The 107,721-nt window shown below is 40.5% G+C and overlaps 3 protein-coding genes across 8 annotated transcripts; 1 reads left to right on the forward strand and 2 right to left on the reverse strand.

Moving 5' to 3' along the window:
• The first annotated feature begins 4,840 nt into the window (after positions 1-4,840).
• Positions 4,841-100,000, forward strand: nf1a (neurofibromin 1a). 6 transcript variants are annotated; one of them, XM_042415405.1, is made up of 58 exons: positions 4,841-5,461; positions 11,939-12,082; positions 18,722-18,805; positions 20,506-20,696; positions 22,348-22,454; positions 22,622-22,689; positions 23,936-24,011; positions 24,930-25,087; positions 25,195-25,368; positions 25,854-25,982; positions 26,090-26,164; positions 26,256-26,387; positions 28,443-28,517; positions 28,651-28,788; positions 28,927-29,040; positions 29,699-29,778; positions 31,178-31,301; positions 31,570-31,816; positions 31,962-32,035; positions 32,429-32,512; positions 34,365-34,754; positions 35,179-35,318; positions 36,157-36,279; positions 36,430-36,513; positions 36,657-36,773; positions 38,140-38,321; positions 38,437-38,648; positions 39,630-39,791; positions 39,958-40,055; positions 40,940-41,075; positions 43,726-43,788; positions 52,666-52,824; positions 54,160-54,257; positions 56,153-56,299; positions 56,407-56,553; positions 58,238-58,348; positions 74,547-74,979; positions 75,127-75,467; positions 76,434-76,636; positions 77,959-78,152; positions 78,291-78,431; positions 80,772-81,051; positions 81,182-81,396; positions 81,540-81,601; positions 81,702-81,843; positions 82,094-82,195; positions 82,736-82,876; positions 83,635-83,761; positions 84,151-84,282; positions 84,665-84,800; positions 85,548-85,708; positions 85,798-85,920; positions 86,007-86,125; positions 86,234-86,334; positions 88,731-88,873; positions 89,139-89,185; positions 89,652-89,868; positions 94,628-100,000. In XM_042415405.1, exons 1-58 carry the CDS (start codon positions 5,099-5,101, stop codon positions 94,768-94,770), a joined length of 8,709 nt encoding a protein of 2,902 aa, XP_042271339.1. In that variant the 5' UTR covers positions 4,841-5,098; the 3' UTR covers positions 94,771-100,000. The 6 variants fall into 6 exon arrangements, with proteins under 6 accessions (XP_042271339.1, XP_042271340.1, XP_042271341.1 ...); XM_042415406.1 differs by having other exon boundaries at positions 34,368-34,754; XM_042415407.1 differs by lacking the exon at positions 43,726-43,788.
• On the reverse strand, positions 61,746-63,746 carry omgb (oligodendrocyte myelin glycoprotein b). The gene is made up of 2 exons (XM_042413476.1): positions 63,553-63,746; positions 61,746-62,739 (listed from the first exon to the last, which is right to left on the reverse strand). The coding sequence occupies exons 1-2, from the start codon at positions 63,744-63,746 to the stop codon at positions 61,746-61,748; spliced, it is 1,188 nt and encodes a 395-aa protein (XP_042269410.1).
• Positions 66,466-70,880, reverse strand: LOC121899527 (cell wall integrity and stress response component 2). Its single transcript, XM_042415411.1, has 2 exons — positions 70,763-70,880; positions 66,466-70,153 (listed from the first exon to the last, which is right to left on the reverse strand). Exon 2 carries the CDS (start codon positions 70,110-70,112, stop codon positions 68,883-68,885), a length of 1,230 nt encoding a protein of 409 aa, XP_042271345.1. The 5' UTR covers positions 70,113-70,153; positions 70,763-70,880; the 3' UTR covers positions 66,466-68,882.
• Positions 100,001-107,721: the final 7,721 nt, after the last annotated feature.

Here is a 107,721-nt window from a genome sequence, read left to right on the forward strand (position 1 = left end):
TTAATTCATTTTTCTGTCACCATATTTATGAATTAAATTATATTACTATATTTGCCTAAAATCTCTCATATCACCATGCCTTATGTCACTATCATCATTTGATAAAACTACTGACATCATTTGACAAAAAAATCATAATTCAAGGTCCACTGTGTAGATTTTTTCTGATGCTGTGTTGTGCTGTTTGCAACTGAGGAAATCAAACTCTAACAGTATCATCATACATACAGATCCTTTCCTACCCCAAGTTGTGTGTGCCTACACAGCGCTATTGATGATGGTGCCACTGTTAAGTTCTAGCCAACCAATTCTGATAGGATCACTACAGGCTGGGCAAATGTGGCATGAGACAATGAGACACTTCCTAACTGCCAGCAACCCCTGAAGATACCTCCTCCCCATCTGCATCCCACTATCTACCTTTTATTGGACAAATGTATCTTAAGTTTGAGTGTGGCCATATGGGACAGACGAGTTTACAGGGGTCCTTTACAGACCTAACTTAGTCATTATTATTCTTTAATTGTTAGATTCCTGTCATTGTGAAAAAAGCTTTGAAATATAGGCAAGCATGAAGCGAGATTAAATTTAAAAAAATCATAATTTAACAGTCAAATAATAATATATAATAATAAATAAAACAGAATTATCTGTGTACTTTACAGACTTTTACTGGTTAGTCAAACATTTCTTAGGAGGTGTGTGCGGTCTGGAGGAATTTGGGCCCTTGACCTCAGTGTTTCTAAAATCCTGCCTATAGCTCTGTGAATATGTGACTCCCATGTCCTTTCTGACCCCACAGAGTGCTGCCCTTAAAACCAATTCCTCACCAGAGTTCACGAGTGGTGTGAGCAGACATAACATGGCATGTTCTCCAAAATTCCACACCATATGGTCCCTCAACCTGTCCACTTGCAAGGCCATAGCCAGGGATTTAGATATGCTGAGATCAGGAGTCCAAATTCCCTGAGAAATTTTTGCCCCACCACCAAAAATGTATTATCATTTTCACCCTTTAATAAACTGTAATTTCTGTACATTTTATCTCCTTACATTAAGGCTGAGTGATGGAAGAAGTACTCAGATCCTTTACTCGAGTAATGTAAAAATAAAGCTAAAGTTTCTGCAATCAGTGTTACTTAAGTAGAAGAACCTAAGTATCATCAGCTACATGTACTTAAACTCACTGTAGAGGCAGCATGGCCTCTGTCAATACCAAATTAAATTTAAATAATAATGGATTATTACTGATGTATTAATATTCAAGCAGCACTTCCATGCTGTGGCTGGTTGAGCAGGAGCTAATCTGAACTGCTTTATACACTGTTACGTAGTTTTATGTAAAGCAATATATCAGATTTATATTAAAGCTGACAAGATTAGTTAATCTATGGAAATTTGATTGTAAATTTTTCAATAATTGTAATTTTTAAAACAGAAATATCAATCATTCCTCTATTTTATGTCATTTTAAACTGAATACCATTGGGTTTTGCACTGTTGGTTGGATAAAAAATGGACATGTTGTGACATCACCCTGGACATTTCCAGATATTTAACAGACCAAACAATTATTTGATTAATAGTCAATTATCTTTTATGGCTCTGGAGGAACCTTTTGGAAGTTTGAAAAAATAACTGATGATGTCATCAGGGTTAACTCAGCTTGGATTTGGAGATTCAATATTTTCAATAGAAAGCTTGTGTTCCAAACATTGAGTTCAGAAGACTTGTGCATTTACCAGACAGCAGGGGTCTAACAAAAAATTCTATTAGTTGCATTATGGGAAGTGTAGGATCTAGTGTTTCTGGAGTTAAGTCCCATACTAGAGACTAAAAGTCAGGATATCAATCCATCAATCAATTTTTATTTATATAGCGCCAAATCACAACAAAAGTCATCTCAGGACACTTTTCACATAGAGCAGGTCAAGACCGTACTCTTTAATTTACAGAGACCCAACAATTCCCCCATGAGCAAGCACTTGGCAACAGCGGTAAGGAAAAACTCCCCTTTAATGGGTAGAAACCTCAAGCAGAACCTGGCTCTTGGTGGGCGGCCATCTGCTTTGACCGGGTTGGTTGAGAGAGAAAGAAAGAGGGGGGGGCAGAATAATAACAATCATAACAATAACAATAACAAGAGCAATAGCAAGGCAAGGACACCAACAGAACTGCAAAGGACCGCAAAGGCTAGGCCTGCAACCCAGGGTTTCCTGCGAGATGAGAAAGCACAAAAAACTCCGGAGAAGAATGCAAGTTAGTAACATGCATTGATGTTACATGAATGCATACAGATGGAGAGGAGGAAGAGGAGAGAGGAGCTCAGTGCATCATGGGAAGTCCCCCAGCAGTCTAGGCATATAGCAGCATAACTAAGGGCTGATCCAAGGTGAGCCTGGTCAGCCCTAACTATAAGCTTTATCAAAAAGGAAAGTTTTAAGCCTACTCTTAAACGTAGAGAGAGTGTCTGCCCCCCGGGACCGAATCTGGAAGATGGTTCCACAGGAGAGGAGCCTGATAGCTGAAGGCTCTGCCTCCTATTCTACTTTTAAAGACTGTAGGAACCACCAGTAAGCCTGCATTCTGGGAGTGCAGTGTTCTAGTGGGATAATAGGAGGATATGAGCTCTTCAAGATATGATGGTGCCTGACCATTAAGGGCTTTGTAAGTTAGGAGAAGGATTTTAAATTCTATTCTAGATTTTACTGGAAGCCAATGTAGCGAAGCTAAAATGGGAGAAATATGATCTCTTTTTCTAGTATGTCTTGCATGTTCCCCAAAGTTATAGGGAGTGAAAGTGCAGTACTAAATCACTGGAGTAACCCATTGAGAAAAACATTTTAGCATGTTTTAGCTCATTGTTTTGTTTTTACAACCTGGAGTTTCCACCAACCTGGTGTCCAGCAGCAGCAGGCAGCTGTTTTCAGAGGAAAAGCTCTGATAAAACTGCTGTCCACTACCTGCTCAGCACCAAACCAGACAGACACAGTCAGAGACGGGCTGGTGAACTGTGAACATAGAGCATATTTTTCTCTGGGGTCGGTGGAGCCGAATGAATATTGAACTTTTGCTGCCCCCAAGTGGCCAAAAATATTGAGTCTAAAAAACATCATAATCAGCCGTAAAAACAGACACAGTGGTTGTCTGACATCACTCCCTACCTTTTATTACCCTTTAACTTTATTTATTGTCTGCCATTTTATTTCAGTGTGCAAATTCTCAGTGTAAACTTTATGCTCTATAGTGTCAAACATTCCCACAATGCAACAAAAATTAGTAATGGCATGGCAGAAATCCCACATGGCTTTGCATTTGATAAAGGTGAAAATTACAGCTGTGCAACACTCCACCTGTTGGTAATGACACAAAATGATGATGATTCATAACTGCCTGAATTTTTACTGCTCACGTACAGTAAACTACTGAGTGTTTGTTAAATAGGGAATAGTGAATGAGGGAATGAGGCAGTGATTTCAGACACAGTCAATTTGTAATTTGGGTGAAAGTCTCTCTCCAGTTGTTAAGACCCCTAAACTCCAAGGAACAACACAGAGGACATGATCTCAATGTCCTCAATGGTAACTACAGCCTTAGCCTCGTGATGACTCTTTCACTTGAATTTCATAAAACTGATTGACATGTTTTACATGTCAAACTACACCTGACTGACTAGTCATTTTAATACTGGAGAAAAACCCTACTTAATTTCTGTAGAAGTAGCAGTGATCCTTAATATAAAGGATCTGTAACAACCTGTGTTAATATGTAAAATATTATATTAGTTCTGGTTTCCTTGATTTTTAAATGTTCCTGTTGTATTCACAGCCTCCATGACAGATGTTTGTTAGCACTATGCCCATTCCCATGTTCATTTAAAAATAAATTAGTGTCATCTCCAGATGGTAATGTATCTTCTTAACTTTGTTTATTGCCTTTAATTTATCAAAGATCCCCTCCAGGCATGTTTTGGGCCAATAATAAATTGTGTCTGGCATGTTTTTTGCCACAAAAAATATTCAGTTGCCTTGTTAAAAACCCTTCAAATGACATTTAGTACTCCTTCTCCCTCATTGAAAAATCCAGAACCTATGACTATGCAAATATATTTCATTTCAGAAGTTAAAGTGCTGAATGCAAGATATGTCTAATTCAGCGTAAAGTCTGTTGTGAGTTATGGGCACTGGAGACTTGAGGTTTCCACATCATATTTGTGTAAGTTATAGCCTATACTGGACCTCGATTGGCTCCAAACTAGTTGTGATGTCACTAATCCTGCTTGTAGGTTCACACCTTAAACTCAGATTTAAGGTGAGCTCAGAGAAACTTTCCTTCCTCAACAGATGAATGTAAAAAACAAACTCTGCACAAACATCATTTTACACAGTGATGATCAAACACCCAACTGAAGGAACAAGAAGAAAAACACAGTTTTACATGAGGGGGACTTTAAGCTTGAGTCATTTCATAATAGTATTTAAGTACTGAACTTTTGAAATTCCGCTGTTTTTTCTCCATTCAGGATCAAACTCTTTTTTCTTTTCTTATGTAAAGTACTACAGTAGGTGACGTTTTTTGTTGACCAAATAACCTTTAAATTATATCTGAAGACACTGTATACATAGAAGACATGGTGCATATTTTAAATTGCTAATGTTGAGCCTCCATATTGTGCGCATTTGTTTTTGTAAACACTTTTTAATGGTTAATGACAACAATAAAATCCACTGGAAACATCCTGATAGGCCTGGACGCATGCGCTCCAAGGAAGCTGCCAAGATGCCAGTTTTGTACACGAGGAGCGGAAGTCTGGAAAATCCTGCTTCAAACTAAAACACGAAAAAAAGAAACAGTTGCGGTTGGTTGAGCAGAGCAGCTAATCAAAGAGCTGTGTGGGCTTATTCACAGAGTGGATTCAGAGTGGCAGAACAGATGTTTTAACATCCACTTCACAGATTTGACAGCCGTACCAGCAGAAATATATGATAAACTAAACTCGGTGGCCAGAAAAAAAAAAACATTTAACATGAACAAAAGGAGTTCTAGTTTCCTTTAAAAAGTACTGATTTGACCTTCCTCATTTCACCACTGCATTAGTATGCATACATTCGAGCAACATGTCGTCATCCCCATCATTACTTTGAAGCTTGTGGCTGGAAGTGGTTTTCATCCTTGTGCGCTTGATCCTGGTCTCCAACACCTCCCATCAATTTCTCTGAAGAAGACTTCCGGTGGTGTGTCATGGCGGTGGCATGGTGAATCCTACAGAAAGGGAAAAATACTCGCCCCTTTCGTCCTTTCCCATCGATTCAGGACACATTTTCATGCATATCTGAGCCTGTCAGCTCCGGCCTCAGACCTTGGATCCAGCAGCGCAGCGTCGCGGTTCCTCCGCCCGGCCATGGCGGCTCACAAACCAGTGGAGTGGGTCCAGGCCGTGATTACTAGATTTGATGAGCAGGTAAGATGGGCTAATATGATTCAGTGGATGGGTGTAGCAAGATTTGGTCGTCTTGAGGCCCCAACAGTCCGGCTAACGTTACAATTAAACAGACGAGATCCTTTTAAAAGTAAATAAAGGAGTGTTTTGCCGTCAGCAGCAGCTTCTCTGTGTTGTTTGTTCCAGCTGCAAAACACTGAAGATGAGCTCTTTCTAGCTAGCGCCATCTCCTCCATCAATTAGCAGATTTATTCCACATTTGTACACGGCTTTGTACGGAGCTAGTCGGCCAACTGCAAAACGAATACACAATAAAGCAACATGTCAGTGACATTTGAACTTGCATACAAGCGTGTGTCTTCAAATTAAAGTTCCCCAGCTAACGTTTTCTTTCATGCAGCTAGGTAGCTAACATTAGCAGGCCTAGCTGTCTAATGTAAACAAATAAGATGTGGCTGGGTTAGCACGCTGCGTTCATACCAGCACATCACCTGAGTATTAAGAGTGAATGCTGCTCTCCCTGCTCCCTAATATCCTAACCACTACTGTCTGCTCGATGTAGCAGCTGAATCAACAGCATTAAAACTTAATTTAACCTTTTACTTATTCATAAGGACTCTGTAGCCGCGATCTATATGACCAAAGATTTTCAAGTGCTCATACTAAAGCTGGTCACAGTCACTAGTTGGTACCTGTAATTATGATATATCAATAAGATTTCATAATGTGTTGTAAAACGGAAGCAACAGTCGCAAACAGAAGAACTTTCTGTAATACTGTGGTCAATAGTCAAACTATGCACTTAATAACAAAAATGACATACAGAGGAAAAGGTAAATGTAGGTAATCTTCCAACTTGCTGTCAGTCAGTTTGCATTAACGTTACCAGAAGTGTCTTTTCTTGTTCAAAGGGAAATCTGACAGCCACTGTGTGTTGGATATAAAGCAATGCTTGCCATTTAAAAGTGATTTAGCTCTGTTTAGTTTCCAGAAGTCTTTGCGTCAGGCGTTAGTTGCCACTGATCATGGATTGAAGCCGGGCTTAGCAGCTCAGCTTGGATTACTACAGTTGGGTGAAAGTGGCTTTAGGAGTTATGTCTACTTCTTGGTCATTGTTAGCCTAAGCCCTGACTAAAGCCCTCCAGTCCGTTTATTTTATTATTTGTCCTCATAGGAATTCAGTTTTGCTGATACTAGAATATCTTCCTCTTGTAAACTAGCTGACCATCATCTAGTGTGTATGGTAAATAGCAGTAATAACAGTACAGTTAATATTTGGAAGGTCCTGATAGCTTTTTAATGTCCTGATGGGAGTTGTTTAATGATGACTTTCTGGTCATAACTGAGTCCCGATCAGGTTTTATATTTTCCTACATAGTGCACACCCTACCTATAGCTGGCCTACAGTTAGAGTCAACCCAATCCAGTTTAGATGCATTTGACAGCTAAGTAGCCCTCTGTTCATCACAGCATCATCTTTACTGACTTTTTTATTGTAATATACCTGGAGAGAAGATGGTCAGTGCAAACTGTTAATGCAGGGGGGGTTTGGACAGGATTTGGAAAGCCTCTCGTCAACCCCAGAAGAATGAAATGCTAAAGTTCAAATGCAGCTTCCAACCGATAGCAGAACTATAGAGCACAGGTCCACCTGAGAAATAGAACAGAAATATAAACTACTGGCTGCTGTTAATTCATTTTTTGTTGTTTTTTTTTTTTTGCCATTGTGCAGTTCAGTTCTCATATTGCAGTTTATGAAGAAGCGATTTCAGTGTATCAATACAGCACAATGGGGAATGTTCATGAGCTGGTGTATCAGACCTCAAAGGGTTAAAATGACAAAGAATCAGACGTTGGATACTTTATAAACATTCATAGTAGGGCTGGAATTTACAGTTATTTCCATTGTTGATTAATCTGCTGATTATTTTTTTGACTAATCGATTAGTTTTGTCTATATATGTATATATATAACTTCTTAAAGCTCATGGTGACGTCTTCAATTGTCCTGTTTTGTCAGATCTTTTTTTTTTATCATGCATGACACAGAAAAGCTTCAAATCTTAACATATGAGAAGCTGCAACCAGCAAATATTTGGTATTTTTACTTAATAAATGACTAAACTGATTATTTGATTATCAAAATAGTTTCCGATTTATTTTCCGTCGATCAACTCATCAATCGATTGACTAATTGTCGCAGCTCTACTTCATATTTTGTATAATATTATTTAGTAGGGCTGTTGATTCATGCCATTACACTTCATTCTTGCATGACAACAATTCTACCATATTTGTTGGATCAAACCAAGAACTCCCAATGTCAAGTTTGCATTACTTCATGTGACACACTGCACCGAAAGAGGAGGGCAGGACAATGACACACATACATCAAATGTGTGTGAGAGACACTGATTGGTTGGGGTTAAATACGGTGAAAGAAGAAGCAAACCCAGTAGAGATGCGGTGATTAATTGATTAGTTGCCAAATATTAGATATTTTAAAACTATTTTGATAATCGATTAATCGTTTTTAGTCATTTTTTAAGAAAAAAAATTCCACATTCTCTGGTTCCAGCTTCTTAAACGTGAATATTTTTGTGTTTCTTGAGTCCTCTATCACGGTAAACTGAATATCTTTGTGTTGTGGACTGTTGGTCGTGACAAAACAAAACATTTGAGGACATCACCTTGGGCTTTGGGAAACAGTTTTTGACCTTTTTCCTTTATCATTTCCTGACATTTTATGGACCAACCAATCAATTAATCGAGAAAATAATCAACAGATTAATCGATAATGAAAATAATTGTTAGTTGCAGCTCTAATGGTGATGAAGAACAAATGAATCTGCCCACACTTCTGAAAAAAAATAGTTCAGTCACATGAAATGTCACAAAAAATTCAATCTGAAGAATTAATCAAGGCCTGGAAAACTGAAGCAACCCTGTCACTCGATCACACAGACATCCATAACAGGAGCCTTATACAGTTCATTACCAAACCCAACAAGTTGTCACAGGCACAAGAAGATTAACCTAAGGTAGCCAAACATATGGCTCTGGTCAAATGGTAAATGTTAAATGTTCTGCACTTATATTGCGCTTTTCTACCTTAAAGGATACATATTCTGCACATTTCCAGGTCTATATTTTTTTATTCTGGGGCTCTACTAGAATATTTATGTATGAGTTACAGTTAAAAACTCCTTATTTATCTTATACTGACCCTTTATACAGTCCCTCAGTTCTGTCTCTTTAAGGCCCCCCCCTCTTAAGGAGCCCACTCTGTTCTGATTGGCCAACTCTTGGAAACAGCCCATCCGCAGGCAGGCTACGTCAACAAATCATGAAACAAACTTCAGTAGCACGATTTCACTACTTTTTCTCGTTCTTTACTCGAAATGTCAACTTCTCAAATAGATCCGTACATGTTGGAGCTGAAATCAGATCTGAAATATGAGAGTGAACAACGCCAATAACACATGGAAAAACAACTTTAGCAGCCAAGGCTACAGAATGGTTGGCCATTTATGGGCGTGCACGCCGAGCTGATGTCAGCTCGTCAGCAAGGTAGAAAAAGCTGTCGCAAACGAAGCGTTCAGACCAGGTTAAAACCCTGACTTTTGACTCGCAGGGAGCGTTTCTACATATGTTGACCTCAAGTTTTGGAACTTTGACCATGTTTAGCAGAGCTATCCGACATCATAACAGTATATAAATAACAGACGATCACAAAAAGCATAATATGTCCCCTTTAACAGACACTTTACACCCATTCACACACTCACACTGATGGCGGCAGAGCAACTAGGGGCTTGCCAAATCAAGGGATAAATGCCATGCAAGACAAATGCTACTTATTGTCCAACCGCAGTGCATACTGTTCCCGAAGAGGAAATTGTGATCTCAATTCTGAGTGACAGAAATCTTAATTGTCATTTTGACCAGGACTGTGCAGCGTTATTCTGAAGTTTGAAGATCTGCTGTGATAGGAAGGGTTGGATGTAGACAGTTTGAATTCATCTCCAGTATGAACAAAACCCTCAAGTTCACATGCAGCTTTCAACCAGCAGCAGCAGCAGCACTGTAGAGTTGGAGGGCAGCTGTAAAATGTTGCTGAAACATTTGCCAAATTGATTTTGTTTTTTACCAATCACTCACTATTGTATATTTTTATAAGTAAATGTAGCTGGAAGCTAAAATTTATAGAGGTCCATCAAGCAAAGTGCATTGCTCCCAGGTACAATGAGGACTTGTTTGCATGCATAGCGATTCTGATCCTGATTGGAAAGAGCATCGTAGATATGTGGCTCACTTCCTGTTTATGTCCTCCCTGCCAACTTTGTCACAGCCAAATGATGTGAAAGAAATGATGTGTGTGTGTTCCTGATAGACCCTCAGGAATGTGAACTGTTCACTCACTGCTTAAAGAAAAGTGATAAGCCTCAACTGTCCCGCAGTGTGACTCATGAGCAAGTACTCTAAGTGTCCAATCCACAGGATCGGGATCAACGCCCATCTGGACACTTTAGATGGATTGTTATCAGCTTCATAAAGTCTTATCCATATCTGATCAGATATTACACAACGTACAATTGGGACAGTTAGTGCGTGAATGAAATAATGCCATAATATTAATAACTCTTACCTCAGATTCAAACACGTTTCTGTTTTCACTGTTTTTTTTGGATAAAATAACCAGACAGAAAAGTCTGTTTTTGGCAAATCCATCAAATTAAATACCTGACAAATCACAGTACCTCATCACATTGATACAAAAATCAAATATAAATCAATACGTACAATACAACAGTCCGAATAATACATACCCAAAAATATTAAAGAGATAGCTACCATGGTACAGTTGACCTCATAGTTTACATTATTATATGTTCTACTTACGACTGTTAACATCAAACCTCTAACACGTCAGCAGTAGGTGTCACCCAGCTGTGAGTGCCAGCTTTAAAACAGAACATACATCTAGCTGTTTTTTGAGCTCGAAAGGTTTTAAATCCGCACACATGGCGGCGAGCGCCTGCACAGGTTTCCTACTCGTATTTTAATATTTGAATCTCCATGCAGTCCATGTACATGCGTCCTTAAGTCGAGGCAAACAGTATATATGGGAAAGATATGTGTGACCTTTCGAGGAATGGCTAGGCCTGGCTGTGTGAAACAAAGAGCTCACTGACCGCGCTTGTGCTGCACTGGACCGCAGACAGAGGCATGGCCTGTTTTTACATTGTGTGTTATGTGCATGTGATGGTGTGACAGTCTGACTTCATGATGGAACCATGGGGCTGTATTGAGTTCCTATCCCAAGACTTCCCATCAGGAGCCCAATTTTTTTAGACCTGATACAGCTGAGGATTGTTGGAAAAAAACTTTGGTCAAATGTGAGAGAAATCCAAGGATGCAACAATTAGGATTAAATGAAGCAAATTAGTTTTCATTTGAAATGGAATACAACAGTCATGATCTAGTGTATTACAGAGACTCACACTGTGCCTGATGAAGCTCAGCTGACTGTAATGTTTGGACAGATCTTTATGTCTAAAGTAAGGAGCTGTTTTATTTCGAACTTGGTGCATATACTTTTGGTTTGAGTTGTTATCTTTGAGATCTTTAACCCTAAAGCAATATGTCACAGGATAATGGAGTATTTCACCGTCAACACGGTAATGATACTGCAGATGTCATCCAGTTAATAAAAACTCATTAATGTGTTCTTCATCGGGCTGACTGACTATGCTCAAAAGCTGTCCTGTACAAGAGGGAAAGTCTGTTAATATGATATTGTATATATGTTTTTCTGCGTGATACCTCAAGTTTGAGACTGGTTCAGCTGGTGAAAACTCTTTATTGTAAGGCTTCTTATCTGATGCAAAGTTCCACAAGGTGTTTTTTTTCGTTTCTTAAAAATGACTCAACATTAAATATAAATCAATTATCAAAATAATTGATTAATTTTCTGCAAATTGACTAATTGATTAATAAACGAATCGTTGCAGCTCTAATTTCCACATCCCCAATTCATCAGTACACCAGAAGAGCCATTTCTCTTTTTAACACAAATATGCTTCATTAACTTCATTAGCAGGAAAATAAAAACAAGGGCACATCAGATTTTTAGAATAATATTATTTAAGAAGCCATTAGATTAAAAGCCTGTTTGAAATAAATGCCTAGTCTTCTCTGCAAGTCAATAAATAAAGACCCCGGCTACTATTTGAGAATTGACAGTAGTTTATTTTGGGTTTGGGTCCCTAATGTATTCACTGGGAATAGTGTGGAGTAAAGACTCTCCTAAGTTAAAGCTAAGCTACCATCTACAATATAGAAACACTTCAGTTAGCTAATATGATGATTACAGCATAATAAAGATAACAAAGCTGAATGTTCTAGGTCATAGTGAGTGGACTTCACTGTAATGTAATACTACACATTGAACACGTCATCATCATCATCATCATCCTCTCTTGTCCTTCCCTCCAGCTTCCCATCAAAGTTGGACACCAGAACACCCACACCAAAGTCAGCACAGAGCACAACAAAGAATGTCTGATCAACATCTCCAAGTACAAATTCTCCCTCGTCATCAGTGGCCTCACCAGTATCCTCAAAAATGTCAACAACATGGTAAGAGTCCTCTTCTGTTTGACAAGTGAATGTGCAATGGACGTTACATTAACTTCTTCTGAATGAACCTGTGGTGGCCTCATGATTGGCCAGGACTCATTCTAAATCTTTATCTTGATAAATATAATATAATATGACACTAGGGCATATGTTGTTACACATGGTGAAACTAAATCTAGATTTATTTTGTGACATTTGCATTAAAGGTTCTATATGTAAGAATTGTGAAGCAATTTACATGTATCAATCTTTTTTTTTTGCCAATGAATGAACGGGTTGACCTTCCCCAACTTTCTAGCTTGTGTGTAACAACCTGTGGACTGATTTCTATGTGAAGGACCTGGTCCGGTCTCGCCAAAATCCAAAGGATGTGACATCTTTGCGCTCTCCTGAGTGCCATTCCGCTCTTCCACTAATGTCAACAAATTACCAGCATATTGACACAACAACACAACAAAAACGGTGCTATCTGACTAGAAACATCCTGCAGTTATTAGCTCTCCAGCTAATGAGACGGCTAGCTGCCTCCGTCAACCACTACACATTTCACAACAAAACACCCCTGCAATGACAAGTAGCCCACTCCCGAGCACACACACACAACTAAAACAACATTATTTCCTCAACAAAAGAGCAGAAAACGAGCTCCAGAGCAACAGCACAACATAGCTTACCTCCCCAGGCGCAGTGTGCAGCTCACTAGGCTTGCCACAGTAGTCGCTGTTACCGGTGTTACATGGTGTTGGGACATACACCAATAACATTACTTGCCCACTGCCCATACTGTCATTTTGTTTTTTTAATAGAAATAAAACCCATTTAGGTCCTTTTTGCGTATCAGCACCCATGTTCATCAATTAGAAAAAAACTCAAATTTTTAATCATTAAGTGTGTTATCGATACTTAGTCAGACAACGGGCGCTACAATTAAAAACTGAAAGTGTCTGCTCCGTCCGCAGCAGCAGAGTTTCAGCAAAAAGTAGCTGAGTGAGACATCTGTCCTCCCTCCTGCTCTCTGCTGTGAACACACATAGCTGTTAGCGTGCAGCTGCTCTCTGCCTGCTCAGCCTGCTCTCGGCGTGTCTCTCTCCGCAGCCTGAAGCCCACCGGCACTACTCTTAAGTAAGTTGAAGATCTAAACTAAAAGTCTAACCTTAAAGATCAAAGTAGGCACTCTACGGATGAGTGTCATTGACGAATATCTTATCTTGTAAAATGTCCGGTGTAACTGGTAACACTGTGGTTGTCACAAGTTTATTAGCCGAAGGGAAAACTTCCTCACTGTGGCATCCCTACAGCTTACTTAACGGCCATTAGTGTCACTAATGAGAAGGAATTTCTGATTCTTACAAATAGAACCTTTAAAGGACAGATTCATATTTTTTTTAAAGTCTATCTTAGTACAGTGTTCATACCCACATGTCTGTTGAAAGAGTTTTTGGTTACTGTGGTCATTCCTCCTCTCAATACTGGTAATGAAGTGATACCGTCATAGTCCCAGTGGTCACTTGGTGGTTTGTTGCACTGATAAAACACTGACAATAAAACTAATTTGGTAACACATACTGCTGAAGCTTCTTATTAGTAGTATAGTAGTTAAAGCCTCAGTAACGTCCTGTCTCTTCTAGACATCAGACAGATAAGCTGTTACACACAGATTCTAAGTTTAACGGTGTCAGTCATATAGCTGCTGACCTCGATGAAGGAGAAGGAAGAGATGAAGTTGTTGTTGTTGTGGAAAAAAAGTCATCCAGAAATCAATGTTTGAAACATACATGTTTACTGCCCTTCTGGTGCCTCTTTTAGTATGGATTTTATAGACATTGTGAAATCTTTTAATCTTGCTCAATCGGTTAAAGGTCCCACTCACTTAAATGGACACACCCTGGACATTGTTCTCTGCTCTGGTTTTATTATTGATAGTGTTGATCTCTGTGAGGCTAGCTTATGTGTTTCTGACCACAAAGCTATTCATTTAAAGACTCTGTTACCACTTTCTGCTCACACAGTTTCCACTTATGTCTCCTCCTATGTCTTCATACTTTCTCTGCTGACGACTTTCATAAGGCCCTAACAACTGCATCTACAAATAGCAATAACCAAAGCAAATATGTCTACAGATCTACTAAATAACTTAACAAATACATGTCAAATTATTCTTGACTCTATAGCACCTACAAAAACCCAGAAAGTCAAACCAACTGGAAGCACGCCTTTGCTAAATCACAACCAGAGAAATAAAAAGAAAATGCAGACAAGCAGAGCGTAAATGGAAAAAGGACAGATTGGCGGTGTCAGATGAACTTCTGAAAGAACTAATGTTTACTTATCATAAAGCTGTAAAAGAAGCCAGGTCATCTTACTTCTCCAGCATCATTGTAACAAACCGTCATAACCCAAGAGTCCTTAGATTGTGTAACTCCTCCTCCTCCTAGTCCACAAACTGAAGCCTCCACCATCATCTGTGAACAAACAAACAAAATAAATGAAATCAGACTCAAGATGGGTCACGTCACTCGTGACGCCTCTGTATACTGTAACCCCTCTCCCTCGCTCACTGTGAACTTTAAAGGACACTGTTGCTGTGCTAAAGGCATCATCAAGTCGTCTAGACGTTATGCCTACAATATTTCTGATGAAGGTTTTTAACAGTGTTGGTCCCACTATTTTATTCATTGTAAACAGCTCTCTGTCTACTGGCTGTGTTCCCTCCTGTCTTAAGCATGCAGTAAAACACCCACTTCTCAAGAAAGCTAGCCTTTATCCTCTTGATTTTAATCATTTTAGACCCATCTCTAAATGACCATTTTATCCAAAGTTTTAGAGAAGCTTGTTTATTTAAAGTTGATTTCTTTTATGAATAATCATAACATCTTTGGTAAATTCCAGTCAGGTTTCTGTTCATGTCACAGTACGGAAACTGCTCTCATAAAAGTATCCTTTACTTTCAGCTGATGCAGGTGATTGTTTGTTTTTAATTCTTCAATCTCAGCTCAGCATTTAACATAGTTCTATTGGATCACCTTGAAAAGTGGGTTGGCATCAGGGATACTGCCCTAGACTGCTTCAGATCTTACTTAGAACATTGCTTCTCAACCTTTTTTGGGCCAGCGCCCCCTATCCAGTATCCAGGTCCCTTAAGGCCCCCTATCAATTCAAATGTAGGCTAAATGTCTTCCCATAATATTAATAAACAATATTACACCTTATTGTGCCAACAATGATGGTAAAGCACACCCTCAAGTGTAATATTATGATTATACAACATTTACCAACAAAATAAAAGATATAAACAAAATGTATTCAGATTGTGAGGTAGTTTGCTCTAAAAATAAAAAACTTTGCTTGTGTTATCTCCGTTTCCATGGAAACACATGGGGTATGACTAATCTCTGGAAAACAATTACTCACGTCAGTAGAATCCTATGTAATAAAACCTAGTTAACTACTCCAGCAAGTAGGCCTGACCCTTAGTAACGACCTAGCAACAGGGACGATTTCTAGTCTCTGCTGACTCAGCCAGCCAACTCAAGGTAATGCCTTCTGGAGATTGTGGCATTTCCCAAACTGAATAAATACCTCACATATAAACACAAAATTACTTTGGTTGTGCAATCTCGTTATAACTAAGATATCCACTGAAAAAAAAAAAAAAATTTCCAGGGAGAGATTTAGCTATTATGTCCGCAAACTTGACAGACATTTTTAAGCTAGTAGCGCAGTAGCACCAGCACAGCTCATCTTAACTGAAGGGAAAATGGTCACATTTTGCTGTGTATGGGGGTGCCAGATAATGATGAGTGAAGAAGGGTTCAGGTTTTGTGTGAGTGTATGTGTAACTCATCCCACAGTCTCAAGAGTTCAATCCTCTCGGCAAAGTGTCTGTTTTATTTTCCCCACAGTTCCTAATCAGTTCAGTTCAATCCAGTTTCACAAACATAAAAGGAAGACAACTCAAAACTCCGCTCCGCATTTTCACCGCCGACCCCCCCACAAAACAAAACAAACGAAAGACACTAGCAGAGCAACACAGTACATAAAATAAAGCCAGCAGAAACGTCAGATAGGTCGGACCACTGTGTTTAACTATATATCTTCAAACGTTACAGTTACGGCTGAAAATGACAACAACAAAAAAACAAGTTTGCCAAGTTCACATTGGACTACTGGAAAAAAACCAGAAGGATATGTATCCATAGCTAAGGTGTTCAATAAAATACTGGTGGCATTTTTTTCTTGTTCTGCGCCATTTTGCTGATATGATATGATTGTTTTATGATGATATCCGCCTGCAGTGGTCTGGCACAGAGTGTCAAATAAAATAACCAGGTCAAAGGCCCACAGGGGTTTTGGTTGAGGGTTTGGGTCCTACCCCAAGAAAATTTGATGTTATTTGACTAAAAACTATGCATTTTCACACATTTTTTAACTTTTACCATTAAATAATTTATTTAAAAAAAAAAACGCACTATTTCCATAGTCAGGCTGTAGTCACTAGCCAGCTGCAGGGACAGGTATGGTAGTCCATAGGCCTAGACTTATTAGTCCAGTTCTTTATCAACACTCTTATCAGTTCTTTTAAATTACTAAAGAATTGGGTTGTTTTCTTTTTTTTTTTTTTTTTTTTTAAAAAGGATACATTCAGAACAGGATTTGAATAGATTTATAATTTAAATGTGACAAAATATTGTTGCTACAGCAGCAACAGTAATGTTTCCATCAGCAAAGTCACTATATAAATCCATTAATGTCTCACTGGAAAGAAATCAAAATGTCAGTAAAATAAATAATATTCCTGACAGTAAAATAGTGAGTAAAGTTTAGAAAGAATGAAGAACACAGACATCAGTTAGTATCTTCATCCTGTCCTCTCTCTTCATCTCTCTGCTGCTGCTTGACAGGAGAGGCTGTTTGAGCCAGTAGTTAAGTTTACAAGAATTTGCCAAATTTTAATATATGTTACAAACTAAGCTAAACACAAAAACCGACAAATAGAGCAGAGGAGAGGACAGAGAAGCTAGCGAGACCATCAATGGCAGCAAAACGCGTTAGCAACTCAGTTTCTCCGTGTCTACATAGAAAGCAGAGCACGTTCAGCAGAGCAGCATCAGCAAAAGCTCCGAGTTTCTACACAGGAGGTGTTCAGGTACATTGTTAGGCATATCTCACCCGCATTTTTGAAGCGCTCAGAGCCCAATTTGTACGCATGTAAAATGGAGGAAAATAGACCTGACAGCACTTCGAAAAACAGGAAAAGTCTGAAGACTAATGATAAAATTGTGAAAATGTGCATTCAAATATAGGATTTAACTGGCATTAAAACTGCCCCCATTGAGAAACGCTAAAGTAGAACTATCATGGTTATGATCTTCCTCGTTGGCCACCCTGACATGTGGTGTTCCCCAAGGCTCCATCCTTGGCCCCCTCCTGTTCTGTGTGTATATGCTGCCTCTGGGACAGATAATTCATAAACACAATATTCAATATCATTGTTATGCAGATGACACGCACATTTATGTCTCAGTAAAGACCAGTGAATAAAGCAACTTTTCACTCAACATCATTTAGGGATACACGATAATATCGGTACGTCATCGGTATCGGCCGATAATGGCTTTAAAATGAAATATTAGCATCAGCCCAAAACAAACATTTCTACCAATATGACAGGCCGATTTGTCGCCTTCTCCCCCACCGTCTGGCTGTGCCTCCAGCCTCCCAGCTAGCCCTGGCTCTCCATGTGGATCCAACCAGAGCACTGAGCCTCGGTTTATTATTCATGTTAAAGTAGGAAGAAGCAGCAGGTCTGTCAGGCAGCTGAGTGAAGTGGAGCCTGCGGAGGAAGCACCGGGACTGTCAGGGTGAAACAATCCACGGAGGAGCTGCTGTGTTCTATTGCACAGAGAGGAAACACCTCAGCTAACAAGATTTACCACTCTGTTTGGAAAATGTTTTTCTTCTCCTCTCGGTTTATAACGGCGGTTGGCAACCAGTTTATTAGCTACATTGTCGCCACCTTCTGCCTCAGCGTGTGGACCAGAGATTAAATTCTACAGAGTAATCCTGTCTGTCTAATAAACTCAAAGAAAACTCTACTGCTCCACCCACTTGGCAGGTTCATTAAAGTTTTAATGCTGAGCTCCTGAACTCCAGTCTTCCTAAGTTCTTCCTTCATATATTGTCTTGATTGATCATACTTAGTACAGTCTATGATTGCACGTGCAATAGTCTCCTCAGCCAGGTGTAAAAAAATGTGTGTATATATCGGCATCTGCAAGATGAGAGGGAAAATAACGGATCTCAAAAAAAATATTGTGCATCCCTAGAATGAATTAAAACAAATAATAGTAATATTAAAAATCACATTTTATTGTAGTATGAGTTAAAGTAGTGGCCTCAATGCACAGATATGTTTGCTGAGTCAGCTGAGGCAGTTGATCATTTGTTGGATTGTCATAGCAGGATGTAATTTGAAATAGGGGTGTGAATCTCCATCCTTCACAATGCAATGATGTCAGTGTGGCTAAAGTGATCCTAATCAGTAATGTGACACTACAGCAGCAAACCTGAAGTTTCGTAACACTGTGTCCTCATGTGTAACAGCTGGCTGAATGATGTTTTGACTGTTCGTCTCCACAGCGGATATTTGGAGACGCCTCTGAGAAGAACCTCTACCTCTCCCAGCTCATCATCCTGGACACACTGGAGAAGTGCCTGGCTGGGGTGAGTGCCCCCCTCTGCAGACCTTGCTGTCCTCCACTGTAGAAAACAACACTTAGCTGGGTCTCAGACTCAGACATATAGAGACTTATTTTTGATGAGAGAAGAATTCTGTCAGTATGGAAATAATCTCACCCCATCAACAGTTTTTAAAACAATTTTTAGGATTCAATATTTGTTCAGATGGAGTTTGTGAATGTAAATCCAGCCTATATCATATAACGAACAACTTCAAATATGTTGTGTCTTGTCTCTTTCAAGACCCCTGCTACCACTACTGCTTATTGTGGGAGCTGGTTGTTACCCACCAAATCTATACCCCCCATCCATCTGTATTAGTCTGAAATCAAACCCAGAAATGATTCAGTATCTGCTACTGTGTTTGCATTCACCCAGACACAAACCTCTGTTAATGTACTTATCCTCCATCAGTCACGCTCTCCTCGTCTCTGGGAAGCACCTCGGCCGTCCAGCAGGCCCGTATGACATTAGCAGGTGTTTCCTCGCTCAAGTCAGTAAACTGCTCTCAGCTTCCTGTACAGGTTTTTGTCATTAGCGTTCACAGTTAGATAGAAGCCAGATACCTGTCTGTATTTGTGGTTCTGAATTGGAACTGGTGTTAAATTTAGATCCAGGATTTTTAAAGAAAGATGCTTTGCAGTACAGCTTATGGACCTCCTGCTTTTCCATCCACGTGCTAGGTCCAAACATTGTTCCATTCATTGTTGATACTACATAATGAATGTACATGTCTGTCATTATTACTGTATTTATATTTTACAATATCAAGTTATGTTATGATGTGGCAAAAGTGTGCAACATCACTTAAATAAGATAATCAAACTGCTTTTCAATGCAATGAAACTTGTCGTGTAAAACAAAAACATTAATAACTCATTTTGTGAATTTTTTTTTCTGAGAAGCTTGATAAATACCAAGCCCTGAGTCCTATGCATTTTTAAACTATACTTTTTTCCCTACATTTTACAGCATCACAGCGCATACTTTGCCTACAGTAAGCCGACATTAAATAAGTAACACAGGGAAAGGTTTGGAAATCAATCGTACTGTATGTAGCAGATAGCGATCCATCAAAACCATGTCTAGAATGGCCCTGGATCTCGATCCTGTACTCCTCCATGAAAATTCCCAGTTAAATGGAAGTGAATCTCTCAGGGAATGGTGCTGAAGAGCACAGTAGAAGTTGGAAGAGCTGCAGTGGAATACAAGATTTGGAACTTCAAACTCCATAACTGATAGTACATGATGGTGTTCAGATCAAGAGTGTGTTGCCTGTTTAACACATGGCTGCTTTGTCATCAGAGTTAACTGGTAATGTAGCATGAAGCAATAAGTGTTGTTGCTATGGTTACCTGCAGTTAATTTACCTTTAGATAAGTTAAGGTTACCTTGACGCAGAAGGGTAGTTAAATCATTTACTGAAGCAGAAACACTGAATTTTATAACAACACTGATGAAGAAAGTGTATTTAATGTGGACATCTGGCTGACTCTCCATCCACTCAGCAATGTCATTGTGGCCACTTTAGGTGTCCTGATACAGGATATTTTTAAGGCCATGTGACAAAATGTGTCTTTGGGTCAGTCAGTAACCTGTTTTGACCTGTTCCCCGACCCAGAGTCTCTCTGTGACAAAGCCCTCTCTTGCTGACTGCCTTCTTCTTATCTGTCCTCCCTCCTCAGCAATCCAAGGACTGCTTGCGTCTGGATGAGACCATGCTGGTCAAACAGCTTCTGCCAGAGATCTGCCATTTCATCCACACGTACCGTGAGGGCCACCAGCACGCCGCTGAGCTCCGGGCCTCCGCCTCAGCTGTTCTCTTCTCTCTGAGCTGCAACAACTTCAATGCGGTCTTCAGCCGCATCTCCACCAGGTAGCCCAGTGTGTTCCTGGGACAGCATGTAGCCTTCTTCAGTATGACTAGAATCTCTATGAAATCTGTGATATATACCAGTCTTCTCCATCTTTTATATATCATGTTCATCAAAATTGCTCAACACTTAAACATTTGTGTATTTAGTTTCTAATGCCACATACTTCAGTATATACTTAAATAGATATTACTGTCATTACTATCCTGGCCATTGATGGAAAGTTTGGTGTAAATACTAAAACCTTGTCAATTTTCAAACTCTGTTTCAATTTTTCAATTATAGAAGAAGATAGATCATGTTCACACAGAAAGTTCCAGAATGTGTTGGCAGCATTTGTTTCTGTTGTGTGGCAGTGTTAATCACAGAGCCATTCACTTGCACTTTGGGAGATGATCTAATCAGATATAAATTCTACACATCTTCAACATTTTCAGTAAAAATAAAAGGCATGTACCTCAAAAATGCATATTGGCCCCAAGAAACCTATACTGGTGTCACTTTCTGTGGGTCTGTCAGGAACAATTAAATAGGAACTCACTTGTTAACAGCTATTTTTGAGCAAGACTAGCCGTCTCTTTGGAGCTGTGATCAACAGTAGCACACTGATTGTATCAGGTATTGACCAGTAGAGCTAAGATGAGTAAATTAAGTGATTAGACTGTGGACAGAACATTTAATTGGCAACTACAAAATAAGCAATTTACTCATGTCAACATGGGTTCTGAGAAATTGTGATGGGCATTTTTCACAATTTTCTGACAATTTGTAGACTAAAGGATTAATTGATCATGAAAATAATGATTACTTGCAGGATGACTGGATGTTAGGGCTGCATGGGCACTAAGTAAATGGTCCTCCACGTTGTGCCTTAAAACCGTTTAATGCACACCTACAAGTTGATATCAAGTTCATACCATGGTCCTTTGCCAACACTATAAGATTAAAGCATTCGCAAATTTTTGGTGAAAGTTCTGCACTTAAATTGTCATGACAACTTGCCACACTGTACTCACCGCCAGCCTGAACTGAGGCATAAAATTCACGCAAGGTGTCATTAAGCATAACGGCAGAGTATGTCTCCAAATCAGTGTGCCTTTGTTTTTGGCAGTATATTAACTGCCCATTTTGCCTTTTTTGTATTAATCTTGTCCTTCTCTTCCTCCATCATTTGAAGCTCTTCAGGTGTCAGTTCCTCCTGCTGTTTTTCCGCTTGGTTTCTTTCTTTTCTTCTCCATTTCTTTTTCCTCTGCTGCATCCCATTCTTCAAAACTTCATAACAAGTAACTTTGACAGCTGTGTTCTTTTAATGTTGCTATGGTTACAAGTTAGGTAGCGGATGAATTTCAAATGGTAATTAAACTTGAACCAAACTACGTGCGCATTAATCAGTTTTAACTCCCCTGCTGGCCAATCAGAAAATAGTATTCACCCAGACCATGGTATAATTGAGTATATTTTATAAGCTACTACTAGACTTGCAGCAGAATCATACTATGATGATGATGAAGAAGAAGAAGAAGCAGCAGCAGTGTGTTCAGCAAAACACTGTCCAATTGGATTAATGCTAAAACTCTCTTCAAATGTGCTGTTGTTTTTGACCACTACACTGAAAGCAGCAGAATACATATGTGGTGTTGTATGTGTCCTCAGGCTACAGGAGCTGACTGTGTGCTCGGAGGACAATGTGGATGTTCATGACATAGAGCTGATGCAGTACATCAATGTGGACTGCTCCAAGCTGAAGAGGCTGCTGCAAGGTTAGCTTCCAATGCTCTTACAGATTTACATGATCTTAAAGGAACCCAGACTTCATGGTAGTGTAATGTAATATATTATAAATTGTCACACACTCTTGTCCTGTCTTATTTCATTGGAGCTGGTCTTGAGAGTGTTCATTTTGATTATTTATTTTTATTTTTTTCAGAAACTGTTCTGAAGTTTAGAGCCCTTAAGAAGCCTGCCCAACTAGCAGTCATCAACAGTTTAGAAAAGGTAAGTCTTGCATTGGCCTGTTACAGTTCACCATTATTTTAGTCCAACAGAAATTAAATAGCATTTTTATCTACTACAGTATACATATCTTCTCTGTAGGTCACTTGTACTGTGTTCTCCTTTGAGGGAAAAAAAATTAAAAACCAGAAGGGAGAATCTTATATTTGAAATGTTTTGGTTTCATGGTTTTAGTTAGAATACTGTTAGTTTCTCAGCTTACGCAGCTGGAGACCTTATTTCGGTACAGTAAATCAAACTTTACATAAAGCGATAATGTGGCGTTCTATCATAGGCAGAGCAGACGGTCACACTGAGCCTGATAGCATCCTGCTACACAACACAAGAGCCACAGACTCTGAACAGCAACCCACATTAGCTTTCCTGCAAAAGTCTCCTTCTTATCTAACTTGCAAACATAAACACACGTCTTGTTGAACGAGCCACCAAACAAACATTCATCTGGTAAAAGTTATACAAGTATCCACTCGACATTCAGTCAGTACATAATAAAGAATGACTAAATGAATATTGAAATTACACAGTAATAACAGCAAAATAAACTGAGTAGCAAATAAGGGGGAAAAGGTAGGGCTGCATCAGTCGATAAACTCCTGAGTCCACCTGCATTCTGTCAGTCAAATCACTGCTTTTTTTTATCCACATCTTTATACACAATGTAACACAGCGTGACACCGTCACAGGCTGTAAACTTTTACAGATTCTTTCCTCTAAATGACCTAAATATATAACTGTGATGGAAAACGGAGGACAGCGTGACGCAGAGGGACTGTGTTTCCTGCTCCGAGCTCTCAGTTCCGTGTTAGATGCAGTGAAGTTGGCGTGTACCAGCGACTCTGCCATCTCCTCCTCTACCCTCCAGTATGATCGGCTCTTCAGGATGAACGCTTTTTGTTTCTCTGACTGTGTGGAAATCTGATGTTTTCACATTACAAACAATGAACAGTAGCATCTAGAGATTTCTCTTTTTAATAAAATTATCAACAATACATTTAAAAAACATCTTTTTTTTCAGTTGAGCTTTAATTGTTTTTACAAAACTTTCCCACTTGTGCAGAATACAGTCTTAATGTGTTTTTATGCACTAAATGTGTTTTTGACTTCAGGGGGACGTCAACAATAATTGAGCTGTTGTTAACACTTGTTAGCGGTCGGTGGGTTCATTCCTGAATGACTAGTTTATCTGTATGCAGGTTCTTGTCATAATTACTCTGTTATCACTCTACAGGCATTTTGGAACTGGGTGGAGAATTACCCAGATGAGTTCACCATGCTCTACCAGCGACCACAAGCAGATATGGCAGGTATGAAGAGATTGAAAGAGTTTAGTACAACTTCACCTCAGTGTTCACTCTTTCAGCAGAGATTCAGTCCATCACTAAATCTCACATTCAGACAGGGCACCTATGTGTTGTGACAACAATGGGAAGTTGATATGTTTGATTTGTCCTGCTAATCAGCACAGTAAACAGTCAGAAGTGACTCCAAACTCTCCACACCTGCAACACTTGGATTGTATATTTGGTCTGAAGGGCAGAATTAGTTGATTCTTTTCTAGAAAAAGGCAAATAATTACCATTGCACTTGGACCAGCATTAGTTGATACTCTTTAATGAACGAAGTGTTTGTTAGTTTGATTGTGTACATCATGCATAGATCTCCAATGCTGCTAATCGGACTCTCATTTTGATACTTTGAGCATGACACTGATTGGTCTAAGTTGGGTTTTGCTGATCGTCATACTAACTAATAACTAATGTAACAGCCGTTCTTTGCCTTTCCAGAGAAAGTCAATTCTTCTGGAGAAGAATCTGTGAGTGTCAGTGACCCTGAAGGGGGCATGTTGGAGCTAAAACAGGGTTTTAAGTTGCTCTTTTATTGGATTAATTTAATTGGATTCATTGAATCACAACTTAAAATGTTCTTCCAATCAGTGACTAGAAACATTGTTGAAATAGATAATTCATCACTGTGAGCATCATGTCCAGATTAATATCTCTCATTAGAAACAAGCAATGAGTTTGTACACATGAAATGAAGGGTTGGTGAATTGATGCAATATCAGGAAATACTGATATTTACATTTCCTGATTTGTTAATGGCAGTTACCCACATTTTTTAAGTACCACCCCTTTTGAAAGTGAAGTGGCTTTCAATAATATGGTGTGTGTGTGTGTGTGTGTGTGTGTGTGTGTGTGTGCGTGTGTGTGTTGGATGTACAGAAGCTGCAGAGAAGTTGTTTGACCTAGTGGACAGCTTTGCAGAGAGCGCCAAGAGGAAGGCAGCAGTGTGGCCTCTGCAGATCATCCTCCTCATCCTCTGTCCAGAGATAACACACACTATCTCCAAAGACACTGTGGAAGACAGCAAGGCCAACAAGGTGAGTGGAAAGACCACACACACACACACACACACACACACACACACACACACAGGGACTCAACCACTCACTGCCTTCCTTCCCTCTTCTGTTGTGTGTGTGTGCAGAAACTGTTTATGGACAGTTTGCGTAAAGCTTTAGCGGGCCAGGGTGGCAGCAAGCAGCTGATGGAGAGTGCTGCTATTGCCTGTGTCAAACTGTGTAAAGCCTCCACCTACATCAACTGGGAGGATCACTCAACCATCTTCCTCCTGGTCCAGTCCATCGTCATGGATCTCAAGGTCTGACCACTTACTGTAAACTCTCTTCATGTTGTAGTTTTTCATATTTTTATAGATGGTTGGTTGCTATTTTTTGCCCCAAGCAGCAACTAGAAAATTAAATCATTTGATATTAAAAAATGGTGAATTTCCCACAACATTCCTTTCATTGGACAGAGTTATTATCATTTTCTCAAAGGCAAAAAGGACACAGAAAGCACTGAAATCAAAAGTGGGTTTTTATTTAATTATTTTTTGAAAAAGTGAAACATAGTCCCCTCCTTGCCCCCGTAATGTTTGTACAGTCCCTAATGTTGTGTGTCTGATGGACCCTGATCGGAGTTACAAGCTAATTAGTTACTGTTATCACCACTACTGTTACTTTCTCTTATATATTACTCTGTAGCTTTGTATGAGCCCATTGTGAAAAGCTTGGAGTATATTTTATCATGGATGTGCTTTTGAATGACCTTGTGTGTGACCTGTGACCCTCCCTGTCCCATCAGGCTTTGCTGTTCAACCCAGCCAAACCCTTCTGGAGGGGGACGGGCAGTCAGAACGCTGATGTGGAGCTAATGATGGACTGCTTTGTCTCCTGTTTCCGCATTAATCCTCACAACAACCAGCACTTTAAGGTGGACTAAAACAATCATTTGAAGTTTGCCCTGTTAGTCTATAACACCATCCCTCTGGGTAATCCAGTGGGACAGAACTTTGATCAGCTTTCTCTTTTGTCTTGAAGGTCTGTTTGGCCGCCTCCTCCCCCTCCACCTTTCACTTTGTCCTGGTCAACTCGTTGCACAGAATAATCACCAACGTAAGTCTGCAGAGCTTCTTCCCACATCAGTGTTAACGGAACATGTAGTTTCTTCACTTGTCACTTCTGATCCTGTGTTGTCTGCTTTCAGTCTCATCTGGACTGGTGGCCTAAGATCGATGCAGTGTACTGCTACTCTAGTGAGCTTCGCTTTATGTTCTCAGACACCCTCAACCGGGTGGTGCAAGGCATCGGCACCCACGCTCCACTACGCATGACTCCGGTGAGAGGATGTTCACTGCATTTAACATATTACAGCCAGGGTAAAAGTTGTAAAGACTGGGTAATGGTGATGCTGTTTTGACCTCAAACCTAGTTTGGTGTTTATTGGCCGACATATACACCAATACCTTTACATCTGCATTAAGCTGATATCTGCTGATATCTGCTGATACCTCATTGTAGCTCTAATGTTATTTTGCCTGAAAGGAATACAAAAATATAACCCAAGTTATAATTACTTTGAATATATAGTAACATCATTTCCTCTTCTAGTGAGTTGCATTTCAGAAAATGATATGATGATCTCCTCTCCACAAGATTTATTTCCATCGTGGTCCTTGAGGACAATAAATCCTGTTGTCATCAATAAATCCCTCTCAACTCCAAGCCCATTAGTTCCCACTGAAGACATACGGTGGGGTCCAAAAATCTGAGACCACTTGTTAAATTTCATTCTATTTTTTCATTACAAATAGTATTATCAGCTTAACAATTTGAGTAAAAAGTTGAATCTTTGAAAAATGTAGATACATTTCAGAATATCTTAGTGTTTGGTTTGTCCTCCCTTTTGCCTTAATGACAGTTTGATGACCTGATGAGCCGTGTTATCCCAGCATGATTTGACAATGTTCCAAAGAGCTTCTTGTGATGTCACTGAATGCCTGGCTTTGAGGTCAGGTGACTGTGGGGGGGAAAGTCCATGACAGTCAGGATTCCTTGGTCTTCTTGGGTCTTCAAATAGTTCTTGCTAAAGCTTTGAGGTGTGTTTGTGGTTGTTATCCTGCTGCGATATGAATCCTACTGCACAAAGATGCAAACCAGAGGATATAGCATGTCTCTGAAAAATGGAGTGGTACTTCTCCTTGGTCAGGGTGCAGTCAATTTGATGCAGGTGTCCAACTCCAAAGTAGAACAAACAGCCCCAGACTTGAATATTCCCACCACCATCTTTCACTGTGGGTTTGATACACTGCAGTATCATTCTCTCTCCTGTTCCTCTCCTTACATACAGCCTTCTGTTACTGTCATAAATCTCAAACTTGGATTCATCAGTAAATAGGTTTTTTTCCAGTCATCCACTGTGAAATGCTGGTATTTCTTAGCCCACTCCAAGCGTTTGGCCTTGTTCCCCCTGCTGAGAAGTGGTTTAGAAACTGGTCCTTGTCCTCCGAGACCACTTCAACACACTCTTCTTTTGACAGTACTTTTGCTTGTGTTCTTTATTTACCACATTTTGTATCTGTGATGAAGTTATTTTTCTTTCTCTCAGGGAACTTGACATTTTGCTCTTCTGATGTTGTGGTCACTTTTGGTGTGCCTGATCATTCTTTGGATACAATTGATCCAGTTTCTACAAAGTATTTTAGAGTTCCATGCTCTGCCCCCTTAGAAACCTTGAGTCTAGCCATGATGTCACAGTGAGAAAGCCCCTCTTTGCTTAGAATAACAATTTGACTCCTGACTTTCGCTTAGTTCTGATGCCACGTTTCCGACTATCACAATGCTACTTAGTAAGCAATGATCTGCTGGAAATTTGCGGCACAGCCATGTTTATAACAGGTGAACACTGACTGTCAGTCGAGTTACTTGAACAGGCCTCCGATGAGTAGATTAAATCCACCAGTGTCATCTGAACACATGCTTGAGTGGAAGAGATAAGTTACTTCTTCATTTTACATGTTAGAACTTGTTTTTAAATGTTTCTGAATCCTCGAACTTTTATTATTTACAGGTTTATGTGAAAATATTAGAGATTTTCAATGTGGTCTTAAGGCTTTTGGACCCCACTGTAAATCTTTAAAAAAACAGCTCACACATTTATGGTTTCATTTTTTTAAAAGGTTCAATAATTTCCAGCTGGTCACTATACAACAACGTAGGTCTACAGCACAGAGGAATAAGATGTATCACGCTTTGGTATGCACACAATACTTGTTAGTAGATCAATTTGTTGTTGGTTTGGGTCTGAAAATGAACTTTGTTGACATGAAGAAAAATCTATTTCTCCTTGAAGTATGCCCAGAAGTATTAGTGTAACATTTGCTTTATTTGTCAGTCGGTGCCTAAATCAGATGGACCTGAGACTTCACTGAATTCACACACAATACAGACATTTGTGTCAAACAGGAAAGTGAGTTGAGTGTATAATTAACCCTTTGAATTTTGCTCCAAAGCGTTTTTTCCTTGTTAACAGAGTCTTCAGGTGTTCTAATACAGCTCCTGAACCTTACCACCATCCTCCTTTTGTTGTCTCTCTCACACAGAGCCTGACATTCAAAGGGAAGATGACCACCAGCCTTAAGTTCAAAGAGAAAGCCACAGAACTGGACACTCGAAGTTACAAGTGCCTCCTCCTCGCTCTGGTCAAACTAATCCACGCTGACCCCAAACTCATGTTGCATGTGAGTCTGTCACAACAATCAGGTCGCAAGGGCTCTGCTGCTGTAACCTATGACTTTTAAACGGAATGACTTTTAAGCTGAATTTGTCAGACTTGGCAGTTTGATCATACTTTTTTTTTTTCCTGTATTGTGTGTTAGAACCCAGTGAAGCAAGCTCCAGAGATGCAGAGCAGCACAGCAGAGCTCATCACCGGCCTGGTGCAGCTAGTGCCTCTAACCAATACCACCCAGCTCTCACAAGAAGCCATGGAGGTCAGAGGCACCTTCAACCCTTCACTTTCTGCACATTTCATGCTTTTTCATTTTCACGACAGAGGACACAGAATTCTGACCTTTCTCCCTGTAATCTCAATTTTTTAACTTAATTTTCTATTTTTTCTCCTCACAAATCAGATTTTCAATGAACATTATGGACATTAGAACATTATACAATTCAGTAATCAAAGGATAAAAAAAAAGAATAATCTAAATTGAAGCAGCTGCAGCAGAGATACTCTGACTTTTATTTCAACACTTCCTGCAGATGTGTCATATTAAAAGCCTGCCAGGAATGGGAGGAATCATGCACTTTAAACTGCTGGAATGCTTTTAATGTGAAACGTCTGTGTGGGAAGTTTTGAGTTGCATTCACTCTTTCATTTAACTTTTAGAAAAGAAAAAAAAACAGTATTTGTGTGTAAAAATAGAAAGTAAGAGCATCAGAGTGGTGAGAGTTGAGTCTATGTGATCATTTCTGTCTAAAATGGAATTGAAGTCATCATTTCATTCTGTTTGTTGCTTCTTCTCTTTAATCCTATTTAGCTTTATTGCATTATTGGGTTTTTTTTTCACTACAAACTTCAAATAATGACGAAACATTTTTCCTTTCTCCTCCTCTACCTCTCTCATCTTCTCTCTTGTCTCTGTCTAGGCTCTGTTAGTTCTGCACCAGCCAGAGACCATCGAGCTGTGGAATCCTGATGCTCCTATAGAAACATTCTGGGACATCAGGTACTCATCTTTCCATAAAGAGGGGAGGGACGGGCTCTATGGGTGTGGACTGTGACAGCCATGATGTGCTGCTTCATAAGACAGAGTAGCTCTGCAGTGTCTTTACAGTCCTTTACATTTTTCAATATTAAGTTTTGATCACATTTAATCTGACATCAGTCTGCACAATATGTGTTAGAATAATTGGGATGAGGGTCAGAAAACCTACTAGACTTGATCCCAATCGCACCATTATTTCACTTTTTAACACTATGTTTTCTACTTCTGTTGGACAAGGTAAACAAGAACTGAACCTTTAGTTTTCTCTCCCTTTATTTACAGGCTTATGGCAAAGGCACTAAATTTCAGCTTGTCCTTGTCTTTATGACTAATTTAGGCTATGCCAGCAGAACTTAGAATTTAAAAAAAGTCAGATGGGACGTTTAACATTTGAAAAATCAACTTGTCGTCGCTCCCTGGTGGACGAACTATGTAATAAAACTATTTCTAAATGATTCAAACATACTGTCTCAGACATTTCTCATTCCTTTAATAGCCAGGTATACAGTACCAGTCAAAAGTCACTTGAATGAGAACGTGTGTCCAAACTATTGACTGGTACTGTATATGTCATAAGCTAATATAAACTGATTTATTGGCCAAGTTGTACATTTGTTTTTATTAAACAAATGTCTGTATACAGATGGATAGAACCATGTTGGTGGAACAGTCGATAGTTTAGTCGATTGACATAAAACTAATTGATGAATTAAGTTCCAGCTTCCTTAATGTGAATATTTTCTGGTTGCTTTAGTCTTCTATGACAGTAAACTGAATATCTTTGAGTTGTGGACTGTTGCACCTTGGGCTTTGGCAGACCGTGACTTTCACCATTTTCTGACATTTATGGACCAAATGACTCATTGATTAATTGAGAAAATAATTGGCAGATTAATCAATAATGAAAATTAGCCATTAGTTTCAGCCATAGAATACTCTAAGCCTTAGTTCTGTCAAAACATGTAGTGATTGTGTATTAAAAAAAAAAAAAGAGAGAGGAAATTTTCTTGAATTTTGTCAGATTTTTTTTTGTTTGTTTGTCAATATAGCTTGAGATTTTCTCCCCAGGGTTCCCGTCCTGCTTGACAGGAAGTTTAGTGTTGTCATTTGAACAGTGACCAGTTAGCTTAGCCCTGCTTTTATATATTTCTTTACATGTCATGAATCTGCATGTAAACCATGGACGCACAGACGGCAGTCACCTTCAATAGAGTAGAATAGATGGTTATTGTCTGTCAGGGTGGAAAATTGTCTTTGGCTATATCTCTCTTGTAAGAATCATGTGTAGAGCATCGTCATGTTTTGCTGAGTCAAACAGGTTTCAGGATACTGACCCTCCTCCACCTGTGTCTGTCTTCAGTTCACAGGTGCTCTTCCTCATCTGCCGCAAATTGATTGGCCAGCAGATGGTCAACGGGACAGAAGTTCTCAAATGGCTGAGGGAGATCCTCATCTGCAGGAACAAGTTTCTGCTCAAGAACAAGGTTTGTTACAGCTGTTTGTTACTGCAGCAATAAACAGTTGTTAGTTAAAAATAGTTTGAGAGGCAAGTCACATCAATCTGAATGCAAACAAGCCTGCAGCAATCATCTTCAGAACAAATGATGCAATCTCTCTTTGGGCCAATCAGTGCAAACCAGTGACCATGACAGCAGTCAGTCTCCCTGGCTGAGAAGCAGATTTGTGGTGGTGTGAATGCTCAGAAACAAGAAATATTAGGTGTGACAGCTGTGTGTATCTTTGATCCTCCAGGAGTGTGCCACGATGGGTGGTGGTATCCCCGTCTGCCGGCAGGCGCAGACCAAGCTGGAGGTGTGTCTCTACATGTTCTTGTGGAGTCCGGACACGGAGGCGGTGCTGGTAGCCATGTCGTGTTTCCGCCACCTCTGTGAGGAGGCTGACATCCGCAGCGCCGCCGACGAGGTGCCTGTCCAGGCCATCCTGCCCAACTACGCCACCTTCAGTGAACTGGCCTCCGTCAGCAATATGATGGGAACAGGTCAGTCAGAGAAATCCCAATCGTGTTAAAATCTGTGTCTACACGGCTTCTCTCTGGGGCTTTGTATAGCTCATACAGGCTTTACCAACTTGAGAACTTTGACTGTGAGTTTCCATGAACAGTTTGGTTGTTGTTGTTTTCTCAGGCCGCTCCACCCTGCAGAAGAGGGTGATGGCCTTGCTGAGGAGGATAGAGCACCCCACACCAGGAAACATTGGGGTAATGTTTGTTCAAAATGAACAGTTGTGTTTTTCTGTTCTCTCCCAATGACTGACCTTCATTTATCACTGCTGGCCGAAGCCGCAGATGATTCACTGGCATGGTTTCAAATTAGGAGCATCTACAGCTGATTTCACCTTTTTAAATGGTAAAACAAAATCAAGAAGACAATAAATAATTTTCTAGAAAATTGTAAGAAAATTGCTATTGCAATTATTTGAACATTTCTCACAGTGTTTTATCTTATCAATGAAAATGAAGTTAAATAGGAACAATTCTACATTTCTATGAAAAATCTCCACATCAAAGCTGAAATGACCGTTTTGTTAAAGGCATGTTTGCAGACACAGTCCTTCGTGCACTGCTGTTAATGTCTGTTGGTTCCACCCTCAGGCTTGGGAGGACACATATGGTAAATGGGACCAGGCTACGAAACAGATCCTCAACTTCCCCAAAAACAAGGCAGATGATGGGCAGGTAAGCATGTCCTCTTTTTGTACCTTTTGATTGATGATAATGTGGACTGGCCTTCATTTCTCTGTCCATCAGGGTCTTGATTAGTGTGTTAGCGGCTTCACTCAGGTTTTCCGGTATCATGAAGCCGGCTCACTTTTAACAGGGATAAATCACCATGGTAACCTATGCTGAACAGTTAACCTGCTCAATAGAATCATTTTACTTCAGAATAGTTTCTTCATCATCGAAAAAAAAGCAAAAAGGGTGTTACAAGACGTCGTTGCATCGAGTTGTTGCCAGATTCTACTTTTATACTAGACAACCCTGCATGTTTTCTAATTTAATATACATATTATTTATCCATTATTATTTAGAAATTATAATATTATAAGGTCTATTAAGGTCTGGATCACTTTTTTTGTTGCAAAATTCTTTGTTAAAATAAACATTGTCAAGCATAAAACAATTTGGCAAATGAGTGGACCTCCAGTGAATGCTGATGAGTGTCCTAGCTGCTAACAGTGCTACATCAACATATATTTGATCATGTGAATACAAACTGTCTAGTGGTACCTAATAATAAACAAAGATGATTTAGTTTCATATCATGATTTGTTCAGAAGGATAAAATGTCAACAGCAGATTTCCAAAACAAGGTTTGGAAATCTGTGTCAACCAAGTGGTCTCATTGAAATGAATGAGCAGGCTGCGTTTTTTTTCCAAAGAGTTCTAATGTGGGTCTGAACACATCATTAGATCTCAAACGTTCACTTTTTTTTTCCCTTTAATTTTTCTCTGAAGCTCTACTCAAACAATCATTCTACATTTCAGTGTTTCTATCTCTAATGGAAGGAAGCCACAGCATGCTTGAAAAGTCACTACAAGCCACTACATGACATCACACACATTTTGTATGTTTTATCATTATGCAAGCATTTGCATATAAAGAAAAGATACAATGAAGCGTAATGACTAAGTGACTTATTATATCTATTATTATTGTTACATAATGTTATTCAAGCTACTGCATCATCCCATCTGTATACATCTAAATCTACTAGTAATTTTCCAAACTTCTTATGTGGGCTGTTGTATAGGCTGCTAAATTGAAGTATCTTTGATAGAGAGGATCCACACACTGGAGTAACTAACTCTAAGCTTTTGTAAACAAATCTAGTAAAAAAAAATCCAACAAAGTTAAGCAATCAATTGAAATCATTTAGAACAAAACTAGAGAGAAGAGGCTGGTTGACGTCCTACTCACTGAACTCAGTCAGTCCACAGCCTGTAATTCGTTATCCATGTTGAATTAACCAGTCAAGGCCGATGTTGTTTGTTTTTTTCCGGAAAAGGGTCAAGTGATAGGGTCGTGACGAATCAGGGAAGGACACATTGTGACTGATAAGATCCAATCAGGAAGCGAACGTGGGTGTCTGCGTCATCATTTTCAAAAGTCGCCGTTTTCCGCCCATCCAGACTAAAACGCAGTCCCCAAGTTTTCAAACTAAAACGGGGTCAGCAGTGTTTTCAAAAGTCTCCGTTTTAGGGGTTCGAAAATACCAGTGTAGTGTGGACGCAAGGTGTGAACATAGCAATGTGTTTAAAAATGAAAACATATTAGTCTGGATGTAGCGTAAGTTGGCAATACTTATTCCCTACAACAGCTGCTACTTAACCATAACTACTTAACTGTTTAAGTCCATGTGTTTTGACACCTTTCTTTCTTGGCGTGGGTTTTTTATTAAATTAAGTGGTTCCTGCTTGATTAAAATGTGAATCTGTGTGCTGTAAACAAACACACTGTGTTTATAATACATATACAGATGTAGTGTGTAGTGCTTCTGCCACTCAGTGTTTCTCTGTCCCCTCACAGCAGGAGTGGATCAACATGACCGGCTTCCTGTGTGCTCTGGGAGGTGTGTGCCTGCAGCAACGCAGCACCCCCGGCCCAGCCACCTACAGCCCACCTATGGGCCCCATGAGCGAACGCAAACACTCCATGATCTCCATGGGCCCTTGTGAGGTGTCCAACCCTGTGGCCTCGGCCACCTCCTGTTCCTCGTCAGCCTCCAGCGAGACACCAGTCAGCCGCTTTCTGGACAGGCTGCTGGCCCTGCTGGTGTGCGGCCACGATCGGGTCGGCCTCCACGTTCGCACCAACGTCAAAGACCTGCTGGGGCTGGAGCTCAGTCCCGCCCTCTACCCCATGCTCTTCAACAAGCTGAGGAACAGTATTGGAAAGTTCTTTGACACGCAGGGACCAGTGAGTGCAGACACATCATACCCCCATCACAAATCTGGTGGTGTTGATAAAATATTGATGGTTCCTCAGTAGTAAGTGATCCATAAATGAAAAGAATCCAGAGTTTTTTAAATTCAATTGAAGTGTTCCTAATAGTTCGTCCACCCCATTAACATACATGAGGATAGACAAATTATTAGGAACACTTTTCAACCTCAATAATAAACATAAAGTAGACTTATCACCTTTCAGACAATGTTAACAAAAACAGAAAAAGTATAAACTTCACAAAAGTAAAATTTATTGCAGAGCTGTCATATTGGATTGCATTAGATTGCACCGGTGATCCTTAATTAAGTGCTCAGTGAGTGTATATTTGTAATATAGAAGTTTGAAGGTGTGTGTGTGTATCTGACATGTGCTCTGTGACTCTACTCTCTTCCAGGTTCCTATCAATGACACTAACACCCAGTTTGTGGAGCAGACCATTGCCATCATGAAGAACCTGTTGGATAACCACACAGAGGGCAGTTCTGAACACCTGGGACAGGCCAGCATTGAGACCATGATGCTCAACCTGGTCAGGTTAGCACTCACACTGACACACAAACACACACTGATGGAGTAAAGCTGGATTTATACCTACAGTAGCGTTGGCTCCACAGTAGCCAGCATGCAGTTAAGTTTAATGTTGCACCGCCATGTTTCTACAGTAGCCCCGAACGGACAAACCAAACACCGGCTCTAGAGAGGGACTGTCATGTTTTTCGTAGGTTGTCCCACACACTTGGAAGGGGAGAGTGAGGGATATTCAGTTTGTTGCTAGATGCCACTATATCCAACACACTGGTCCTTTAAGGCTCTAGTCATGCATTTAGAGGGCAGCTGTAACACACATTGTAGCTTCTTCTCTACTGGGAAACATCCTCTCCTCTGGTTATCTACAACCTTCAACAAATCAGCATGGAGCACACTGAGTGTTTCATTTTGAACACAGATTAGAGCAGAAACAAGCAGCTAATGTAGACTCTGTGTCTAGCTCGCAAAAAGTACAAGCAAGCTAAGAAGAAAATCATTACAGTAATTGACTAAAGCAGAAAAAGGCAAGATTGTTTTGTTCATCCATTATTTGGTGTATAGTGTATGACTCAATTGCTACAGAGTAAAATAAAATTAAACTCCAACTTTATTGTCCACCAGAATGTTAAAGCAGCACAAGAACGTGTAACATGTCGAAAAATATTGAAAACAAAGCATTTAACATTGAAACATTGCATTATATAGTGTGATTTGTGGCTGAAGATTTGAATGTATGATTCTGACTGCTCTTAGAATGAAAAAGCAAATATTCTTGGTAGCCAAATGTTGTGGACAACATACTGGATCTGTTTTTAGGGTTATTGATCTGCATTCCTCCCCTCAGGTATGTGCGCATTCTGGGTAATGTGGTCCATGCTATCCAGATCAAAACCAAGCTGTGCCAGCTAGTGGAGGTGATGATGGAGAGACGAGATGACTTGTCCTTCTGCCAGGAGATGAAGTTCAGGTTAGTGACAGTTACACATCACCTGTAAAATACTGACAAATCTTAAAGCTGGTCCCTTAAAGTCTGTTGTTTTTTTTCTACTTCAGATCAAGTGGTGTATTTTTCTTTTTGTCAGTTTGGAGCTGTCATTCCTGCTCTGTTGTTTTGTAGGAACAAGATGGTAGAGTACCTGACCGACTGGGTAATGGGAACCTCCAACCAAGCTGCTGATGATGACATCAAGTGCCTGACAAGGTAAAGCTCTGTTACACATCTCCTCACAATACAGCAACTGAGGCGAGCACAAGAGAGCTCACTTCTTACCATTTCCTCATCCCTGTTTGTGTGTGTGTGTGTGTTTATGTTTGTGCGCGGTTGCGTGTGTGTGTGATGTGCAGGGACCTGGACCAGGCCAGTATGGAGGCAGTCGTGTCTCTGCTCGCTGGTCTTCCTCTGCAGCCTGAGGAGGGAGATGGAGTGGAACTGATGGAGGCCAAATCCCAACTCTTCCTCAAGTAAGAACACGGAAGCCACTCAAAACTGAAAAACAATGAACGGAAAATACCACTAATTATGAAAACTAAAGGCCATAACTCACAGTTCAGTGTGAAATTTGAAAAGCCTTCACCCAGCTTTTATTCCGACAGTATAATTTTGCTAACCAGGTAGCTTAACACAATTGTTCTTGTACACAGGGTTATTTGTGTTGCTGCATACTGCTGTGACAGTTGGCGACAGGATAATTCCGTTTGCACTTGAATTGTCATGTGGGGTTTTTTTTTCTGGATGAAACATACAGGCTTGAGACTCTTCCTTGTAACAAAACTGAGCACCTGTAGTAGGCCTTATGAACTTCTCTATTTGCATATTCATTTAATCTTGAGATGAAATGAAAAATGCCTTTTTAACCCTTTTAGATCATATCCCCGGTCATATTGTGCACCTATTTAACGATATATGCCAAAAAATACAAAAAATTTCTTTGTATTCTTATATCAAAATCCAATCATGTTTTCCTCCTGTAAAACAAAATCTGACTTGTGCTTACGTAGACTTGAACCAATCAATTTCAACCAATAATATCATGACACACCATCAATCAATTTTCAACTTTTAGTGCCTAAGATCTAAGATTCACTATGACATGCCCACTTTTCAATGTTCAAATCAAAATCCTCCCCACGTTATGTCACGTCTGTCTATCCTGTTTCACTCGGAAATAAGTCACAACACGGAAGTGAGATACTCTTGAAATGCTGTTTCATCCGGACTTTAATGTGTTAATATGAATCTACCTTACATTCACCTTTAAAGTTGCAATACATGACATTCAGCCACTAGATGTTGTGCTATAGCACCAACATTTTAGACCAAAACAAATGTGTATCGTTTACTCAGTAAAGTTGGGGGAAAAAAAAGAAAGAAAGCCAACAACTCACAAAACTCAGATCAAACTGTTCAACTAGGCAGTACTGATCAAATATGTATCAAAATTCTGTTACTGCATTGCCAATGTCTTGCCTCAAATGTCTCCAGATATTTTGCGTGTGAGGTGTTTAGGGAGCATCGGTAAATTGTAGCATCTACCTATAGCCTACATGTGAGGAATTTAGGGATCATGAGTGAATTATAGCATATACCGATAGCGTGCATGTGAGGAGTGTAGGGAACGTCGATAAATTGTAGAGTCTATTGATAGGTACAATTCTCTAGGTATTGAGAAATCGGCCTGTTCCGAACATGCACATTTTGAACGGGCACTGCACTAGTATAAATAAAAACGGCCATGTTGGCCTCCTGTACCTGGTGGTAAATTACAGAAGCTTTTTCTAAAGACACTGCTGCTTTTGTTGTTATTGTCGTTCTTGTGGTGCTGTGCAGGTACTTCACCCTGTTCATGAACCTGCTGAATGACTGCAGTGAGGTGGAAGATGAGGGCCAGGCAGTTGGGGGACGCAAGAGAGGAATGTCCCGCCGCTTGGCCTCACTTCGCCACTGCACCGTCCTGGCCATGTCCAATCTCCTCAATGCTAACGTAGACAGCGGCCTCATGCACTCAATCGGTAAGTCAACCATATTACGGAACTATCTGATGGAGCATTTGAAAAAATGTTTTGGTGTGCACGGAAGTTACGTTGGGAAAATTCCTGCCTCCCTTCCTCCCACCCCCCCTACCAGGCCTGGGCTACCACAAAGATCTGCAGACTCGAGCCACCTTCATGGAGGTGCTGACCAAGATCCTGCAGCAGGGGACAGAGTTTGACACGCTGGCTGAGACAGTGCTTGCAGACCGCTTTGAGAGGCTGGTGGAGCTGGTCACCATGATGGGAGACCAGGGAGAGCTGCCCATCGCTATGGCTCTGGCTAATGTTGTTCCTGGGTCCCAGTGGGTGAGCAGCTCTTCTAGATTTAGGAGTTTCACATGATGTGTCAGTTTACATAATATTAAACTACTTTCATCCAACATTCAATATCTGTTCAGACTAGTATTTGATTCAAATAGTTGAATAATGCAGTTGTTCCTCAGTGCTCATCACATGTTAGAGGTCTTCACAGTGTACTCTTGTATCGTTTTGGATCAGGTCTAACAGAGCACAGAGCCTGAAGAACAAAAAATATGTAACTGATTACTTATAGTCTGGACTGTATGTCAGAACAACATCCTAAAAATTTGAACCACAACATCCTAAAAATGTGAACCAACAGAGAACAGTGCAGCAGGAGATGGTAACACTTCTCCATAGTTCCCTATAGTGTCCTAGAAAAGAACTGATATAGAAGTGTCAATTCATATGGATGTTCCCAGAGTTGTCTGCAATTTCTTTCCAGGTTCTTGTTAATATCTGCCAATGAATTTATTCCAAATCATTTATAGTCTTGAGTCTTTCAGTCAGTGCACAGTAGGTGAGCTGAACATGGACATTTCCAAAGAGAAAGAATAATACTAATACTAAATGAATATATCTTTCTTTGACCTATTCTTTAAAGAGATTTTTTTCTGGAAATCAATAACTGCCTATGAACTCAAAATGACTGTGTGAGAATGTTGTCTTCTTTCTCTTCACCTAGCACCAAATTACACAAGCCTTTTTAAGAAACGTCCAAATTACCAGCAGTTTTCTGGCCAACCATTATGATTGTTGATTTCCCATTTGAAACTGTAATATTAGCATTGTTGGTCTAAAACTTTACTGTGGTCTGTTAACACATTGATTGAGTTTGCAGAGAATCTTAGTTTTCTTTGTGCCATTACAAACCCTTTACACTGTTTTCCACTTTGTATTTATACACTGATAAACTGTCATACTACAACAGTTTTTTAGCTATGGGAATGGCAGTGCTGAAACCGATGCTATTTCTGATATTTCCAGGATGAGCTAGCCCGGGTCCTGGTGACGCTTTTTGACTCTCGTCACCTCCTGTACCAGCTGCTGTGGAACATGTTCTCCAAAGAGGTGGAGCTGGCCGACTCCATGCAGACACTCTTCAGAGGAAACAGCTTGGCCAGCAAAATAATGACCTTCTGTTTCAAGGTAGAAAACAGCAAGTTACCTGAGATCTGCATAAAAATATCTAAACATGTTGACATTATTAGATTACATGTTCAACTGGAATACTTGATGAAATGATTAATATCACCTACTCTTATCTGGTTGCATGTACATTACTGACTGAGCTATGTGTGGTGTTTGACATCAGGTGTACGGGGCAGCATACCTGCAGAAGCTACTGGAACCTTTATTGAGAGGAGTCATCACCACTCCTGAACACATCAGCTTTGAGGTGGACCCCACCAGGTAAGAGCCTGCATCACTGCTGTGACAACAGGTTGCAGTCATATAGTTAACATTTCATAAATCACACAGCAGCTAAACATTGCTCATTAACTAGAAATGTCATCCACTCTTCAGGCATTAGAAATGATACCTACTGTCCACACGGTGGTGCCGTGTTCCTACCACGTGTTCCCTAATCTTGTATTGCACATTCAGAAATGTCCCATCCACACATTTCCTGACTCCAGCCTTGAGCCCTTTTCTGCTTCTTTTTAACTTATTGACAAAATATTGAATACAACAGATAACCAATAGAGAACTGTGAACATGTATGTTTGACATTTGCCACTGAACTCAAATTCCAAAAGGACAACAAACCAAACAAACAAAAACAGACAATAGAAAATCTTTCAGTAAAATTTGTCTCTCTTGCCAGTGCATAGTTCAAACCTGACTAACCTTGGTCCATGCGTCCACTATGTGGAACACTGAAGCCGTTTCTACAGTTACGGTAACCACCGTCTTCAGGAAAGAAGGAACATGTCACTTAGTGCAGCGGTATGTCTCAGTGACGTGTTTTTAATAGTTTTTGGAGAACAGTGGAGGTCTACAGCACAGAGAATTAAGATATATCAGGCTTTGGATACACACACAATACTTGTAAGTAGTGAGTTCATCGTTGGTTTGGCACATGAGATTTGTTGAGAATAAGAAAAATATAGAAAATCACCAGCCATATCCTTTAACAATACTTTTAACTCATAAGTCAAAGTTTAGGACCATTCTTAAGACCATTCTTAGATTTAGACATACCAGCTATGGTATGCTTTGAATTGTGAAGCCTAAGAAATGTAAAGTGTTTATACCAGCTGACAGCCTGAGACATTAGTTGTTTCTCTCGTCAGACTGGAACAAGGTGAGAACCTGGAGGAGAACCAGAGGAACCTGCTGCAGATCACTGAGCGCTTCTTCCAGGCCATCATCGGCTCATCCAGCGAGTTCCCTCCGCAACTCCGCAGCGTCTGCCACTGTCTCTACCAGGTAGACCCCTCCCCCCTCCCCCCCACTCCACCATGGCCACCAGCTGCTCACCCTGCCCCTCTGCCCTTACCTGTTTGTGTGCAGTGTCACTTACACATTTCAAGCTCCTGCCTCTCCACTCTGAGGTTTCCTGAAGCTGCTCAACTCACTGCTCTCTACGTCACACGCATCAGTGCACAGCTGTACATATCTCCCAGCTATATAGATTCTGCTCTTCTGTTTGCTCATTTTTATGTCCCAGAGTTTCCACACACTCAGTGTTTACTCCTGGGGATTTTATACTATAATGTCAGGACAGGGAACCACCTGAAGCATCATGGGACAGTAACATTTACAAGTCATTTTAAACCAGGACCTTATTTTCTTGGTTTTTGCCATCAGTTCATTGTTTATTTACCTCACTGTAGAAGCGCAGCTGTCCAGTAAACATCTGAACACAGTCTGTAGTAGATAAACCAAAAAGCAGCGAAAGCACTTGACCCATTGATGACCCATTCCCTGAAACTGGAAGAAATCTAAACATCAATCCATTAGTGGAAATGTTTAGTGGACTCATAATGTGTTAACACAAAATACATCCTGGTTGTAAAGTGACAGGCACTTTCACAGAGAATATCTGCATTTTTAAAATGTTAAAGTGTCATCCTCTACCTTTCTTTCCAAATGAAATTTCAAACTTTAACAAAGAAACAAAAACATTTATAGTCTTACATTTTACATAGTACTATATATATATATATATATATATATATATATATATATATATATATATATATATATATATATATATATATATATATATAATATCACTGGTGACTGCAGTATATAATGTAAATCGCTAACTGCACTGTTTCCCACATGTTTTTTGTGTCTTTGAGCTCATTGTTTTGGTTTTCAGACTCACCTCTCACCAACCTTGTTTCCAGCAGCTCTGCTAAACCCACTGTACACTACCTGCCCAGCACCAAACAGCTGACACAGACAGTTAGCTGTAGACTAGCTGGTGAACATAGTGGAGCATTTAGCAGCTAAAGAACCAGATATTTTATGCAGGAGTTAAAGAGCTAAAAGAGAGCAAATAACAGAAACAGGACTCTAAATGAATGCTAATGTTACTTTGTGTCTAATTAATGTGGAAAGTTTGTTGTCATATAGTTATATGTCAGATGTTGTTTTTTTTACAGCTTGTTCCGCTTCCCCCCCAAGTTGCCAAGAAACTCAGTTAATGCAGATTTGAAGCTACTATTTTAGTGAAGTATAATCAAAAAAACCTTTCTTGCACTCAAAACACATGAACCTAACATTGATTGCTTCAGCTTTGTACAGTCACACAGAAAACTTCCAAACACAACTGGTCTAATGAGTTTCCAAAGCAGCACGTGCAAGGAAACTGCAAGAGTACTGAAAAAAACCAGGACTCCCAGAAACACAGACTCAGATCTTTTATATGGAAAAGTATATAAAATATAGTAACTAATTTACACCCTCGGCTGCTGCATTTACTGCATCGCACCTGTAAGAGGTGCAATGTAGTGTATGTCAACAGTGGATGTAGTATCTGATGAGATTTTTGTGATTGATGGCAAAAACTATCAGGATGAGGCCCTGTATGAAAACAGATAGAAATTGGGACGGGGTCAGATTTAATAGACTATTGGGTAAAATTCTCACACATAAACACTGCAATGATTCTCCTGTCACACATGTAATAGCGCAAAACATAAACAGGTATTAACTCTATGGCTGTGATCACACTTAATCTGTCAGTACATTTCCTCTACATAACTCAATTATGCACACGAGAAGTTTGGATTAATCTTGAGGAGAAGAAAATCATCCGTGCAGCTCTGTGCTTCCATGTCTGTGTGGCATATCAGCTGTACGTTGTTCAGTTTGAAACCAGTGACACAAAGAATAGGTCACATCTACACTAATAAATGACACAATGAAAGCACTAGGTGTGATCACAGCATAGGAGAATGACAACTGACTTGTCTGATGTCCACTGAGTGAACACAACACTGAGTTTGACTTGCTTTTTTATTCCACCTTAAATATCCGAGCAGCTTCACACTGCTGCTGCTGCCGCCGCTGCTGCCGCCACACCCCTTCCTACACTGGAAAAGAAGCTCCCTCCTCTGCTCGCACTCAACAGCTCAATGAATAGATAACATTGTGTTAAATTAGCTACTAATGAAAAATGCTTAATACACACACCCATATAAAGTGGTTTGGGTTTCTGATCATAGATTTTGTATTTTTCCATCTGATAACATCTTTGATTTCTCATTCTCCATTTTGGTTTTCCTTTTGCAGCTGTGTAGACACACACACACACACACACGCACACGCACACTAAAAGAAATCAAACTACACCAGCGCATGCATGGACACGCTTCAAGTCCCCCTGAGCAGCGATGAACTTTTTTAACAGCAGTTTTGACGTTTTTTTCTGTTTTTTACTAGATGTGAATGTGTGTACACCTGGAGTGGTTAGGGCTGTGCTACGTGTGTGTGTGTGTGTGTGTGTGTGTGTGTGTGTGTGTGTGTGTGTGTGTGTGTGTGTGTCTGTGTGTGTGTCTGTGTGTGTGTGTGTGTCTGTGTGTAAGCTGGTGCTGTGACCATGATTGTGCTCATCTCTGTTCTGTAGGCTACTTGCCACTCTCTACTGAATAAAGCAACAGTAAAAGAAAAAAAGGAAAACAAAAAAGCAGTAAGTTTGGAGAATCTATTTTCCCTCAGACACTTTTCCCCCTAAAGCAAAAAAGCCTTTTTTGCATTTTACTCATTTGATTTATTTTCTTCATTTTTTTTTAAAAAAAAAATTGGTTTTAATTTGGTGTTTCTCTGGAAATGTTTTATTCTTTTCTCCATATTCAACTTTTGTGTACAACCCTCTCTGAAAATCATTGTACTAATATCGGCGCCATTTTTTATGTATCTTCAATTAACAGTTCTCAGGAAACAGTGGCATTCTTTCTTCTCTTTTCTTTCTCGACTCTCTGTTTGCACTCCAGGAGACATTTTCTCAGAACATTTCATCTGCACTCAAATCATGTTTCTCCACCTTTTATATGAATCATTTTAATAAATCAACCCACACACACACGCCCCAGCACGCTTCACCTGCTCCACCTTTTATACAAGACATGAACAGTCTTTAGATGAAATATTCTGATAAACTGGCCTCTCACTGTCATGGGTTGACTTCCACAGCTCTATGGTGTTTTTCTTCCTGCCGTATATCAACAGCAACTTGAGAACATGATCCTGTACATTCATATTTTTCCTCAGTGCTTTCCCTCAAAACCCTTGCCTTCCTACTTGAATATAAACGTCTCATGTACAGATTTGCCCTGCTCTTTCTTAAAACTGTATATGTGACCCTCAAACATATGCATTCTTGATTCTTTGTGCTCACAGGTTTAAAAATGGCAATGTCCATATATTCTAAAAGGTTTGGGAGCTTCAGTATTGTTTATTTCTCCAGGACGATGTGGGTGCTCGCTTTTTACTTGCTATGCAAGCAGGGTTTTAGTTTGATAGCATCTAGCTTTGAGGCTGTAGAGATAGCACATTAACCAGAAACAGACAAGTTACCTCTGGAATTAAAGGGGACCCATTATGCTTTTCCTTATTTTCATCCATATATATATAATATTTAAATGTCAGATGTTCATATTAAATGTGGCTAAAGTGTCAAATAATGAGATAAATGTATGTAGATGTAATCCCTGTGAGCAAAAAGCACTGGCTTCAGGGGGTAGTCACACCCAGCCATGACTTGAGTTGAGTTTTTCCATTATTCAGCAGTGCAAAGTAAAATAAGTAGTTTATCTGTTGGAGGTGTGCTTGTCGTCTGCAGCTCTTCATCAAACTTCATCACCACTGTGCTGTTTCTGCTTGTACTATTCCTCCCTGCATTCTAAGTGATCTGCTCAACAAAGAGCACCAAATTTCTCCATATCTTGGTGTGTTGCCTGGTTTTTTAGCGCTGCTAACAAAGCTCTGCTAATTCAGTGAGGAACACATTTAATTTCCTGTAAATTCTTCATAATAAAAGTCTCCCGTTATTTAGTCATTTAAAAGCAGGAAATGTTGGGTTTACATCTGCAGCAACATGACACGACTGTGGCCACCCCTTGGCAGACTTCTTGAAAGCTGGCCAATCAGAATAGAGTAGGCTCATTGGGAGGGGGGCCTTAAAGAGACAGGAGCTAAGACTGCCTGTTAGAGATAGAGGCTGAACTAAGGGGCTGCATTAAAAATGATTAAAAAAAATAGACCTGGAAATTAGTGTAATCAGTCCCTTGACTTAATGTGTTACAGCTCGACTGCTAACTCTTAAGTGTTTGTCATTTCAACCAACAAAAGCCATGATCAGCACCTGATTAAAAATTCATACATGTCTTTTTTTTCCTAACGAAAAAGAACGAGTAAAGATTAAAAAAAAAGAAGTTATAAATTAGAAACTCTGGATTTTTTTTCTTAATGAGAATGGGATCCAAAGCAGCTATTGGAGCCCAGCCCTAGATGGAAACAGTGTGGTTAACATGTTGGCCCACGTCATTGTACCTGGAAGATTAAAAAGTACATCTACCGGGAAATAGATTACTCATTTCTGGCTGAAAATAGATCATTTCTCTCTTTTTTTTCCCCAAACAAATATATTTTCTGTGTTTATTATAGCAACAGGAAATGAGGGGGGAGAGAGAGATGGGGAACAGCATGCTGCTGCTAGACTCGAAATGCCGACTTTCCGGTCATGTGGCACGCATCTTTACCAGTGGGGTTACCATGGCTACGGTGCTAGAAACCGAAATATCTAAATATGTTTTTAGTTGGTTTTTAGTTTTAATTTTTCGTTCTATAAAAGCACATGGAGAGAGCAGACCCACCTAAAGGGAGAGCAGCTGCCCATGAGTGACACACAAAAAATGAGCACTGCACACCGTCCTGGAGGGTAAAAAAAACTGCAAATGTTTTTACTAACAATCTATTGCAATGATAATTGGTCAAAGCCATACCACTTTCTTATTAGTGAGAAAGGAAAGGAAAAGGAATGTAGTTTAAACCCATGAGTACAATGTGTTAAGCAAAACACAGGAAATCTGTGCAACCAAGCCTATACTAGATTTTATACAGTTTAGCAGAGTCTTGCGGGAGAGCAATGGAAATTCTGAATATGAATTTAGGAAGTGATGCTGTCAAGTTGAAAGCACATGCTCTTGATATATGTGAGAAATAAACAACATACAGCTGGCATCTGTATGGGGAAATGAAAATTCACCCTAAAACTCAAAACTTGATACTCCTACTTTTCACTGTCCAGACTAGATGTGTAAACAGTTACAAGGACATACTAACCCTTGTGTGTAACCACAGTGTGATATCCCAGCTGAAAAAAACACTGAACTCTTAGCGATTAAAGGAATAGTCTGACATTTTTGGTATTCCCTCTTGCTGTCTTACCAGCCAAATGAGAAGATAGACATCAGTGTCATCTCTGTGCATTTAGTAAAGAGAGAGGTCCAGGAGGTGGTTAGCCTAGCTTAGCACAAAGATTGGAAGCAGGGGCAAACTGCAAACTTTGCTGTGTAAAAAGAAAGAAAAGAAAATGCACCTTCCAACAACTTCACCAACCTTCTCATCTTCTCATTTTAATCCCTGTTACAAATGTAGACATTGAGATTTAAAGGAAGTTACATTGTTGTCTTAAAGTAGTGATTCCCAAAAGTTTTCTGTCATGCCCCCTTTGGACTCAGACTTATAGACCTTTTTCTCAGCAGGAATATTGACCTGTCATTGCAGGAAATGCACAGGTGACTGCAGTCTCCACTACAGCAATCATTGTAATCCAATGAACAATGTCAGTACTTACACCTGAGTTTGACCAGTCAAGTGTCTGCTGTGAAAAGGTCTGTCCAACTTTAGTTTCACTACACATATTGCCCAGATTTGTTTGTTTGTTGTATTTGTTTTCTTGCCAAATAGCCATTACTGCAGCACTGCAGTAATATCCACCAGCTGTTGGATATTACCAGATATGGCTCAGCAAGTATAGTTGAAGAACATAAACAATCTAGCACCTTAGTTTTTAGATGGAGAAACTTTGAAAATATAGCCAATTATAGGAAATGTTAGACAGGCCATAATGTTATTTAATGGGCCCATATTTTATAGTCCATAGATGTCCGTGTAACATTCCAGACCTGGCAACACCACTACAAGGATAGGACTTTTTTAAAAAAATGCAGTCACAGCATCTTCTCTCTCTGTTTCCAGTCTTTATGCTTAACCATTCTGAATAAAATCCCACATCACTTTCTCTACTAGATGCACAGAAATTAAATGATCAATGTTAACTGACAATTTTAAGAGGGCAAACAGCTTGCTTGCCAAAAATGTTGACTGTTTCTTTAAAACATGAAAAATGTTTGGCCTCTAATTTGTAGAAACATAAAAGATTATTCTTATTATTATTTAGTATTGTTTATAATGAGAATGCAATGAATTATGTTTGTGGGTGGACTTTCTCTTACTTGTTTCTGTAGGTGCCTCGGTAAGGACAGGCTTGGGATGTTTGTTAACTGCTGTAGCTGAATCTTCCTGCAGTGAGCATCTACATCTAGAGGGAAGCTGATGTTGGCTAGAGGCATTGGTGAGAAAGCACTGTTAGGTGGCAGTTGCTGCACTGCAGGTAGCACTGTTGAATGGGACCAAGAGACGATGATGATCATCATCATCATCATCATCATGGAGGGGAGGACTGTTGGCGTGTTTTGTTACAATGGCTTCCAGTAGAGACCCAGAGTCATTGATAAATATTTTCAATATGTTCCATAGTTTCTTCACAACATAACAACAAAATAATGTACATTTGTGTGTTTAAATCACCTTCACACGCTATAGCTCTGAAGCTCCACCCGAAGTAATGTTTTTAGTTATTTATTCAACCAGTTAAACTTTATTTGTATAGCACCTTTCGTGCAGGTGCAATTCGTAGTGTTGATGACTGACAAGCAGATAATAACACAGAACAAATGGAGATAGTACAAAGACCAATGCATGTGAGAAACAAAAAAAGATGAATATATTGGTGATGCAAGATGCATTACTCTGTAGAAGTCATAGAATCACTGATTCCTGATCCGTCTTCATCACTGAAGCTCCTTCAAACATCCTTTGAAGTCTTTAAGATCTCTTCAGGCATCAGAAGCCAAAACTACAGGCAATTTGCTCTATCCAGATTTTTTTTTACATAACCCTAAGCATTAGAGCCAGGCTGATAAATTGACCAACTGATATAGCGGCCAATCTTAGCCAGTCACACATGCAGTATATCAGTACATGCAATATATGTTGGTCAAAGTAAGAAAATGTAAGCAGAGAAATGTGGAAGACATGTTAGAGCTCATTTAAAAACAGTGTCTCCATTACATAGTATGTCCACCAGAGAGCTGACAAGTTTACATTTACATTGTTAAATGTCTTGCTCACTGCATACCTTGGTGACAATTCTGTAATAACCAGATTTAAGGGATCCTTATCAAAAATGATTATGTATGTTATTTATTAAACTCTGAAATTCCCTCTGAATATTGATATCTGTATCAGCCTTAAAAAATCCAGTCTGGCCATACTAAGCTTGACTGTATTTATAATGTTTCATTGTTCCCCATGATGAAATAAGAGGAGGGATTGTGGATAAGCTCCCATCTACCTGTCCATTCATCAAACACTACATCTAGGACACGTCTACACATAGGGAAACCATGCACCTTATTCTCTGTTCTTTCTTTAATCGATGTGTCTGATGACTCTTATCATAGAGAATATAACATTACACTATCAGCTTTAGTGAGGGTGCTGCAGTATTTGTTTAATTGTCTGTATATCAAGGGCAATACATCTTAATTTTTGCCATTTTCTCCATTTTCTGTCGTCAACCATATTATACAATGTGCAAGCCTACACCTCTCCATTTTATCCTCATTTAACAATTTTCTCACTATGATGGATGACAATAAATACAAAAATGTCACAACATTTAAGTTGGCAGTCCAAGACAGAAGCCCAAATGTAATGTTGTGGTTACTTAATATTTATGTCCACAGAGAACATGCAATATGTCTCAGAAGAGGTCATCCACCTTACATATCATTCTTCTCTTATTCTTTTTGTTACAAACTGTCATGGAGTCAGTCACATTGTGGGAACATGGTTTGGTTGATCTCTTTTCACAAGTCCTCATTTTTGCTTCTGTTTATTGTATCTCCTACAGTATATTTAAAACATAGGTGTATGTATTTCTTTTTTTTTTTTTGGAGAGGTTTTGCAGTTAAGTTTACACTGGCATTGTTCTAAATTTGTCAGATAAAACCTTTATACCATTTGATTAACATTTGTCTTACCAATACCATCACATAGTTAATAAGTAGTTTCCCAGGTCTGGAAAACACCCCTCAAGTAAGACAAAAGTTGTAATGTGTTGGATTGCTGTTCTCCACAATGTCTATATATTTTTCTTCCACTGTGAACAAGGCAGAGATTTCAGCAGCTGAAAGTTCAGGTCTTAATCAGGTTCAAATTGAGATTATTTGGTGTTGAGGGTGTTTTAAATGGGCAATATTTGGTGTTGGCTGTAAAACACAGTGAAATGGTCAGTACGTTTAGCACCCCAAGTCTTACACAGGTCATGTAAGACTGCTGGTCTGCAGCAGCAGAGCAGTGCTTGACTGACAGTTTCATCTGAAAGGAGGCATGACTGCAAAGATGCTGCTGCTGACCCCTGTCACTGCACCAGCATCTTATGGAATTCCATTGACCTGCTGTCTTTACAACTGCACATGTGGTGCTATAATCAAAAAAAGGATGAAATTGGACACACTGATGTAAACCAAACAAAACTACTGAACTCGTTTCTATGTAGCATGATGATTCAATCACATTTCTGCCTCACTTTTTGAGGTTTGAACTTCGTTCACTTTCTCCACAAGACCACAGAATGGGGAAGCATTTGTTGAATACTGTGCGAAATAATGTGTTGTCGTTGAGTAACATTGATTAAGGAAAAAGGTTTTAGTCTAGGTTCTGAGTCATCCCTGAGGGAGTTCTCCAGGAGCTGGAGAAACAGCAGACCACTCCCCATTGTCTGGCTTTTTTTAAATATGCAGTAAAGTCATATTCTAGGGAAAGAGAGGTCAATCTAACGTGATTATCTACTCCTCGATTATTATTTTTTCAACTTTAACCACTGCTTTACTTAGTCAGTCCTTATATATGCAACATGCATCCTTTAGAACTTTCATATGCACGTGTCAGTTATTCTTCCTACTTTGAAAAAACAAAGATGTGTGTGTGCTCCAATTCCTGTACTAAAAAATGTCCTGGAAAATGATCTCCTGAAAAGAGTGGGAATTCAGCATAGGAAGAATTGTGGGCAGTTTGTTGGGCAGTGAATGTATGGGTGTGTATGCTCATGCATGCAGATACAGTATGTGTTGTGTGGGTTAACGTCAGTGCTCCCTTTATCGGACATACCTCAAGTCTATCTGATAAATGTAGAAATGAGGGCCCAGTTTTTTAACATTGCATCATTACTTTACAGGACAATATCTTCAAAGTATCTTTTGCTAAACAAAGAGTACAGTCTAGACCTGCTCTATATGAAAAATGTCTTGAGATAGCTGATTTGGCGCTATATAAATAAAATTGAATTGAATTGCTAATCAAACTCATACTACTGTAGGATTTAAATGTGACTAAACAGTCTAGTGTGGTACAGCAGCTGTGGTCACTTTGAATGATGTCAGTTACAGAGGATTCCATGGGTGTCAGGTTGTTACAGCAGGAGAAAATAGACATTTCAGACCAATCCTGTAACATCACCAACATCTTTGCTGCCATTCATGCCAAATATTCATTGTTTCACTTGAATTCTGAAGCGGTGTGTTAAGTGAAACATTAATTTCTCAGGGCGTACTGACTATACAGATTGGCAGAGAATACGTTGATTTTGCTGCAGGAGATGTTTTTTTTTGTTTGTTTGTTCGATTTTTTTTTTTTTTTAATGATTTTTCGCCACTGTGACAATGTGCCCCAGTTGGAATCTATTGTGGCCAATGTAGTTTAGGCTGACCACAGCCACTGTTCTTCATGATATTAGGACAATATCTGGTTGCTGCTACTTGAATTTTCCACCTTTCATAGCCTTGTATTAAGGGATCATACCAGTTTATTACAACTTGGGATCTAAAGAGTGAACAATAGATTGTTTGATTGCGGTTATGTTAAAAAACAGGAATAAATAACCTTAAAACACTCAAGATATCATCTACTCTGGAGACAGTCTCCTTAACCACCTCTGCATGTCTTCCAACTTTTTAAACACGTTATCAGTCTAATTTTGCTAATCCCCATTGTTTTTCAGATACAGTGGAAAAGCAAACAGGAATGCCCAAAAGAGACTTATAGTTCCTTGTGTAGTTCCTGTGGCTCCTTAGTACTCCCAACTATTATGTCAAAAATGTGCCTAAGTTTGACCAAATTTGTTTCTAACTTGTTTCTATATGATTGCTTGTGTTTCTGAACCCATCTGACTTCTTTTAGTGAAGTCATTGTGCTCTCAGACTTCAGAATTAACTTGGCAAGTTCAGTCTTATTATTACCGATAGGAATGGTTGGCAGAACTACAATAATGAGACCCATGTTGTAATAAACCAGGCTCTTCCTTCAATGGGCAAAGGATAACGATACTTGCTACTATTTAGAATGGTCCGGGTCTTGCGACACATGTGATAATACATATTAGGGATTTGTTTGGACTTTTTAGCTTGTCATCCATCCATCCTTCTACATGTTGTTGACTGATTGGAAGCTTGACGAGAGAAAAACTGAAATCTCAGCAGCACTGACTGTGTCCGATTCTGGAACATATGACGTTAAGTTGTGTCTCCTCTGGAATGCATCGCACACAACCCTGCTTTGCCTCAAAGCAAGATGTGATGTGCAGATTGTGTTGTTTTTGGATGGTCACTTGTGCGGCTCATCTACTGCTTTGCACCACAACTCATGGCTCTACATCTGTCACCGTCTGATTTTTTTTTTTTTTTTTTTTTGTGATGATGAATTCCAGTTCAGATTCTTTTTTTCCCCTACAGAGAGAAGACGGTTGGGTTCCTTGTCTTTCTCTCTGTGTCTTACTTCTTACTTGGGCTTTAATTGGAGTAACTTCCTCACTCTCGTTATAGTCCAACATGAATTGGGATTGTTTCTAAGTCTCTCTTCATATGTCTTTCTCCACTGTTCCTCCTCCTGAACCCAACATCTTACTGTTTTTGTCATGGCTCACCTCACTCTGCTCTTTCACCTGTTACACATATTGACACATATATATTCTTTTGTTCTCATCGTTCCCTCATTTGTGCTCCTTAATTTATGGAAATCCATATTCAATATTTTCTCCTTTCCTTTGCTTAAACCCCGGTCCCCTGCTCAAACCTCTCTCCTCTGTTCCATTTGTTCTACATTTCCCCGTCATTTTCCCCTCCTTTGTCATCCCCGGCTCCTTCCATCCTCCTTCACACAGGTGGTGAGTCAGCGGTTCCCACAGAACAGCATTGGTGCGGTGGGCAGCGCCATGTTTCTGCGCTTTGTCAACCCAGCAATCGTTTCCCCTTATGAGGCTGGCATCTTGGATAAGAAGCCCCTGCCCAGGATAGAGCGAGGTCTCAAACTCATGTCCAAGGTAAGAGTGATTGGGATGGTCTTGTGATGCAGCTGAATAGAGGTAGTAATCATTGTAAATGGTTTCAGTCCTTCTGTTGCGTCATATATAGTCATCAAGGGGCTGTTTTTGTAACAGCAACATGTGCTAATGATTAAAGCGGCTACAATCAATTTTGTTATGAACTACCAGGTGGATAGAAAACACAAGACAACTGTAACTGCTGAATGTGAAGATAAGCAACAGTTTGCTAAAAGTTCAACATATGAACTTAAAGGATAAGGCTGGTGATTTTCTACCAACCATGACAAGGTTGGTAACAATCGATGCCTTAGGTCGTTTAGTTTCATATGATACCAGTATCTTCACTCTCCCACTACAGCCTCTGAAAGGTAGTGTTGCGTTAATCGCGGTTTTTTTGGGTTTTTTTTAAACATGTTAAATACTTCAAATTAATTAAAAAATGAACACATTAATTTTAAGAGTATCGTATGTGTATCCAAAGCCTGATATATCTCATTCCTCTGTGCCGTAGATCGTTGTCGTCCAATAACTATTAAAAACACAGTGAGTCAGTCAGTGAGCCACACCACTGCACTGGCTGACATGTTCCTTCATCCATCCATTCATTTGTGTAAATAAATAAATTATATGTAATACGGTCAAAACTAACTGCTGGGATATGCACAAAAAGCCTTAGTTGGTACAATGTGCTGTCTGACCACGTTGGAGGGCAAAAGTGTTTATGGTCATTCTGAACGGCTACATGCGGGAGCGCTGCAACGATGGATCAATTAGTCCATCGAAAGAAAATTCATGGCAACTATTTTGATAATCGATTCATCGTTTAGGTTATTTTTTAAAGCAAAGATGAAAATGTGAGAAGTTGCTGCTCTTGTTGGTCTTATATGATAGTAGATTAAACATGTACAGGTTTTGGACTGTTTATTTGACATAATGAGACATTTAATGATGCGACCTTGTGAATCCTAGTCTTGGTGTTTAAGCACTCATCATAACTAGATAATGCTTTTGCTGTATGCTGAAACACAGTCTAACTGTATTACAAGTCGACAAGGTTCATCTACTGACTCATTTAATGTTTGCTACTCTCAATGCTAACATCAGCCTACATAAGCTACTGGTCTACCAGACCAAGTCAGTTTATAGTGGAAGAACATTGTGTGTATTGTATTGAGCAAGTATGTGTTTTATTCCTTATTAATACAACTTTTCATTTGTTGAATCTTCTTTCAAAAGTTACATAGACAAAAAGTAGCTAATCTTTTTTTTTTTTTTTGCAATATCTATCTTCCTTTATATTTCATATCTGTGTATTCCTGTCTTTTCCTCCAGATTCTGCAGAGCATTGCCAATCATGTCTTGTTTACAAAAGAAGAGCACATGAGGCCTTTTAATGACTTTGTGAAGAGCAACTTTGATTCAGCCAGGAGGTAAGACACTGATACTGACTCCCCTCTTTCAGTCTCTGAACACAGAAATCCCTGTCACTCAGTTCCCCCCAAATATAACAGTTACAGTCATAAACTCTGGACGTGTTGTATTGCTTTGGGAAGAACTGTCCAATTATAGTTTGGTTAAAAGTATTGCTTTGCTGAAAACTTTGTATGGTGGCATCTGAAAGGGCTAAAACTAGAGGTTGTCATCGCTTCAAAGAAATGGACCCTTGATACTGTATAAATAAAGCAAGAATGCTTAAATATTCAAGGAAATGTGAATGTTAATGTGATAAGAAGTAAATCACACTGGCAGATATAACATTAAATATCAATGAATTTTCATAAATGTCATCTGCATTTTGATGCATTGTAGCCTTTTGGGTTGTACCACTGATATTGACATATGTCTGAGGCCTACATTACCCATAATGGACCTTGACAGCTTGGCATGTGCATAGATGGACCTCAAAGGGGGCTTGAGCAACTGCCCATTTGGCCTCCTGGAGAGAAAGCGCCCTTTCTCTGGGGGTGTTTTTTTAATAAATAAATAAATTCCTGTTATTCCCGCTACATCCAGCGTGACACAGCCCAGCTCCTACGATGATTGGCTGGTCAACATCCGTCATCATCTCGGGGCAGAGTCGGACTGGCCATCCGGAGCTCCAGGAGAAATCCCGGTGGGCCAGTCACTATGTGGGCTGCTAGAGCAAAAACAAGAGCCTCTTTCCTCCCTTGATGTCACCAAACATACAACCCCTTGTTTAGACTGGCTTTTTAACTTTATTTGGGAAAAATAAGCCACACAAGGTAAAAAAAAAGAGGTTATGTCTCTAACAGAGAGAGGTCTTAACGTTTTGGACTTTTCTTCATTCAACCATATTATTAAAATTAACTGGATCAAAACATTTCTAAAAGATCCAGTTAGCATGTGGAGTATAGTACATTTAAACAAATAGATCTAAGCATATATCTTCAAACACTCACATTTAAAACTATTCATTTATGCAAACTCTTCAGTGTTATACCTGATAAAGTAAACCTCATGTGGGTTCATATGTATGTTAATTTTTTGCATATTTCTAGATAACCAAATACCTTTGTTTTTCTTTAGTTTTAAACTCTTTGTCTATATCGTGATAATTCCCTGAAAACTTGTGATTATGATTTCAAAATGTATTGCTTGAAAAATGTTTCTCAATAAAATAAAATTTAAAAAAAATAGAAAGGCCCTACGTCAAATCGGCTTCAGTCAATGCCTGGTGCACTTCCTGGGGGCTTGGTCACCACATGTTGCCACTTCCTGTATCCGTTCTTTCAAATTAAAAGCCCCTCGGTCCAGCCGTATACTAGGTTTTGACCAAGTCTCATTCATTTTCACACTTGTAGTCTTCAGCCCTAACCGAGGCTGACTCAAGTGACATCGCCTGAGGAAATTTATCAGATTTCAAACGGCTCCCTCTAAAGACAAAAAAGGGCTTATACTACTTTTTTCACATATGCACCCAGAAACACACGCTGATGTCAAATCAGTTAGTCTGTATTAGCAGAATGGATTCAACATGACACAAAATGTCTAAGGTTACAAGTTAAAATCCTTCATGACAGTGTCTGTCTATCCAAGTGTTTCTACAAAGCTCTGTTTTCCCCGTACACGCTACAACAACAAGCCAGTGTTTCCACATTTACACACTATGGGTGACGTTTTAGTCTGGACAGAGAGCCAAAACGGAGAGAAAAAGATGCGTTTATGCATTTAACCGGCTTAGTGTGGGCATGGTCTCAGCTCTGAGATGAAAAACGAAGAACCCTGTAACTAAAGCAGTGAGGAGTCTGGTATGGTGTATCCTCTGTGTGTAGGTTGAGTGTGTTCTCTCTCTTCTCCACCACAGGTTTTTCTTGGATATAGCATCTGACTCTCCACCCAGCGACTCTGTCAACCACAGTCTGTCCTTCATCAGTGACGGTAATGTGCTGGCCCTCCACAGACTGCTGTGGAACAACCAGGAGAGGATCGGCCAGTACCTGTCCAGTAACAGGTCAGGATAGATGAGTTTGTAAAGCATAGTGATTATGTGTTCTATTGTATGTTCTCAATACTGTGCCAATCATTTCTGTTAAATGATGATCATGATCTTATTTCCAGGGACCACAAGGCTGTGGGCAGGCGACCTTTTGACAAGATGGCGACCCTCCTGGCCTACCTGGGGCCTCCCGAACACAAACCTGTGGCTGACACCCACTGGTCCAGTCTCAACCTGACCAGCTCCAAGTTTGAGGAGTTCATGACCAGGTAGGCTTACATTACATACATAACATTACATAATGTCTCCTCAAGCCAGAGCTCCTCTCTCTTTACCTTTCACAATAAAAAAGTCACACTGGGAGATTCTAAGTCTCTGCTGAGCCTCATCTCTCTTTTCATTATGTAGCTGTGATGTTTAATTTTTACATAGACTGATACTTAAGTGTGAAATGTGTTTCCACAGTGTGTGCATTGGCCATGCCATGTGATACATTATATAGTCAGAATATATTCAGGATGTTGGGGGAAATTAAAAATTGTTGGATGTTATGGGACAGAGTGAACTCAGCAGCCACATATTTCTTTGTTTAATATCTTCAGGTTAGGCTAACCCATTGTTGCTAACTTTGGAGCTAACCAGTCTGTGCTGTACATTTACTGCCAGACTGACAACTTATTGTTAACTTTTGCCTCTACTCCACTCACGTTCACCATCACTTTTCTGCCACTCTCTCTTTCCAACTCGCTACGCACACATATTATGCACTGCCATAGAGAGAGCTACATTACCAGTAGTTTCCTAGGCAACAACACACAGGTTGACTCATGTTTCAGAACAGCACTGCACAGAGGCTCCAAAATGCTATTGTTTTCTGAATGGATGGATATTTGGCGATATTTTTGGCATTAAAAAAATATTTCTTTGGCCTGGCGGGGGTCTCGTTGTTATGATTATAGGAGAAACACTGATTCAGTAAATGTTCAGTAAACGCTCAGTAAACATTGAGTACAGTTAGACCTACAGTTAGACCTAGCAGTCTCCATTAGGTTGGGCAAGTTCAAAGTTGTGAAAACCATGGGAGTGTTTTTGAAAAATAATTCGGTAATTTCTTTTGCTGACCGGCCGCCGCAGGAAGTAATGGATTAATCCTGGAAGGCTATTGATGTAGCACTTTTCTCCTTATGAAAGTAACACAGTGATTATTCGACCAATAAGAGTTTGGTCAGACGAGAGCATATCGACCAACTAATCAACCAGCCGACCAGGACACTAGAGCCCATCACTTCCATTGTAAGTGCATTATGAAGGGATCTTCTAATGGTCAGTATGACGGGAGGAATGATTACAGCAAGAAAAACCTATTTCACTGTTTGTTTGGACACCTGACTGCTAAAAAATTGTGAACCCATCCTTTAAAGGAAGATGTATCTAATTCATAGTCTAAGTAAGATTTCAAAAATCTTTTATTTTCTCCATTGTGACTTTTCTTCCTGTGTTTCTGTTGCAGCATTTGTTTATATTCTTACGCTTTATCCAGCTTTGTGATTTCTGATGTGACCAAATCAAAACAGTACATTTTGGATTGCCTTCTGATAGTAATACAAAGTCCATTTTAGGTGTTTTTCTGTGGCCTTTTGTTTCTAACTTTATCACTCTTTGCAATACAGAAAATACTGCTTGCTAGTGCAGCTGGCAAATGCTGTGATATGATGGAAGATGTGCGTTCAGGTGCATGCACTGTAGCTTACAGATGTCTTCTGTGTTTAGGTCTGATTCCTCCTCCTGTTTCCATTTCAGAGTTTCTCTGAAATGTGAAATGTGTCTTCTGGCACTTGCCAGTCCATCATTGTAAATAAGAAACCTGTTGATTTGTACAACAGCACTGGGTCATAAACCCTGTCAAATAAATGAAGGTGTGACTGATGCTAAGCTGTATGGTTTGTCATGTAGGCACCAGGTCCATGAGAAGGAGGAGTTCAAAGCCTTGAAGACCCTCAACATCTTCTACCAGGCAGGAACCTCCAAGACCGGCAACCCAGTCTTCTACTATGTGGCCCGCAGGTAAGCCTTCAACTTAGTCTTTTTTTTTTTTACGCTTCCTTGTCGTCTTTATTGTCTGGTTATTGCTTTTGAAGTTTGTGATAGTATAAAACAGTTCTTGATCGTATTTCTGCATTTCTCCAAAAGGTTTAGCAATGGAAGTTTTAGCATAAGTAAATGCATAAGTTTGCACAAATTCTGATGATGATAGCAGCTTATGCAAACAGTCACCAACAATAAAAGATAAGTTAAGCATGCTGTGGAGAATGGTTGGCACTGAAGTATACATGCTAAGTTGTATATGACTAAAACATTAAAACTGTGTTAAATTGCTATGAAGTGGTGGAAGAGGACTGAACTTAGAGACTGTTAATTAGTAGCAGCTTGTGATACCTTTGAACTTGGAAAGGCTTTTCTTCCTCAGGGCTTCAGCAAGTGTAGAATTGTGTTTTTGTCTCTGTACTCTGGATAAAAATACATTTGTAAAAGCAGTAAGGCTGCATTCAGACCATATTTAGCACTACGGTGCAGGGGGGGCTGCAATGGTGGGGGCACGTTGTTTGAGATAACGCTGAGACAATCAAATACAATCCAGGAAGTTGAGTTGGAGTTACAGATGAATGCATTTAAGGACTTATCAGAAGCCAAAAACACAGCACAGTGGGATGTGATGTGGGGTTGCATTCAGGTTCAACTTTTTGCTGGGCAGCCGCTGCAGTTTTTTGCTGAGCCCTGTGCGGTCCCCACTCCTGCAGCCTAAACGCTCTGCCCCCATTCAAATGGATGGGAAGGCTGCCATTTTTTCATGCTTTGCCGGATTTGGTCTGAACATGGCCTAAATGCAACAAATCACACAGTGACCAGAAAAATAGAAACCCTAGTACTCTGTAATGCAATAGAATACAACAAATGATAAATACTGTCTTTGTAAAACTGGTAGTGTTATATTTTTGTATTGGTTTACATTATATTGTAAGGTGTTTCTAATATTTTTACTCCTTTCTATATAATGTAGTCCAATATTATAACTTCACAACCTGCTATAGAATTGAATCAACACACCAACTGATGAATTTGTGAGCATGAAGGTGCATTTTTGACTTTGCAGATAGTAACAGTCCCAACTCAGTGTCAACTTCGCTGCTTTTTTTTGGAGCTGTCAGTCATATCACATGGTCTTCATTAGCATGTTTTGTCAACCTCAAATATGGAGTTTACTTAGTTGTCATGGAGAGGGTTCTGCTGATGTCAGCAGATATCAACAGAATGTCAGCTGACCCTTGCTGAACTGAAAAAGTTACCACTTGACTTATCAACTCTCTGCTCAGTCTTAAATCTGCCTCTGTACCAACAAATCAGCTTTCAGAGCCTAATAACTGTTTCATAGTAGGTCAATCCATACAGAGGTAGGGAAAGCCCACTGTAATAGCTGGAATTCCCATTAAGCTTTCAGAGCAAAGCACATACATGTGTTATTCTTCTTTTTAATTACCACTAATGATAACTTTTTGTATTATGTCCATAAACTGGGTCCTTTGTCTTTTTTTCTGTTTGGATACACAGACATTTTGGTCCATCTGCACTCAGTAACAAAGACGTGGGCAAGCACACTTCTTGACCTCAGAGAAAAAAACTCTGCTGTCTGGCTGCTTGAACTCACATATGATGCCTTTGCTGATGGTGAACATGTTTATCAGGAGTTCTGATCCAGTCATTTCTTTACTACCATTTTAGATCTTGGAAAATCAAAAAATCATTCCATAAAGTGTAGGTTAGAAAAACAAATAATTAGTCATGAGCGCTAGGTCTGTCTTTATTCAGTGAGCGTTTTATTCACAAAACATTCAACTGAATCTCTGCAAAGTCAGCAGTCCATCTGGAAGTCTACAGATTTGAATAACAGCCAGGTGCAAGTAGAGTTCTGTTTTCAGTTCAGTCAATAAATCACACAAAGATTGATAATATTTCTCTTCTTTATTACATCAGTAGTCTTTAGGTCTTTCTACTTGGATTAAAAGAATGGTAATGTGTTGCTGCACCAGGTCCTAATTTAAGGCTCAAGTTCACCATGCTGATAGCTGTAAAAATGTGAAACTTAATACAGATCCCGACATGCTGAATTCTTTAACCTCAGGATCCATAATGTCCGCCACTGACTCTTTTTATGTATCGCTTTAGAGGGAAAAAATTTAGGGGTTGCCACTTAAAAGAACTAAAAGAATAATGTGAGTCATCAATCAGGGAGCCCGTGATTTTAAAATCATATTTTCAGTCATAGAATGTGACTTTTCCCAAACGCTCTTCCATACCTGTCAATCTTAACCATGGTATAAATGTGGAACGGAGTGATGAAAAAGACCTCTGTGCTCTGCGCCTCTCAGCTCGCTTACAAGCTGGGCTGTATACGACTAACTCCTGATCCAGACCAGAGCACTTCCTCTGCTGCTGCCCTATCAGGAGCCATTCTTTACCAGGACTGGTCAGTTAGAGCACGGAATACTAAAGATACTGTCAGCCCATTTTAGAATGGACTGTAAATGACCTTACAGTAAAAAAAAAAAAAAATAGCACCAGCATCAACATTCTGATTTAGAAACACAGTAACAGCTTACTAAACATGACAATAAAAGAGCTTCTTCTGGAATCTTTGACAGGAATACAAAAGAATTCTTGTCTTTGTGGAAGTTCTTGACGGGCCAGCTTACTCTTTCTTTTCAGCAAGATGATTTTGTGCTTTGGTTTTTCTTCTTGAAGTTCATTTTAGTTGCATACAGTATTAAATCATCAGGGATTCATGGCATTACACTGGAACAATGTTTATTCTTTTTTTACAATCCTATGACTATTCTATGAATTCTTCATTTTTTTTATCTTGAATTTGACCTACAGTAGCCCTTTATTGGTAACCTTTTTCCTATTTCTCCGTACAGACTTTTTATGTTCCTCACTGCTCAGTGACAGAGTGAGTTAGGTGTGGCAATAAGGGGCTGTGGAATGTTATATAGTGTGTGTTGTCAATCCTGTTTGAAATGGCTCAGCGGGACTAATTGTAGCACAGGCATCAATATTATAAAGAAAGCATAGAGCACAGAAGACTATCAGTGCACAAGCATTATACTGAGAGTTGAGCATTGACATTAGCACGCCAGTTGAATCATATATTCCGATATTTTGAATTGTTTTCTGTCTTGTAAGTTTATACAGTTCATCTTTGTATACAAGAATTTGAAAGACATTGTCATGTTGTACATGTTCAGCTAGTCGGAAAGAAGGTGATAACGTTGATAAAAGTGACAGAAGGCAGTAACAGTTGCAACAGTTTTACCAGGGAAATGAAAATGGAGGTGCTAAGTGGAGTTGCTTGGTCATACGTTCACTGTCCATAATAATCCAGTAAGCAGAGTATTTGTGTATCTAGTCAAGGTGTTTTCAGAAGGATGTGACTCATGACTACAATAGTCAGGGTGACAGTTTGTTGAGTCTCACAGAGAAGTCCACGGCCTTTATTCCGTGAGTTAGCTACTTTGGGCTTCTTTGTTGAAGACTGTGGGCGCGCTGTTGTGCTTGTATGTGTGGAGAAGCTCTCAAAACTTGTAGAAGACGTCCAGACAAACACCATATGGTCCCCAGATTCATTTACACCTCTTTTGTCCTGATAGATTCCAGTCTCAAAAAGCGCAGACTTTGCTTGGTAACTGGACGTGGCCTCTGCAGTCCTTGCGGGCGATTGAGCATCATGCTCTTCACCATCACTGTTAACCCAGAGCGGTGGCTCTGTGAACAGCGCAGAGTGCCACTCCCCCCCTGGTGTCGCCAGATGGGCTTGACCACAGATAGGTCTTGTGTAACAGGGGCAGCCCAAGACAGTCGCATGGGACCGCTCGGCCCACCTCAGGAGCCTCGTTATGTTTTCCTCCTCCTCACAAGCCCAGGGGTTATCCCCAAGAGTCATCAGCTGCAGCCCCCTCAGCTTATCAAAGATCCCTTCAGACAGCCAGGAGAAGCGATTAGCATGCAAGTAGAACTGAGTCAACCTGTGCAGTCGATCCAAGGATCCAGGCAGGATCTGCACCAGATAGTTATGTGACAAATCGATGCTCTCCAAGTTGTGCGGCATATTTGTGGGCACAGTCCAAAACCTGTTGTAACTGAGATTGAGAGTTTGGAGACTCGGCAGCGTGTTGTTGATGAAGACCACTCTCTCCAGTTCATTGTCTGACACGTCCAGTACTTTCAGGTTCCAGTGATAAGCTGTGTCGTTTTTGTCCAGCGAGCGTAGATGATTCCCTGCCGCTCGGAGGTCCCACAGAGACCGCGGCAAAGCAGGAGGCAGGCTCTCCAGGCGGTTGTAGGACACATCCAGAGTTCGCAGGTGGGCATAGTGGCTGAGCTGGTTGTCCAGACCCTGCAAGCTGACAGAAGAATGTAATATTTAAAAAAAAAACACACACATATATACACACACACAGTCAACAAGATCCTTACTCTGTTGAGGTTTTGTTTAGAAAGCTGCTTTATGTTGCCAGTTGACCTAATCGTACAAACTGTTAAACAACTGTAAATGTTACTTTTGCAGCCCCCGTGGCCACAGGTTAGGATTATAGTATATAACACATAATGTAGCAGTAGCACAAGTGAAGACTAGTCTTAAAATCAACAAACTGACTGTCTGACTTTAGGCAGACATTGTTGTGTAACTGACGTTTATTAAAAGTAGCTAACATTAGCCACCATAAGCTGCTGCTCATTACCAGACCAGAAATTCATGAGCAGTTATTATTACTCATGAGTTGAACTTTCATTTGTAACAGGAAGAATGTGCTATTTCTGTTCTCGCAAACCACAGTATATGAACACGTCATCATTCTGACTCTTTACACTCCAAGTCTGAAAGCAGTTGAGATGATGAGCTGCTCTCCTCTGTCTAATTTAGTCATGCGAGAGACAGAATCTTATCTGGGACAGCTACATATTTTTATCATTAAAGTCCTGCTTGCTGCAACCAGCAGTGTTATTAGGGGAAGTGAGGAAGACTTCACATTTAAATGGATGTTAGTGGCCTTTTGTGTTTACCGTTCACACACCGGCTAGCTGTCTGTCCTTTCAAACCCTAACCTTAAAGAAAAAAAATAGAATTTCTGTTTCCTTGTAAAGCACAGAAAACCCTTTCTGGCCTGCGGAGGAGGTGTGAAACCAAATGACATAGCACAGCTGCATCTGCTTACCTATTAAAAGAGAGGTTGAGAAAGCGAATGTTATGCTGCAGACCAGGTGGCAGCTTGGTTAGGCCTCGCGAGGAGCAGTCCACCACACGGTGTCCCCGGCTGCAGGAGCACACAGGGGGGCAGATAGACAGCACCCAGCCCCCCAGCAGCCCACACAGCAGCAGGAGAAGCAGACAGGCAGCAGAGGCAGGCATGGTCAGGGCTCTAGAGTGAGGTAGGGAAGACAATGAGAGAGAGAGATAGGGTTGGAGGATGAATAAAGTGATGTTAAATGGGGGACAGTGTGAGGTTTTACATGTAATGGCTTTAATTTTCCATATTTATTGCAGGAAGTCCAATAGAATGGATTGGATAAACTGATATTTAAATTAATAGCAAGCCTCTCACTTTGCTGCTACACTGTGACAGTTTCTAATATATATTCCATTGCTTAATAGGTGGTAGAGGCAGTCCATTGGGCTTGCTGGGTTTACAATTTCTTTAGACAGTCAGTTGTGTTCTCCATCTCTTTCATGTCCAACCTGCTCCAACAATGAAAAAAAAAAAAGAATCCAAATTCAAAGTAAGTGCTTACACTGCTTTAGACTTACTGTATTTCTCCATGTTGCGTCCACACCAGTTCAAAATTCTATTTATGGCGTCTTCTTAAAATTACACATTATTACAGTTAAACTAAGGATGAATGTCAGAACACACACACACATATATAATTATTATTATTATTATAATATATATTATAGAATGATTTTGTGAGAATGTGTTGCATTATTGCAATGAAATCTTGCATGAACTTAAGAAATAAATATGGAGCTAGAAGCTTCCTGTAGTCAGTCTTTTGCCATTAGCAAAGGGACTTCAGGTTTGGAATAGTTGGTCTAGACTGAAATATCTCTACAATGGTTCCCACATGTTCAGTCATTTGCTTTATGACCAAATATCTCAAAGGATTGACATCAGCCTCAGCTGTACCTCGTGTTTAGTGCTAATTAGCTATTGTTAGCATGATGACCGTGGTAAATATTATTTACTAAACATCAGCATGTTAACATCGTCATCGTGAACGTGTTGGCACGTTGACATTAACATTTAGCTCAAAGCACAGCTGTGCCACAGCACATCCTCACAGAGTCAGTTATATTCAGTGAGGAAGAAAGGTGAAACACAGTGTTGGAGTGAGTTTCTAGGTTGTGACACTACATGTAGCAAGCTGTCTGCTGAGTTTTTGTTTTCAGATTTTGTCATCTGCAAAGTTTTTGCTTAGATTAGGTTTGATTTATTTTGTTGACTACTTTTCATGATCTTGTCTTTGAGCTTCTCAACATGAAAGCATGAACTTGAAAATCCCAAATTTTCAAAAATGATTTGGGCATCACAGATGCTCAGTTCAGGTTCTTGATCTGCTCACACTGTAAGAGCCCCAATTCATCAACAAATGCCAAAATGCCCTTCCTCTAAGCATTGCTGGCAATCTCAATAATTAATTTAAGACCAAAACTGTGGTTTTAATTTTGCATTCTGAGCCCACCTATGCAAATGATATGAGATGTGAGCTTTTGAAAGTTAAGATCGATTCATCAATTTAAGAGTCACTTTGAAAACAGTGTTTTATATGTATGAACTACAGCAGAAATGGAGTGCAGCCGGTGTCAACACATTACTTAAACTCTGGCCATCCGTCTGACTGTCCTGCGAGGACCAGCCCTGTGCTTAAGTGGGACAGATAGCTTAGCTTTCTGCTCCTGATGCATTCTATAAAGGTGCTAGTCCTCCCGAGTGCCAACCGGCTTGAAGCACTGCCAGTGGAACGGGAGCTCAGAATGCTGCAGTAAGACTGAATTCATTGAGGACGATGCACTGTCTGTCTGTCTGCAACTGCAGACACACTGCTCTAAAAGACCGGAGGTGCATGTGTGTGTTTGTGTTTCCAGAGGCAGGACAGTGTGACATGCTAACACCCTTGAAAGATATTCCAGAAACGTCCTCACGCTGTGGCATTGTTCGGTTGATGATCGCAGCTGATGCTTGCTGTGATTGTGCCTTTTATTATGGTATCCCTCTGCATGTTTTTAAAAAAAATACTGTAATATCACTTTTTGAATCTCTTCACTGATTATTAAATGAGAAATCTGCATAGTGACAGAGCCTCATGAGCCAGAACAACATTACACTGTAGTTTACTGCATCATTATGATTTAGAATGAAATACCTCACTGCCCTGCCCATCAGGTGTATGTGGGTCGTTCTTTTTTTCCCTTATCTTTCCATTTTGAAATCACTCACCTCATCCTCTCTAGTGTTTGTCTGTCATCTCTCCTTTTTCCTGTCGTCTCCTCCTCCAGCTCCAGCAGTTTTTTTTTTTTTTTTCCCCCTTGAGTCTTTATTAGTTCTCTGTTGTTGAAAGGTAATGGTCTCAAGCTCTTTTTTCTGGCTGTTGTGGATGTTGTGGCGTGGCACTAAACATGCTGCCTGCTAGCACCGACCCCCATCCTGCTCACCGCTCTGCAGGCTCCCAATGCAGCTGGAGGTCCGGGTTGGGATAAGGAGAGGTGCATAGAGGAGAGAGAGAGAGAGACAGAGAGAATTGCAGCAGCAAGCCGGCCCACTCTGCTGCTGATGAGGCAAGCAAGAGGTGGAATTGTGTGTGTGTGTGTGTGTGTGTGTGTGTGTGTGTGTGTGTGTGTGTGTGTGTGTGTGTGTGTGTGTGTGTGTGTGTGTGTGTGTGTGTGTGTTGACAACAATCTTTCTATATCTAGGCCCTGCATGCCTCACAGCAGCAGCTCTCTGTCCCTCCCGTGCACATGCACAGACTTGATGAAACAATAGCTCTTAGTTTGTCATTGTGTTACACAGCACACCATATTGTTTTCACAATTTCTCATGGGTTTCATTTACCCTCTATTTTGGGTTACAAAACTACCTGAGCTGCACTTTATGTTAACAATGGATCCAATGACATGTGATGTTAAACTCACCCAAACCAGAGCTAAAAGGAGTGCATTTTCCTTTTAAACACAACTCATACAGCTTGCAAGTGAGGAAAAAAGTCAGATAATTCAGGATTATTTATTTCTAATTAATAAAAGGTATGCAGCTTTTAATGAAAAGTATACAGTGCCAGTAAAAAGTTTGGACATGCCTTCCCATTCCCTTGAATGAGAGATGTATCCAAACTTTTGACTGGTACTGTACATAGTATACATATTGCACTAGACAAACCAACAGAGGCGAGCTTATGACCAGAAGGTTATTGGTTCAATCTCTGGATTAATCTGGGTGGGGAAAGTGAAAAAGCAGCACTTGCCCCTCCCTCATTACTACTATGGAGGTGCCCTTGAGCAAGGCCCTCAACCCCAACCACAGCTAGCATGTGGTTGGGGTATCCAATGGTGATACTGTTGTTGTTGTTTGTGACATCCTGTTTGTGACATCCTGTAGAAGCCACAACCACTGAGAGGCATATGATAACCAACAATTTCACAAGGCTTTTTTTCTTCAAACCTTCAACATTCATAATTCTTTTCAGATACAATTAATCAAACACAACGCAAATTAAACATATATATATTTTCAAAAAAAAAACCCCAAAACAATCATGTTTGTATGTATTGCAATGCAATGAGATAAGCAATCAAAATAAAAGCACCTTCTTCTTCTCATGACCTTTGACCTCTCATGACTTATAGCCTAGAAGTGACATCATGTGGGGGGGGGGGGGTCTCTGTTTTGTGATGGTGGTGCCCACACTCACATCCCCTGACACACTAGAGAAACAAATTTGTCTTGTAAGAAGAGTCTCTAGATTTATTGCACAAGCTTCACAAAACAATACAATTAGTCATGAGAAAATGTCATCTTCAAGACAGATGTTGGGAAATTTGCTCTTGAAAAATTCTTATGAAAGTTTTGAAACAAGACGTATATAAATACAAAGAACTGTAACTTGTGTGAGATGGACTGATGCCTCATGCCTCCTCTGTTGATGAGCTAAGTTGTAAGCTAAAATATAGAAATATGCCGTTTGTATTTAGCATTTCGTATAAATTTTTCAATCAATTTATTGAAAAACAAATCAACAGTGTAACTGAAAATGCAAATAATCATTAGTTTCAGAACTAGCTGCTTTGTAGCCTGATAATAGGTGTTTTTCATGGCAAGAAAAGACTTAAGAAAAAATATTTATAGAAGAAATGCCTGCTCATCACAGCCAGCATGTTCCACTTTTAATAGACTGATAGTAAGAAATAAGCTTGGCTGGCTGGGCTGGCTAAAGATTGTAAGTCACAAGAAAACAGACATTTAGCAAAAAACTCTTTGTGATAATGTGTAAAACATAGATGGGTTTCCACATATCCACCTAAAAAACAAACAAAGAGAACACACAGATTCAATCCACTATGAAACATGGAAATGTGGAAAAACATTAAAAAAAAAAGCATGACACAGGATAAAAACAGTAAAAGTTCAAATAACTTATTTACATTGTGGTCCTGGTTCTGATCCAAATTATGACAACCGCAAGACCAGACATCTGCTACATCACTAACTGTAAGTTGTTGCATACAGATTATTTACAGTAGACACAGTATTACTCATTATACAAATTGTAGATTTTTACAAAAAGACTAAATACATTCACACATCTCTTCTATTTCCTTTTCATTAAATAAAACATTTTCACACCATGTATCATATCAAGCTAACTAAGCTAACTTAGCCAGGGGTACTGTTAAAACCACCTTGCTTATTAAGGAGTAAGATCATAAATATGTAAAATTTGTATTTTTATCTATACATATTCTACTTTTACTAAATTTGAGGTGTATATAATAATGTTAATAATCTGAAACCTAAATTGCTGCTCACTAGCTTGGTTTCAGATAAAATAATCTGAAACCAGGCTAGTTGTCTTTCAAAATTAATGTAATATTGACACAGGTGCTTTGTCACTTTGCTTTTGTAAAGTAAAAGAAGATGCAGTGACATAGAATATAAAACAAAACCCTGGAAAAATTGACCACATCCTTTACAACTTATTATAAAACCTAATTACATGGAATAGTACAGCTTTTGTTGAAATACAATGGTTTTGACAATCTCAAAAGGCCAAGTTATCAATTTTTTTTTTAAAAAGTCTTTTCAAATTTTGCAGTAATGACCGAGATCAACATCGCTTCTCTCTTGTTGTTGTGATTTCCTCTGCACAAGGACAAGTTAATCACTTCCCTGTGATCACAGTCACTGCACTTGCTGCCTAGAAACCAGTGAAAGTGGAGCCTTAGGGATTATGCATGTCTACTGGATGCATTAGGTGGTTTGGAGATTTAGTTCAATTAAAGTTGCCCAAGGCCATCATCTTTCTTTGCCGTAGCATTTTCCACAGTTTCAGATGGAGTAGGGGGATCACTGAGGTTTGCAGTCTTTGAATTTTCATTGGTGGACAGTGCATCATTCGTTTGTGAAGAGGTCACAGAGACAGAATTTTCAACAGTCTCTGTGGCATCTCCTGTGCTTTTCATTTCTGGACCAAGTGCAGCAGTCCCATTGCTTTCTTTTACATCATTTTCATCTACCTTTTGTTCAAATGAACTTCTTTCATGTTTACTTCCAAAGGTTGTACCTGGCCTAATTTCTTCTAACTCCTCATCTGTTTCTGGGAGCAAGGACAACCTTTTGGATAGTCTCTGAGGCAGGAAGCTGGAAAAAGAAACTCGGTTAGATGACCTCAGTGTTATTTGGCCATTGTCAGTTCCACCCTGTAGAAATGGTGAAGGTCCGGCCCAGTCACTAGTTGTTATCTGCTGCCTCTGAAGCTTTCGTTTCTTTATAAAGATGAAGAGGAATCCAACCATCATCAATACCAGGGCTCCACCTATTAGCCCTGCCACTACTGTACCGGGGTTTGTTCCCTTGTTGGCCCCTTTTCGCCCCTGTTTTCCTTTATCTTGTTTTTCCTTTTCCTTGGTGGTGTGGATGAATGGTGTCTTTGTGGTGGTCTTTGAGGTTTTGTATAAACCAGTGGACTGTGTAGCATCACTACTTGAGACTGGGAGTGTATTTGTAGATACAGGCTTGTTAGATGAGGTTGGAGTAGAGATGTTGTCTGTAGACTGTGTCAGACTTGTGGAAGAATGGGTCGTTTTATCGCTAGTGAAAAGGGAAGTCGACATCTTTCCTGCCTCTTGGCTTTGGGTGGAGCTGCTTAGCATTGGAGGTGCCGGTGTAGGTGTGGTTTCATTGGTGGCTTGATTGCTTACAACCATTGTTGCTGATGTTGTGCTGCTTGACTGAGACAACATGGAATAGGCTGAAGTTGCTGTTGGGTGAATATCTGGTGAGAGTGTCTTAGAAGGCATTGTTTGAGTTGCTGGCAGTGAAGGTGTGGTACTGGTTAGATTTACATCAGGCATGGTGGATGGTGTTGAGTTGGACATCATTGTCACCTGGTCATGAGTGAAGTCTCTCGTTGTCTCACCTGTTGTCATGGTGATGCTGTCATTCTGGCTGCTTGCTTTTAGTGGCAGCATGCATATGAAAATCAGGCTTATGAAATTGATAGTCATAGTTTTCTTCTGCCTTCTGGATGCTTGCTGAGTCTTTGTAGCTAGAACAGAGGAAGTTATTTTATCAGAGATGCACAACATGGAATTTGCACAAATACTGTCTAATGAGGAAATAGCTGAAGGGAGTTTGAGCAAAAAAGGGTGGTGTTGCGAAATGTAACTGATGTTGCATAATTTCCTCAAAATGCAACTCTAAATAGGCAATGTTTCAAAGTATTTTTGAAGCACGACAGTCAACAGTGTCATCTGACTTGCATTCGTTTCTCCACTGGTCTTTTAGTTACATTTTACAGTATTAAATTATCTTAAACTAAAGGAGTTTTCAGTTTAATTAAAAAAGTATGAACTTGGTTTGATAATTTTTGCTTTCTTGTTTCTTTTAGATTGATGCCGGAGAAAAAGTGTCCATACAAAAGTGTATTAAAACTTAGAGCAGGGGAACAAATCTATGTACAGACAACATTTATATAGTTGATGGATTGAAACAGTCCCACCACCACAACTAAACTGTAACAATCATGACTAAGTCACCTTAGAGCCATTTGTAATTGTGAAATGATAATGACAAAGTTGATTAAAAACAAGCGCCCAAGATATTGGGTTGATCTAAGACTACATTATTAATTCAAATTATTAAAAAATGTACTTACCAATGTCCTTCTCAGAAAACCTCCGAAACCCGTTAGCTGTGTCAAACCAGGATGTATTAAATGTTAAAAAGGCGTGGGATATGATACCCGTTGCCCGCCTGGCAGGACGTCACTTTTAATGAAAGCAGGAACTTGAGGCATATAAGGCTCTGCTCTGTTGAAATGTTTAGACTGATTCTTGTCTCATTTACAGGAAGTGTGAGATGTCTCAGACTGCCTGTGGTAAATATAGCAGTTCATGTTTCACACCAAAAACCTAACTACACCGAAGCTAAACCATCAAGAAACAAAACAGACTTGTTGAAAGTGAAACTAAATTAATGTCAGTGAAAATGTGCCCAGTAACTTGACTTCAATGATCTCAAAGGCACAAACATTTAAATTGTACTGTACATGTAGGCCTGATGGCTTGCACATACTTTTAAGATCCTTACAGCCATTATGATCAGATCATACAAAACTCTATATTCTGTTGATTCATCAAGCATGGTGACCAGAGCAATGGACGCACATCCACGCTGAGGGTTGATCTAGCTGCTATTTCAGCTAGGCATGTGAGCATGGACATTACTTACTTTTTTAAAAGTTGTTGAATCAATAAACTCTGCATAAATCAAACACTTGCCATAAAAAGTATGCTCCTATTCATGTTAACCAAGCCATTGAGTTGGCTGCATTCAACCCTGCATTTCCACTAATGGAGACAGAGGAACCAATAAGGCTGTTGTGGCCAATTAAGCTTTTAAGAATACAGCAGATACAGGCAACTACTACCTTGCTCTTTGTTAGGGTTATGAAGGGTTATGGGTTATGAATAAAGCATATCTAAACAAAGACCCCACATCACTACATTTTGTGTGTGAGTAACAATCTTATAGGTCAGAGGTGCTCACATCAGTGTTTCAGTTTGCTCTCTACTGAGCCTACCTGAATAAAAGCACAGTAAGAACATATAAGATAAACTTTCACAAACTGTTTTGCATATCCTTACCATGCGACATGACTGACGTTGCTCATGCAGTGAGTGAAACAGTGATCAGGTTGACACTGGCAGTACTTCAATGTCTACTCAGACCCACTAGACCAAGAGCTTATAAGTTTTAACTCATGCAGTCAAATTTTAGCCTCAGTCTAACTGGGCCATGTCATTTCAGTCTGCTTAACTTTTCCACCATTGCCACTTTCCAAACCTCTGTCACTAGAGTTGTTTTAAATAGCCACACTCTAGTGAATAATGTAGTTCTCCATTAAAAACATTAAGATTTTTTTTTTAATTTCTGCTTACCATATCAGGATATTAACATGACTTATGAATATTTATTTGAAACACAGACAATCACATGTTGCAAAAATCCATTTATTTAAAACATGACATTTGGACTCTCAAAGTCTTAAAATGCTCTTTTTCATGTGCACAAGAGTTATCAAGGTACAGTCGGATTAGAAAGTCTGCTTTACAGGTAAGAGATCATAGATAGTTCAACTGACAAAAGCAAAGTTCAACAGAGGTGTATTAATACAACAAGGACTGTTGGCCAACAATTTACCCAACTTTCTGACATTCTGTTATTTCAACACAGGTTTGGCAGCACATGAGGTCCCTAGTATCAAATCTAGGACTAGATCTTGGTCCACCCTTTTGTCCGTTTTTTAAATTATGGTGTTCACTCTGTTATGTAGTAAAACAAGTAAATTAGGCTAAATCAAATAGTCTTACAGTAAGTTTCAATTTTTCTAAGCAAGTGCGTATAGAAAGTAGCATATCATGTTAGATGTTTTAAGTTATAGCTAACTTAGACTCGTGAAAAATATACATCTCACTCTTCAAAATATTCTATTCTTAAGTTGGCCAAGAACACATTTTTGCTGTGTTACTTTTGACTAAAGACTTGGCAATAAGTATTTCAAATTAGAGTAGTTTTATGTACTTCAGATTTTTTTCTAAAAATCCACTTTTAGCATTATACATAAAACTGTCTACATGTTTTACTAATGCTGAGAATCAAACCTCAATACATTTCTGGTACCTACTAACATGTCTGAAGCACTGAGTATCAAAAAGTGCAAAAACTGCAGAGTACCAAAAACTGGCATCAAATGCATTCTCAGATTTGTAATCTAGTCATTTTTTTATTTAGATTAAAATGTTGCCAATTTTAGCTGCTCATGTATAGACAGCATTTAACATTTAAGAACTTGGCTGATTTTATAAATAAAAAAGGTTCTTGTAGAAAAATGTGTTTACATCTCTCAAAGTCACATATCAAGAAATGGTTCTTTTTGAATTCAGAATGGAAATTCTGGTATTATATTGGTGCAAGTGTCCAAAGTTTGAAACAATACCCAGGCTGCCCTACATTTTACTGGGTTTTAATCAAATTCTGTGAGGTGAAATAAACTGGAAAGAACATAAATGAAACATGCTCAATTAACTCGCAGCACATCAGCTGAACTGACTGGTTGCTGTTTGTCTTGAGTTAAGTGTCTGGGGCTAGAGTTTGCCATGGTGGGGTTACTTCCTCACACAACAAGGGGCATGTTCTCTAGATCCCTGGGAACCTCCAGACAGGAGTCCCTGGAGCTAGAGCTCTGCATCTGACTGGCCTTTTCTTCAGGATCAAAAGCCATTGCAGTAGCCCCTTCCTCAAGTTCTGTCCCAGCCCCCTCCCCTGCCTCTTGTATTTCAGCCTGCCTCTCTTCCTCCATCCTGCTATCTGCTCTCACTTCCTCAAGCATGACACTGGCGTCACAAGGCCCAACCAGTCCTCCGACCTCGGGCAGGTCAGTGCCCCAGTAGCCCGTACCACTCACCAAATCCATGTTGGACCGGGAGGTTCGGGGAGCATAAACCCGGCGCTGAAGTTGGCAGACCTGGCATGCCAGTACCACGGTAGCAACGAGCAGGCACATTATCAGCCCCCCTGCTGAACTTACAGCAATCAGTCCCATCTCAGTGTCAATCAAGCAGTCAAGCCGGGTGCCATTGTTGTCCGTATTCGAGTTTGTGTAGCTGAGCTCCACAGCAGGGGTTGAGCTGCCACTTGTAATTTCTGTTTCATTTGAAGACGGTTGCGAGGTTGAAGAGTTTGCATTAGTAAGACAGAACATCAGCTGGTTGAGCGTGAGAACCAACCAGAGAGAAGTTCTCGTACCGCCTTCCATTGTGCTCTGAAATTAAGAGGTTTGAGTAAGAGTATATCCAATTTAAAAATTCAGACTTTTCTGCATGACTTACCTGCCTGCTTCTAAACAGTTTAAGGTCAATTTGAATACACTTAATCACTCCTAGTCCTGATGAAGCTACTACTTAAGAACTTAAGTAATGCCATTGCAAAAAATTCATACTAGAAACTTGATTTTACAATTAAGTTTTCCACTTAATCATTTTTTTAAGATTTGTGTTGACAATACTTACTTGAAGTAGTCTTATGTGGAGGTCTTGGTGGAGGAATGGAGTGAGACACCTGCTGCAGACGGACACTTGAGATGCTGTGAACTCACTTCCTGACCCTGTCTCAGGGTCTTTTTCTAGTTGAGTTATTTTGGGGCTTTGATACCACAGATACCACAGATGATGAAGAGCTCTTACAAGAAAAGAGACAAAAAAGAAATGTACTTTCTAACTAAGACTGCTTTCAATACTATCACATATTCTTATGCAATGAACAATTTTAGGCAAGCTTATGTGTACGAAACTCAACCCAAACACAGTAATGCATAATGTATTACTGAATGCTTGAATTTGAATATTACCTTTCTGATTTTCTCTGTCTAATTTATTTAGATTCAAAACAGGCCAGATCAATGGTGACCTGCTCATCTACCATGTGCTCCTCACCCTGAAGCCCTACTACGCCAAGCCCTACGAGATCGTGGTAGACTTAACACATGTAGGACCCAGCAATCGCTTCAAGACAGACTTTCTGTCCAAGTGGTTTGTGGTCTTTCCTGGCTTTGCTTATGAGAACGTAGCAGCTGTCTATGTCTACAACTGCAACACTTGGGTGAGGGAGTACACCAAGTACCATGAGCGGCTACTGACTGGCTTGAAGGGCAGCAAGCGGCTCCAGTTCATTGACTCTCCAGCTAAGCTAGCTGAACACATCGAACCTGACCAACAGAAGCTGCCTGCAGCCACGCTGACCCTGGAGGAAGACCTGAAAGTGTTCCACAATGCCCTCAAGCTGGCCCACAAAGACACCAAAGTCTCAATAAAGGTAAGGTTGCAGCCATAGCAGTTTGTACTAAAAAGTCCTTGATACCTAGACTGAAAGGATTGGGTTAGAAGAGTTTAGTAAGATCATGAGAGGGTCGAGCAAATCTTGTTTTCTTTTTCTGAAACAATGTGTTTTCTTGTTGATCAGGTCGGCTCAACAGCAGTGCAGGTGACCTCAGCCGAGCGGACTCGTGTCCTCGGCCAGCCTGTCTTCCTAAATGACGTCTACTATGCCTCAGAGATTGAAGAGATTTGCCTGGTTGATGAAAGCCAGTTCACCCTCACTATGGCCAACCAGGGCACACCACTCACATTCATGCACCAGGAGTGTGATGCCATCGTCCAGTCCATTATCCATATCCGGACACGCTGGGAGCTGTCGCAGCCCGACTCGATCCCCCAGCACACCAAAATCCGGCCAAAAGATGTTCCTGGCACTCTTCTCAACATCGCTCTGCTCAACCTGGGCAGTTCTGACCCCAGCCTCAGGTCAGTTCTGCATAGCATTTGGAGTTCCCCAAGGTTCTTTTACCTAGCCCTACCAGCCACAATGAAAAAAGCGTTGTCACAGTTGTATTTCTGCTGTGGACTCTAACCCAACTGAAGGAAATGACAATCCAAACTAGCCATATTGCAGCAAGGAAGTGCTCTCTTTCCAAAGAAGGCTCATCTGTTTGGTATCTTGCTTTTTAACAGGATTGATAGGCACCACAATTGAAAATCACTTCCATTTTGGGCTACAATGCAGATATTATCGTGTGTGGTTTTAGCAGTGTATACACATAGCTTGAGTTAGATTTCACTATATGGCCAAAAGTATGTGGACAACAGAATGTTAAACCTGTATTGATGTCATGTCATTCCAAAACCACAAGCGATAATGTTTTCCCATTCAGCCCCAAGAGCAAGTTGACTGATGAGGTCTGGCTCACAGTCAGCAGTGTAGTTCATCCCAAAGTTGTTGGATGGGGTGAGGTCAGGACTCTGTGCAGGTCAGCCAAGTTCTTCCACACCAAACTGGGAAAATCATTTCTTTATGGACCTGGCTTTGAGCATGGGGGCATTGTCATGCTGAAACAGGCAAAGTCTTTCTTACAACTATTGTGGCAACAGTTGGAAGCCCACCACTGTCTGACATATCATCGTATGCTGTAGCATTAACGTTTCTCCTCAGTTGAATTAAGAGGCCTAAACCAAGAAAAACAGACCCAGACCAAAGAATGTTGTACTTTTGGCCATATGGTGTTCTTTTTACAAGTTCAAGGCTTTGAACTCCCTCGTTTGTCAAATTCTTCACCATTTCCAATCTTCAATTCAGCATTATGTAGTTAAGGATCTGCTATTATTTGCATTTTCTGCTGAACAACTGAGGAATGGTAAAACCTGAAAACATTGTTTTTGCACTACACTTGGCAAAGCGTAACACCCCTAACCTGTTGTCCATCCCCCACCCAGGTCTGCAGCTTACAATCTATTGTGTGCTTTGACCTGCACCTTCAACTTAAAGATAGAGGGCCAGCTGCTGGAGACATCAGGTCTCTGCATCCCAGCCAACAACACCCTCTTCATAGTGTCCATCAGCAAGACTCTGGCTGCCAACGAGCCCCATCTCACACTGGAGTTTCTGGAGGAGTGCATCTCCGGCTTCAGCAAGTCCAGTAAGTTCCCTCAACACAGCTGCACACATGCTCTCACACATACATTGTCATACAGCCGTATCACATTATACTCACACCTAATAGACACATTGTGCTCAAATGGGTGTCTGAACATTTGCAACTCAATGAAAAAGTTTACATTTTCTGTGTTTTTGGAATATTAGAGGTTTTTGAGAGGGCTTTTCCACACAGGAGATTGGAGATGTCAGGGAATTTCATGAATATCCTTCAGATATCACAGGCATATACAACTTATTAACTTAAATATATTCATCATATAAAATGGGTATCCGCTTAACTGGTCCCCTATTTTCAGCACTACGGTTAATATAAAAGCCCTGCTAGCAGCAGGCTGAACCAAAAGCAATTTGAACCAACCATACAGTATTGTCTTCTTTAAAGCCCTGTGCTCCTACCAGTTTTAAAGAATAAAAATAGTACTTACTTAACTAGTAAGGAAAAACATTTTAGTTCTTGGATGTACTCCTAACTAGTTATTCAAAAGCCATGATGAATCCTTGTTATTCCAAAGAGGACTTAATATGAACATTTCCATGTTTATATTTATATACTGGGGCTCTGCTGGAATATATTTGATTTACAGTTAAAAACTCCTTATTCATCTTTATACAGGCCCTTTATACAGCCCTCAGTGTTCAACCTCTGTCTGAAACTGGCCCTTTTAACTCCTGTCCCTTTAAGGCCCGCCTCCCAATGAGCCCACTCTGTTCTGATTGGCCAAGGGCCAAGTCTGCCGAGGGGCAGCCTCTGCCAGCCCCAGAGTCTACGTAAACAAACAATAGTAGTTGGAGTTTGTGATTTTTTTTTTCCCCATTCTTTACTCAAAATATTAACTAACTCAAATACATCCGTACATGTTTGAGCCAGAATCCAATCGAAATATGAGAATGGACAACATGAACAACACATGGATCAACCTTAGCAACAACCTTAGCAACAAAGACTACAAAACAGACGGCTGTTTGTGGGCATGCAGGAATGATCTGACATCAGTTTGATGGGGAAATAGAGGTAACTTTGCAAACAAAGTGTGATGACTGTCAGATGTGACAAAGCTCCTCCTGAGACACAGAAGACAACTGTTTTCACAGGATGAGGAGTTCTAACAACCATGACCAGTAAACTGACCTTTATGTATAAAATTGGTGGAGTGTCCCCTTCAGGAAAAGTTTTTTAAAAAGCGGTCAAGATGGTATTTTTTTTAACAACCAAAACAAAGCTCAATAGTATGAGCTACTCCAAGTAAGTGACAATAAGAAAGAGAAAATCTTATTTAATTCACAAATGATGATGTTCTGCAGGTATTGAGCTGAAGCATCTCTGTCTGGAGTACATGACACCCTGGCTGCTCAACCTGGTTCGCTTTTGTAAACACAACGATGATGCCAAGCGCCAGCGCGTCACCGCCATTTTGGACAAACTCATCACCATGACCATCAATGAAAAGCAGATGTATCCCTCTATTCAGGCCAAGATCTGGGGCAGCTTGGGCCAGGTGAGTGCACTACACTAACACTTTATGGATACACTACCTGTACAACTGATGTAATTGCTAACACTAGTGTCCATTTAGTCATTTGATTGTAGAGAGGTGCTGTGGATCTGACCTGTAGCACTCTCAATGTGTCCTCAGATAACAGACCTGCTGGACGTGGTGTTGGACAGTTTTATTAAGACCAGTGCCACAGGAGGCCTGGGCTCCATCAAGGCAGAAGTCATGGCTGATACTGCAGTGGCTCTGGCTTCGGGGAATGTCAAACTGGTCTCCAGCAAGGTGAGCTTGTACATACTGGAATAATGTCTGCACTTACTTGCACTCAGTGCACATGTTATCATGTGCAGACACATGGAAATCTGAAGATGTTGAAGCTATGTTGATGCAATAAAGATGCCCCTCACTACAGTTTGACCAGGCATTTAAACAAGGAACCTGTCACATGTAATATTAATACTCAATACTTAATATTACATTCACTCTAAATGCTATTAAATGCACATCTCATATTTAATAACTAAACAGAAATCCAAATGTTATTCAATAGTATTAATACAAAACTGGTGTATTACAGTATTGAAGTAGTTTTATAGTTGTGGGACAACATGGCAAAGATTAATGATAATTAATGGACAAATGCATATTTATCAGAGATTTAGTGTCTGTACTAATTTGACACTGATGTGAGGAATCATCAACAAATGTTAAAATTAAATACTTACCAACTGAAGAAATAAATCCGAAGCAGTAAATCACTCCTGACTTAGAGGATCCAAAGCAACAAACTCATCCACTCACTATCCATCATCTGTGTGCTCTGTATCCTAATTCAGCCTGCTACTCAGATAAACAAACACAACATACACAGGCAGACACAATAGAAAAGCCAGGCCCTGGCTCCTATTATGGCAGACACCAGCACTGCACTGAATAGTGGCCATTGTGAAGACTGTTGCCTAAGAAAAGTCGGTCAGTGTTTAACTTGAAGTGCTGATCCCCTCAGTGATGTTCTGTAGTTCAACCAAAGTGTTGTAGTGGATTTAAGAATATTAAATTAACAACTGCACGTAGTTGTTTGACCATACATGAGTCTTAATGCTGGTGTTATCCACAGGGTTGCTGTCTGATGTCATGGCAGGACAACCTACTGAGCACAATGGACCCTTGTCTGTGACTTGAACTCTTTGTCACCCTAGAATTGAACAAATGCTATTTTCTTGGTGGTTATAACCATAGACATATTGTCATATGTATCAGCTCCATATCCAAAAACATGTCAACATGTTCTAAGTTTTAGCACAGTAAATTGCTCAAAACATGATTTTTACATTTTATTACAACTTCTACATGATGTTGTTTTAAGTGAGCTGTACAACTTTAGGAGTTTGAGGAGTTATTTTTAGCTTATGTGAAGCTACAGTAAGTCCACTACATTTAGCTGAAGATAAGCTAAAGCTAGCTCCACTCACAGACTGGGAGACAGCACAGCCCGAAACCTTTGAGGGTTGAATTTGCAGTAAGATGTATGGAAGGTTAAAGATGCTCTAATCAGCATGTTTAAATTAACAATAGAACAACTGATTATGTGCATTGTGAAAAGGTTTGCATCAGCTCTACAGAGCCTTTTCAGCTTCTCGGGCCTTGCTTTGGTTTTATGGCCCACAAACTCTGCTCTAATCAACCTTACTGTCAGCAGGCAGCTGTTTTCAGAGAAAAAGCTCTAAAAACCCACCGTACACCACCAGCACCAAACAGTTAGCAGCTAGCTCATGAACATAGCAGAGCGTTTAGCAGCTAAAAGAGCCACAGTTTCTTTGAGGAGTTGGTGGAGACCAAACCAGAGCTAAAAGAAGAGTGGTGAATATCGGCTTTCGTCATCAGGTGGACACGAATAGAACTTGCTCTGTGCCTGCTGGATGTGTAAACTGCTTGCTGATGTACAAAAACCCCTATAACAACTCTAAGATGATACTATGTCAATGTTATGTTTGCAGCTTGTTCTGCTGCCAAGTGATCGAAAAAAAATCAATTAATGCAACTATTGATACAGATGGCTAATGTGAAATCTTTAAAATGTTAATACTCATTTCTCAATTAAATTAAAATGGCACATGTGTAACACCATATAATAGAATAAAAGCAGTGCAGTCTCAGGATATGCTGTATTTTGATATAAAATATTGCTAGATAGCCATCACTGGGGTACAGCCACTACCCAGTATTGGCCAGCTGTCTTTGTCTTTATGCTTGTAAATTAACATTAGGTCGAAACCAGCATAATGCATAACTTTCAAGACACACAGGACAGGAGAGAAGGTGGGTGCACAGAAGAAGTAGTGATCTCTGGTGAGATCTGATCTATTTGAAGTGAGATTTATGATGGCTTTGGTTGATCAGTATGGCCACATGTGTTGCCACCCAGGTGTACTACAGTGACATCATATACATAGGAGTTTGTCATGATAGCTGCCTACAGAGTTAATTGATATCAAGGAATGTTCAATTGTCGGACAAATAATGTTTAATTTTCCCATCAGCCGTCATCATTTTGGGAATAATATGAAAACTTCTTTTGACTGAGGTGTTTGAATGTCGGTCTTGTCTCATGCTCTGTGGCAGGTTATTGGTCGGATGTGTAAGATCATTGACAAGACCTGCCTGTCACCAACGCCCACACTGGAGCAGCACCTGATGTGGGATGACATCGCCATCCTGGCACGGTACATGCTCATGCTGTCCTTCAACAACTCGCTGGATGTCGCAGCCCACCTGCCATACCTGTTCCATGTGGTGACCCTGCTGGTAGCCACCGGGCCGCTGTCCCTCAGGGCCTCCACCCACGGTTTGGTTATCAACATCATTCACTCCCTGTGCACCTGCTCGCAGCTCAACTTCAGTGGTGAGGACTTACTGTATCTGTGTATTTGGGCCTGCAGTCATATTAGTGATATAATCTTACAGTGTGAAAGATCAGTGCAATTCTAAAACTAGTAGTACTTACACAACATGTGTCCTACCAATGATTTCAGAGGAGACCAAGCAGGTTCTGCGGCTGAGCCTGACTGAGTTCTCCCTGCCAAAGTTCTACCTGCTGTTTGGCATCAGCAAAGTCAAGTCAGCAGCTGTTATAGCCTTCCGCTCCAGCTACCGGGACCGCTCCTTCTCCCCAGGGTCCTACGAGAGGGAGACCTTCGCCCTGTCCTCCTTGGAGACTGTCACCGAGGCCTTACTGGAGATCATGGAGGTCAGCTGTCGTTCCCTCTTGCATTCTTTTCATATAGTATACCCATAGCATGTGTCTCTACACTAAATGTGTTATTCAGTCACACATGCACACATCTTGTCAGTTTCTTTCAATCCGTTTGCTATGTATTGTTTTTTCTTTAGGCTTGTATGAGGGATATCCCAGCTTGCAAGTGGTTAGACCAGTGGACAGAGCTTGCACAGAAGTATGAACCTCCTCCTTTTTTTAAAAAATTTTAATGAAACCACGCTAACTACATGAAGGTGCAATGACTAACGTATGTGCTTGTGTGTCTGTGTGTGCAGGTTTGCATTCCAGTACAACCCGTCCCTCCAGCCCAGAGCGCTTGTGGTGTTCGGCTGCATCAGTAAGAGGGTGAGCCACGGCCAGATCAAGCAGATCATCCGAATCCTCAGCAAGGCCAGCCCTCTGCTCAGCATAGACCGGGTTAGTGTGTACACTCACTTCTGACACTGTTTGTCTAATGCTCTGTGGGGTCGAGCATCATTTTAGAGTTCTTAATACATGTGCCAATACATTTGACATTTTTAAATATTCTTTTTTTTTTTTACATTGAGGAATGTAAATATGTTTTTTAACAAAACAAAATAATCAAACAAAAATAATCCAAACTTCTCTATGCATTTGTGTTTGATTGAATTTTTCTTTGTCTCTTCCCCTCATCCCACCACGTCAGGGTCTTGAGAGCTGTCTGAAGGGGCCAGACAATTACAACAGCCAAGTATTAATTGAGGCCACTGTCATTGCTCTGACCAAGCTGCAGCCTCTACTCAGCAAGGTATACTACCACTGTCCTCTGTTTCAGCTTTTATTTTGACATAGTAGGGAAGTCTGTTCCTATTTTATTGATGTTTCTCAATTCTATCAAATGAATGAACTGAAGGCTTACATTTGTAAACTTTAAATTGTTTCAATATTTGAAATGGCTGCTGGTGGTGCTTGGAGCTTTTAACAGGCTTAACTGCTATCTAACACACAGCACCAACAGTGTCTCTGGATGATGTTTTGGCTTCTCCAGATAAATGGTTTGAAAATGAAGGTGAAGTTGACCAGACAAAGTACAAACTGTGTAGCAGTTTTCCACTTTCTGTAGCAACATAGTAAAGTAAATGTAGTTGGAGAGTGGGACCGTCGCCTTTCTGGGGGGCATAATCTCCAAGGTGGGTTGTTATTTTCAGGAACGCTGAGAAGTTCTGAATCATCTACTGTCATTTTTAGAATTTGGTTTTTATTTATGCTATGACCATTGCAGGACAGCCCTCCCTCTGCTGCTTTTCTACCAGTCACACTGTGTATGAGCTACTGTGTCTGCTTGCAGGAATCTCCCATGCACAAAGCTCTGTTCTGGGTGGCAGTAGCTGTGCTGCAACTGGATGAAGTCAACCTGTACTCTGCTGGAACCGCCCTGCTGGAGCAGAACCTCCACACTCTGGACACAATGCGCGTCTTCAATGACAAGGTAAAACACACACAACAACACACACTACACACCGCTGAAAAGCATAACAGTTCACTACAGTTTTAAGAGTGTAGACTCTCATTTGGTTTACACTGGGTAGCAATTACAAGTGAACAGCTCTAAATTCACATATGAATGTACACTAAATGACATGAACACACTGCGATTCAAGCATTTATGCTGCATTTAAAGGTGGTTAGTGATGCATGTGACCACAAATATAATGCAATATTGATGCATATGTGCATTAAACTGCATTCAAAAAGACCACCTAGTCAACGTTTCAATGTTCCTGTAATACAACATAGTTGACTTGCTTTTGTCAAAACAACTCTGCCAACTCATTCCAACACTGAAACAGAAAATCATTTCATTTCAACTACTCAACACTCTGTATTTACTTGAACATAATGAAATAAATGCATTAAATGTGTCTTTCCGGTGTCTCTATCATCCCCCTGACTCTAGCACTAGCTCCTATTACTCACTTTTCTCTGGGAAAAAAAACAGTTACTGTGCTGGAATCAGAAGTGACTATATATTTACTCTTCAAAAACAACTTGAGAATTAATGACTCAACTCTTGTTTATAACATGTAGAGGAAAAATATTGTTGTTACTCTTGACAAGCATGTTGTAGTCATAAGTGCTCCATACAGACCAGCAGCACTGCCTCAGCGTTACTGACCACATTAATGCTTCCTCATCTCTTTTTTAAAAAATTTTCCCCACTCTGTTTTACTACACCTGCTCCTTCAGAGTCCAGAGGAGGTGTTCATGGAGATCAGGCGTCCCTTAGAGTGGCACTGTAAGCAGATGGATCACTTTGTGGGCCTCAACTTCGGTGCCAACTTCAACTTTGCACTGGTGGGCCACCTACTCAAAGGTAAAGACAACAGAGATTACTAGTGTGTTCATATGAATCACTTACTGTATACAGAGAGAAAGTAATGACCTTCAGTGCTCTCAGTGTGATTTAGCAGTACATTACAGTATGTGTACAGTATGTACACGGGGCATGCTGAGCACTTTTAACTGCAGTGTTTCAGGAAGGAAGTCAAAGTCAGCTTCAGGCAGAGTGACAGTGAGCACCACTGATGTAGTATTAGTGTTTTGTCTGGGTGCAGATACTCCTGCCTCAGCATCATAGCTTTTTGTAGAGTTAACTGTCCAGAATAAAGCTGCTGATTGTTTAGGTGAACCAGAGACATTTGGATGTGTTTCTTGTCTTGGACTGCCAGTCTGTATTATTCTGTGATATCTCTGTGTCTCAAGGCTACAGACACCCATCAGCCACCACAGTAGCAAGGACTGTGAGAATTCTACACACACTGCTGGCTCTCATCAGCAAACATCTGAAATGTGACAAGTTTGAGGTGAACACCCAGAGTGTGGCCTATCTGGCTGGTATGTAACACTTAGTGTTATTTTGCATTCACATCCTCATTTATACATCTCAACATAACACAAGACTTGTCCCCTGCGTTATGTGTAGCACCAACCATAACCTAGACTATGAGTTATATTTCTGATCTGATCTCCATGACTACATGATCCAGCAAAGAACATTTCATCACAATTAAGAGTCTATTTTGTATAATGGTGTGCAAGTGTTTGACCACAGATAGATGTATTGGTCTCCTTTGGCAGAAGCCAGCATCTAATTACTTCTTGTAGCCAAGAGTCTGTATTTTCCATCTGTGAAGTGTAGCTTCTTGGTTGTGCTGGGTTTGGCTGGGGCTCGGCATTACTGTAGGTGACCATCATATTATCCTGTTGTTCTGTGTAGCACTGCTGACTGTATCTGAGGAGGTCCGCAGTCGTTGCAGCCTCAAACACAGGAAGTCGCTACTGATTTCTGACCTCTCCATGGACCCTGTACCCATGGACACCTACTCCAGTCACATCACTGATCCCAGCTGCAGGTGAGCTGATGAAGAGAACGCAAAACCAAGGATGTAGCTGTTGGATCTCTCTGCAGCCATATGGGCAGACTGATTCCAATTTTAAAAAGCAGCTTGATGAGCATGCACACTAATTATCACACTTATTATTGTTGTTGTTGTTATTATTATACCTCTCTTTAAAGAAGACTTCACTTTTTGATATAAGGCTTGATCATGGTCAGGGTGGAGTATACAGCAGAAGCTAATTTACTAACTTAGATTGGTGGCCTGATGTACAGTCATCTCTTTCGAGTAGAGTAAAGCTTTTTGTGAGCGATATTCTTCCACAGCTGCTCTGTCCCATCCTAACAAGCCTGGCACTTTCCACCAAAAAGTCCTTGAAGTTATCTATTCCCCTGTCTGTAGAGTACGATAGATTCAAATGATCTATTCTGTGACTACTGCTAGAGGACAGAGGGCCAAAAATGAAATGAAGCCGAATTGTTCATGAAGTGAACTCCCTTCTCCACAATACTTACAGATACATTTTTTCTACACATTTTTTTTTAAGATGTATGAAAATAACTCTGCTTTGAAAAATAATTTGTCTAGTGTAGTGTTTCCACAAAAAAATGTTCAGTTCCTCCATTAAAGTCTTTAAAAAGACATTGCCTTCGTCCACCTCTTTGAAAAATTCAGAATCTATAAATATGCTAATATTTTTCATTTCAGAGTGGTCCAGTTGAAATCTGTCACCTGACCTTTGTCTATTCAACTTCCTCACAGAACTCTTCGAGAGACTCAGCCGTGGACATCACCTCAGGTTTCAGAGCGCTACCTTTCAGCCCATCACTACCCCACAGTGGGCCAGATCAGCCCACGAACACGCAAGTCCATGAGCCTGGACATGGGTCAGCCCTCACAGGCCACCACCAAGAAGCTCCTGGGTATTACTCATCCTTCAATGCATGTCCATCTGTCCCCTGGGGAGGCCTCCACAATGAAAATAAATGTGTTGTGTTTGTGTATTTCCCAGGCACCAGGAAGAGCTTTGACCATCTCATATCGGACTCCAAAGCACCAAAGAGACCAGAGATGGAATCAGGCATGACCACCCCTCCCAAGATGAGGCGTGTTGCAGAGAATGACTATGAGATAGGTGAGAGTACAGGCTGCAGTCCTGGCATTTTCTTCTACATGACACAGCTGTCTTGATGAAATATTTATATCATGTCATAACCGCAGAGACGCAAAGAATCGGGAACTCTCACCTTCGTAAAGTGTCTGTGTCAGAGTCCAACGTTCTGCTGGATGAAGAGGTGCTGACTGACCCCAAGATCCAGGCTCTTCTGCTCACTGTGCTGGTAGGGCACACAACACAGCATGCACAAAAAAAACTCAGAACATAAATGCTCCAAATGAAACCTGAACTCACGGTCATTTGTTAACAGACTGCCACTCTGATTTTCCAGGCCACCCAGGTCAAATATACCACTGATGACTTTGACCAGCGGATTCTTTACGAGTACTTGGCTGAAGCTAGCGTTGTCTTCCCAAAGGTTTTTCCAGTTGTGTAAGTAGCCAACATGTAGCCTTTCCTTTGCTCAGTCTAGAGTCTGATACAAGAGTGCATCTAAGCAAACCTGTCATCACTATAAACTGTGAAGTGCAGGAAGAATGTATTTCTGTCTTTTTGAGCAGCTGCTTGTTTACTGAATTGTTAATTGCTTTTTAATCTTAGTCTTGGTTTTCATCTGAATTTTGGACCAGGTCTCATTAGAAAACATTGTGACACAGGTTCACAATTTTTCAAGTGTGTCTTAAAACAACAGTCAGGTGTCCATATGAACAGTGAAGGAGGTTTTCCTTGCTGTAATCATTCCTCCTGTTCATGCTGGCTTTGAAAAGATCCCCTTCAAAGGTGCTTACAGTATAAGTGATGGAGGCCAAAATCCTCTGTGTGTCCACTCAGTCATATTGTGCACAAATGCATTTAAAAAGTTGATCTGAAGCTTATATGAGTCTTCAGCAGTCTGAGTTAGTCATATCAAGTGGATATCTGACACATTTACAGTCTTTTTAGCATCAAAGTCCCTCTTTGTGTTTCCTCAGACAGTGTTTCCCTGTTGAGCTGTGGTGGAAGTAAAGTAACAAAAAGAGGAACTTTGGCACTAAAAAGACTGTAACGTTGAAAGATATCTACTTGATTTGACTCATTTGGACGCTGAAGCTTCATATTAGCTTCAGATAGTCTCCTTCAGTCAGTGATGGTTGATACTTTTGAGTCTTACTATGATGCACTCTATGAGAAAATTTGGTGAAACAAATACCAACCCACTTTGTGTTCCTCCTTGTGGTTGTGAAGCTTCCTTTGGCTTCTGTGGTCGCTGCTTCAATTTCAGGATGAAAAAAACATGAGTGTAACTACCAGTAGGCTGGAAAGTCCAAATGTAAAACTACTTGTGTTTTTACAGCAGGTATACAGGTCTCTTTTCTTCAACGCCACTGCACAAGCTGTCGACATATATAGAGCACCATTTACACAGACTAACAATACACACACGAAGATCAGCAGGCTGCTATGGTTAAGTCATCAAGTTGAAACATAGCTTATTTTGAACATAGAAAAAGAGTTTCATGTCTATGTTGGTTACATGTTAGAGTTGAGATAGAACCATAGACTGTAAAAAAATATGGAGGTAGTCACCGTGACTGCACCCATTGGTTTCTGAAGAGGGGTTTTGAAACTTATAGTGGGCGGCTCCGACTGCCACCATCTTTGCAGTGCCTGACCCTGCCTAACTCCCAGCTAATCCAAAATGGGCGAAGAGGTGGAGCTGGGGCAGGCCGAATGAAGCCTGTTTGCTGAAACAAGCCACCTACCAGCTAGCGACATGTCACTCAGAGCACCTACATCCTTAATTATACATAACTTTATGGCTTAATAAGATTTAAACGGGTGAGTTATAAAAAAAAATCACCCCCTGTACAGTTGTCATGAAAGGAAAGATTAGCTTTAGAGACAAAAATCTTTTTTTGTACCAGGCTATAAACATGTTTATTTCTGCTGTATAGTTGGGCATTTTAACATGGAGGTCTATGGGGATTGACTTGCTTTTGGAGCCTCAAGTGGCCATTCGAGGAACTGCAGTTTTTGGCACTTCAGCAGTGGCTTCACTTTTCAGTCCCAGAGGTTGCTGCTTGGATAGAACTTAAAATTCCCATCTTCCCTGAGCAGTTGGAAGTCATTCCTTATTAACTGTTACCATGGTGGAACCGTAAAACAGACTGTATTTGTAGAAGAGCCAGAGTATGAAGACACTGACATGCACACTGAGTGTTGTGCCGTGCAGATAATGTTGATTAGAACAGATAAAGGCATGAGTGTGACTTTTTTTTTTAAAATGCTGCCTTCACTTTATATGAGAATTACTAATGTCCAGCTGCTGACTTCAGCAGTACGTTGAACACAAAGATGAAAGGTTTCCACAGACTTCTGTTATTATTTATTGTCATATTGTGATATAGCCATCTTCATCTTGGGCTCCTGACTGTTATTTTAGGACAATCTTGAAATCGTGAACAGGTCATTTAATGTGAAACTAACACATCACAATTTAGCAGTTTGTGTTGAATATACACACAGTATATTTTTAGCCAGTGCAGTCTGCACTGGTTTAGTAGTTTGGAGTGCCAGTCAGTGAAAACGGTTTCACAGAGGAGTTATAACAGAAAGCCTGAGTTACAAACTGGGGATGAGGAGGTTTCCCCAGCAAGGAGGGTCTAAAGGAATCAAGTTACCCTTTTAAAGCTTTACCTTCAGTAGAGACTAACAGTCAGAATACATCAACCTCTGCTGCTTTGATTTTGACCATTCTTTCTTTTTTAAGTCCAAGTGCCCAAACCTCCTGAAAGTGCAATACTAAATCATTTTATAAATTTGTGTTTGTGTGCATGTGTCCTCCTTAGCCACAACCTGCTGGACTCTAAGATCAACACTGTGCTGTCCATGTGCCAGGACACCAACCTCCTGAACCCTGTCCACGGCATTGTCCAGAGTGTGGTGTACCACGAAGAGTCGCCCCCACAGTACCAGCCCTCCTATTTACAAAGTAATAATAAGTGCCTTCTTCACATGTTCTACTGGCCTCCTCATGCATATTACTGCGCTGATTGACACAACCTGTTGCTTATAAAGAAAGCATCCTAAATGTCTCAGATGTGTAAGAGAGATTAACTGAGATGCACAGCAGCTCCATGCTTTTGTAAGGAAGCATTTTAACCCTGCCTCTCCTGTCTCCCTTGTCATGTTACCTCCTCCCACTTACCCCCCCCCCCCCCCCCCCCCCCCTTCTCTCCCTCTCTCTCATTTCACAGGCTTTGGCTTTAATGGACTTTGGAGGTTTGCCGGTCCCTTCTCTAAGGTATGAATGATTCTTTCCTCTTGTCATACTTTCATTTTCCCTGAGGCGCCCTCGGCTGTCACGCAGGAGAAATTCAGCTTACTAAGCAATTACACGACAGTTCTGCAACCAGTCTGCCAATTGGTGTTGTGATATATGAAGTGTCTCCCCCACAAGTGCAAACACAAGCTGTGTGTGCACACACAAACACACAGCAGTGCAGAGAAGCTGCGGATCATTTGAAGTCTATTAATACTGGATCTCCTAGATTCTTGTCAGTTCAGAGTACACAACAAATAGTGCAGTGACATCATGTCCAGCTCCCCCGTGACCCTATACAGGGTTATTATAAACATAATTTAACAGAATTATAGCACAATGTACTATGTATGCAAACTTGCACAACACATTTCATTGCAAAAGAAGTGTAAGCCAGACTTTTCATCCCACAGTTTACCACTTTATGAAATCACTATTTAACCTGCAGCAAACCCAGATACCGGACTATGCCGAGCTGATTGTCAAGTTTCTGGAGGCACTGATTGACAGCTACCTGCCGGCGGCTGACGAGGAGCGTGGGGAGGAGCAGCTGCGGACGCCCACCTCCCCCTACCCCCCCACCAGCCAGAGCCAGCTCAGCATCACTGCCAACCTCAACCTGTCCAACTCCATGACCTCACTGGCCACCTCGCAGCATTCACCAGGTCTCATAACACGCACACACAACCACACCCAACTGTAAACTTGTGTATATTGTGTGTGTGGGTGAGAAATTGTTGAGTTGGTGGAGATTATGGGAGTGGAAAGTAGGAACAAAGTAGAATGTATTTTTGAAAATATTACTGATTTTATTTGTTGTAATTAACAACTGTACTATACACTTCCTCTTCACTTATCAGGCCTAAGTTCCAGATGACAGTTGCAGAGTTTAATCTTAGTGTTGTGGTTTGGCAGCTCCTCTAAGCAGCTGACTGATGACTTGACAAGAAAGAGAGCTGACTCTAACAAAGACAGAGATAGCGGTAGAAAGGGAACTGTTCATTTCAAAAGAACAGCACACAGAGAAGGAGGGACATCAGCTGTTAAGTGTCGCATCACAACAAGAAGACCTGACCAGGAAACAACTTGTCTGTGCTGAGTTTACCTGTTCACAATTTCACTGAGTTTACCACTTTTATTTGATTAAACAGTCTCCCTGTTTGTCCTGGTCTCTGTGACTCAGTGAAGCCTCTCTGTCTCTGTCTGGAATGTCCTTTTCACACAGACAGATATAACATTGATGGCTTTTTGTCATTCAGACAGAGATGACTTTTACATTGGCACCTAGAGAGCAAGCAGTAGAGGATTAGAAATGTTATGATAGAAAGGAAGACAACTGTTTGATTTCATTCTTGCTGACCACCAGAGGCAGTGCTTCACTGGCAACACTGGATGTTATCCGTCTCGCAAACATGCAGGTCGGGTTATTTAATATCAACAAAGTCACATGTGACCTGGGATAATGTAGCATATATATAAGCCCACGTCATCATGAAAAATATCCCATGTATCTTCTCGTGGCAGGTAATCCGCGAATGCAGGTTGAATCTCAGAAAGAAGACAGCCAGTGATTTTGCACTAGAAGGCCTGCAACCACATGGTTGGAGCTACAATTTTGTCCTCCAAGGGCTGTGATTAGACTATCACAGCTACTCTCTAACTCTTGAGCTGTTAGACCGGTGTATTTGCTGGTTACAATACAGATAGGCTGATGACAGGTGACTTTTCCAACTCTGAAGCAAGGATAGCAAGGTAAGCGTAGCCTCCCTTTGTTAGCTTGAAGTTGCTTTTTACAAGGAGCGTGTTTTTGGGTCTCCTTTATAATTTATTGTCACAGGGCTAAATGCTTGCGCTTGCAGTATTTTGCTGTTTGTGACGACAACTTCTCAGTTGCAATTATTTTATTGCTCCCTGCTGAGTGCTTTCACTCGTTAAAGCACACACCTCCTTAGTTTTGATGGAAAGAGTGCCTGCTCCCCCAGTAAGTGGTTTCGTTTGTAGGTAAACTCTTCTCACCACACCATTAACAGCAGGGCCTTGGCTTCCATACAGAATGCCAGCACTTACAGACCGGGCCAGATGCCAGCCTTGGAGCCTTCTCTTGCCTCCCTGATTGTGTTACTGGATGAGGTCTGAAGACCTGATCCTCACTGTCCCAGGCCTCACTGTCACAGTGTTGCAATACAGCGGCATGCATGGACCGTGTTGGAAACTCTTTCCCACCCAGTGGGAGGTGCATTTGTGCAGCGCTGGCCCCATAGCAAGCCATGTATGCAAATCTTCCCATATCTAGATGACTGGCTGATTTGTGCTTTGACCAGGGAACAGGCAGAGCAGGACACTAAGGCCCTTCTATGTCATGTGACATGGTTGGGCCTTACCATCAAAAGTTGTCTTATACCCAGCCAGAGGGTGTTGTTCATTGGGTTAACCCTGGACTCCATGGTGAGTGGAGGACATACTCCAGCTTCTCCTCCGTTTCCAGAAGGACCAGAGGTTGGAGTATAGCCTTTTTCTCAGGCTGTTATGTATGTTGACATCAGTGCCATCAGTAGTGCCACTGGGCCTCCTTTACTTGCGGCCATTCCAGGTTTGGATCAGTGGCCCCCATTTGGATCCAAAGACCCTCAGATCCAAGAAAGTCAGGGTGTCCAGTCGATGTCTCCTCACATTGCAGCCATGGAGAGACAGGGCATATATGGTCATGGTATCTTATTGGGTTCGATTCCCTCACGTAGCGAGGTGGTGGTGACAGATGCTTGGGGGGGGCATTATGGCAGCACAAACCAGTAAAGGGTCTTTCGACAGCACAGGAAATGACGGAGCACATAAATGTGCTTGAGCTCTGCGCTATATATTTCGCGCTTCACAAATTCCTACCGCATTTTAGGGGCAGGCATGTTCTTTTACAGTCCGACAACAAGGCAGCTGTCTACCATGTAAATTGTCAAGGAGGCACTAGATCAACCCTGTCACTACAGGTGGCATGGCAACTCCTTGTATGGGCTTTCCCTCACTTTTCCAGCCTCAGCACCATGCATCTGCCACTGCCACAGAATGTGGTGTCAGACTTTCTCTCCCGCCAGAAACCTCCCTCAGGGGAGTAGAGGCTCCACCCAGAGGTGGTCGAGGAAATATGGTGCAAATATGGTACAGGAGATGTTTGCCTCCAAATCCTCAACACACTGCCCTCTTTGGTTCTCCCTGATGGAGACAACGAGTCTGTTGGGACTGGACACCTTGGCGCACCCATGGCCAAATTGCCTCCTATATGCCTTCCCATCATTTCCACTGATCAAGCTAACACTACACAGAATCCAGCAAGGCAACCACAGACTTATGTTGGTCACCACAAACTGGCCAGGGAGGCCCTGTTTCTCAAGGATGCACAGGCCTCTGGATGGAGTTCCATGGTGCCTGCCCAGGAGGTGAGACCTGCTCTCACAGCTGGGAGGCCACATCTGGCATCTGAGCCCAGAATGCCTTCAGCTATGGGTATGGCCCCTGAGGGGCCGGACCCTCTCCTAAGGGTGTGCGACCAAGCAGTAATCCAAACCATTTTGGACTCAAGAGCACCCTCCACCAGGGCACTTAATGCCAGCAGGTGGAAAGTATTTCTGGAGTGGTGTAGAATTCACGAAGAGGTACCTGAGAGTTCCTCTGTGCCAATAATACTGGGTTTTTTGCAATCTTTGCTGGGAAAAAAGCTCTCTGCTTCTACCCTGAGGGTCTATGTGGCTGCAATTTCAGCTAGGCATATTAGAGTGGATAACCAGACCGTAGGGTCTCACACACTGAGCTTCACAAAGGAGCTCAGCAGTGGAACCACAAAGTGTGCATGCACTGGAACTTGGATGGCACGGGTGTGGCACTTCGGCCTGACCCATCATTCTTCCCAAAGAGGTTGGCCTCAGCCCACTCCACTCAGGTCATTGAGCTGGCAGCTTATGACACCTTGTGCCCACAGGATGAGGAAGCTATTTCAACAGCACTGCTCTGCCCAGTGAGGGCCTTGAGGCATTATATACAGGCAACTGCTGGCTTCTGCCGCTCTGATATCCTGTTTGTCTGCTATGAGGGTCACAGGGTAGGGCACACCCTGTCCAAACAGAGGCTTTCCTGGTGGATTATTGAGATAATTAAGGTGGCGTACAGGTCAAGAAGACTGCCCTTACCTCTTAATATCAGGGGTCACTCCACCAGGAGTGTCTCCACTTCCTGAGCAGTGCTACAGGGGTCCCTCTAAGTGAGATTTACACTGCAGCCACCTGGACTACACCATGCATCTTTGCCCATTTTACAGTGTCAATGTCACTGCTCCCCATGCAGTAGCAGCAGCAGTCAATTCAATTCAATTAGTTGGCTTTATTGGCATGGCTGCATACAATACAACGTTGCCAAAGCATATTTACACAAACTATACAATCATAGCAAACAAATAAATAAATAAACAATAAACAAAATAAAAAAAACAATACAATTTCAGGAACCCTCAGGCCGTTCCTGGTGAGTTGGTTTCCTTGTGACTATGTTGGTAATGGTCATCCAGCATTAAGCACTGCCTCTGGCACTCAGGAAGAATGAAATAGAAGAGTTATGTATGTAGTTATGGTTCTATGAATTCTGGATGACCGTCAGAATTGGCGAGAAGATTCTGTAAGGACATCTTTCATGATGACGTGGGCTTATATAGGCTACGTCATCCAGGTCACATGTGACTTTGTTGATATTAAATACTCAACCTGCGTGTGCGCTAGACGGATAACATCCAGTGTTGAGCATTGCCTCTGGCAGTCGTCCAGAATTCAGAGAAGCACAGTTACATACATAACTCTAGTTTTTTGTTCTCTCTCATGCTGAATCACTGACGGATTTCAAAACATATTTTGCTGTTGAAGTCTTAATTAATGACTGTCGCTCTCCAGAGCTCCTCACAGTGAATCAACCGATACATGTTCACATCAATTTCATTATTTAATGTTAATAGAGAGCAAATTCTGCTGCCTGTTTTTATAAAGTCCAAGTAAAATTACAGATATAGGAGACATGAGATGAAGTGAACAAATGCCATCAAGTTTGATTTAAAGAGGAGCATGTCTGAAAGTCTGCTGTTCATGTACCACACCTGGTCTTTTCAGGTTTTCTAATCCTCTGTGACCTCTGACCTCAGTCAGATCAAAACCTGCCTCACTTTTGCCTCTAGAACTGCAACAGTCTCTTAGATCCTCAGCAGAGACTGACTGTAAACATTTCAAAGAGTGATTTTTAGTTGGCTTCACAGCTACAATCAAAGCCTTCAAATGCAGTCACAAGCTTTATGTTACAGCTCCCCCTGTTGTTTGATACGTTAATGTCAGGAGCAGGAGAGAAATGCAGTTGTTGAAATGAGTGATGGTGACACTTCTCCTCCTTGTCGTCCTCCAGGTGTGGATAAGGAGAATGTCCAGCTGTCCCCCAGCTCAGCTCTGTCCAGCAGTGGTCGGACTCGCCACGGTTCAGCCAGTCAGGTCCAGAAGCAGCGCAGTGCCGGTAGCTTTAAGAGACCCAGCATCAAGAAGATCGTCTGATCAGCCAGAAAACAGCCCCCCCACCGTCCTCCTCCTCCTCCTCCTCCTCCTCTCCACCCCTCCCCTCCCCGGCCTGCCAGCCAGCCAGGCCTCATGCTGCACTCCACTTTTTACTCCACTTTTTACTCTTTTTATTTCCTCCTCCTTCTTCATCGGTAGGAGAACAAGTGTTTTTGTGTTTTGCATTAAGGGGGAAATATTAGCAAGGGCAAACTTGAATTCTGTGCTGCTTGAGATTTTTTTAAAATCTTTCATTTGAGACAGTGCGTGGTGGAGGACAAGCTTCTGTTGAATCATTTCTGGAGTTGATGTTTAAGCTCTTCACAGCGTTCAGTGGCCCTGCAGTGAGGAATGTCACACATGTGAAACCATAGGAGAAAACCTCAGAGGTTGATGGGAATACATTCTGGACATCAAGGTTGAGTGCGGACATGGTCTTGGACTGTGACAGTTTACACAGGGGATGAAGGATCCGGACTTTACACTGAAGTTGAAAAGAAACAGCGGGTTCATAAACACTCTTGTGTGCAGCCTCCCCCCCCAGTCAGCAAGATGGACCAAATGACAGCCGGGGGGGGGGGGGGGGGGTGGTTAGAGATCTGTGAGACAGGACCTTCAGTCTGGACCTGCTCAGACACCTGAGTTCACCTCTCCCCAGTCCTGTACATATTTTACATAGACAGATTATGTATAACTAGTCCTTAGTGCTAATTTAGATGTTGACGTTTTCTCCATGGTGTGCCTTTGTCAGGGTTTTTCAATGTGTACAATTTGTAAAGTAAAAGTCAAACCTTGCTGGGGACAAAGAACAGGTACTAATTATGGAGGCGTGCCGTCCATATCACCACGAGTTCACATGAGCTGCGTCACGACCGGCCTCCAATGATCGTCAAATATACAATCATCCATATACCCTGTTGCCTGAAAGTATTTATCCTGTACAGCTAGATAGTGCTACACAAATATTATTCTTTTCAAACACTTTCCAAAAATCGTCTTCTTTTCAAACACTTTCAATGTATGAACATGAAGATTGCAAAACACTAGGGGAAAGCGCAACCATGTAAATAGCTCCCAAGCTTCTTTTTTTTTTTTCTTTTTGTGTGTTTCACTTTTGTTTTTGCTGTTTTTTTTGTTTTGTTTTGGGTTTTTTTTTTGTTATTTTTAGTATGAACTGTGTTTTCAGCAGCATAGCATTTTAATTTGTTTACACAGTGACAAGGAAAATTGTGTAATAGGCAATAATCCTCAACTCTCAAACTCCTTTGTCAACCACAGATTTTATTTGTACAGCGAACAGGGAAAACACATCACCATGTTAGCTCGGTGCAATATGATGCCAACTCTTTAGTTGCCTGTGAACATGGAGACTTAGCTCTTATTGATTACCTCCGATGACCATTTGAATAGAAAAGAGGCAGTGGACGGTGTGATTTCTGATCCCATTACATACACTCCTCCATTTGTTTCACCTCAGCAGACTGAGCTGGACCCACAATCCAGAAACATCAGGAGTTAGTCCTGTGGCTTTTTAAAGGAAAAATCCACCCTGAAAGAGGTTTTGACACTTCCAGCTCTTTATCATTGGAAAGTTGACAGTAGTGATAACAAACCATACCTGAGCTTCTGTACGCAACAATAACCAAAACTGTCGACTGTATATATTTTGCTGAGTATAAACTCCCTTATAAATGTATTTACTAAACAAAATCAGCCAAATGTCTCAAATATATCAGTGTTCCATGTTGTCTGAACACACAACCTTTGACAAAATAAGCTTAACTCAAAATCCCCTTATTAGCTTTTCTCTGGAGCTTTCAGTTTTTCAGTATCCATGAGCAAACTCTGCGTAATCTGCTGTGAAAGACTGTCAGATGCAAGTAAAAGCTGCAGAAAAAGCTAAAACACAAACTACTGTTCCCAGGTGAACTGCTACACTTAGTCTTAGTTAAGTTTAGACCAATAAACAAAATTGAAATATCTACTGAAAGACTAAGAATCTAACCAAACAGCAGCAGTAACTGGCTTTTTGTGTGTTGTTTAAGGTTTGTTTGTCAGTCCTTCAGACTCACATTGATTCCGCACCAGCAGTTTTACAGGGATACGAACCTGTTAAATGCAGATCATTACAACACTGATAATACTCACAGTGTACATTAGATTGAGCGTGAGATGGTGTGTTTTTTTCCTTAAAGAGCCTCAGTACACTCTGGGTCATTATTGGTCCAGAGGCCAGCTGTGTGATGTTAAACATCTGTACCCTCAGAGCAGATCTGGGAGCAGCAGATCCTCTGCACCAAAGGCCTGTTGAGCACTGCAGGAGGAGAAAGTGTAGTCCGCTTTTAAAAACATGTTCTGGGCACATTTGGAAAATGGTCAAGGATTTAGTTTGAGCTCATTTACTACAAATCACAAACTATACATTACTGCTGACTGTTTTTCCAAAGCATGCTGTTGTGTTTTAGTTAGTTGAATGTGTTTTTTTTCTCTACCTTTAAGGCAGCCATCGATATCAATTTATCTCACAATGTTATAAAAAGGTGATTGTAGAGAGCTGAAACTTGCAAGAAATAGCTGATCCATAAGTGAATATTATCTGTTGTCAGTGTTTTATAATATATAGTGCAGACTGACAAAACAGTTTGATCCACTGACAGATTGAATCAGATAGAACAGTGTGAGTGTGTCAGCAGGTAGGTGAGGAGAAAATGCCAAAGATGTGTTTGAGGTCGTTTTCTCCACCAGAGAGCAGCGATGTGTTCATTTTTACACTGAAAAATGTTCACAATTCTTTAATCACCACATTCACCGCATCACCCTATCAAAAATGTTACAAAGCAAATATTAGTCAGGTTTTTTCCAACTCTTAAACATCAATGTAAAATCTGGACTGGGTTTCCAGTCTGCAGCCATAGCAGTTCGTTATCACACCACAATAACACAACTTTGATAGTAAAAGCAGACAGCAAGTTTCAACTGCCTGAAGGTATTATGATATTGTATTGAAATGAATGGGAAACCAATTGGTTGCTGTTTGATAGAAATTCACATTCATAAATCTTAAATACTGTGGTTTACTTTGGAAAATAGTTAGCAGTAAAAAAAAAAAAAAGAAAAAAAAAAAAGGTCTGAGATTAGTAAAAGAAATAGTTTGAAACACACATGCTGTGGTGTGGGCCTGTAAAGCAGCTGTGACAGCAGCTGTGTGGTTTGGTTCAGCAGGTGTAGAATGGGATGGGACTCTCCTGGCAGCCTCCGTCCACAGCTCAGCCATCTAAATGCTTCTATCCTGCCTTAACATCTATGCATGGCAAGAGTATTGTTGTGCAACTCTGACTTTATTTTTCTCTGAGCAGCGTCTCCACGTGTCTGCTGCTGAGAGTCTGACATCTTTTCTTACCGTTTTAAGTGTTCATTGTACCGTCTGGATACATTTGTGAATCAGTTCACTGCTTATTTTTGTCTTGTATTTGAGTTGAACGTAAGGGGATGTTATTTTCTTCTGTCCATTTTCAGTTAATTCATTCAGTTAACACACGATTACATGATGGATAGTTGCTGAATGCCATGGAAAGGGACATTTTCATTAGAGACACCCTTTGAAACAGTATTTTGTAATTCAGCCTCAAAGAACGACATAAAGGGAAGAATGAGTTTAATAGTAATAGGGATGATGATGATGTTTCAGCTGTGGAAGCAGAGTTTGGCCACATGAATGGGTCCATCAGAAATGTTTCTTTTCTTGTCACCCTTCATCATTGACATGTCACAGTTTGACTAATAGATTAGCTCATATTAAGGGAATCAGGACCAAAATCAAGAAATTAGTTTTCCACTGTTGAAAAGTGAGAGCATCATTTTGGGGTGAGTAGCTTGCGAACGTTGGATGATTGGCCTCCACCTTGCATTCAAGTTCTCAGTATACTTAATACTAACTCATTTGTACAGCGTATAGTTCAAACACATCTGAAGGCAAAAGTGTTTATACTTGTTCCAAATGGTCACACTTGAAGGTGGAACAAAAAGTCTGCCTGTCATAGAGAGGGGCCAGATGTGATGGACTTTGATTGAGGATCATTTTGAACACTATCCAGCTGTCTCTCCTCTAAAGCATTTGTAGTGTTTCACATAGTTGGACACACAAAAACTGTTGGAAGAAAGTTCATAACCAGTATTTCACACCTCCACGCAGCAAGTGTGAAAAACTATTCAGATGTAAGAAAAGACGGTGTCAGACAAGCACTTCATTCGAAGCATACTGAGGCCTTTACCCTCTGATGATATTAACAAAAACAAATTAAATGTGTCAAAATCCAGTTGCATGTCAGTTTCTCACAGTTTTGTTCTGTGGTCACAATGACTGATGATTTACTCCTACATCAGCCCTCCTTCCCATGTAAATAGGTCTAACCCGAGTTCAGAGTTTAGCATGGAATGTCATCACCTTTGAGTTGTTGAAGTCACATTTTCTAACACAGAAGATGTTTGTGGAGCAGAGATGGGATTGGTACAAAGTAGTATGAAGCATCCTTAAAATATAGTGAAATAATCATCCTGAGGTCCACTTATAGGAAGGATCTGAGGTCAGGGCCGCTGGAGTTGTTGCTATAAAGGTACATGTTTATTTCAGCATCAGATTCCAGAGAAACATCGATCCATTGTCTTGACTCCCCACTTTTCACCATCTAACTGTTCTTAAAAAGGTACTCTCCCTGATTTCCTTCTAAAAAGTGTCCACAAAGCCCAAATCACACAATCAGCGAGTGTACCTTTACCAAAACACAACCAGGAAAAATCTGAAGGCAAGATTTGTTGTTTTTTTTTTGAGCACCGTGTGACCAGATTGCCATCGTTTCCAGGTTTTAGTTTGACTTGTGTGTGAATGGAAATATTAAGGATTATGTATCCATAACCTCTTAAACAAGTGGTTGACTTGCACTAATTTAAAAAGAGTCATGGGTTTGTAAAGATGAAAAACCTCAAAATGTGGCATGTTTTATTTGATGTTATGCAAAATCTAATGTCTGTAGAGTATTAGTCTGAGTTTTGTTTTTAATGCAGTATGTGTGACAATTGTAAATACTTTGTGTACAATTTGAGATGGTATATTTACTACACTGTACATACATGTGATATTGTATCATTTTGTTTTTGTAAAGCAGTTAGTTTCTGTATAATAATATACAAATTGAACTATTCCAGTGTTAGTAATAAAATGTTTTGCTCTCCACAGTGTTAAATAAACTTTATTTCCATTTTCAGCACCTTTCATACACAAATGCAGGAGTGTTTACAATTAACAATTAAAATATCAAGATAGATTTTAAACTTAAAGTCATAATAGACATTGAAACATTTAACCAAACCTCAAGTTTAAAGCAAAATGAAATTTTTTCTTTAAAGGTTACACACGTTCATGCATACTATATCACAATACATCACACTTGCATTTAGATTTTTGCTGCAGTCACAGTAAACAGAGTTTAGCTTCAGCTGTTGTGTGAAACCTCATATCTTGTGTTTTGGGGATCATGCTTCCTAAGCTGAAGGAAGAAGAGGAGGGGAGAAAAAGGAAGCAGAGATACACAGAGGAGGTAGTGAACAGGTCTTGTTCAGGTTGAATTCATTCTTTACAACTCCTCAGATCATTTCAGAGCTTTCAACACACTCATGGTCTTCATCAGTCAATGGAGCTGAACTTCAGTCACATAACTGGTGCTTGTATCTAGGGGGGCATGGTAATCCTCTATATACATCGAGCCCATCTGTGACATCATCGTTTATCATCACCAGGCTGATATTTCAGACTATGTAATTTCATCAACTGCAGTGTTTGTTGTTTGCTGCCTGTTTGTAAGCAGATCATTTCTGTTGAACCAAATCAACATATTGTAAGTCTCCATCATGTCATCAGTAGACAATCAAGTACACATGCATAGTGCTGGTTAACATGTATGTTTCTAATTAAAATGAAATATCTTTCCAATTACTTCCATATTTTGAACTTTTTTCTTTTTATCAATGTGCATTTCCACATAAAACATCACATCACTGTGTGTTAGGGGTTTTTCCTTTCAGTTAAGTCTGCAGAGACTTCTGGAAACTGTCCACAAAGGGATCAAAAAGCCAGTGGGACAGTCGTGAGCCCTCACAGAGTTCACAGGAGCGTGAGCCAAAGTCTGAGGCACTAGGAGGGTCACTGGAACTGCGCCTCAATCTGTGCCAAGATCATCGGATGTGAACGTCCTCCTTGATCTTTCTCTGGTCATCCACTGACTGCTGGTGGATGACCTTTGACCTCTTCACAGTGGATGCTGTGAGTTGTTTTGGTTCTTCAGATCGGACCAGTTCCAGGTTATGCTAGAACAAAACTAGTATGTACAACGTCTGACTACATTGGCAGGCAAAAGTGTTTAAAATGTTTTAAAAGGCCACATTCAAAAGTGGGGTGATAATGGACGCTAACTTTCCAAAACTGACAATCTGACATTCACACCCACTTCACGCAGTGACTGGCCAGCTTAGTGGAAGTGAGAGTTTAAGTAGCTCTCTTCTTTTCTTTACACACATTTTTATCTCAGTACAACACTATGAATGTCAGGAGACAATCCGTCAACTTCATATTTAAATGATCATTGCGTCTCTACCCCTCGCCATGATAGCCGGCTGTTCACTCCACGCCTGTTGATCAGCTATAAATATGACGGCATATCTCTGCAAAACCCGCGAGCGCAAATGAGATCTACACAACGCGGAGCCACTCAAACATCCGCGAGCGCTTTCACAGTGCTCGTGCGCAGAATATATCTGCCCTGATCTCTGCTCGCGCGAGCAATACTGTCGCCTGCAAGCAGAAAACCATGCTTTGAGCGCGCGACTGTTATCCCCGAGCGCACTACTATCATTGCCCTCCTGCTCGCACTTTCACCTTTCACCCGCTCGCTCACGAGTGGTTTTCCTTTTTGGCAGTAAGTGGGCGGACCCAGTCGCCATTGTATCCCTAAATATAATTGGTTACAGTCCTCGTCTTTTATGATTGGCTGTTGTCTTTGTGTCGGTGCAAGTAGACAAGAGGGGACGAAGAAACATTGTACCCCGTCACTACCATAGATGTAGACAGACAACTAAACGAAAGGTCACTACACGATTTGAGTCAACCGTAAATGTAGGTCGCACATGCGCGAATGAGCCGCCATCTTGGACAGCTAGGTACGGCAACTCCACTTGGACAAACCAAATAGAGCAGTTACATAATGAAAAATGCTCTGAGATAACTTCTGTAGTGATTTGGCGCTATATAAATAAAATTAGTTGAATGTATGCAAAATGGTACACAGAGTAATGTACTTAAATTTGTTTGTCTGCGCTCTGTCTGTTTGTTTTTCCATTGTTGACATTAATTTGATAAAACACTGTCTATGAGTCTTGTGGTTGTGAAGCTTCCTTTGGCTTCTCTGGTTGCTGCTTCAACTTCAGAGTGAAAAAACGAGTGTAACTACCAGTAGGCTGGAACGTCCAAATGTAAAACTACTTGTGTTTTTACAGCAGGTATACAGGTCTCTTTTCTTCAACGCCACTGCACAAGCTGTCGACATATATAGAGCACCATTTACACAGACTAACAATACACACATGAAGATCAGCAGGCTGCTATGGTTAAGTCATCATTCACACAGGAGAGAGAGAGAGAGAGAGACAGGAGGCGAGGCTTAAACTCCTGCAGGATGAGGAACCAGAAAAGAGAGAACAAGGAGTCTGTAGCAGTCTGTCCTCTTCCCAGGTCTCCATGGTGATGGAGGTCACATGGCTCAGGTCCTATTCCTCTTGGCAGCACCTGGAAGCTGCTTGGCATGCTCTTGATCACATTCTTCATATATATTCTAAATCCATTATAATTTTGTCATCCTGTTCTTCCATGCTGCATTTCTGTAATTAGTGTTCTGTTCAGTACATCTGTATATCTGTTGCATGTCTGTCCGTCCTGGAAGAGGGATCCCTCCTCTGTTGCTCTTCCTGACGTTTCTTCCTTTTTTTTCCCTATTAAAGGGGTTTTCAGGGAGTTTTTCCTTATTCAAATCAAGGGTCTAAGGACAGAAGATGTTGTATTGCTGTACAGACTGTGAAGCCCCCTGAGGCAAATTTGTGATTTGTCATATTGGGCTATACAAATAAAATTGACTTGACCTGACTTAATTAATAATGTTGAGCTTTTTTCCTGTAACTGTAATGAAGGATTAATAGTTTGGACTGTAACAGTAGCTGTATGGGTGTATGTGACCACTGTGGTGCATCGACAAGAATGCAGGGATGTTGGGATGTTATCTTCAATAATGTTAATTAATAACGATGGGTAGGTGTGTGGTATTACAATAAAAAAGAACAAACAACATTAGCACACAAGACCACAGTGCTAACACATGCTACCTCATGACTCTATATGACTAAAAGGACCAGTGTGTAGGAATTAGTGGCATCTAGCAGTGAGGTTGTAGATTGCAACCAACTGAATACCTCTCCCCCTCCCCTTCCAGGCATGTAGGAGAACCTTCAATGGCCACGAAAATCTTGAAAGGCCCTCTCTAGAGCCAGTGTTTGTCCGTTCTGAGCTACTGTAGAAACATGGCGGTGCAACATGGTGGGCTCTGTGGAAGAGAACCCACTCCCTATGTAGATATAAAGGGCTCATTCTAAGGTAACAAAAACAAAACGATTCTTATTTTCAAGTGATTATACACTAATTAAAACATACTATATATACATATATTACATATAAAATAATCATTACATCAATGTGAAGGTTAACGTACAGAATTACATTCACAGTACACATATGAGCACTTGCGTTTCCACCACAGCAGTAACAGCAGTAACAGCCACTAATTTACCATTACTGTCTATTACAAGTGTTAGCATGCCACCCAATGGAGTGGCTAAACTACTATAATACACAAATGATCAAGTCCTTCATCACATTAACATTATAACTTTTTCTGAAAATTACAACATAATGGTTGTAACATTAGATAACTTTTTTCTTAAAACATTATGACTTTATTGTTATATTGTCTGATTCAGTGGAGTTAGACTTTATTGCTGAAAGTAGTTGTAACCAGTGTGTGTTACTAGTAAGTACAGCGCGGGTGATAAGTAATGAAAGGTAGGCTAACTGTAATGATGGACCAGAACCAGAGGACAATGGTCAAGTCAAATCAGTTTCATTTGTATAGCACCCTTTTGTACACAATGGCAGGTCAAGGTGCTTTACTGCTTAACATCAGCATAAAAGCAATTGATTGATAAAATTGTTTTAAAGCAATTTAAAAATACAGAAATACATCAATTAAAAATGAACACCAAATCAGTATACACATACTCACACATACACACACACTCACACGTTCACAAAATTAAAAATAAAAATGAGTAGAAAATCAGTTGTCCAGCCACACACACCTAGGTAAGAAACTGACTGGCCATAAACCTGAGAAAACAGAAATTAAATTTTCTTTCAAATGTGGAAACAGCAGTGACTGATCTCATGTCATCTGGTAGTTCGTTCCAGAGAGCAGGACCAAAGTAACTAAAAGTCCTAATGAAGACCTGGGGCTTCATTTACAACCATTGTGTAAATGGTAAATGGACTGCACTTATATAGCGGCTTTCTGGTCCTCCGACCACTCAAAGCACTTTTACATGAGCCACATTCACCCATGCACATACACATACTCACACACTGATGGCAGTAAGCTATCATGATGCAGGGTGCTGGCACAGCCATCAGGAGCAATTTGGGGTTCAGTATTTTGCCCGAGGACACTTTGACACACTTGAAAGAGGTATACTCCACTTCTCACAGAAAAGTTGGGATTTGTGGGACTACTGTGGGAAGACAGGGGAAGTTGATGATGCTAATAGCAAAATGAGGAAATAAAGCCAATGACAGCTCTCACACAATCATTTCACTGAGTAGTCAATACATCAAGTACACTGTAGGAAAACAGGCAAATATCAAAAGGAAATTTGCAGCAATGTCCAGTTTCCTAAATATAATTGGCGCAATTGACTGCACTCATATTGCAATAAAGGCAGTTGACGGTGTGCTACCCACTCAGGCGCTGCCTCCTCACCCTGTTTTCAACCTGAAGAATGGAGAGGAAATGCTCTGCAATGATGCCCATGCTCGTGCACGCTCAGTTGTGGAGCGTGCCATCCAGCTACTCAAATGCCGATGGCAGTGTTTAGGAACTCCCTGCATTAACCGCAGCAGCAACATGTTGCCACCCAATGAATTTTCTCTTCTACTGCTGAGACCACCAATAATATGTTCTTTCTAACCTCCACCTCACACACAAGCACCTTGATTTCTGTTTCAGAGAAACTCTTAGGTGGAGGGAAGCAGGTGAATCCAAGTGCAGACACACAGATGGCAGGGAGACAGGGACACGGTAGGACAAGGTATTTATTAAGCAGGCCATGGAAGACTAGTACTGGTAGCCGGGAAACTGGGGCTGAGACTAGGGCTGGGAACCAGGAGCTGAGGCAGGCTAGGGCAAGGGGAGCAGGTCCAGAGTGGAATCATTGGAAGCTGGGTAGAGCGGGGGTCCAGGGCATGAAAGTCAGGCTGACAAGATGAGGGACAGGAGCCACTGGGGAAGTGGCAACAGGTAGGGAGACACAGATTTGAGGCAGGAATCGTGACAGAAAATCTTCTTCTTGGTTTTCTGCTCTGATGTTGCCATGATTCACCACAACTGTTTGATTAATTGATTAGCATGCTCATTTATATATCCATCAATATTCATGAAGGGCTTTGCATTTATGGTTAAATGTGAGAGTGTAGAGGGCAGGATACGAGGCTTATCCATATGCGCACATTTTCAGGTTGACTGTGATTTATAAAGGGAACATTGCCTGCATTTGTGCATGCGCACAATTTTTTTTTAGCATTTTCAGCTTTTGTGCACACATACACTTTTGTTATTCCTACACACTGTTTTATGAATGAGGACCCTGGTCCCAAGATCGATCCTTGTGGAACTCCTGAACAAATTTTTGTTTCAACTGATTTAAAACAACCAATGGAAACATAAAAGCTCATATCCTTTGGGTAGGAAGTGAACCAGTTAAGAACAGGGACTGATAAACCAATAGAATCTTGAAGTCTCTCAATTAAAATATCATGATCAATGGTATCAAATGCCGCAGTCACATGCACACAACTGACAGTTGTTTGTGGCCCTAGAATTATCAGGTTCTACTGTATCAGACATTTTTGTCAAAAATGAGTTATTAATATGAAACTATTCTTTGGCAAGGTATTAACATTTTGAGTAGGTTTATTTTGTATTTTATGTATTATTGGCCCTAAAAAAAGGTTAAATCTCAATAATCAATCTCTAACTTGGCTCTATAAGGTTCCAACTGCAAAGCACCAATCAGTGCTCGAATGTAGACAGAAGGACCAATCAGGTTCCCCCTCTTTACTGTGTCACCTCAAGGAGTTGAAAAGATCATGAAATGTTGTTCAATCTTAAGTTTTGAAACCCAAAAATTGATTTTTAAATAAAAATCATAATTAATGACACTGATACAAATGCCAACTGAATTGTGAGTCAGTTTTTTATCTTTTTTGAACTTTGTAAAAAGTTAATTTTTACCTTTAGCTACCATGCTAGTCAGCTAGCTTGCTAAATTTAATTAAACAGTCAGCACAATTGTTAGCAATAATTAATGGTTCTTTTAGTGACTTAAGTTACCCTGACTACTTAAAAGCCAAAATTTTAATATGTAAGAATATGAGATACTAGGTCTACATTCAGGCTGCTAGCTGCTGAACATCTTGGTGACCTGATGCTAATGGTTGGTTTAATGTTATAACTTGAGACATGCAGCAAATACAGTGATGACAGAAGTTGATGTTCACCAAGCTGGAAAGGGTTACAGAACAATTTCTAAAGAGTTTGGACTCCACCAGTCGATTGTCAGGCAGATCATGTACAAATTAAAGACATCCAACACCATTGTTACCCTCCCCAGGAGCGGCTGAACAACAAAGATCACACCAAGATCAGGTGTGTACTACTCTGGGAGGTCACAAAGGACCCCAGGGTAATGTCTAGGAAACTAAAGGTCTCTCTTGCAGTGGCTATAGTCGATGTTAATGAGTCCACCATCAGGAGAACATTGAACATCAATGGTGTGCATGGCAGAGTTGCAAGGAAAAAAGACACTTCTTTCCAAAAAGAACATTGCTGCTGTCTACGGTTCGCTCAAGACCACATGGATAAGCCAGAAGGTGATTGGAAAAATATTCTGTGGATAGATGAGACCAAAATCGAACTTTTTGGCTTGAATAAGAAGCATTCCAGCACAAGAACCTTATCCCATCTGTGAAACATGGTGATGGTAGTATCATGATTTGGGCTGCTTTGCTGTCTGTGAACTGAAGCTCAACAGAAAGTAGGTCATGCAGTAAGACAACAACACTAAACATACAAGTCGTTCTACCAAAGAATGGTTAGAGCAGAAGAAAGATAATGTTTTGGAATGGCCGAGTCAAAGTCCTGACCTTAATCCTATAGAAATGCTGTGGAAGGACCTGAAGCAGGCGGTTCATGCAAAGAAACGACCCAACATCCCTGAGTTGAGACTGTTCTGTAAGGAGGAATGGGCTAAAATTCCTCCAAGCTGATGTGCAGGGCTGATAAACAGTTACCGGAATCGTTTGGTTCAAGTTATTGCTGCAAAAGGGGGTCACACCAGTTACTGAAAGCAAGGGTTCACATACTTTTGCCTCCCATAAATATGTAAGATTAGGAGCCCTATTTTAATGATCTAAAGCGCATGGTCTGAAGGGCATGGCGCAATTGCATTTAGGGTGTGTCCAAATCCACTTTTGCTATTTTAACGGTGGTGTCATCTCCCATTCTCTTTAAGAGCCAGGTGCGCTTG

The sequence above is a fragment of the Thunnus maccoyii genome, chromosome 6 (assembly GCF_910596095.1).
Source record: "Thunnus maccoyii chromosome 6, fThuMac1.1, whole genome shotgun sequence".
Taxonomy (NCBI): domain Eukaryota; kingdom Metazoa; phylum Chordata; class Actinopteri; order Scombriformes; family Scombridae; genus Thunnus; species Thunnus maccoyii.

Coding starts and splice junctions, on each gene's coding strand:
- nf1a (XM_042415405.1), top strand. CDS start 5,099: ATGCATACATTCGAGCAACATGTCGTCATCCCCATCATTACTTTGAAG. Junction 38,649..39,629: donor TTGTTCCTGGGTCCCAGTGG/GTGAGCAGCTCT, acceptor TGATATTTCCAG/GATGAGCTAGCCCGGGTCCT. Junction 76,637..77,958: donor CTCCGGCTTCAGCAAGTCCA/GTAAGTTCCCTC, acceptor GATGTTCTGCAG/GTATTGAGCTGAAGCATCTC.
- omgb (XM_042413476.1), bottom strand. CDS start 63,746: ATGCCTGCCTCTGCTGCCTGTCTGCTTCTCCTGCTGCTGTGTGGGCTG. Junction 62,740..63,552: donor CTCAACCTCTCTTTTAATAG/GTAAGCAGATGC, acceptor TTCTTCTGTCAG/CTTGCAGGGTCTGGACAACC.
- LOC121899527 (XM_042415411.1), bottom strand. CDS start 70,112: ATGACTATCAATTTCATAAGCCTGATTTTCATATGCATGCTGCCACTA.